The sequence below is a fragment of the Pinus tabuliformis genome, chromosome 9 (assembly GCF_031772625.1).
Source record: "Pinus tabuliformis cultivar Carrire ecotype Pingquan chromosome 9, CPIR1, whole genome shotgun sequence".
NCBI classification, from domain to species: Eukaryota; Viridiplantae; Streptophyta; class Pinopsida; order Pinales; family Pinaceae; genus Pinus; species Pinus tabuliformis.
Genome location: NC_142307.1, coordinates 379,857,620 through 380,001,798, shown reverse-complemented (window position 1 = coordinate 380,001,798; position 144,179 = coordinate 379,857,620). Strand labels below are relative to the sequence as shown.

Genomic DNA, 144,179 nt, shown 5'->3' with positions numbered 1-144,179 from the left:
GGGAAGATATTTTTCAATTTTGTGGTGGAAAACAATACCAATTTGATGTTGTTTCCCTAAAGACTTTTTCTCGCTATGATGGAACGAGTGTCCGAGACATCTAAATATTGGTGAAAAATGGTTAAAATTTGTAGCTCGAGGGACAGATATTTGCAACAAATATTATAATTCTGAAATATATCTTTAAAACCAAGATAGATGATTAGAAGCACAAAGGAAAAAAAGGCCTAATCACTAAGGCACTTAAGAATATCAGTCTTGTTCCTGTAGAAGAGATGATGTAAAAGAGCATATCAAAGGATCCAAATTAAAAAGGGAGTAACACTTGGTATAAGGTAAATTTGCAAATTGAACTTGAAACAACCAATAACTTCATTATACTCACACCCATAAAAGAAAAACATAGATAAATTACTAGGCATAGTGAGAAATATGATTCCACAATTACCCAAAAACCAAAATAAAATTCGATTGTATTTTTCAATTCCACAAAAATTTACTCATTATATTACATTCATGACTCTAGGGCTCCCAAACTCTGAACCCCTAAACAATGTATTTTTCATACTTTTATCCCTACCCTAAACTTAACTATTTCAAAAATCAATTACAAAACTGATTAAATTGTTAGACATTATTTCTTACTATTTTAATAATCTCTTTGTTATATGTTTTCTGAAAATATAATAATATAAATAAAATCATTTATTTAAAAGCAACTCATTTTTATTCCTCTAGAAATAATGCGAGACCCTTTAAAATATTTTACAACACTTTTTGGTACATGTTGAGCTTTTAATTAAAGCACGCCACATTTATAAAATTTGAAGGTGACGTGGGGCCACTAGCTGTCATCAACCAAAAATGGTTTTATAAAACCCCAAACTACCCCGGGGCCACCTCTAGTGGTTTCTGGAAATGAGGAGGGTCTTGTTAGGATTTATTTATGGATGTAGATATGAAAACAAGTGGTTTGGGAAAACCACTTCTTGACAACACTTTATCGCTTATCTTACAAGCACAATGAGTTGTAGGGATCCCATTAGATTTCGAGAATGAATTATTTAGGTTGTGGATTTGCTTCACAAGTTTAGTTTTCTTTTAGTACTATGAAATTGGAATATCTTCATCTAAATCATTTTCAAACTTTGCGGACTATGTTTGCATAGATTTTTTGAGCTGAATACATTTCCTAGTAAGCAACGAATTGCAACTCCTTTTTCTTTTTAATGTCTGGACAATGTGTTATGTGGTTTCTATAGCTTCTTTTTGGAAATATAGAAATCTCATGACTTTAAGGCTTGTCATATTTAGAATCATCAGACACACCATCATCTATTCCAACAATTAAATTTTTTAGAGGCCTATAGTCATCACTATCTGGAGGCCTCTTTCTAGATATCTACTCCAAATTGGGAGCTCTACTCGCAGAGATAGAAACATGCATGGCCTGAGGCATATCATCACTTGACATATTGATGCAGGAGCATCCAGCTCAACATTATCAATGTATTCTTGTAGACATAGGGGGTCTTCTGTTTCAAAAAAGTCTGTTTCCTAAGCATTGAGTTAATGCAATTATTTAATATTTTGAGTGATTTTAATGAGAATAGGAATTAATTGAATATTGTGAGGCTTTATTGTAAATGTTCTTGAATGTAGGAGAACATGAGGGATTAAGGATATTTGAGTGATAAGAGGATTGAGAATTGATTGTAAGCCTCAGATAGGAATTAGTTCATGATTTTGTGGACTTGAGAGAATCCTTAGGGATGTGAAAGAGATTTTAGGATTTTGTTGAGGGATTTAGAGATCTAAATCAGAAATTGGTTTTAGAATTCCTTTGTATAAATCTAAGCCTAAAAGGCATGAACAAAGGTTAGATGGGTTGAATAGGAAATTAGATAGCAGATTGGAGTGTTGTAAGCCTATGGGAAGATTATGAAATAGAGACTATTGATATTGAAAATCAGGCCAAAGAGACAACGATCTCAGTTTGTAGTTCATTGTTGTAATTGTAAAGATATAGAGATTAATTAAAATCATGTTAAGTGAGCGATTAAGTATTGAATGACAAATTGAATAGAATAGAGTAGTCCATATATAAACTTATGCAGGCGAAGTGCAGTGAATGCAAGAGGCAAAGTCGAAGCAAGACACAAAGAGACATAGAGAGGTGGCGTTCAGCGAATACATAGAGGATAGGAACGAATTAGAAATTCGTAATGGATTCTTGAATCCATTGAAGGAAGGAGAAATGATTTGTGACGACATAAATCAAAGGAGTATGAGAGATTAAGTAGAAAGGAGTCGCAACAGAACTATGAAGGTGGAAGACCAGAACCTTTGAAATAAACCGAAAACCACAGAAACCTTAAGAAATGGCATAAAACTCAAGTGAAGCTGTAAAGAGAAAAAAATATGTATTAAAGCTCAGCAGCCATTGGATCTAGAAGATCAACAGTTGAGATTAAGTCACATCGGTAGAAGATTGGTGGAGTTATCGGAACCGAGCCTTGGAGGATTGCGATGAGCGAACGCCGATTGATCATGGACCATTGGATCATGACGAGATCAACGGTCATGATTTAAATCGCAATCTGAAATCAGAGAGATCAAAGGGCTGGCGGTAATGGAATGCGATATTGCCGATAGCGATAAATCGACGATCGGAGTTCAGAATGATCGAGACCGGAGAGGAATGCGACATGCGATAAGCGGACCCGATAACGTTATAGGGGCAGTTTATTATTATTTGAGTTCCAGAATGTTATGTTATCACATATCCGGGATGCGAAGGGTTCATGTGTAAGCTGACCGCAGAGGCAGCGATAATGCAATTGTGATAAAGGCGTGCATCGGGAAACATGACAAGGTTGTATGGAAGGCAGAAAAGGGTATGTTTACATAGTTTTCCTTTGTAAATAGGTTTAAAAGGAAATTGTGCCGAGTGAAGGTTTTTACGTGTTATCTATATATATATATATATATATATATATATATATATATATATATATATATATATATATATATATATATATATATATTAACCAATGGTTTAAGAGGGGGTTATGTATATATGCAGCGATGGGCCTAAAAAGGATTGGCTAAGGTTTATGGGAGTTTAACAGTCTCGATAAGGGAGTATATGTGGAAGGTTTCATTATAAGGGATAATGAATGTTGTGAAGTGTTGATATAGTCTCAATAGGAGGTTTGGCAGGGTGATTGAGTTCCGATACAAAGGAACTGCAAAAAGGGGCCTTAACCATCTTTATGTTGAAGTTTTGACCTGGTGTGTCATCATTAAATCCTCGGGAAAATGTATTTATGCATGTGTATGCATATTGTGGGTATGCGCAGGGGTAACCCTGTGTCACATATAAATTGGAACAATGCACCAATAATAATCCTTCACCTTTGTTGGAACAATAGAGGTGTATCCAGGTAGTAAGAAAATAATGCTTTTATTGGTTGTAGTTTGAGGAAGGGCGGGAAGAATGGTGATAAAATGTGAGAATTATAGAGAAACCCTTGTGACCAACATACACAAGGGAAAGGTGTGGTCCAAAGATCCATATCAAATAATCCATGCAGATGGTAGACAAAGAGAGAGGAGATGAGCCTCCTTGTGGCAACGTTATATATTCAAATTACGCTAATCCCTAAGAGCTGAACCACCATAATGAGGGAAAATAAAGGCTACCCGAGGAGTCCCAAAACACTATAGAGGATGAAAAGAAAGGTCAATTGATATAAGGTAAGCGAGGAAGACCACGTCATGATCCTGGAGATGTGGAGAGAGGAGTTGGAGTTGAAATATTGATGAGAAAACTAAGATTACAGATATAATAACACCATAAGCGATGACCAAAAACTACCAAGTAAAACCATAACCAATAAAGTTTTGTGTAGTTTTCCTTGTTGGTCCATTGCGGTAAAGGAGAATGGGCTTGTATTTTGAGTAGACTGCCATTGATTATAATATGTTGAAATACCGCTAATGGTTGCATGAAGAGGTGGAAGCACATGCAATAGTACATAGACATTTGGCCCTATAACAAACATGGGTGAAGGTAATCCACCAAGTGAACAGACATTGGCATCTAGAGGTAAAAATTCCTTTGGTACCAGAACTGAAGAATAATTCCTTATATAATGTAATTATCACCATCCTTGAAACTTGCATAATGCACATGGAGAGATGTGTGTGATGAATATGAAGAAGTGGGGCGGAGTCTCCAAAACTGGTGCACATGTTGTCGGAGTCTCCAAAACTAGTGTGCATATAAGTTACAACATGTTCATGGCCCAATCTTCCAGTGGATCCCTTTCTCCAAGTATAAGCCTTAGTTTTAGATGTGAGAGTGGTTCCAAGTATAAGCCTTATTTTTAGATGTCACAGTGGTTACATGATATGGTGGAAAGCATGGAGCTCTATTACATTTTTTGTGAGAGAGGGTATGTTTGGGTGGAAACAATGATGGCTCAATCGATCCTTTTTAAGCGCTAGAACTAGTTGTTTGAGGGCTTAAACAATGTAACTCCAAGTTAGCCATGAACTCCATGGAACCATGTTTTCAAAATTTCCCACCAATACAAACTAGGCATGGAATTAAAAAAGTGGCTCGATGGAGCCTTAGCCTTAAAGCTAGATCTAGTTATAAGCTAGATCTAGCTTTAAATCTAGATCTAGCCTTAAATCTAGATCTAGCTTTAAAGCTAGATAGAGCTATAATCTATATCTAGCCTTAAAGCTAGATTGGGCCTTTATTTAACCAAGGTACGGGCTCTATATTTGAATTTCAAAATCAAGCTCTCTATTGAGTGCTAGATCTAGCTTTAAAGCTAGATCCTTCTATAGGCTAGATCTAGCTTTAAAGCTAGATCCTTCTATAGGCTAGATCTAGCTCTAAAGCTAGATAGAGCCTTTATTTAACCACATTAAGGTCTCTATCCTGGGTTTCCTAAACCCTAGATCAAGCTATTTGAATTTCAAAATCAAGCACTAGATGGAGTGCTTTAAGCACTCTTAAGTCCTAAAATCTATAATTTCAGCACAAGTTCTACAAAATTTCCTACAACACCACTTTGTACCCTAGCATACTTAGGGCTAAATTTATGATTAGGTACCACATCATGTTGAATACATGAAAGAATCTTCCATATAATGGAATATGACTTTGACATTTTGGAATTCATATGATATTTTTCATCTAATTTCTTTTAAACATAAATTTTGAAAGTTTTTTGAATTGTTTTAAAGAGGTTGAATAAAAAATCAATATTATAATATATACATAACTAAAAAATTTTAAAAAATACCATTATATTAGTTTACTAGCCTATTTGATTTTTCAATTTATTTAAATAGTTGAAAAAAAAAAACTTAGGTTAAAACATTTGTGTGCAAAATGCAATTGAAATATATTTTTAGATAAAAAAATAAATTTTTAAAACAAAAGACATATCTAGATCATGCTCATATATATATTTTTTTAAATCACACATTTTAGACTAAGTTATGCTACATGAACACATGCATACCTCTTAAGATTTATGAAAATTTATAAGGACAAACATTTCATTTAATGGAAAATTGACATATTATATGAAACTAAATATTTTTGTAAAAAATATGATTAGGACAACCACATAATTCTCTATAATTTGTCTTTTTGCTCCAAATCAAAATTCATAGTGCTTATATGCATTTTAAAGTCTTCAATTAGATAAAAGAGGAAAATCTAGAAATTCCATGACCACATTTAGCCCAAAAATGTAACCCATCTTCATACTTTTATCCTTGTGCTCCACAAACTATCTGTTGGAAAATTTCATTTGTGAGCTTTCCTTCTACCCAAAAAAGTTTATTTCCATCATATATGGGGTTTCCAAATTGACCATAAACAATACTACCTATGATAAACCTAACATGTTGTCGTCAAGCCTATAGTAATACTATGCCCACATGCAATTCGCTAAAAGTTATAATTTAAGTGTTGGCATACAAGTTGGTACAAGCATTGTCTCTCTATCTCCATGCTCAAGTTGACCTTTATCTCCATCATCCCACGTGAACAATTTTCCCAACAAACAACTAGAATGTGCTACCGTGACTTGATGGTAGTTGTTGACCACAACTACCACAAACCACAAGAAACGCAAACATCTCTTAAACCCTTTAAAGGCTCTACTTCTTTGGTGTATGACAAACTTTTACAATCTCTCTTCCAAAGGTTGACCAGTACCTTGACTTGAAAACTGGGCATTGATCCCAATTTTCAATGCCCCCAATAACTTATAAAAATAATTTTTTATCTTTTGGTATATAAACCTGAGAGTATGAGAACAGTTGTAAAAGACTCTATTTATGCAATTTTGAAACAAAATGGCTAATAATGTCAATGCTATAATGTTGTTGGAGCCACAGCATCTGAAAGCAAATGGGCATGAACAATATTTTTAATAATAAAGTATCATGCTTTCAAAGAACCAAGAATTTTTTATTTTGTAGGAGTTCGTTAGGTGAAAGAGTTAGCTACTAGCCACAATAAAATACTATTTTTTTCTGGTTTCCCTTGAACAATCAAAAAAAACTTTTATGTGCAAATTCGGTTTCTTGTTATAATTTGTCTGAAAAAGCTTTGAATTTTTTAGCTGGGCAGGATTTGGCTACAACATATACTAAGCTAAAAAAATACAATAAAACGATAAATTCATTCAAAACTATTCAAAATCATCAAATATTAATAAACATTTGAATATAGAATCTTTAGTGGTTGTTTATGACACCCTAAGACTTAAAAATATGAGATCTAACATTATAAAACTCAGCATATGGACAGAGCACCAATAAATTCATTCAAAACTATTCAAAATCATCAAATATTAATAAACATTTGAATATAGAATCTTTAGTGGTTGTTTATGACAACCTAAGACTTAAAAATATGAGATCTAACATTATAAAACTCAGCATATGGACAGAGCATTATTGCTTGAAATCAAGGTTGGAATTTGACATACATTGTGCTCATTAAATACAGTTCAATTTTTTATATGCTCATCTTTCATGATGTGTTTGGAAGTATGCAACATGTTTTCAACAGTTTATTGTTTTCTGAAAAATGTCATTAATAACTTATTTCAAGTTGTTGAAGTGTATTGCCACCTGGTCACATTCTTATCCTACGTGGAAAAATGAAAGTGTCATTTCAGGTTTTCAACTCCAATCTATACTAGAGGGTATAACATTGGGGATATTCATGGAACTTCCATGGAGAAAAACTAAAATTATTTATGCCTGGCGAAGCATTCCTTTGGCCCAATCTTACAAATATGTCTCTATAGGTAACAGTACACTGAGCTGGAAATGATGTATGTGGCGTGCTGGCATTCCAGATGTCCTTCACCAAAACCTCTCATGGTGGGATTTGTATGAAAAGAAAACCACAAACCATAAAATTCTATAACATTTTCTAACAATACATCACCATGGATAGGTGATTAAAGCATAAATTATTCAAGTGCATTAATTCCAACTATTCCAAACTTAACCGCATGAGAAAAAGGATAACATTCCTGCCATAAATCATAATAATTTGGGAAAAAATGGTAAATATTTGATTGTTTTTTTTTTTTTTTTTTTCCTTTCATGTGTTCTATGTTTTGGTATGCTTCCTTAAAATTGGTAATTTAATTTTCTATTAGATTATAATTTTTTTTTAATTAAGTTTGGTTTTTAATAGGTAAATAAATTTAATATTTTTTTGAAATAAACTAAAATTAAAATTATATAAATCACATAAATGAAATTTAGAATTTTAACATTTTTTATAATCTTATGAAAAAACATATTTTACAAAAATTATGTTAATTTCAAAGAAAATTTACTAAAAATATAATAAAAACTAATCAGAACATAAACCAATTAAACTTTCAATAAAAATGTAAAAATGATATAAATAAATTTTATGAAAAAATGTACATTTTTTTCACAAATTATGATAATTAGAAAAATAAGTTGCACACATATTCATAGTTATGGCATGAACAATGTATATATTGTTTTGAAAGCATAAATTATTCTAAGTACATTTATTCTAACATTCCAAACATAGTCCTATAAAGAGTATTGTAATCAATTCTTTTAAAATCTTAAAAAGAAAAAGAATCAAATTGTCAAAAGCCTCTTTCCTGAACAATTTTTTTAATATTTTCGACAAATAGTGTTGACACCTAATCTTCCGAATTTAGTAAATCTATGTAAATAGAAAAATAAAGGGAACTGGAAGACGAAGAGACATTGGGAGATGAAACTCAATACTCTCTCTCTGCATGTATATATCCATGTTCTATCATAATGAAAATCAACAATACGTTAGTGGAGTTACTCCTAGCCTCACATGGTATCAGAGCAAGCCCAATTTTTAGCATTCTCTGCAATGTAACTCTTGTTAATTTCGTGCCATTATTCTATGTCCCTCTTCTATATTTTGTGAAAATTTTGAATGTCTCATTTAATTGAATGTTGCATTCAGAGAAAGGTCGAAACTCCTTGTCCCGGCATTGAAACTCTCTCTCCGTAATTTATTCATTGTATTATTCTCTGCGATAGATATTTTTTTGTTGGTGACAACTCCTTATTTGAATTATGATGGGAATATGTACGTTGAATTCCTTTATGAAGATTGAATGTATGTATGTATATGATGGCATTGTCATGACATACATTATATGATATATATTATAGTATGAGTGGTGGTTTATATGCTCACATTAAACTATTGATTTTGTATAGTGAAGAGTGAAGTTGGGAATGAGGTTACAGGATTTGAAGCGAAGGGGCGGGAGCAGGAGGGCTCTAAATCTAAGGAGACTAACAACACTAAAGAAAGTGAGGAAGCTGACAAGGAACAGGGCACAAAAGACAAAGCTCAAAAAGGACCATGCAAACCCAAGACTACTATCACTCCTAGAGTTGTTTTGAATGATCCTACTCTGCAGGCGCATAGGGACCACATGCCGACTTATGCAATCATTTGTAAGTTCATGGGTTTATGGCCCACTGAAAAATCATTACAAACATGGATTAAATACCACTGGAAACCAAAAGGAAGCATAGAACTACATCTTGGGTCAAAGGGATTCTTTACTGTAGTCTTTGTAAACATTGAAGATAAGGACAAAGTGTTTGAAGGAGGGCCCTACTTGTATGCAGTTGCAGGCCTATATATGCAACCTTGGACTATGAATTTTGTCCCAGAACGTGAAACATTTACCTCGGTCCCGGTTTGGGTAAGACTCTACTCTCTACCTTCGGATTACTGGCAACTGGAATCCCTATCCACCATAGGAAATAAGTTAGGATGTTTTGTCAAAGCTTCTGAGGCCACTAGAAGGGGAAAATACACATCCTTTGCAAGAATATGTGTGGAGATGGATCTTTCTGGAGCTCTGCTAGATGAGGTAATATTGGAAATGTTTGATGAAGAATGGGTACAAACAGTGGATTACGAGCGCATCCCATTCAGATGTCGTAAATGTCGTGAGCATGGGCACCTAATCAGAGATTTCCCTCTCAGTAAAACTAAAAATAATAGTAAAACCAATACCATGAAAGACACTAAAAGCTTTCACAAAGTGGTCCAGTAAGGAAAAGGAAGTAAGAGGGGATCGAAGGCACATCAAAATGAAAGGCAATAGGCCAGTCAAAACAAGTTTCAAGCACCAGAAAAGGAAGAAGTGATAACGAAAGCACATCAGGCCAAGGAAGACAATCCAATGAACAAGGAGAACAGAGAAGAGGATGAGCAAACACAAAACATTAATAAATAGAAAGAAGAAATGATGAGTGACATAGAACTGGAGATGGATCTGGAAATGACCCAGAGTGAGATGAAATGGAATACCATGAACTACAAGAGATTCTTGAGAAAGAGAATCTAGATCTAGAAGGATTCTTGAAACAAGGAACTAGGGAGGGAGTGGATTTGTTACCTCCAAAGGAGTTCAACATCTGTTCATATGGAAAACTCAGACCATAGGGCTAGAAAAGCAAGGGAATCATGAAAGGTAGGGCAACGAAGGTGTGAAAGCTATGAAAACCACATCGGGCTTAGCACCTAGATACCCGGGAAAGAAAAGAGGTAGGAAAAAGTAGAATGAGCTTTGGATGGAATGTGGAAAGCTAATGATAGACTCAGGTAAGATGAAAGACCTATCCAATTACTCCTTTACAAATCTTTAATAATGAAGTTCACTTCTTGGAATATTAGAGGCCTAGGCAGTAAAAGAAAACAAAGATTACTTAGTAATAGAATGAAACAAGCAGAACCGGATGTAATCTTCATCTAGGAAACTAAATGTTCCATTTAGAAAATAAAAGAGATTCACAGTAAATGGCTTAATAAAATTGAGTTTCTGGAAGTCAAAGCAGAGAATACAGTACGTGGCATTCTCACGCTTTGGAACCCCCAAAAAATTGACATTATAGATGCAGAGGCAGCCAGGGATTATCTATCAGTGGTCATACAACCAGTGGGAGATAAGGAAGTCTACTTGGTTATGAATGTGTATGGTCCCCAAAGAATGGATGGCAAACTCAAGCTTTTAGATTCCCTACAGGATCTCAGGGAAAGACATGCAAGTATCCCTTGGATCTTGGGGGCTGATTTCAATATGATCAAATCTTTGTCAGAGAAAAAAGGGGGTACCAGAACTCTAAATAAAGATTCTTGTGCTTTCCAATCCTTCATAGACAATATGAAGTTAGTGGATATTGTTATGAGTAATGGTACCTTTACCTGGAATAATAAAAGAGGAAGAGAGTCTTAGGTGGCTTCCAAATTAGATAGATTGATTATCTCAGAGGATCTTATGCTCAAGGACAAGGACATAGTTGCAAGAGTTCTTCCCTTTGGAGGCTCTGATCACTGGCCAGTGTAACTAGAAATTCAGCGCATTGGCACCCCCAAGAACAAACCTTTCAGATTTGAAAATATCTGGCTTTCCCACCTAGATTTCGTCAACAAAATAGCCATCTGGTGGGTTGAAGAATTGAACATTCAGGGCACAAGCATGTTGCTACTTCAAAAAAGACTATAACATATCAAACTCAGGCTTAAGGAGTGGAACAAGAAGGAGTTTGGTAATATTTTTGAAGGAAAAAAATCTGCTGAGGGAAAAATGCAGGAACTCAACCAAAACCTTATCATGGAGGGTTTTGATAAGGATAGAAGTGAGCAGGCAACCATATATCAACAAGAATGGGAGAACTTATGTAAACAAGAGGATTTTTTTGGAGGCAAAAATCCAGAGTGCAACGGCTAAAAGAAGGAGAGCGTAATACCAGATTTTTCCACAGATCCACTGTGGCGAACAGAGCTCACAACAAGATTTCTTCTATCAAAGATGAAGGAGGTAATCTTCTTTATTTTCATGAAGAAATAGAAGCAGTGCTAGTTCAACACTTTCGTGGTGTTGCTCGAGAATCCTGTTCAGATAGAGAACAATCCATTAGGGGTATATCAAGACATATACCTAAGCTGGTTTTCAAAGAGGACAATTTCAACCTTAATATACTAGTGTCGGAAGAGGAGATTAGTGAGGTCCTAAAAGAAATGCAAAATGGTAAGGCACCAGGTCTGGATGGTTTCAATGTTGATTTCTTCAAAGCTTGCTAGAATATAGTAAAACAAGATGTTCTGAATGTAGTGGAAGACTCTAGGAGGGGAAAAAACATTCTGAAGGCACTTAATACCACCTTTATCGCCTTGATCCCTAAACAGGAATTAGCTCTAACTCCTGATAGGTTCAGACCCATTTCCTTGTGCAATGTTGTCTACAAGATAATATCCAAGGTTGTGGCCAATAGACTCAAACCTCTTCTTCCCACCTTGGTGTCGAGGGAAGTGGAAGGTAGGCAAATCCTCGATAACATAATTCAAGCTCATGAGGTGGTGCACTCACTAACAATCAAGAGGAAAGCTCGAATGATCATGCAATTGGATATAGCCAAAGCTTATGATAAGATGAATTGGACCTATATCGGAAAAGTTCTCATGGCTTTTGGGTTTGATCACAATTGGATCAGATGGGTAATGGCCCTAGTTACTTCTCCTAATTTTTTAATTCTTATTAATGCTTCTCCTTTGGAGACTTTTATTCCTTCAAGAGGCCTTAGGCAGGGAGATCCACTCTCTCCCTTTCTTTTCATTCTCGTGATGGAAGGGTTGGGTAGATCTATCAAGCATGCTAAAGAAGTTGGTAAAGTCAAAGGTCTCCAAATTTCTGAAGATGGTCAAGCCTTAACACATCAACAATTTGTGGATGATACCATGCTGCAGGGCATCCCCACAGTCAAAGAGGCTCTAGCTTATAAGAAAATCTTGAGAGACTTCACCATGGATTCAGGTATGGAAGTTAATCTCTCCAAATCTAATAATTTTTTTTTTTAATACTCACATTGCTATTCAGAGAAATATTTCCAGAATTTTGGGCTTTCAAAAGGAGATCCTCCCTTCAAAATATTTTGGAGTTCCTCTAACGGCCAAACGTTTTCAAAAGAGCATATGAGAGCCAGTGATTAGCAAACTGCAAGATAAGATCAGGAAATGGACTATCAGATCTTTAAATTTGGCTGGTAGGTTGGTGCTAACCAAGGTTGTGCTTCAATCAATCCCAATCTTCATGTTATCAACTCTCCCAGCTCCCAAAGGGGTTCTGCAGCAATTCAGAAACTTGCAAAGAGACTTTCTTTGGGGCAAGGGGGAAGAAAGAAAGAAATGGGCCTTGGTAGCATGGGAAAAAATCTACAAACCCAAATACTATGTAGGACTCAGACTGGATGATCCTAAGATTCTAAGTAAGGCTTTAGGAGCTAAATTATGGTGGCGATGGGTTAAAGACCCTGAGGCTCAATGGGCAAAGATATGGAAAGAAAAATATGCACACATGTGGCAAAACAATGATCTAATAAGAATGTCAAGATATAATAAGGGCTCTCACATCTGGAATAATCCCTCGGATAACCGGGGCTTAGTCTAAGGAAATAGATTTTGGGAAATCAAAGAAGGAAACCTTGTCCTATTATGGGAGGATAGATGGCAACAAGAAACTATTTTGTTAAAGGAAGACTTGAGGGATCTCAAGGAAGATACAGATACTAAAGGGTTATCTAAAGTTAAAGACTTTTGGGTCGAAACCAATAGTATTGGAAAATGGAGAGCCTGGAGGAACTTTGATTTTAGGGATGAAAGCCCCTTGAAGGCTAAAGCAGAGACTCTAAAAAACATGTTAGAACAAAGGAAGATTTTGAAATTAGGGGGGCAAGATCAGCTAAGATGGGGCAACAAAAATGAGGGTACCTTTAATCTCAAAGAAGAAAAACTCATTCTCCTTGACCTTAACTCACAAGCTCCAAATAAGACTTGGCAAGACCTATGGAGACATCAAGGATGAATGAAGATTAAACTCTTCATGTGGCTGGTTCAGTGTAAGAAAATCCTGACCTAGGATAATATCAGGAAGAGGGGTGTCCTAGGGCCTTCCAGATGTCAGCGTTATGAAGCCTAAGAGGAAACTATGGAGCACCTTCTTAACAATTGCATCTTCATCTCGAGTTTGTGGGATTCTTTTGCCACCATTTTCCAACAGACTGACAAGGACAAAGGGAGCATCATCAATACCCTAAACAGATGGAGAAGAAACCTTTCAGACAATGAGATTCTTAGATCAGCATGGGCCATCATGCCAAGTTTAATTATTTGGAATGTCTGGAAATAAAGGAACAATAGAATCTTCAAGAATGAAAAGAGGCCATCCCAATGCCTTTTTGAGCGGATCTTAAAATAAATCAAGGAAACGATCAGTACTATTGTGCGAAATCTCAAAGAAACGGGGTGTGAATGATACGGAAGACAGGTACAAAGCTCGGCTGGTTGCAAAAGGGTTTTCTCAGAAAGCTGGCATAGACTTTCATGAGATTTTTTCACCAGTGGTTAAAATTGTTTCAATTAGAGTTGTGTTAGCATTAGTGGCTTTGCTTGATTTAGAGTTGCAGCAGTTAGATGTTAAGACTGCATTTCTACATGGTGATTTAGATGAGGAAATATATATGGAACAACCGGAAGGGTTTGTTCAGCATCGCAATGAGAAATTTGTCTGCAGGCTCAAGAAGTCATTATATGGCCTGAAGCAGTCGCCTCGGCAGTGGTATAAGAAGTTTGATTCTTTCATGTTGAGTCAGAAATATGTAAGAAGTGAATATGATCATTGTGTTTATTTTAAGCAGTTAAATAATGGCATGTTCATTATCTTAGTGTTGTATGTTGATGATATGCTTTTAGCAAGCAAAAGCATTGAAGAAATCAACAGGTTGAAGACTCAGATGGCAAGGACATTTGATATGAAAGATCTAGGAGCCGCAAGACAGATTTTGGGCATGGAGATTTTCAGAGACAGGGGCAATGGTAAGCTGTGGCTATCACAACAGAAGTATGTTGAGAAAATACTTTTGAGGTTTGGTATGAACAATGTGAAGCCTGTGTCGATCCCTTTAGCTTCCCATTTTAAGCTTTCTTCGAGTTTATGTCCTAATACAGATGAAGAAAAGGATTATATGTCTCGAATTCCTTATGCCAATGTAGTAGGATGTTTGATGTATGCGATGGTGTGTACACGACCAGATATTTCTCATGCAGTTGGGGTTGTCAGCAGGTACATGGCAAATCCGGGTAAAGAGCACTGGTCAGCAGTGAAATGGGTGCTTCGGTACTTGAGAGGCACAAGTAGTTATTGTATTTCTTACAATAAGAGTAGTGAATTTGTTTGCGGATATGTTGATTCCGATTTTGCAGGTGACTTGGATAAGAGAAGGTCAGCTTCAGGGTACGTCTTTACTCTTGCAGGTGGAGCTATCAGCTGGATGTCAAAGCTACAGAACATTGTTGCTTTGTCCACTACTGAAGCAGAATACATTGTTGCTTCTCATGCTTGCAAAGAGGCAGTTTGGTTGAAAGGTTTGCTTGGTGAGTTTGGTAGGTTACAGGATAACATCAGGTTACTTTGTGATAGTCAAAGTGCAATACATTTGGCTAAGAATCCAGCCTATCATAGTAAATCAAAGCATATTCCAATCAAATATCATTTTGTAAGATAGGTTATCACTGAAAGAGGAGTCTCTCTTGAAAAGGTGCATACAAAGGAGAACTGCGCAGACATGTTCACGAAACCAGTTTTGTTGGAGAAGCTACGCTGGTGTTTGGCTTCTCTTGGCTTGCAGAAAAGATAAAATAATAATAACAGGGCATCAGGCGAATTGTTGTCAAGGTGGAGATTGTTGAGATTTTCTGTTTTAGTCAAATAGGCAAAAATCTCTGAAGGATGACAACAATAGCGATTCAGTTCCTAGATTAGCTCCAGGTTGTTGGGAGGGAGTTAATGCCTCCTATAATTGATGTGAGGGAGTTATGAGGCTGTTAGATTCTCTATGCTATATAACAGGCAGTCATTCGGATGATTTGCTAAGTGTGTGTGAGGATTTCATGATGTAATCTCCTAATTTGATTAATATATTCCTGATGCCTATGTTTGGTGGACGTAGCCCAGATTGGTTGGGTGAACCACGTTAAAAGCTGTGTCTTATGTGCTTGTTTATTTCTCTGCTGTGTGTTTAATTAATTTAGCTGTGCACCTGATCCAACACGCAAAACCAGGCTTCTTCCGTATGGGATCTGATTACCAGGCTGGGAGCGTTTTTAGGCGATCGCAACCCTCACAAGCGGGAAATGGTATTGCCGAATTTGAAGCAATTCCATACAGAGTGCTACATGTGGCGGTGGGGTCGACTAAAATAATGCCCTCATCGCACACTAATGTTGAGTGATATTAGTCGATGCGAAATGATCCTCAGCCGTTAGATCATGCAAAGCGATTCAACAACCAAGATTGATCATGCAGGTTATAGGTCTAGTTGGCGAGAAGCGCTAATGTTCAATGATATTAGTTGGTGCGAAATGATCCTCAGCTATCGGATCATGCGAAGCGATTCGATGGCCGGGATTGATTGTGCAGGTTATTGGTCTAGTTGGTGGGAAGTGCTAATGCGTTCTTTTCTTGGCAGGATGATATTTGTCCTAGGCGGGACGCTCAATGTTCTTGTGGGTCTCATGAATATGATTTCCATTAAAACCGTTGCCTTGGTTCCATTGCCGAATCCAAATTTATTTTGTGTTTTCGACTTTTGAGGTGGGGTCGAAGTTTTTGCCTCGGGCCCTTTCCCTTTTAGATTTTTTTGGTTTCTTCCATGATCCACTACTCCTTGTGGAGTGATGTAAATTTTGTATTTTATTAATGAAAAAGAACGTCCGACTCTTGCATTAGCAAAAAAAAAGAAGTTGGGAGTGAGGTTTTTAAATCAATTTTGTAAGAAGAAGAAGTACAGTTGCAATTCTTTTGGAAATCAAAATCACATAGCCTTTTCTTTGATGATGCATTCACTCATATCCATAATGGGATAGTTCTCACTCGCAAAGAGAACAGCCATGAGTGGCCCCTAAAGATAAAATACACACTCATTTTTAATGAGCTTTGGAAAATAATTTATGAAGGAGAAGGAGACAATGCACTTGAAAAGCCTACTTCAGATAAGGGGCTTTCCATTTCGGAGAACAAGAACAGCAAGGTCTATGTCTTGATTTCAACGTGAGTAAAAGAAGAGGTGAGTCTCCATATTTCTCTATTTTCAAATGCTTTTGAATCCTTAAAGAAGTTGAATGAATTGTATAACTCACACTCTAAACTTCAAGTCGTTCAACTGATGATCAAGTTGTTCAATATTGAATTAAAAATTGTGGACTTTCTTACCCTAGCATGAGAAGACCCATTATACATGACATAAATGCCACTAGTGTTGGAATATATATTCCTCCCATAGATTATGTCAAGGCACTATATCCCACCCATTCACATTATCTTGATTCATTTCAAGCAAGTGGAAACCTTAAGGGGATCACCTTTGACTCCTTTGAGAATAAGTTTTTTGGGAGAGAGAAGGATTTTAGAAAGAATATAGCTCGTGAGTCAATTGAAAAAGTTTTGTTCCTTGCACAAATAGAGAAGAATAATGCACAAGATTTGTCTAGAGGAAGAGGTGGCCAAATAGGAAGAGGAAGGAATAATTTTAGAGGCGGGGCGAAGATATTTCCAAGGAGAAAGGTATGATCTTCATTGCATATGATGCAATAAAGATGGACATGATGCTTCCACATGTAAATTGCCTTGGATATAATCGAGTAGGATATAAATGAAGAAAAATGTCAAACACCTGGTAAAGGGAAGGGAAAAGCACCTGAGTCTGCTCATTATGTTGTGGCACATTGTAACATTGGATTAACTAAAGAATTATTCAATGTTTCACTTGTTTCATGGAAATATGCTTGGTTGTTTGATTCAGGAGCAACTTGCCACGTGAATTTCAAAAGATACTTCTTTGAAGATGTTAGGTCCCTATAATACTAGTGTAGGCCCTCATTGTTATTATCAGTGCAGCCCCTTTGTTGTTATTGTTGTGCCCATGTAGTACCCATATTATTATTATTGTGCCCCATAGAAGCCCACTACTGTTATTGTCGTTCCCTTAGATTATTATTGTTATATCAGCTCTGATTATATTATGATCCCTTAGACTTATATATATATATATATATATATATAAAGCATGTTTTTTCATTTGAATCATCCAAGAATTGTTCATTTGTGTAATCTAAAGGAGGTTCCCCCCTCAAAGAAGCTAATTTTTAAGTCGTTGATCTATCTCTTCTTCTATTTTGTGAGTTGGATGCATAACATTTGGTATGAGAGCTTTGGATTCTAGGATTTTGCTTCTTCAAACAGGTCATATTGGAATTTTTTCTATCACATTTTTTCTACGAGGCTTCAAAAGCTAAAAATTTTACCACGTCAAGTCAAAACTATAGATAACTTTGTGTAAAAATTTCAGAACTTGGTTCGCTATATTTTCAGAGATATGTTGTGAGGAAGTTTGGGTTTTTGCAGGCCCCATAATTATTGCTCTAACATATGACCTAGGGAAAATCATCATAACTTTCGTTTTAGGCATCATATTTGAATTCTGTAAAAATTCGCTGAAAGTGAACAAATTGTATCTTTTCATGTAGCAATTTCAGGGCCAAAGGCTAAAACAATGATGCATGAAATCATGTACAACTTCGATCTACTAAAATAGCCCATAATCAAGTCATCATGTGAGATTTGGCATAAATCTTTCTTAAAGAATTCAATCTCGAGTAAACTTGTGGGTTTGAAAAGAGGATTCAAAGAGATACCATGGGAAGGAAATTTAGAACTTGGAGAACTGAAATTACATAGTTACAAATGTTTCAATATCAAGCTCCTAAAAGAAAGAAAAATGTCACTTCGTTTGAAAAATTAGCTTGAAGTTATTCAAAGGGCATAGTGAAGGATAGATATCATTGTTTGATTTCAAAACGTTTCGAAGAAAGAAAATTGAAACACATAGTAAGCACTTAGAAAGCTCTACTATGGCAGATGAAGAAGAGGAAGAAATGCAACATGGTTTATCAGAATTATGAGACCAAGTGCAACAAATTTCACTCTCACAAAGGGTAACCAAAAATGAAATGAAAGCTAAGATAGATGGTTTTAAGAATAGTCTAAAATTAAACATGAAATTTTTGAAAGATGGCATAGAAGAAAAAATGAAAGGAAACATCGAAGATTTGAAGAATGCTTTAAAAGTAGACATGGAAGGTTTGAAGGAAGGTTTGACAAAGTTGCTAGAAAAAATGCTTCCTAATGGTGAAAAGGTATTAGATAAAAATCATGATGAGTATAAAATAAATGTTGATCATGATTTCATAGACTCTAAAATTAGATTGAAGGCCCACCATATTCCAAAGATCGATATGAGGAAGTTTGATGGCAAGGATCTTGTAACATGGATACTATAAATGGAGAAATATTTTGATCTTCATAATGTGCAACACACAGAAAATATATACATTGCAACTTTATATTTAGAACCCAATTAGTTTGCATGGTATTGATGGCTTTGTTCTCATAAACCACTTGTCACTTGGTCAATTCTTACACAGGAAATGATAGCACATTATGAGGATACAAAGAGTAACGCTTTCTTTAGCCAATTGATAAATCTCAAACAAAAGGGTTCAATGGTGGATCACATTGAGGACTTCAACAAATTGAATATAAAGGTAAATTATATTCTAGAGGAGCATAGGAATGATGTCTTCATAAGGACTTTAAAGGATAACATCCAACATGAGGTTGGAATTTGGGAACCTCATTCATTGTAGAAGGAATTCAAGTCTGAAAGAAAAATTGAAAGAAAAATTATGGCAACAAGGAAGCCTAACATTCAAAACTATAAACATGGAGGTGTTATTGCTCCTAGCCTTCCACAACCTACAAGGTTGACACCACAAAAATTGGAAGAAAAAAGAGAAAAAGGGCTTTATTGTAGTTGTGATAACAAATACACTAAAGGTCATAAGTGTGTTGAGATGAAATTAATCTACATAGATTGTGAAGAGGAGGAAGAAAATGAACAAGAAACATCAAAAGAGGAGGATATACTCCAGGAACCATCCCTAGAGAAATAAGAAATGAATATGACCATATATTGTAATTCATTGGCAGGAATTACCACTCCTCAAACTCTCAATATAGGAGTACATATCAAGAATAAAAATGTAATAGTGTTGATTGATTCGGGTAGTACCCATAATTTTATTCATTGTAAGATAGCCAAGGAATTGAATTTCTTCCTATATCTAGCACTAGAGTGTCAAGTGATGGTTGAAAATGGAGGAACGTGACGATGCTGGAAATCCGTCAACCAAGAGGATCTCCCTCATATGAAGTCCCAATTAGACCTCACACCATTTAATCTAGGAGTCCCATCTGGTATAAAGGTCTAGTTTCTAAATCCTCAAATATCTGTGTAGAAATTCCCACTGTAGATCAACGAATTATGCAATATACTAAAACACAATACAAGATCTAATTCTACCATAAACTTCATAGAAGCTTAATCACATATGAGAAGAATCAACCAAGAACAGATATAACTGAGAATGAGAAGAAATCACACATAACTCAGAAGAAATAACCCGAGGAAAACCTCAGCCTAAAACCCCAACTCTGTATTTTCATACAAGTGGAAATATAGTCTGGATTACATAAAGAATCAGCTCACAAGCTATCCTCCTCTCTCTGCACTCCCTCTGCTTCTCAAAGATAGTCAAAGGCCTCTCTCAAACCTTCTCCTCTGCCCTCCAAGCCTCCTATTTCTTTGCGCAATTTTTCTTGGAGTCCAATGAAGCCACATGTGTGAATTGGCCTCTTCACACACTCACTAACCTCTGATATAACTGCACAGTCCTGAAGGAGATAACTCTTTCTCCATGGATTAGTTTCATTTATAGGAAAAATCCATCCAACTGACAGTACATTGTCCCTTCTCTGATCTCAACTAGGTCTCTGTCTGAACTGACATGCATGAGTTATTCATGAGATAATATTCAGTTATCTGAAGTGTAGTAGTTATATTCAAGCATGCATTAACTAACTGAACTCGCATTAATTTAAACAAATTGTTTAAATCAATCTAACTGGACTTGACTCAGTTAACTGAGCCAACTAATTACAACTCAAATTAGAACTCATCCTTATCTCTTTAACTCATGGATAAATTCCTCAATTAATAGAGAAACTATTGCATGTCCTCACATAGACTTCTTGTTTGATTTTTCACAACTAATTAACTCATGGTGAACTATTAATTTAGTTTCAAACAACTGTTAAGTTCAAATTCGAATTTTACTTCATATGTTTAGTCCAGGGATTGACTAAAATAGGAATCCATCCCGAACTGTTAAAAATAGAAATCTATTTTTAGCACTTCCATTTTTCATTTCCTTTTGCCTAATCCAGCACTAGTACCCAAACTGTTATTTATAGAAGTGGTATCTTTAGCATTTCTTGTTGCCATTTTCAACACTCCCTCTCAACAAGAAAGGCTTCAACTCGAACCTGATCCTGTACCTTTGGAATGTTCTACATGCAACACTTCTACAAAGTGTGGTTGCTCCAGCAACTCTAGAAACAAAAAAAAACTCCCAACTGACCTCTTTTTTGGGCTAGAAACATACTCTGATGTTGAAGCTATACCTGCTGCTGACAAGTGCTCCCTCTCTAACCTCTGAGTTGCTGCAACACTCCATGCATATCGCACCATTGCACACCTCTCTATGTCATCCTGCACTAGTGAAACACTCTTGTGCCTCTCGCATTGCTATAGCCTACTAGCTCTACAGAGTCCTCGAACTCCTGCATTGTAGCTCTCTCTATCGCTCCATCCACATCTGTCTCTACCCAATCATTTAGTCTTGCTACTCCTCGTTAGGGCTCCTGTAGAAAATTCGAATCAAAGAGGTTGGGTACCTCAAGGATCTTGCCCCCATTTCAGCCTTTGTGGGACAATCACTCCACATCGCCCCACCTCCTACCTGGAGGTATGGGTGCATGTGATCCCTCTACCCACTTAGCTCAAAATTTCCCCCTACTGGAGGTCTCTGCATGAGTGGATGCCTCCACTCTCTCTCCTCGGTGCATTATATCCCTCTACCCACTTGGCTTGAAATTTCCCCCTACTGGAGGTCTCTGCATGAGTGGATGCCTCCACTCTCTCTCCTCTCAGCTTCCTCAATTGTGGCTGCTCCACAACCTCCTAAAGCTGCTTCACCAATCGTGGCTCATCCACAATTTTCTGAGACTTCTTCTGGCACTGCATGTTGAGAGGTAATGCACTCTCCCTCTCAACCACCAAGTCTCCATCAGTTGCCTTGCTCCTCAATGCTTTGCATGCATCTTGAACCTCAAGAGCATACAAGTTCTTGACTCGTGAACCGATCTGCTTCACCTGTCTAGTGGTGATGTGTTGAAGGAAAACCTTTCCCTTACTAAAGACTACATCATAGCCTTTGTCTTCCAGCATTGCGATCGACACCAAATTTCTCTTCAATCCTGGTACATACTTGACATTGGTCAAGGTAATGTGAGCTCCATGCTCATCGCTATGAGTATCTAGAGGTCTTTCTCCTCCAACGTACTGAATAAACTCTTGTTTCCAGTCATGTGGAAAGAATCTCCACTATCAAGAAACCAACCACTTTCCACCATGGACGAAACCATGCATGCGAATAGTGTGAAATCCAACTTGAATTGTGAGGCCAGTGCCTCACCTTTTGATCCTTCCAGGGATCCATTCTTGGATTTCCTCAGTGGAAAATTTGTAGCAAAATGGCCCACCTCGTGATAACGAAAGCATCGCACTTTCGATTTGTCAAACTTCTTCCCACCTTGGGAACAACTGGATTGGGAAAGAGAATCCTTCTCCTTCCCCTTCTTTGTCTTACTCACTAAGTCACAGTTTTCTCCATCCTCCATGGATGAAGAACCATCTCTGGTGCTTCTTCTTATCTCCTCTTGCATCAAATCTGACCAAAGTCGTTCCCAATCTGGCAGTTTCTCTCTTCCATTAACTGAGTCCTCATAGCTATGCCAGCTCTTAGGAAGGCTGAGGAGTGTAAGACTCACCATGTCATCATCAGTTGTCGCGATCCCTACACTTCCAAGCTCATCCCTACATGTGGTGAGCTTGTTCAGATACGTAGAGATCGTGTCGCCCTTTTCACACTTGATCTTCCAAAGCTTGTCTTTTAGCGCCAACTTCCTCTGATCACTACTATTCTGATATAGATCTTTCAATGTTTTCCACATTGAAAACAATGTCTCCTTCCCATGGAGACTTGAGACTATGTGATCTTGAACTCCCTCTAGAAGGATTCTCCTTGCTCTAGCCATACATTTCTTCCATTCCACCAATCTTGGGCACTAGATGTTGCATGATTGGGGACCTCTTGATCAATGAAATCCTTTAACCCGTTATCCTCTAATACTGCTTCCATGCGATCCTTCCAAGCTATATAGTTTGAGTTGCCATCAAGTGCATACTCAAGCCTAAAACTGTTGAATGCCATTGGTGGAAACGAGATGTGATAACAACTCAATTTCTATATTGAGGAACCGCAAACTTATAACTTCTCCCTTCTTGTATACAGTTCTCTCCTTTGATCACCTTTGCTATGATACCATGTAGAAATTCCCACTGTAGATCAGCAAATTATGCAATATACTAAAACACAAGACAAGATCTACTTCTACCGTAAACTTTGTGGAATCTTAATCACATTTGAGAATTATCAACCAAGAACAGATATAACTAAGAATGAGAAGCAGTCACACATAACACAGAAGAAATAACTTGGGGAAAGCCTCAGCCTAAAACCCCAACTCTGTATTATCATACAAGTGGAAATATAGTCTGGATTAGAAAAAGAAGCAGATCACAAGCTATCCTTCTCTCTCTGCAATTCGTGTGCTGCTCATAGATAGTCAAAGGCCTCTCTCAAACCTTCTCCTCTACCCTCCAAGCCTCATATTTCTTTGCGTAATTTTTCTTAGGGTCCAGTGAAGCCACATGTGTGAATTGGCATCTTCACACACTCACTAACCTCTGATCTAACTGTGCAGTCGTGAAGCAGATAAATCCTTCTCCATGGATGAGTTTCCTTTATAGGAAAAATCCATCCAACTGATAGTACATTGTCCCTCCTATGATCTCAATTGGGTCTCTGTCTGAACTGACATGCATGAGTTATTCATGAGAGAATATTTAGTTATCTGAAGTGCAACATTTATATGCAAGCATGCATTAACTAACTAAACTCACATTAATTTAAACAAACTGTTTAAATCAATCTAACTGGACTTCTAATTACAACTCATCCTTATCTCTTTAACTGATGGATAAATTACTCAATTAATAGAGAAATTGTTGCATGTCCTCACATAGACTTCATGTTTGGTTTTTCAAAACTAATTAACTCATGTTGAATTAATTTATTTATTTTCAAATAGCTATTAGGTTAAAATTCGAATTTTACTTCCTATGTTTAGTCCAGGGACTAACTAAAATAGGAATCCATCTTAAACTGCTAAAAATAGAAAGCTATTTTTAGCACTTCCATTTTTCATTCCCTGTTGCTCAATCTAGCATTGGTACCCAAACTTCTATTTATAACATTGCTATATTTAGCACTTCTATTTTTAGCATTTCTTATCTCCATTTTGAACAATCTGTCTTGGCTTTATCTATCAATACAAGAGAGTCATGCAATGCTATCTTCGGAAAGAAAGGTGAGTGTGCCTGGTGAGTTTGCAGCGCAACTGTGTCTAGGTTCTCTCGTTGCAAAAAAGGGGGAGAAAAGTGAGCCTCTAAGTGACAGGTAATAGTATTACCGAGGAAGAGACACACATGAACCAGAAGGACCTGTCTAGCATCCAACAAAATAGTCCACATTGGATGCAACAATCATTACAACCAACAAACAAGGGAAGGTCCATCTAACATCCATCGGAATAGTCCACGGTGGATGTGAGAGTCGTTATAACCAATAAGTAAGGAAAGATATGTCTAGCATCCTGTGGAATAGTCCAAAAGGTTGGGACAACAATAGCAACCATTACAACACATTATCGACAATATAAGCCCTAAAATAAACGAAATATTTCAACTATCTTAGTACATGTGAAAGAAAACATGAAATACAAACTTTCATAGAATAGTATTACAAACATTCATAAGTCATGCATGAAGAACACACTGGCCTTATAAGGCTTATGTTATTAAGAAACATTTCCAAGACACATATTTACATTGTACATCACTAGCCACAATAGTGGGACATTGGAGCCACTCCTTGCTCCTCAAAGAAATAGCTGGTTTCTCTAATGCTTGGCTAGAGGAGCCAAGGTGAAAAGTCATTTTCTCATATAATGAGGGGGTATATATAAACAAGGGTGATGCCTTTCCCTTATGATACTTTGACTACACTCATGAATGTTCAACTTCGTATGACTTTTCAACTTACATAAATCTTCAGATTCTTGTGTGTCGATTGAAATTTTAGTTTACAACACATTTGATTTACAATATACATCACATACAAAAGTGATGTGACACATGAAAAATCATGACATGACTTGACACGACACTGCTGACATAGATTGTCTTGATGATATGGGAATGTCAAGTCATTATTGATGCTGAGTGCTAGATTTGTTCTTGGATATGCTTTCTCTTCTCCTCCACATAACTTGATGATGTAGGGTCTTCAATGATCTTCAGTCCTGGAAGGTGATTGAAAAATTGTATCCCTTTTCTTGCTCTTGGTAGGTCCACTACAAATGAGTCTTTAGGAATGCTTCCCTCCTTATTCTCCTTCTTCATCATATCGCCATGACTGGATAGTGTACCTTCTCCTCTAATTCCCTCATCATGGGATGACATCAATCTGAAAAATACCTACTCTAAGACGGTGAATTATTATCCATGAAATGAGCTTGGGACAAGTCATAGGCTGGGAGGCAGGTCTCAATGACTATGCACTGTGCAATTTTAGTTGGCAAGGAGAGAGCTTGGTCAATGATACTACGTAGAGCGTAGCTCAAACTTGACTAAGGAACTTATTAGCATAGTCCCCACTGGGGAGAACAATTGCACAGTGGCCACTGGGAGCCATAATTACTTAGTTCAAGCAGAAAATGGATAATGTTTGATGAGTCCTTGTGAGAGATATACATAATTTTCGAAGGCAAGGGGGACTAAGTAGCAGAGAGTCTTGGAGGAAAAATCTGTGGAGTTCTTGAGGGAAGTGAGCTTCGACTAAGGGAAAGGCACTGGAGGACACATCTAGGTAGTTCAAGAGGCCAAGAGAGACATGTATCTCTATATATTACGAGGTTCCATTAGGAAGGGGAAAAAATTTAGGACAAAAAGTGCAAAGTGTGTAGTTCAAGGCAGACTATGAGGCACAACTATACATTTCTGGCGGTCAACAAAGTCTGTTGGGCTCTAGAATTGTGCAGTACAACTACCCTGGAAGACAGTGACTGCACACTGTACAATTTTAGGAAGAAAGGTCACATCAATGAGGATTGATACTGTGCAGTGCGCAACTCAATCAGGGCCTAGTGAAGCTGAGTTTCCCAGTTAGGAAGGTTTTTTTGAAAGTGGCTAAGTGTGGGAGGAGGATAGTTTTGTACCTTTGAGATAAGAGTGGTCAGCTATCAATGCCAAAACATCTAAAATAATTGTTTTGGGGTTTTTGTTTTAGTTTGGAAGACCAATGAGTAAAAAAGATATAACACTATAATGCCTAACCTTTTGAATAATATTAATCCCAAAGTAGAAGGCTGCTATAAAACTTCACGCAGTGATAAATTTTGAAAAGTGGTGAGCAAAAAACAAAAAATAATATGATTATCACGATTCTCAGATAGATAATTAAATAATCATAAGTATGAAAACCTTTGACCGATGTTCAGAAGGTTTAAGAAACTTATAGGAATAAATTGAGAAACAATTATTCCTACCTAGGTATCTTTGTAAGACCTAAGAATATGAAGAAAAACATAATGTGTTACTGGAAAAACTTACAAGAAACAAAAACTATGTAAAACTGAATTCAGAATCCTATTCTTTGTATTAAGGGTCCAGAAAAGCTAGTACATCAAAGGTTTACAAATGCTTCTTCAAGAGTGAACTCTCTTTCAATGGTCAACCTGGTTTAATGGTGAACAATGAACTTGGTTTAATGCTGAACTTGTTTCAATGTTTGAACCCATAATAACTCAAGAAGAGAGTTATTTATACAATAGTAGAACTAAGAAAATATCTTAAACTGTTTAATGATTTATTCCAGGAAAAGGAAATATCTTCATGTAACAAGATAGAGGTAGCTATTGAACAATTGCTTGTTGTCCCTGTTATTTAGGCTTTGCTAGCTTTGCTAGCTTTGGCATCTGATATTTTCCCCTTTAAGCTACTTGGCTATTTGATCTTCACGTTGGAAGTCATATTCACTTATGACGTTTCATTTTATACACTTAAACCATTTTGTCTTTCATCTGTATGTTTTGTTTGCCTCCTCTTGTTATAACATATTTGGGCACATCAACCCCAAACTTATATGTAAATAAACTAGGGCTCATCAACCCCTAAAAGAGTTGTTTAATACCCTAAAAGAGCTTAGTCATCTGATTACATCATTCCCCAAAAGTTCCACCTAAGAAACCATCCAGAAATGGCCTAAACTGAACCATACTTACTGCTCCACTGGAAAAGTGCGATGCATATTGAGTGGTACACTACCAGGGTGTGATGCCTACTGTTTAGGCCTTCTATAGGGTGCGATGGGCAAGGATGGACAAATGTTTGAGATAGTTTTCTAGGTGGTTGCTCATGGAATCTTCTATAAACTTCTCCTATGCCACTTGCCTCTATGAATTCGCCCAGGGATGAGTAAGAGATCCAAGAAATCTCCAAGTGGAACCAATTGTAACGAGCAGAATGACACTAATCAAAACCCCAGAGATGACTCACACGCTTGCACACATCTATAAATGGATCCCTCATCTAAGAGATCTGGAGGCTGGAATATTGTGAATTGTAAGGAAGTGCTGATAGTTTGTATTGAGGAAAGAGCATTGTGTTGTTGATGTGATCTTGCTATTTCATGAGGTGAAGAGGGATTGAAGCTGGGAGAATGATGTTGGATGAGACAATTGGGTTGTAATTCTTCCTTCTATTAATAAAGTTCTTCAAGTTTTCTTCCATATGATTGTGCAATTACGAATGTTATCATTTGTGAATGATATCATTTGTTCATTATATATCTAATTCTGTAATGTTTATGTTGCAATAGATCATGATGCTTTGATGGTTCTTTGTTGCTGTACTTGTACAGGTACTCTCTAAGTGGGTTAATTATGGGGAGGAGTTGCAATATTTGTCAAGGGGGAGAGAGATCAAGCAAGGGATTAAGCGGAAGTTCTAGGTTGGTCCCATTATATTTCTCTTATCTATTACACCTAGAGGAAATCATTGAATTGCTTTAAATTGTTGTTTCTAGGGTAGCTGCCAGACCTAGAGGGCTAGTTGTTTGACAAGACACTAGTTTTCCTAAAAACAAATTAGCGACTCCACTGGGGAGTGAATAGATGTTTTTTTGTTGTTATTGTTTGTTTTATAAACTATAAACAAAGCATGAAGTCAGCTAGATAGCCTTCAAACTACTCTTGCTTTGCAATTGTATAGCAGATGAATGTTGCTTCAGTCAATCTTTGGTTTATTTTATGAATTGAACATCTCACTTACAAGCACATCTAGATGCCCTTTTGGTAGCTCGGTAACCTCTCAAGACAATCCTTAACACTTTGCTCTTTACTTTTCATCAAAACCCACCTTAACTCATTGAAAACAGCTCCACATTTGAGCCAAAACCCATCTCAGTTGCACTCCTTGGACCATCGAACTGTCTCCCACTGTGACTTAGTATGCATAGCACCTCTCGAGTGCAGTAAGTGCGATGCATCCCTATTTCTGTGAAGCCCAGGTGCGATGATTGACTGAGCCCTTTCTCCATTATAGAAATTGAGGGTTTTGATCTTGTTTTCAGTTTTGTTTGGTTGTTTTGCTGCAAATGAACAGTGCCTCTTTACTAAAACTTCCTTGTATCACTTAGATCAGCCTCCATTAGATTAGGATTAGTGAATTTTTTTGTGTGTTTGTTCATCATTTACAATCCTTTGTCGAAAATTTGTTTAAATCGATTTGTCGCTTTGGTACACAAAGTGTCGTAATTGTCGTTTTGTGTCGAAAAGAGAAGTGCCATGGATTCTTCCTTCCATTGATAATCGATTGAAATTTTCTTCATGTATTTGATTTGATTTGTTTTTATTCGAAGTGTCGAAAGCATTTCTATTGAAAATTGAAAAGTTTCATTGATTCTTCCTTTCTCTTTTGAAGAAAAATTTTCAAAAATGTCATTTTGAAAGAAATATTTCAGATCTTTGCTGCATTTAGTTTTCCTTTTTGGAATTTCTCACATTAAGGAGAATGAAAACAAATACATGCATTTGAATTTAGCATTTTTGGTTTGTGTGCAAAAAAATGATTTAGGAAAATGCACTAGTGTGTTATCTTTGCTCTTTGTTGAAAGAATTTTGATCTTCTTTCCCCAGTAGCTAGGATTTTCATTGCTAAAATAAACAAAGATTGTTTATCATTGTAGATTGCATTTTAGAAATTTCAAATCAACATCATGTGGTGAACCATTGAAAGGCAAACTCTAAACAAGATCAATTTTAAAATAAATTTCAATGAACATAACAATGCTTTGGAACTTAACACAACATATCTATAGGTCTAGGCTAGAGACATGTTCTGGCGTCGTTAAAACTAGTAACTATCATCTTCATTAAAAGTTGGGTCATTCCTCCTCCTTGATACGACAAGTGCTAGAATGGACTTGTGCTCTCTGTACCATTGTGTATATATTGGGATACCACAATAGGCTTATATCCTTTATCCAGAGGAAGCTGAGTCTGCCACCTTATTGATTGCAATGCACTGAACACAAGATTCGGGAAGATTGACTACTGTACATAATTCCTTGGTAATTTCTCTTTAATTTATCACCAAGGTGTATATTGTAGTTTTACGATTGGTTTGGTAATCCATCTGTTTAGATTTTCCAGAATAGTCACTTTCATTCCCTTTCGAATCTTTAAAAGAAAAGGTCCATTTGAGCACTTGTCCTTTTAGGCTTATTAAAAATTGAAGGAAACTAGAGTCATCTTTAGCGTTTTCTCGACTCTTAAAAACTGAAAAATCAAAGTTGTGTCAAAGCGTCTTTAAAATTAATTGAATTCACAATAACATTCCTATTCCTTAGTTTATCTTAGGTTGAACATATGGCGATGAATCCGAAGTCCACTAATCAAGGAATCCCTTTTGAGTGAAATCCTAGTCCTTTTTCCTCTTGGGGAAATATTGGTGCTCCTTATATGGCCACATTGTCCCTTTCGGGAATTACCATTAGCTTGTCGGTATGTCTATTCTCAACCTCTGTGGTTCAAAATGTCATGATTCCTCCGCAATCAAGTACACCTCCAGTTGATCCTGAAGTTTACCCTTCACCTTCTTCCTCATTTGTTTCTCCCTCCCCTTCTTCCTCTTCGCTTGGTGAAAATAGTGATACTAGTCACCGGGTGGTTGAGAAGAAGAAGAAAGGGAAGGAGAAGAAGAAGAAGTCAATTCAGCAAGGGGGCAACCAAGCAACCATTGCTTTGGATACATCAACTGGTGAAAATCCGCACATTAAACTTCCCAAACCCAAATTTCCATGCATAATTTGTGCAGGTGACCATTTTTCTCGAGACTGTCCTTGATTTCATTAGATCTTGAAAGAATGGTCTCCCCATTCACAACATCCTATGTCATCAACTTCTGGAAATCATGTTGATAACACACCTTCAACTAGTGATAGTAAATTTCATGGATAGAGGAGAAATGTTACCTTTCCATTTAGGTTATGTGAAGGGAACCATGCCATTAACCTTTGTCCCTTTTTGGATGAAGCCAAAAGAGTGTTGGATAACCATCCTGCTTCACTGCGGTGACTTCCATATTGCTACAGGAAACTCTCCCCAAGTCCTTTACTAGTTGAGAAACTGACTGACTTAAATCAACCTTTGGTCGAAACCACTCTCTCTGAAAGTGAATCTTATGAGTCTATACCCAACCAAAGTCAATAGGTCGAGGTGATAGTTGACCCAAGTTCACCTTTAGATAATCATACCCTTCCTGAAGAGAGTGAGAATGATACCATTCAAATTCTTTTTGTTACTTCAGATTCCGATGAACTTGGGAGCAATCCACCTGTTCCATCTAGACAAGAGGAAAACCCTCTAGCTCTCATAACTCAAGGGGTTAATTCTCCTGTTTTTTTGGTACCCCCTCCAAGTAGTCTAGTCACTTCCTTTGATTGGAATCAACTAGCAAGATACTGCCTTCCTTCTTATGTACCTTTCCGGATCATAGTACAAATTTGTAAAATGATCGTGTCTGGCACTATTATAGATGAAGGGGCATCAGTGAGTATCATTTCCTCAACTGCTTGGAAAGCACTTGGTTCACCATCGCTTATGCCTATTACACAGAATTTGTTAGGCTTTAACAAAGGAACCAGTTGATTGTTAGGGATCCTTCCTAAGTTACCAATCAATTTGAGAAGGAAAATCATTCATCTGAACGTGATGATAGTCCTAGGACCGTTAGATTACAATTTACTTCTTGGGTGTGACTATGTTTACAACATGGAAGCTATTGTTTCAACACTCTTCCGAGTGATGCATTTCTCGCATGAAGGTAAGATTGTCACCATTGACCGGCTTTCATTTCCCTATCCAAGCATAGCTCCAAGTCAATCATCATCCCTAAATGTTCCTTTTACATCAACGATATCACTTGAATCTTCATTCCATCCACCCGATCACCATGAGTAGTTTGGTGAATGTAACAAAGCTTAAGGGGCATGCACCCTTGTCTATTCTAGATGCACCTAGTTGCAAAGTTAAGCTTCCCTATAGGTTATGTGATTGGTCTGACACACCATTCACCTTTGTCTATCTTGGACGAAGCCAAGGAGGTGTTTTGTCTATTCTGGATGAAACCATCCTACCTAACCACAGTGATTTCCATCTGGTTACAGGAGACTCTCCTTTTCATCATGTTGGGGGCATGCAAACCATTTTCATTCCCATTTTTCAATTTCATTCTAATTTTTAGTTTTGTCGTTTCTAGCTTTTTAGTTTTGTCATTTCTAGCTTGTATAAAAATGAAACAAAATCCAAGCATAGTTCCCCCATGGTTCAAGCTTGTCAAAAAATGAACCCACCAAGCATAGTTCCCCCATGGTTCAAGCTTTTCAAAAAAAAAAAATGAACCCACCTTCAACTAAAGAACCTTTGTGATTGCCATTCTATCAGCCTTTTGAGCCTTGGTTGTGTACCTCTCATCATCACCATCCCTTTGGCCAATCATACACTCTCACTTGGTTGTTTTACCCTTTTGAGGAACAGTCGCGATGAGTGGTCTTATTAGCCAGCCTCTCCACAAAATTCACCATGTTTTGAGAAGTTCCAAATTCACCGGAACTAGTTGCTACCCTAGACACCACTCGTTCCTCAAAATTGAGTCTCCTTTCAACCCTTTTTAGACTCATTAAATATGAAAATATTGTCGAGCGCCAGCCTTTCCAACTCATTAAAGTGATTGGAAATGTCATCCCTCCTGTATGATTTTATACCTTTTTGGACCCGAAGGATTACATTACGAAAAATTCGAGTGCTTGTCTTTTTCAGCTCATTAAAATGATTGGAAAAGTCATCCCTTTGGTATTATTTTATCCTTTTTCAGACCTGAGGGATTATTTTACGAAAAATAACTTATGGAGTTTCCTTTTCATCCCTTTTTCAAACTCTCTAAACATGAAAAGGACCGAGTTATCCTTTTCATTAAACTCGTTAAAACAATAGCAACAAACTTGTCCATTCTAGACGAGACCGAGTTTCACTATCGCTAGACTCGTTAAAACATAGCAACAAGTTTGCCCGAAGGGAAAATTATAGAACAAGCATATGTTATCCTCCTCAAGCTTGACAAAAATAAAGAGGTACTGGTTGGCAATGACTGGAGAAAAAGGGAAGAAAACTTGAAGAATTTATGGTAGCAGGTTGCTCTTGAACATGACACTTTCACTTCATCTCCATTATTGAGTTGGGTTGGATTATTCCTTTCACTGGTCATCTCACCATTGGTCTCTCACACCATCCATCTTTTGGGGTTAATGATACCAATTCATCTCAGTGTCGCCGACATGTTGAGGAGAATTCATTCAGTTCAGAAACCACCATCTAGTTAATGTCTCATCCACTACAATACTTGCAACCTTTATTTTTTCATGACCGTCGTTCCTGAACCTTATGTCATCAGCTCATTTTCACCTCTAGAAATCATCTACTTCCTTTCGTGTTGTGGATGTGGGATACATTAAGTCCCTCCTACGACAAGTCACTTCTTGTTGACATCAGCTCATTATCCAAGAAGTTGACTTAGAAACAACCCTTTCAGTGCTTTGAAGCTTGCATGCATCAATGGCAAGTTTCTCACTTCTGGCGATAAGTTGACATCAATGGCCTTCGATCGAAAGATTTTGCATGGCATTCGACGTCAGATCATATATTCACACCATGTGAATTGTACTGTAGTACCTTGAGGGTCATTATCATTATCGATGATTCCTCTCACGTCTATTAACAACTTACATTATTGGTTGGTAATCAGGTGATGCCTTTCCATGTTCAACTTCAGAACATTTCTTCACATGGATTGACTTGTACATTGAGTGAAGATTGAATGAGTTTGAAGACCCCAGATCTAGTTTCATCCATCTGGACTGTGATATATTCAAGGATATAAAAACATCAAATGTACAAAGACGCCACACAGATGGTCATCCTAACCATGGATGATGACTCTACATCTGAAGAATCACCAGTCTGCATATACAAACGACTATCTGATCTATGTACATGAAATTAATTTATAAAGCTGAGCATGGGAATGCCTACCTCAACTAGATTATGAAAATTATATTATGATGATGTATTGTATTGTAACTTATGAAGGTCACCTTCAAGTTTGAAACCTCGGATCCTCATGATAAAGCATTTCACTCGATATCAAGATTTACGACTTCATGCTTTAGGGGGCAACTGTTATAGACATATTTGGGCACATCAGCCCCAAACTTATATGTCAATAAAATAGAGCTCATCAACCCCTAAAAGAGTTGTTTCATACCCTAAAAGAGCTTAGTCATCTGATTACATCATTCCCAAAAGGTTCCACCTAAGAAACCATCCAGAAATGGCCTAAACTGAACCATACCTACTGCTCCACTGGCAAAGTGTGATGCATACTGAGTGGTACACTACCAGGGTGCAATGCATACAATTTGGGCCTTCTATAGGGTGCGATGGGAGAGTATAGACAAATTTCTAAGACAGTTTTCTAGGTGGTTGCTCATGGAATCTTCTAGAAACTTCTCCTATGCCACTTGCCTCTATGAATTCACCCAGGGATGAGTAAGAGATCAAAGAAATCTCCAAGTGGAACCAATTGTAACAAGTGGAATGACACTAATCAAAACCCTAGAGATGACTCACACTCTTGCACACATGTATAAATGGATCCCTCATCTAAGAGATCTGGAGGCTGGAATATTGTGAATTGCAAGGAAGTGTTGATAATTTGTAATTGAGGAAAGAGCATTGTATTGTTTGTGGGATCTTGCTATTTCATGAGGTGAAGAGGGATTGAAGCTGGGAGGATGATGTTGGATCAGACAGCTGGGTTGTAATTCTCCCTTCTATTAATAAAGTTCTTCAAGTTTCCTTCCATATGATTGTGCAATTGTGAATGTTATCATTTGTGAATGCTATCATTTGTTCATATTATATCTGATTCTGTAATGTTTATGTTGCAATAGATCACGATGCTTTGATGGTTCTTTGTTACTGTACTTGTGTTGGTACTCTCCAAGTGGGTTAAGTACGGGGAGGAGTTGCAAGCTTTGTCAAGGGGGAGAGAGATCAAGCAAGGGATTAAGTGGAAGTTCCAGGTTGGTCCCATTATCTTTCTCTTATCTATTACACATAGAGAAAATCATTGAATTGCTTTAAACTATTGTTTCTAGGGTAGCTTCCAAACCTAGAGGGCTAGTCATTCGATAAGACACTAGTTTTCCCAAAAACACCTATGTTTTATCTTTAACTGTGTAAATTGTCTATTTTAACATTTACTCTGTAAATGACTTATTTATGCTCTGTCTCTAGTTTAAACTTGATTTTCTGTTTGTACACAAACTTATGATAAATGAAGTCTTTTGAATGGATTTCCTGAGAATCTTGGAGTAAACAGGTTTTTAACTAGTGTCAAAACTGTTTATCCAATCTCCTGGTCTTCTGCTAATCACCTGCAAAATACAACAATTTATTAAGAAAAACATAGGTTGACAAGGAGGGCCACAATGGTTTCATTTGAGTTGAAAGGTCTGTGGATGAAGTCCAAAATGTTTTCGGGAGGTAAACAATGGTTAAATCAGTTGCAGAGGCTTAAGGTGGTGCAGGAGGGTTATATAGGTTTTACAGTGTAAACGGACAAAAAGAGTGAAAGTGAGGGTTTTCACATTTAAATGGGAAAATGGTTAACATTTTTGAAATTCGATGCAAAGTGAACAGTGGATGGTTTTGTCATATGCGGGGAGCGGTTTCGGAGGCTCATCACACCACTTTTGGCTGCGGGGTGGTATTTTCTTGAGGGCACGCGAGTTAACGTGGGAATGACACGTAACCACAAGGGGCTCGAGAAAAACCACTAATTTCATGTGCTCTTGGGTGGGTAAAGGTCGGAGATTGGGAGCACGCGATATGGCTGTGGATCATTAGATCTAGGAGTAGGTAATCGAACAACTATCGTGTGGTCGAGATGCACGGAGATTTAGCGGGCCCGAGGAATAATTACAAGTGATTTGTAATTATTGAATGAATAAGCGAGGTTTTAAAAGTATAATGTGATGGGTTAATGGAGCGTGACCAAGGTTTAACTGTGGTGGGGTTTATTTAACCACACCAAGGGTGGTGCATTAAAAAGATTTATATCAGAAAAGTGAATACAGCGGAGGTTTGTTAAGAAAAATGGGGGTAAACCAAACTTAGGCTTGAAAGGGGTTTTATGGGTTTTTAGGGAAATTACAAAGGGAAATGGGTTTCACACTAGGGAAACGAGTTTTTTAACATGAAATGAGGGAAAATGAGGAAATTAGTGAGTATGTAGTCAGGAATGAAATGAATGAGGGTAAGTTAACCACATCAACATGTGAACACCTTTTCATTTTCATAACTGCTCCTGCACACTGAAACACATGATCAAGCATGGTAAATGTAATTTTGCAACTTTTCTTCTACATACCCATTTACTTACCCTAACAATTTTTCTTCACTTAATTGGGTGCATTTAGGTGTTGAAAATGCAACGAGATGATGGAGCTTAGTGAGAAGAAGTCGCCTTCACTAAGTGGGCCCACAAGCTATTTTTGGCGCAAAGTCTATTTTTAGACTATGTCTATTTTTAGACATATGGATCATGGTCTATGAGTTGTAGGATGCTATTTGTGGATGATTGGTCATGTTGGTAAAAATAGATGGACTTCTATTTTTAGACATATGGGCAAAGTCTATTTTTAGACTACCAGGCTAAAAATAGAACAGTCGAATATTATTAGCTCTTAATAATATTTGGACTATAAACATTATCTTATCCTGTTGGAGCACTTCAGTTCGAGCTACGGATGTGGCACATGCAGCTGTCAGAAGGAAATATGCTTTTCTTATGGGTCAGTTGAGCTATTGCATGATGGACTTCAGTTAGAACTCAAGTGATTGAGTTTGGTGAAGTTGATTGAGGAGTTGATGGAGTTGTGTTCAGTTTGACTTGGTTGAACTAGTTGTATTTAGTCTAACTGCAGAATACACTAGTGATGAGTGATGTGAATTAATTTTTAGTTAATTCACTAATTAATAAAATCCTAAAGCAACTAAATAATACATTAGTTAACTCAGTGCATGGACAGTTTAGTGGAGACAGGTGTTCAAGGTGAGTGAAAGGGCAAGATAGCTGTCAGTTGTGACTATAGTTGTGCATGAGATTTGCACAATCAATGGATTGAGTATTGCCAATGAGGATTGCATGGTTCAGCCAAGGGAAATACGAGTTTGGATCAGCCATTCTCATCTATTCTCATGCAGGATTGCGCAGTAGAGGCAGGCATACAGCGGAGGAGATTTGAACCTGTGATTGATTCAGATCTGAGCTAGTTTTGTGTGTAGCAGGTGGAGATAGTACTAAGTACTTATGAGGAGTATTGCACTATGTATTGTTACATGTTCTCAATCATTATAATATACAGATAGTTGGGGGTTTTCAACTATATGCTTTCCCTAGTTACATACTGTGTTAATGTGCGCATGCGATTGATGTTTCATTGTTTTTAATTCCAAAAAATTGATGATCAACGTAGAGGAGGTTATGTATTATGCATGCATTTCGCAATAGTGTATAATCATGATAATCTCTGTGAATAAGTGTCATATTATTCAAAATTTCTACATGGTATCATAGCAGAGTTGATCATCAGATCTATTATTCAGAAAGTGTTTACATTTTATTTCTTCAGGCAGAGTCTGTAATCGAGCCAGGTAGCCTCTGGATTCATCCTTCCTTTGGAAGGTGAGATATCCGGTAAAAGCCCATATAGTCAATCTTTGTATGAGAAATACTTTGTTCTCACAAATTTTAGATCAGAAGCGGTTGAGTTTTGAGCTGGTGGAATTCAAATTTGCAGCAGTGTTTTCTTGGTGTCAAAGTTGAAATGTCTTTCAACGGATTTCAATTGGAGTATGCTCTTGAGGGCAGCTTCAATTATATTGCATGGAAAGATAGGATGGAGGTGGTGATAGATGATAATGGGTTGAAGGAGTTCATAGAGGCTGAGGTACCAAAGCCTACTGATGCTACTCCCATTGAGGTTTGGCAAAAGAAGACAACAAAGTGTCGAAGGATTCTATTGGAGGGCGTGAAGGATCACATTGTATCCAGCCTGCATGGAAAGGCTTCTCCACACTTGATGTGGAAAGCATTGACAGATCGATTCCAAAGCAAGAGCGACCAGAGGAAGTTGGCACTCAAGGATAAACTCAGAAACATTAAGTGTGAGAATGGAGACAGTATGCCCAAGTATCTCATGAAGTTCACTCAATGCCGGGATGAGCTGGGAAACGTGGGGGTGAATGTCAATGATGAGGAATTGGTGAGCTTGGCTCTCCTTGGTCTTCCGAAAAGTTGGCATTCCTATCAGGACTCTGTCAATGGTCGAGAGAAATTTCCAGGATGGGAGAGACTTTGGTCAGATCTTGTGCAAGAGTAGATCAGGCAGAATACTTGGGACGGATCTTCATCAAAGGCATCTGATGAAGAAAATTGCACTTTGGCTGCCAAAGCAAAGAAGGGGAAGGAGAAGGGTTCTCTTTCCAAATCCACTTCTTCAAGTGATGGGAAGAAGGTTGACAAATCGAAAGTGTGATGCTTTCGTTGTCATGAGGTGGGCCATTTTGCTACAAATTGTCCACGAAGGAAATCCAAGAAGGGATCTGGGGAAGGATTTGAAGGTGAGGCACTTGCTTCACAGTTTGAGTTGGATTTCACACTCTTCGCATGTATTTTTCCATCCATGGTGGGAAGTGGTTGGTTTCTTGACAGTGGAGCTTCTTTCCATGTGACCGATGACAAGAGTTTGTTCAGTACTTTGGAGGAGAAAGATCTTCGGATACTCATAGCAATGGGTAATGATGAGAAGTATAGTGTCTCAGGTGTAGGCACAGTTATTTTTCAGAGGGAGCATGGAGCTCACCTTACCTTGACCAATGTCAAGTATGTACCAAGACTGAAGAGACACTTGATTTCGATCACGATGCTGGAAGACAGAGGCTATGATGTAGTCTTCGGTAAGGGAAAGGTTTTCCTTGGACACATCATCACTAGATAGGTGAAGCAAATTGGTTCAAGGGTCAAGAACCTATATGCTCTTGAGTTTCAAGATGCATGCAAAGCCTTGAGAAGCGAGGCAACTGACGAAGACTTGGTGGTTGAGAGGGAGCATATATTACCTCTCAACATGCAAAGCCAGAAGAAGTCTCAGAAGATTGTGGAGGAGCCACGATTGGTGCAACAGCTTTAGGAGGTTGTGGAATAGCCACAACAAGGGAAGCTGAGAGGAGATCAAGTAGAGACATCTACTCATGCAGAGACCTCTAGTAGGGGGAAACTTCAAGCCAGGTGGGCTGAGGGATCACATGCAGCCATAGCTCCAGGAATGAGGTGGGGCGATATAGAGTGATCATTCCAAGGAGGAGGGGAAGGATCATTGAGGTACCAAACCTCTTGGATGAGACCTTGCTACAGGAGCCTCAATGTGGAATAGCATGAACTAACTGATTGGGTAGAGACAGATATGGATGGAGCGGCAGAGAGAGCGACAGTGTAGGGAATCCCAGGACAGTGCATAACTAGCAGGTTGCAGCAATGCGAGAGGCACAAGTGTTTTGCACAGTGCTAGGTGGCACAGAGAAGTGTGCAATGGTGCGAGATGCATGGATATGTTGCAGTAGCGCAGATGTCAGAGAGGGATCACTTGTCAGCAGTAGGTAGAGCTTTAGCATCAGAGTATGTTCCTAGCCCAACAGAGTGGTCAGTTGGGAGTGTTTTTGTTCCAAGTGTTGTTGGAGCAAGTGGATCGGGCAAATGTGTTGCATGCAGAACATTCCAGAGTTGCAGGATAGGGGTTGCAGATAATCCATATCTTGTTGAGAGGGAGTGTTGAAAATGCAACAAGATGATGGAACTTAGTGAAAAGAAGTTGCCTTCACTAAGTGGGTTCGCAGGCTATTTTTGGCGCAAAGTCTATTTTTAGACTATGTCTATTTTTAGACATATGGATCATGGTCTATGAGTTGCAGGATGCTATTTGTTGATGATTGGTCATGTTGGTAAAAATAGATGGACTTCTATTTTTAGACATATGGGCGGAGTCTATTTTTAGACTGCCAGGCTAAAAATAGAACAATCGAATATTATTAGCTCTTAATAATATTTGGACTATAAACATTATCTTATCCTCTTGGAGCACTTCAGTTCGAGCTACGGATGTGGCACATGCAGCTGTCAGAAGGAAATATGCTTTTCTTATGGGTCAGTTGAGCTATTGCATGATGGACTTCAGTTAGAACTCAAGTGATTGAGTTTGGTGGAGTTGATTGAGGAGTTGATGGAGTTGTGTTCAGTTTGACTTGGTTGAACTACTTGTATTTAGTCTAATTGCAGAATACACTAGTGATGAGTGATGTGAATTAATTGTTAATTAATTCACTAATTAATAAACTCATAAATAAACTAAAGAATACATCAGTTAACTCAATGCATGGACAGTTCAGTGGAGACATGTGTTAGAGGTGAGTGAAACGGCAAGACAACTGTTAGTTGTGACTATAGTTGTGCATGAGATTTGCACAATCAATGGATTGAGTATTGCCAATGAGGATTGCGTGGTTCAGCGAAGGGAAATATGAGTTTGGATCAGCCATTCTCATATATTCTCATACAGGATTGCACAGTAGAGGTAGGCAGATAGCGGAGTGTTATAGACATTTTTGTGCCTTACAGCATGAAGCATGAAATGTCGATAATCTGAGGGATCCAAAGTCCCTAAACATGTTGTTCCTACCCCTAGAGGAACAAGGTTAGCAAACCACAGCACTGAAAATCAGTTCTCCACCTAAAAACACTCAAAAACAAGCTAATTCTGGATCATGTCAACTGCTCCACTGAGCATCTGCGCTGAATGTCAACTGCTCCACTCTGTACCTACGCTGAATGTCAAAAGCAATGAAGGCTACCTGTGCTGGGCGAGATTGGCCAAGTGGCACAGTCATTCTGCAAGGTGTCAAATGCCCAGGAAGCTTCCAAAATGACACTTGGATCAGGGAATTCGCCTTGTGATGAGTGAGAGGATCTAGATCTCCAAGTGGAAGCAAGAAACTCCAAGTGGACTCAAGAACTGAAGTATAACTGAAGTGGGAGAGGACACTAGTCAGCTTCATGCCAAGCTCAAGCTGACTCATCCTTTCTCCAAAACTCCTATATATAGAGCTCTCTCATGAGGTCTAAGGAGGCTGGAATCTTGTGAATGTAAGGAAGTGTTGTTGGTTTGAGTATAGAACTATTGGGTGATTGCTTTGAAGGGGGTGAATAGGAGATTTCTTTCTGCTGGGAGGTGTTGCTGGATTGGGCCTCTTATGGTTGTAACACTCTCAGAACTTTACTTCTTCCATTAATAAAGCATTTGAGGTTCTTCTATATGCATGTGTCTCTATGGCGTATTGATGCTTGTATATTTGATTTATTCTAATCCTTGAATCAATTATGGATGTATGCTTCTTGTAGTTTCCCTTTCTTGTGCTTTTGCAGGATCTTTGTGTAGCTAGGCCAGTGAAAGAGCAAGGAGCTGGGAGCAAGCGGCAAAGAGGGAAGATTGGATCAACCATTAGCGGAAGATAACGGTTAGTGGATCTCTTTCTCCTCTCTCTTACATCTCATAAAGAAGTAATCTTGAATAGCTTTGCTTTGATTGTTGCTGAGGTACTATCACCCTTAGAGTGGGATAGGGTCATTCCGTATTGGATACTTTTCCCAACAACAAATTGGCGACTCCGCTGGGGATCGTATCTTGTTGGTTGTTTGTGTTTTTGCTATTCATTTCATAAACAAAGGGAGTACCGAATCGAACTGTATTTGAATCTTTCAAATGCAAAGTAGAGGGCAGCTACTCTAGCTCAGTTTCTGGGCAAGTTTATGATTTGAAGAGCTGATCCACAAGGACTATAATAAGCTCTTAGTGATAGCTTTTCATCCTCCTTGTCATCCCTTAGTGTGTCCTTGACTGATAGCTTCTGATTTGAGAAAAAACTGTGAATTTTTGAGCAATCTGTGACCCGGAAACCAAGAGAAACGAAAGTTTCGTTCTTCAGTGCAGGCTGTACAAAGGCTGTCTGCATTTCAGCGCAGTTCCCGAAGGGGCTACCTGCGTTGAAGGTCAAACAGACAGTGTCCCACCTGCGCTGGACCAGTCTTGCCTTGTGCTACTGGGGTTTCCTGCTGTTTCTTGCCCTGTTTTCACTCTTGTTTTTGCTGCCTGTTACCAGTCAATGTGCCTATCTGAAACCAACTTTCCTTGTCACTATTCCGCCTCGGTTGTATAAAGAAACTGTGTTTGTTCTTTGTGTATTTCTTATATCATTTACAGTTTCCCATAACGAAAGTGAACTAGTCTTGCTGTGACCTCTTAGATCTAGACCTGTGATAAAGTGTCGTTTTGATCTTAAGAGTTAGTTTGTTCGTTGTTCATAGCTGATTGAGCTTTTGCTTTCGTCATTTGGTTTGAGTTCATATATTTCTAGTGTCAAAACAAGTAAATCTTAAGGTGTCTTTTGATTTTGGACAAGCTTGTTTGCTTTCACTTGAAATTGAATTCAAAATTATACAACAGCTTTCTTTTTGCATTACGCCAACATTAAGAAAGAGAAAAGAAATACTTGCATTGTGCATGTGCATTATGACAGCTTTCATGTTGATTTAGGAAAAAGTGCATTAGTGTGTGCTCTATGATCTATGTGAAAAGATGTTATCTTTCTTTTCCCTCAGTAGTTAAGATTTTCAAAGTTGAAAGATTGAAAAGCTTGCTTATCATCTTAGACTGCATTTAGGAGTGTTATCATACATCTCGTGGTGATCCATAAAGGCAAACTGCTAAACAAGATCAACGTTAAAATAAATTGAACTTACATAACAACGCATTGAAACATAACGCAAACACATAGAGGTCTAAGCTAGAGACGTGTTCCGGCGTCGTTAAACGTGATATCTTAGCGTTGAGTGGTTGGGTGATTCCTCCACGGTGAAGCGATAAGTATCAATATGGACTTGTGCTCCCACGTACCGTCGCGTATATATTGGGAGACCCCTATAGGAATAAAGCCTTTATCCAATAGGAAACCGTGTCGGCCGCCCTACTGATCGCAATGCAGTGAACACAGCATTCACGAAGATCGACCACTCGTACCGTAAAACGTATTCTGTGGTTTTGCGAAAAGTTTGGCACACCCTCTGCCTAGAACTCCAGAGCAGTTTCTTTTGGCCTTTTTCAAACTCTATAACTGAAAAAGTCCATCCGAGCATTTGTCACTTCGGGCTCGTTAAAACATCGAAGGAGACTAGAGTCATCTTTAGCTTTTTCTCGACTCTTAAAAAGTGAAAAAGCAAGTTGTGTCTAAGCATCGTTATAAAATTTATTTTAAACGGAACATAATCACCTCCTATTCCCGCGTTGATCTTAAGTTGAGAACATGGAACGCCCCAACCAAGGAATTCCACATGATGGAAATCCTAGTCCATTCTCCTCTTGGGGAGAAGTTGGTGCACCCCACATGGCCACATTGTCGCTTCCAGGACTGACAATTGGCCTGCCTATTTGGCTATTCTCAACCAATGTAGTTCAGACCACCATGGTTCCTGAACAGTCGAGTCAACAGTTAGATCAGTCTAGAGCTGCCCACCAGCCTTCTACTTCTTATAACTCTTCCTCCAATCCTTCATCTTCGCAGGGTAGAGTCGGCAAAAGCCAAGCTCCCATGGAGAAGAAGGAGAAGAAGAAGAAAGAGAAGAAGAAGAAAGAACCTAAGGCGACTGGGGGCAAGCAAAAGACATCTGACAAAAATCCACACACAGCACAGACCGGGCCTAAATCACCATGTGTCATATGTAGAGGAGACCACTTCCATAGAGATTGTCCCTGTATTCCCCGGATACTAAGGGACTGGTCCCCTCGTCTGCACAATTCGGGAGCATCAACCTCTGATAGCCATGTTGATTGCTTACCATCAACCAGAGAAAGTGAAGGTTCAAGACAAAGAGGGGGAGCAAGATCCCCCTGCAGACTGTGTGAAGGCGATCACGCCATCCACTGTTGTCCCTTCTTAGACGAAGCGAAGAGAGTTTTGGAAGATCGCCCGGTTTCACCGTTGGGACTTCCTCCTGGATACAAAAAACTCGTGCCAAGTCCTTCGTTGGTTGAAAATATAGCTGGCCCGCTCAAGTGGTCAGCTGAAGCGTCAGTCATTGAAAATGAACCCACTGAACCCAGACCAGACGAAAGTCTAAAGGTCGATACGGCAGTTGACCCGGTTCTTCCTTCAGAGGTTTCATCCTCAAATGACACCGTCACTGAAGATTCATCTTCAAATGACACCCTCACTGAAGAGAATAAGGATGACACCATCCAGATTCTTTTCATCAACACAGATTCTGATGAGCATCAGGGCAATGCGCCCATTCCTTTATCGCAGGAAGGAACATCGTCAGGGTCACATCCGGCCGTATATTCGGTCCCACCACCAAGCAACCTGGTTGTGTCCTTTGATTGGAACCAACTAGGTAGACCCCGGTTACCAGCCAGTATACCATTCAGAATCATAGTCCAAATCTACAGAATGGTAATGGCTGGAACTATCATTGATGAAGGGGCATCTGTGAGTATCCTTTCCTCTATTGCTTGGAAAGCACTGGGTTCCCCGGCGCTTTTGCCTGAGATGAGAAATCTCTCGGGTTTTGATAAAGGAACCAGTCGACCGTTAGGGATCCTCCCCAATGTGCCTGTTACATTGAAAGGGAAGACCGTTCAAATGAACGTGATGGTTGTTCAAGGACCCTTGGATTATAACCTACTCCTTGGATGAGACTATATATATTGTATGGGAGCTATAGTCTCCTCACTCTTTAGAGTAATGTGTTTTCCACACGAAGGAAGAATGGTCAAGCTCGTAGACCAACTTTCATTTCCGGGATCACGCATCACAAATAGTCATATACCAACCCTCAATGGTCTATTCACCCAAGAAATGTCTCCACCCCCAGTCCTCCTTCCCGATGAGGGCGAGTGATTCGGAAAGATGGGACTGGAACCCAGGGGGCATGCATCCTGGTCTGCTTTGGGTAGAGAAAACCTTGGGTATAAAGTAGATTTCGCGGAAGAATATGACTAGTTCGTACCCCGTCCGTCTAGGAAGAGGGGTTGTTCTGGAAATCGATTCTTTTGTCAAAGTTATGTGAGTGAAATAATCTGTTTTTCACCCACCTTTGTCTACTTCGGTAGACATCGCCGAAGAAGTGTTCAGTTTGAAAGATTAACAGAACAATCTTTGGGTAACCTGAAAGAGGTAAGCCTCACCCTTTAAAACAAATGTTTTATCGGATAAGTAGGGGCAGCCTTGAAATTGTATTTTATACCTAGGGGCATGCAAACCTTTCGGAGTGCAAGCAAAGAGTGGTTATTTATCTGTTTTTTGGATTAGTCGTTTCCTAACTTGCGTAAAGAAAGGATGTGGGGCAAAGGTCGAAATTCGCCAAATTAGGAGCATAGCTTCGTGAGATAAAGCTCCATAAAAATAGCTATCTCACAGGAGACATTCTTATCTTACGACTGGTATAATCGAGCAGTTTTACCGCGGAATTTATGCTCGTTAAAAAATAGAAAAGCGAGATCCGAGCAGTTTTAACGCGGAATTCATGCTCGTTAAAAAATAAACATAAGCATTGAGCAGTGTTTTGGCGCATTCAAGCTCATTAAAAAATGAACCCATCTCGGTAAATAACCACTGTGATCGTAAATTTATTAGCCATAAAAATCCTTGGTCGTGTTTACATCCGCCACCTCCATTTCATTTGGCCAATCGTTCACCTCCATATGATTGTTTACCCATTTTGAGGAACAGCTGCGAAGAGTGATTTCACTTAGCCATCCTTGTGACACTGCCGTGATTGGAAAATTCCAACCTGTACCTGGAATCTGCTGCTATCCCTGTTTATCACTCGTTCCTCAAAAGACGAGTCTTCTTTGAGCTCTTTTCATCTGACTCGTAAAATATGAAAAGTTTGCCGAGTTTTGGCCTTCCAGCTCGTTAAAAGGACCGGAAGAGCTATCCCTCATCTAGATTTTAATCTTTTTGGACCTGAGGGATTATTACACAAAAAGGTCGAGCGCTTTTTTTATTCGGCTCGTTAAAATTATCGAAAACTCATCCCTTCTGTATTGTTTTATACTTTTTCGGACTTGAGGGATTAGATGACGAAAAAGGAATTTTGGAGTTAACTTTCTGTACCTTTTCACACTCTCTAAAAATGAAAAGGACCGAGTTTTCCTTGTCTTTAGACTCGTTAAAATGATTAAATAGCGACAAACTTGTCTTTAGACGAGAACGAGTTTCCCTATCGCTAAGCTCGTTAAAACATAGCGATGGGCTTGCCCGAAGGGCAGGTTATAGAACAAGCATATGTTATCCTCCTCAAGCTTGACAAAAATAAAGAGGTACTGGTCCGAAATGAGTGGGGAAAAATTGGGAGAACCTCAAAGCTTTAATGGTAGCAAGTCGCTCTTGAACATGACACTTTGTCCTCTGTATCACATCGGGTTGGGTTGTTTCATTCAGCGGTCTCATCACCATGGTCCTCGCCAAACCATCCACATTTGGGGTAATGCTACCGATCCATCACATCAATGTCGTTATATGTTCAAGAGATGTTGTTCAGAAAGAGTCAACCATGTCCCATCCACTGCCATACATTATCCTTCATCCACCCATGATCGCCACCCTGAATCATATTTCACAGATTGTTTTCACCTCCACTAAAATCATTAGCTCCGTTCCGTGTCACTGATGTGGGATTCATTAAGGCCCTCCTTTGACGGATCGCTTCTTGTCGACTTCAGCTCATTATCCAAGGAGTTGATCTAGGAACAAACCCATCAGTACTTTGAAGCTTGCATGCCTCAATGGCAAGTTTCTCACTTCCGGCGACAGGTATACATCAATGACCTTCGACCAGAAGATTTTGCGTGGTGTTCAACGCCAAGTCCTTTATTCACACCACGTAAATTGTACTGCAGTACCTTGAGGGTCATTGTCATTATTGGTGATTCCTCTCGTGCTTGTTAACGGTTTACATTATTGACCGGTAATCAAGCGATGTCTTTCCATGTTCGACTTCAGCGCAATTCTCACATGGACCGACTTGTACTTAGAGTGAAGATCGAACGAGTTTGAAGACCCCGGATCTAGTTTCATCCATCCAGGCTGCGATATATATTCAGGAAATATAAAGACATTTGATATGTACATCATTGCAGCAGATGATCATCCTACTCAAAGGATGATAATTTCAGCAGAGAATTATCAGTCTACCATCAGACGATCGTCTGTTCTATGTACCAAAATGAATTTATAAAGCTGAGCATGGGAATGCCCGCCTCAGCTAGATCATGAAAGCAGAATGAAAAATAATGTATTGTATTGTATTTTATTACAGTGCACCTCTCAGCGATTGAATGAACTTCGGATCCTCCTAATAAAGCATTTCACCCGATAAACGACCTCATACTTTAGGGGGCAACTGTTATAGACATTTTTGTGCCTTACAGCATGAAGCATGAAATGTTGATAATCTGAGGGATCCAAAGTCCCTAAACATGTTGTTCCTACCCCTAGAGGAACAAGGTCAGCAAACCACAGCACTGAAAATCAGTTCTCCACTTGAAAACACTCAAAAACAAGCTAATTCTGGATCATGTCAACTGCTCCACTGAGCATCTGCGCTGAATGTCAACTGATCCACTCTGTACCTGCGCTGAATGTCAAAAGCAATGAAGGCTACCTGCGCTGGGCGAGATTGGCCAAGTGGCACAGTCATTCTGCAAGGTGTCAAATGCCCAGGAAGCTTCCAAAATGACACTTGGATCAGGGAATTCACCTTGTGATGAGTGAGAGGATCTAGATCTCCAAGTGGAAGCAAGAAACTCCAAGTGGACTCAAGAACTGAAGTATAACTGAAGTGGGAGAGGACACTAGTCAGCTTCATGCCAAGCTCAAGCTGACTCATCCTTTCTCCAAAACTCCTATATATAGAGCTCTCTCATGAGGTCTAAGGAGGCTGGAATCTTGTGAATGTAAGGAAGTGTTGTTGGTTTGAGTATAGAACTATTGGGTGATTGCTTTGAAGGGGGTGAAGAGGAGATTTCTTTCTGCTGGGAGGTGTTGCTGGATTGGGCCTCTTATGGTTGTAACACTCTAAGAACTTTACTTCTTCCATTAATAAATCATTTGAGGTTCTTCTATATGCATGTGTCTCTGTGGCGTATTGATGCTTGTATATTTGATTTATTCTAATCCTTGAATCAATTATGGATGTATGCTTCTTGTAGTTTCCCTTTCTTGTGCTTTTGCAGGATCTTTGTGTAGTTGGGCCAGTGAAAGAGCACGGAGCTGGGAGCATGTGGCAAAGAGGGAAGATTGGATCAACCATTAGCGGAAGATAACGGTTAGTGGATCTCTTTCTCCTCTCTCTTACATCTCATAAAGAAGTAATCTTGAATAGCTTTGCTTTGATTGTTGTTGAGGTACTATCACCCTTAGAGTGGGATAGGGTCATTCTGTATTAGATACTTTTCCCAACAACACGGAGGAAATTTGAACCTGTGATTGATTCAGATCTGAGCTAGTTTTGTGTGTAACAGGTGGAGATAGTACTAAGTACTTGTGAGGAGTATTGTACTATGTATTGTTACATGTTCTAAATCATTATAATATACAGATAGTTGGGGGTTTTCAGATGTATGCTTTCCCCGGTTACATACTGTGTTAATGTGCACATGCGATTGATGTTTCATTATTTTTAATTCCACAAAATTGATGATCAACGTAGAGGAGGTTATGTATTATGCATGCATTCCGCAATAGTGTATAATCAGGATAATCTCTATGAATAAGTGTCATATTATTCAAAATTTCTGCATTAGGCTCGGGGACCCTTTTCTCTCTTTTTTCTTTTAGAAATCAAACTATCTAATTCTAACCTTATAACATCCAAGGGTTCAAATTAAACTGATGAGCTCATTATTCTCTACCTAACTACTGATCTGCCAAGATTAAACAGTTTGGCTTGATATTTATTCCTTAACTGTAAACATGAATTTTAAAGCATGTACTAGTCAATATTAAACTATTTGACTATCATGGGCTGTGGCATGTATGACAAGTTACACATAACCATTATTTTGCATAATAAAGTAAAAAGTAGTGGCACTTGGACTTGCACACTTTCAGAGTTTATTACTTTTTTCTTTTCTCTCTAACCTAACATTTTATTTTTTCCTTCATTCTTTACGGCATCTATTCTAACATTTTCTTTGATATAGACATATTTATCAAGATATTTCCTAACATTTTTTGTTCAATATTCTTTTTGTCCATATCCTAACTTAATATTTTTTGAAAACTATTTTCATTTTTTGACTAATTTATTCTAACTTAACAAAACCAAAATGTGCTACAACATTGGCTCCAACTAGGGACTACTTTCTCTTGTAGAATACAGAGAACTTGCAGATCCATGTACCTTCTCCTCAGGCTATGGAGTCTTTTGTTGTAAAAAATGACACTGACAACTTGAAAGGTAAAAGAAACCAGAATTTTTACAATGGTAGTAATGAAATCTACTTCAACTTCTTAGTACTGAATGTAATGTTTGAGAAACCTTCCATTTACAGGATAAGTGGAATATAGCCCCTCAAGATTTTGTAGTACAAAATTTTTGTTTCCCTTCACTTCAGCAATTGCTAAAGGTCCAAACCACATTTTGTCAAACTAGCCATGTTTTCCCTTTTCTTCTCTTTTGGAATCCCATCTTAGAACTAGGTCACCTTCCTTGAAGTCCTTTCCCTGGCTCTTCTGTCAAACAGGCTCTTCATCTTACTCTGATACTTTTTCAATTTGTATTGAACTTCATCTCTTTTTTCATTTAGTTCAGTAATCTGATTTATTCTTCTTGAAAAATCATCAGGTTCATCTATTGAATCCTACAGGAATTTCAAAACAGGGAAGGCCAAATTGGTAGGGAAGATTACATATTTCCCATAAACTAACTGGAATGGAGATTTTCCAGTAGATCTCTTTGGAGTAATTCTGTTCGCTGATAATACATAAAGTAAATTAGAGTCCTAACTCCTTTTATGATATGCTAGAGTGTTTTTTATTACCTTTACTAGACTTTTATTTGAAGATTCAGCAAGGGCATTACCTTGTGGGCAATATGGAGTTGAATGATGTAACAGAATCTGATATTTGTGGAAAAAATCAATCATTTTAACACTAGAAAAATTTGTTGCATTATCAGTGACAATTTGAGTTGGGCAACCAAATCTAGATAAGATGTTCTCTTCAATAAATTTGATTACTACTAGATCAGTAGCATTTCTCATTGGCATTGCTTCCACCCATCTAGTCAAGTAGTATGTTGCAGTGATGATCCATCTATGCTAATTACTTGAAGTAGTATGAATCTCTCCAATAAAATCTAATCCCCATTGGCTAAAAGGTTATGATACTATTGACGGAACTAGTGGAAGAGCTGCTAATTTTTTCTTACTAGTAAACATTTGACAAGGAGCACAACCTCTGCCCTTTGCTCCTACTTGTAAGAACAATGTTGGCCAATAAAATCCTCCCCTTCATATCTTATATGTTGTTTCTCTCCAAGCATAATGTCTTCCACAAAATCCTATATGAAACTGGTCAATGATTCCTTCAATTTCTGATTTTCTTAAACATAATAACAAAATATTTAGTGGGTCTTTCCAGTACAAATTTGCATTTATGATATAATACTTGACTCCATTCAATTTGATAGTTTTACACTGGATTTTCGAGAATGATGTTGGACATTCAAAATGGATCAAGAAATTTACAATATCTTGGTACCAATCTGAAAATAGAAATTTTTCATCAATGTGTAAAGGCCTGATATGAAGGTAAAGGTTCTTGTAGATTCTTTTCTTCAGGATAAAGGAAAGGTTCTTGTGGATTCTCCTCTTCTGCAAGGACAAAAGATTCTTGTGTATTCTTCTTCTCTGAATTTTGAGAAGGTTCTTGCGGATTCTTCCCTTGTATCTCTAAAACATAATTTATTTTGAGCACTTTACACTTGGATTTAGCTATAATCTTAGCTAATCCTTGGACTTTTACTAGATTTGTAGTTTTGATAGTTAGATCAAACTTCAAAATTTGAGTGATCCATCTACCTCTCTTTCCATCAGTGTCTGGTTGGGTTAAAACAATTTTCACAACACTATTAGGAACATAAGCAGTAATAGGAGAATGTAGGACATACATCCTAAATGATTTCAAGGCTTGAATAAGGGCATAGGCCTACTTCTCATTTATTTCATACTTAAGCTCGACATCTATCATAACCTTACTTAAAAAGGCTATAGGTTGGTTATGGGAATATTCATTCTTTTGTATTAGAATAGCAGCAAGGGTTGTTTTTGAGGCAAAGGAAAAAATACTGAATGGTTTAGTGTAATCAAGGCTGGCCAAGGTGGGAGCTTCAGAGATAGATTTCTTGATCTGATCAAAAGCATGCCTAGAAGAGATACTCCATTTAACTTCATGAGCCTTTTGGAGCATTTCATTTATATCTTTTACAATCTCAACATAATTTGTGATGAATCTGCTTAAAAAATTAATCTTGCCTAGAAAAGCTTGAATCTCCCTGTTGTTTCTAGGTAAGGTCAATGTTTCAATGGCAGACACACGCTTGGGATCAATCGCTACTCCTTTTTCTGAAATTATATGGCCCAATAATTTTCCTTCTTTGATACAAAGAGAGACTTTTTAGGAATCAACGATATTCTAAATTTTCTGCATCTTTCAAAAACCTTCATCAAGTGCTTTAGATGTTTCTGATCAGATTTAGAAAAAATAGTTATGTCATCAAGATAAATGACCACAAATTTATTTACCTGACCCGCAAAAGCTACATCCATAGCTCTATGAAATGTTTCTCCAGCATTGGTTAAGCCAAATGGCATCCTAGCATACATGAATGTACCCCAGGGTGTAGTAAAGGTTGTCTTCTCCCTACTTGCTGAATCAACATTTACCCGATTATATCCTTAAAAACCATCAAGCATAGACAATCTTTGTCCTCTTGAAACCATTTGAAGTGATTGATCCATTTTGGCCAAAGGATAGTTATCTTTTAATGATTCTTTGTTCAAATTTCTAAAGTTCACACAAAGTCTAATTTCTCCATTCTTCTTTCTAACAAGAACTAAATTTGCAACCCAATTAGATTATCTAAGAGGGAGAATGATTTAGGTGTCTAGCATTTTCTTAATTTCCTTTTCTACAGTTGGTAGAAGAGCTGGATTGATCCTCCTAAGTCTCTGTTGATAAGGAACTGCTTCTGGATTTAAAGGAATCTTATGTTGTGTTAATGAAGTGTCATAGGTTTTTAGATCAGAATAGGTCCATGCAAAAACATCCTTATAAGTTTGAAGTAACTTAAGATATTGAGCTTTGATCTCAGGATCTAGAGATGCACAGATTTTGATGTTTTTAATATCATCATTTGTTCCAATACCAATTTCTTCTATATCATCTTGTGAAGAAATGGACTGAGGGTTTTTGAAGGCATCATTTTGATCAAACAATTTTTCTAAAGGAATGAGGCCTTTGGGAATAAAATTTTTAGACAATTGAATAATGTCATGATCAACAATTTTTGAATTGAAATTTGAAGTATCATTTCCATCGGTATTTCCATCTGTTTCTATTCTATCTTCATCAATTTGTAGAACTGAAAAATCATCTATAATCTGCAGAAAACATTTCAAATTTTCATCATCTTCAAATATCTGCCAGTGTTTTAGATTATCTGGGATGGATGGTCTATACTTGACTTGTATTTGATAGAGTACATTGGTCTCATCAGGGATTTTAAATGAACTAGTAGAAATAGCTAAGGCATCTGCAGGAATAGTCTGATCTCTCGGAATATAAGTCAAATTAAAATCATCAAAGAAGTTTTCAACTGAATCCCAAACTTCATTTCTAAAAGACCTAAGTCTAGGATGCTTAGTCTGGCAAATATTGCTCACTTGTTTGACAATAATTTCTGAATGAGTAAAATCACTTAAGTTTTGAACCTTTAAGCTTTTGGCTAATTGCAGTCCTAAGAGGAAAGCTTCATATTCAGCCAAATTATTGGTAACTTCAAAGTTGAGTTTGCATGATTGGGTGATATTTTCTTTTTCTAGTGAAATTAAAACTACCCCAGCTCATCCTCCCTCCTTTGTACAAGAACCATCAAAGAATAGTTTCCATACATCAGTTTGATTTGGTACAGGAATTTCAATTACATCTTCTATTTTAACTTGAGTTTCTTGTTTTTGGTTTGAAGAGAGTTGAAAGCAACCAAAATCCCGATCAATTGCATAAATGGGATGGTTCCTAGGATGGTAAGTTTTGCAAACCGTGTGCACAAATCTTACCTCTCTATATAACCTTATTTGTTCTCCCCCATAAACTGGAATAGTGGCATAAGACATATCCATCTGAAGAGTTCCCCCTAATTTGGCAGAGCAAGACCTAGAAAGGAGCATTCCAAATTTGGGAGGGATGTCTGTGACAACTATATCAAGCACTACACTTTTCATTGGAATTTGGGCAAGGGTGACTACTAAATCCTTAATCAATCCTAAACAGGGCACCCTTTTAGAATCAAAGGTGTACAATTCATGATAGGATCTAGTTATGTCAATTTTCAAATGGTCCATGATAGTTTTTGGCATGAGGTTATGTGATGCTCCAGAATCAAGCATACAATTATATAACATGGAATCATTTGACTTAAGAGTTACATAGAAAGGAGGCACTATTTCAACTATCATATCTGAGTTAGGACCAAAGATAACTATTGGTTTTTCATCTTGCAGACTAATAATATCACTTTCAGCATCAACCGAGGTGTTTTGTATCCATTTGGAGACTTGATTTTTATACCCATGGTTTTTAGAAAGTTCTGAAAGTGGAATTGGGATTTTAACTCTTTCTAACTCCTTTTCAACATTAAATATAGTCAAAGAATTTTTATCAATTTGAACAGTATCAATTGACTGATTTAATGGTCGAATAACAGTTGTTTGAGTTTTAGCAGCTTTGGTACAAGTTCCAATTATTGGAGTCTCCTTAGGAGGTCTTCCAGGGCCAGGTCTAGGCCTAGGATCATATCTCTTGTTCAACTATGCGGTTAAAATTTCAGAAAAGGCATGGTATTTAGAAACCTGTGAGGATTCTTGATCTTCTTGAACCTGATTTTGTTGTCAAAGACAAATCATAATTGTTTGTTTAGAAGAATTATCCATGTTATTGATATCTTCAGTAATAGTCATAGTATTTGCATCAGGTTGTTGGTCATCTATTAGTAAAGGAGTAGGAACCTGTTGATCATTCCTAAGTCTCTGAAGAATTTGTAATTATGGATTCCTTCTATACTGACCTTCATTTTGATTCTGATTTTGGGGTTTAGTAATTGTTTGTTGAACTATCCTAGGTTGAGTCTCAATCTTGGGAATTCTATTAGATAGATTTCTAGGAAGAGAGGTTATTTCATCTATTTTAGAATCTTCAGTTTTAGTCTTAGAAGAACCAGAGGAACTAGAGGATTCTTGAATAGATTTGATTTTTATTTAGGCCTTTTCATCTTTAGCTTTCAGGGAAGTTGAAGCAGCCCTATTTTCTTCCACCTCTATAGAATTTGTTTGCATATCTTCAAGAGTTATTAAAGTTCTATCTCTTAGCATTACAACAAAATCATCATCAAAGGCTTTAGAAAACTAGACTTTGTTACTGCTACAGGGGGTTTACAATCAGGAGGCATCTTATGATCAATTTTAATGAACCTTTCGATAAAATTTGATACAGTTTCATCAAAGTTGATTTTAAGTTCTTCAAATTCAGTCAAAAAGTAAAGAGGATCTTTCTTTACATCCCATTGGTTTTTAAATATGTTTGTAGGCTCTTCCCAATTTCTAATGGAATTTACAGGTAACTACCTGAACTAGATTCTTACATTTCCTTCAAGTGATTGTATAAACAATCTCATGCAAACATTTTCTTGTTCAATATTCATGTTTTCTGCAAAGTCTAGAAAAGCTTGAAGATGGTCCTCAGTAGTAGGACCAGTTTCTCCGTTGTACATGTGAAGGTATTTCAAATATCCAGTTGGGAATGCATCAACGTTGGAAGGTAAGACTAAAGCTGCATATCTAGCCTATACAATAGGTTGGAATTCCATAATAGAAGGTGGTGTATGAGGTGTTTGGGTGGATGATGAAGAAGAAGATGATGAAAAAGAAGAAGATGAAAAAGAGGAAGAATAAGGTGATTGAGGGGATGTGTGACTATGTGGAGGTGAAGAAGGAGGGGACATATTGAATGAATTTAAAGGAGTCTTAAGAAAAAAATTTGGGACCTATGAAGGAATACCCTCATTTGTTTCAAAGAGTGGATTTGAATGTTCAGTGATGGTCTCTTCAGGTTGTTCAGAAGTAGAAGCTTTAGGTCATTCAGAAGTGGACATGAATGAATAAGTGGTAGGGGATATAAAATCTGTGGGTTTGTATTCAGGTAAATGAACACCCAAGTCAGACTCAATTTTAGGTGATTTTGGTGGTAGAGGGGGTTTTGGATGCTTTTCAAAAGAATGAATAAGGAAAGATGAATCTAAATCAACTCCCTTATCTAATAGTTCAAAAACCCTAGGAGGTATTTGTGTCAAATTAGGATTAGATGGAATATTACTAAAAGGATCAACTGATACTAACTCTTTAGACTACAAGACAGAAGTGGAAGAAGAGGATGGTTGTTGTCTCCTTCCAAAACTAGCTTTTCTAAGAAGTTTTTTAGGATCTAACAGAGGATTAACTAAGTCAGATTCTGAATGAGATCGGGTGTGCTTAAAAGGTTCTAGTTTGGGTTAGTGGAGTCGCCAGGTGAAACATTTTAACCTCTCTAGACCTTTAATCACCTTAAAGGAATAGAATAAATATCGTTGTCCCATGAAAACTTAATGGAATTCAAATTCCTGGCAACGGCGCCAGGCTCGTGTTGTACCTTTGAGATAATAGTGGTCAGCTATTAATGCCAAAGCATCTAAAATAATTGTTTTGGGGTTTTTGTTTTAGTTTGGAAGACCAATGAATAAAATAGATATAACACTGTAATGCCTAACCTTTTGAATAATATTAATCCCAAAGAAGGAGGCTGCTATAAAATTTCACACAGTGATAAAGTTTGAAATTATAGTGGTGAGTAGAAAACAAAAAATAATATGGTTATCACAATTCTCAGATAGATAATTAAATAATCATAAGCATGAAAACCTTTGACCAATGTTCAGAAGGTTCAAGAGAATATGCTTATGCTTACAACAAGATGTTGATGATTTATTGATTTAGAGGGAATTAATTAAACAGACAGTTCATTAATCCATTCTCTTTAATGATTATCACTTCAGAAGCTTATAGGAATAAATTGAGACACAATTATTCCTACCTAGGTATCTCTATAAGACATAAGAATATGAAGAAAAACATAATGTGTTACTGGAAAAACTTACAGGAAACACAAACTGTGTAAAACTGAATTCAGAATCCTCTGCTTTGTATTAAGGGTCCAGAAAAGCTAGTACATCAAAGGTTTACAAATGCTTCTTCAAGAGTGAACTCTCTTTCAATGGTCAACCTGGTTCAATGGTGAACAATGAACTTGGTTCAATGCTGAACTTGTTTCAATGTTTGAACCCATAATAACTCGAGAAGAGAGTTATTTATACAATAGTAGAACTAAGAAAATATCCTAAATTGTTTAAGGATTTATTCTAGGAAAAGGAAATATCTTCATGCAAGAAGATAGAGACAGCTATTGAACTATTGCTTGTTGTCCCTGTTATTTAGGTTTTGCTGGCTTTGGTCTTTGATATTTTTCCCTTTAAGCTGCTTGGTTGTTTGATCTTCACGCTGGAAGTCATATTCACTTATGACCTTTCATTTGATACACTTTAAGCATTTTCTCTTTCATCTGTATGTTCTATCTACCTCCTTTGTTTTATCTTTAATTGTGTAAATTGTATGTTTTAACATTTACTGTGTAAATTACTTCTTTATGCTTTGTCTCTGGTTTAAACTTGATCTTCTATTTGTACACAAACTTCTGATAAATGAAGCCTTTCGAATAGATTTGTTGAGAATCTTGGAGTAAATAGGTTTTTAACTAGTGTCAAAATTGTTTATCCAATATCCTGGTCTTCTGCTAATCACCTACAAAATACAACAAATTATTAAGAAAAACATAGGTTGACAGGGAGGGCTACAATGGTTTCATTTGCGTTGAAAGGTCTGTGGATGAAGTCTGGAACATTTTTAGGAGGTAAATAGTGGTTAAATCGATTGCAGAGGCTTTAGGCGGTGCAAGAGGGTTATACAGGTTTTACTATGTAAACAGACGAAACGAGTGAAAGTGAGGGTTTTCACATTTAAATGAGAAAATGGATTAAAATTTTTGATATTTTGGCACAAAGTGAACAGTGGATGTTTTTTTCATATGCGGGGAGTGGTGTCGGAGGCTCATTGCACCACTTTTGGCTGTCGGGTGGTATTTTCTTGAGGGCACGCGAGTTAACCTAGGAATGAAACATAACCACAAGGGGCCTAAGCAAAACCACTAATTCTGCATGCTCTTGGATGGGTAAAGCTTGGAGATTGGGAGCACGCGATATGGTTGTGGATCGCTAGATCTAGGAGCAGGTGATTGGATGGCTATCGCGTGGTCAAGATGCACAGAGGGAGCATGCGCGAGTAGGCCCGGGAATAATTACAAGTGATTTTGTAATTATTTAATGAATAAGCAGGGTTTTAAATGTTTAATGTGATGGGTAAATGGAGTGGGACCAAGGTTTAATTGTGGCAGGGTTTATTTAACCGCACCAAGGGTGGTGGGTTAAACAGAGATATCTAAAAAGTGAATATAGCGAAGGTTTGTTAAGAAAAAAAAGGGGTAAACCAAACTTAGGCTTAAAAGGAGTTTTATGGGTTTTTAGGTAAATTACAATGGGAAAGTGATTTTTCAAGGGGAAATGGGTTTTAGACTAGGGAAAAGGGTTTTTCAACATGAAATGAGGGAAAATGAGGAAATTAGTGAGTATGTAGTGGGGAATGAAATTAATGAGGGGGAGTTAACCAAATCAACTTGTGAACACCTTTTCACTTTCATAACTATTCCTGCACACTGAAACACATGATCAAGCATGATAAATGTACTTCTGCAACTTTTCTTCTACCTACCAATTTACTTACCCTAACATTTTTTCTTCACTTAATTAGGTGAATTTAGGCTAACAAACCCTTTTCTTTCCTTTTTCCTTTGAAAATAAAAATATATAATTCTAACCTTATAACATCCAAGGGCTCAGATTAAACTGATGAGCTCCTTATTATTCTCTACCTAACTACTGATCTGCCAAGGTTAAACAATTTGGCTAGATCTTTATTCTCTAGCTATAAACATGAATTTAAAGCATGTACTAGTCAAGATTAAACTATTTGACTGTCATGGGTTGTGGAATTTATGAAAAGCTTCACACAACTATAACTTTTCATAATAAAGTAAAAAGTGGTGGCACTTGGACTTGCACACTTCAGAGTTTATTACTTTTTTCTTCTCTCTCTAACCTAACATTTTATTTTTGCCTTCATTCTTTAGAGCATATATTCTAACATTTTCTTTGATATGAACATATTTATCAAGATATTTCCTAACATTTTTTGTTCAATATTCTTTTAGTCCATATCTTAGCTTAACAATTTTTGAAAAAAAAATTCATTTCTTGACTAATTTATTCTAACTTAACAAAACCAAAAACTGCTACAATAAATAGAATCATGATGACCATGAATTGTGATCACAAAATTAGCATACTTTGATGACATGATAACATATACCACCAGGAAAACAAACAAAGAATTACCCTATGTGTGACTATCTCAGGTCAAGAAGAGACAAGTGCGACACTTGAGATAGACTCTAAGGCGACCGTGATGACACTTGTGCGACAATGCTCAAGACTTTGTGTATGAGTGTGACAGGTGTTTACATGGTTAGAACAACTCATAGACATAGATTTCGATGTGTGAAACCACCATAGAAGGCTTAGAAGCATGCCATAACAGTCAAACATGCCGAGAGATGACAATTGATCCAACAAGCGGAAGGGAGCAAAACACCTAGAGAAAACACATGGAATGACTTTCAGTGTTTGTGACCATGCATGTCATTGAAGACATAATGATACAAAAATGATAAGTTTTCATTCGTACTACACTAAGAGGTGTATTTTAACTTTATGATATGTGCTTTGATTTCTGTACCTATCCTCTAAAGGGTTGTGAATCAGATGGAGTCTTCATGCGGTCCTGATATTCTATCATACCATGGGTTCCTTGGTCTTCTTTTTTGATGATTATCATTTCTCCTAAACTCCATCAATATCATATGGCATGTCCTCCTTCTTCATCTCCTTATTAATCATCTTACCATAGCCTGGTATAATTATCGTATCTGTAACCCACTCATGACAAGACGACTTAGTCTGATAAACCCCTAGTCTAATATGTTGCATGATAATCCATTGACTGAGGCAGAACTAGTATTAGGTCAGGGCGTGGGGTAGGCTCAGTGACTGGGTTGGACTGAGGGATAAGACCACACAGTGCCCACTCAAGGAAAAATTTGTGCACTCTCTACTGAGGAAACAAATTGTGTAGTGCCCACTAAGGGATGGAATTATGTAGTTGAAGTAGGTAGTGGTTGCTATAGGTTGGGGTCTTGGGAGGTCAAACTATGTAGTTTTAGGAGGCAAGGGTGTTACTGGGAAAAGTGTCTATTTAGAACGACTCTATCCCACTAAGGTGTGACAGTTACCTTAGAAACAAACAGAGAAAACTACTTTTGTATTTCCTTTATGAATTAGAGATAGAGGGGGATAGAAAGAACCGACCTGTGTCTTGCGCTAATCCTTTGATCCAATCCCTCTCTTCTTTGACAGCTTCCAGCTACCTGCTTCCTTACTTGCCCAGCTTCACCAAGTTCCTGTAAGATCAAAGAAGAAGAAAACTACACAAAGACATGGATCTATATTCATAAAAAGCTTAGGATCAGATTTAAGCTAAACATACAAACGTAACAAGCATTAATGATACACAAGCATGTAAGAGAAACTCAAATAGTTTTATTGATATAACAAGAAGATCCATGAGGAGTTACAACCGATGATTCCTGATCCAACATCAACCTCCCAGCAAAGAAGCCCCTCTTCACCTCCAACAAAGCATAAATCACCCAATACTTTGATATCTATCTCAAAACCAACAACAATTCTTTGCAATGTACAAAATTCCAGCCTCTGGATCTCTGGGATGAGGGATCCATATATAGATGTATGCAAGGAGTATGAGTCAGCTTATGATTTGACTAATGTCTTCTCTCTGTCAGTTCTTGTTTCCACTTGGAGACTGAGAGCCTCTTACTCATCCTTGGTCGAGTTCAGTGAGGCAAGTGTCATTGGAGAAGATTCTGGAAGCTTCCATTGTCTTTCCACCTCGCGGAATGGCACTGGAATTTGTCATTTCCCGCTCAACGCACCCTGGTAGTGCATTTAGGTGCGTTGCAACGCACCCAGCTAGTGTATTTAGGGGCTATGCAACGCAACTGGCCAGTGGAGCAGCTGAAATGATCTTGATTTGACTGATTCTGAGCAGTTTCTGGTGGAGAACTTCTGGGAGAAGCTGTAATTTGTTGACCTTGTTCCTTTAGGGCTTGGAACAACACTTTTAGGGACTTAGGAGCCCTTGATTTATGGACATTTCATGCTTGGTGCTGCAAGGCACAAAAATGTCTATAACAGTTGCCCCCTAAAGTATGAGGCCGTTAATCAGGTGAAATGCTTTATTATGAGGATCCGAAGTTCTTTCAATGCTGGGAGGAGACCTGTAATAAGATACAATACAATACATTATCTTCATACTATTTTTCATGATGTAGCTGAGGCGGGCATTCCCATGCTCAGCTTTATAAATTCATTTTCATGTACATAGGACAGACAATCGTCTGAGTGTTGACTGATGATTCTGATAGAGCCATCATCCTTTTGGTAGGATGATTATCTGTGCTGCAATGCTGTACATTTTAATGTCTTTATTTTCCTGAATATATATCGCAGCCCGGATGGATGAAACTAGATTCTGGGTCTTCAATCTCATCCGATCTTCACTCGAAGTACAAGTCGATCCATGTGAGAAATGTTCTGAAGTCGAACATGGAAAGACATCGCTTGATTACCAGTCAATGATGTAAACTGTTAACAAGCACGAGAGGAATCACCGATAATGATAATGACCCTCAAGGTACTACAATACAATTCACGTGGTGTGAATAAAGGACTTGGCGTCGAACACCACGCAAAATATTTCGGTCGAAGGCCATTGATGTAAACCTGTCGCAGGAAGTGAGAAACTTGCCATTAAGTCATGCAAGCTTCAATGTATTGAATGGAGTGTTCCTAGATCAACTTCTTAGATAATGAGCTGATGTCGACAAGAAGTGATCCATCAAAGGAGGGCCTTAATGAATCCCACATCAATGACACGGAACAGAGCAAATGATTTTGATGGAGGTGAAAACAATCTGATGATATACAGTTCAGGATGGCGGTCATGAAAGAATGAACTATAATGTATGGTAGTGGATGGGACACAGGTGACTTCTCTGGATGACTTCTCTTGAACATGTCGGCGACACTTTTGTGATGGATTGGTAGCATTTACCCCAAATGTGGATGGTATGGTGTGACCATGGTGATGTGACCAGTGAATGAAACAACCCAACCCGACTCGGACATGGAGTGGAAGTGTCATGTTCAAGAGCGACTTGCTACCAATAAAGATTCTTTGAGTTTTCTTCCCAATTTTTCCCCAGTCATTGCTGACCAGTACCTCTTTATTTTCGTCAAGCTTGAGGAGGATAACATATGCTTGTTCTATAATTTGCCCTTCGGGCAAACCCATCGCTATGTTTTAACGAGCCTATCGATAGTGAAACTCGTTCTTGTCTAAAGACAAGTTTGTCACTATTAATCTTTTTAACGAGTTTAACGACAAAGATAACTCGGTCCTTTTCATTTTTAGAGAGTCTGAAAAGGTACGTAAAGGTAACTCCAAAATTCCTTTTTCGTCATCTAATCCCTTAAGTCCGAAAAAGTATAAAACAATACAGAAGGGATGAATTTTCGATAGTTTTAACGAGCCGAACAAAACAAGCGCTCGATCTTTTTGTGCAATAATCCCTCAGGTCCAAAAAGATTAAAATCTAGAAGAGGGATAGCACTTCCTGTCCCTTTAACGAGCTGGAAGGCCAAGGACTCGGCAATCTTTTCATATTTTACGAGTCAGTTGAAAAGAGCTTAAAGAAGACTCGTCTTTTGAGGAACGAGTGATAAAGTGGGTAGCAGCTGACTCCAGGTAAGGTTTGGAATTTTCCAATCACGGCAGTGTCACAAGGATGGCTAGTGAAATCACTCTTCGCAGCTGTTCCTCAAAATGGGTAAACAATCAAATGGAGGTGAATGATCGGCCAATGGAAAAGTGGAGGTGACGGTGCAAACACGACCAAGGCTTTAATGCTGAAGTACTACATTCACAGTGGTTATTTACTAGGGAATAGTTCATTTTTTAATGAGCTTAAACGCGGGTGGAAACATTTGCTCGGTCCGGGTTTATTTTTTAACAATCTTGAACCTCGCGGTAAACACTGTTCGATTAATCCAGTCATATGATAAGAATGTCTCATATCAAAATGGAAATTTTTAGAGTTTTTCCCCACATCCTTTCTTTATGCAAGTTAGGAAACGCCTAATCCAAAAAACAGATAAATAATCGCTCTTTGCTTGCACTCCAAAAGGTTTGCATGCCCCCAGGTATAAAATAGAGTTTCAATGTTACCCCTTCTTTAGTCCATTAAAAAATTTGTTTTATCGAGAGAGGCCTACCTCTTACAGGTTACCCAAAGATTGTTCTATTCGCGGTGCAAACAAAACACTTCTTCGGCGATGTCTACCGAGATAAACAAAGGTGAGTGGCGGCGCTCGCCAACTCTCATAACTTTGACAAGAGAATCCTGTACTAGAATAACCCCCTCTTCCACTCATGGACGGGGGTACAGACTAGGCATATTCTCCCGCGGAAACCTACTCTATACTCAAAGTTTTCCTGCCGAAGCAGACCAGGATGCATGCCCCCTGGGTTTCAATCATATCCCTCCGAATTACTCGCGCTCATCGGGAGGATGGACTGGAGATTGAAACATTTCTTGCGTGAAAAGACCATTCAGGGATGGTATATGACTATTTGCTTTGTATGATCCGGGAAATGAAAGCTGGTCCACGAGCTTGACCACTCTTCCTTCGTGCGGAAAACACATTACTCTAATGAGTGAGGAGACAATCGCTCCCATGCAATAAATATAGTCTCGTCCAAGGAGTAGATTGTAATCTAGGGGTCCTTGAACTACCATTACGTTCAGGTGAACGGTTTTCCCTCTCAATGTTATGGGCACATCGGGAAGGATCCCTAAAGGTCGACTGGTTCCTTTATCAAAGCCTGTCAGATTTCTCATCTCAGGCAAAAGCGGTGGCGAACCAAGCGCTTTCCAAGCAGTCGAGGAAAGGATACTCATAGAAGCCCCTTCATCTATGATGGTACCGGCCATGACCATTCTATATATTTGAAAGATAATTCGGAATGGTATGCTAGCTGGTAAACAGGGTCTGCCTAGTTGATTCCAGCCGAAGGAGACAACTAGGTTGCTTGGAGGTGGGACCGAATAGACGGCCGGGCACGACTCTGACAAACTTCCTTCCTGCGGTAAAGGAATGGGTATATTGCCCCCATGTTCGTTGGAGTCTGTGTTTATGAAGAGAATTTGTACGGTGTCATCCTTGTTCTCCTCAGTGAGTGTATCATCTGAAGATGAAAGCTCTGAAGGCAAGACCGGGTCAACTGCCGCCTCGACCTTTTGAGTTTCATCTGGTATGGATCCAGATGGTTTATCTTCAATGATAGGTGCTTCAGCCGACCACCTGAGCGGGCCAGCTGGATTCTCAACTAGTGACGGACTCGGCAAGAGTTTTTTATATCCAGGAGGAAGTCGTAACGGTGAAACCGGACGATCATCCAAAACTCTTTTAGCTTCGTCTAAGAAGGGAAAACGGTGGACGACATGATTGCCTTCGCACAGTTTACAGGGAAATCTAGCTTTCCCTTTTTGTCCTGGGGCTTCACTTTCGCTAGTTGACGGTGTGCTTTCAACATGATCATCAGAGGTTGAAAACACAGGGTTGTGCAAACGAGGAGACCAGTCCCTTAGTATCCGGGGGATGCAGGGACAATCTCTGTGAAAGTGGTCTCCTTTGCAAATGACACATGGCGATTTAGGCTTAGTCGGTGCAGTGTGTGGATTTTCGTTAGACGACACTCGTTTTCCCCCATTCGCCTTTGGCTCCTTTTTCTTCTTCTCTTTCTTCTTCTTTTCCTTCTTCTCCTTAGGAACTTGACTTTTGGCTTTACCAACCCCATCAAGCGAAGAGGAAGGAGGAGAGGAAGAATTAGAGGAAGTAGAAGGTTGGTGGGCAACTCTGGACTCGTCTAATTGCTGATTCGATTGTTCAGGAATAGTGGTGTTCTGAACGACAGAGGTTGAGAAGAGCCATACAGGCAAACCAATTGTCAGTCCTGGAAGCGACAATGTGGCCATATGGGGTGCACCAACATCTCCCCAAGAGGAGAAGGGACTAGGATTTCCTCCAAGGGGAATTCCTTGGTTGGTAGACTCCATGTTCTCAACCCAAGATCAACGTAGGAAAGGGGTAATGAATATTCCGTTTAAAATAAATTTTTAGACGCTTTGACACAACTTGTTTTTTCAGTTTTAAAGAGTCGAGAAAAAACAAAAGATGACTCTAGTCTCCTTCGATTTTTAATGAGCCTGAAGTGACAAGTGTTCAGATGGACCTTTTCCGTTAAAGAGTCTGAAAGGGAACGAAAGGGACTGCTCTGGAGATCTAGGTAGAGGGAGTACCAAACCAATCGCAAAACTGCAGAATACTTTTTATGGTATGGCAACCAATCTTCCCGAATGCTGTGTTCAGTGCATTGCGATCGGTAGGGCGGCAGACACGGCTTCCTATGGATAAAGGATTTAAGCCTATAGGGGTCTCCCAATATATACTCGATGGTACGTGGGAGCACAAGTCCGTACTGGCACTTATCGTCTCAAAGTGGAGGAATCACCCAACCATCAGTGAGGACAACAGTTACCAGGCTTTACGACGCCGGAATACGTCTCTAGCCTAAACCTCTAACTGTTGTGCGTTAAGTTCCAAAGCGTTGTTAGATTCATTGAATTTATTTTAAGTTGATATTTCTTATGAAGTTTGCCTTTTGGGTTCACCACAAGATGTAGATGTAATTCCTAAAATGAAATCTAAAGATGATAAGCAAACTTTTATCTCTTTTCAGCAATGAAAATCCTAGCTACTAGGGGAAAAGAAAGACACAATCTTTTCACAAAGAGCAAAGAGCACACTGTAAATGCACTTTCCTAAATCAAGCCAAACAGACTGTCAATATGCAAATGCACATGTGCATGTATTTGTTTTCGACTTTCTTAATATTGATGCTAAAAAGAAAGTTGATGTACAAATCTGAATTTGCTTTCAAGCGAAAAACACAAACAAGCTTCTCTTCGAAATCAAAAGATAAAGCACTTTACGATTTTGAAATAAACACTCGTTTTTGACACTAGAAAATCACAAATTTAGACCAAAGGCAAAAGTAGAAGTATAGTCAACTATCAACAGCAATCAAACTTTCTCCTATGATCGAAATCGACACTTGCGAAAGATCTAAATCAAAGGACGACAGTACGACTATTCTACTTTTGCAATGGAAAACTGTAAACGACTCCACAAACACACAAAAACATATACAGTTCTTTTGTACAAAGGAGGCAGAATTACAACAAGGAAAAGGGGTTTTCAAACAGACACATATACTGATCACAGGCCGCAAAAATCAGAGACAAAACTGGAAAGAATGAATCACAAGAACCTCAGCTGCACAGGGCTAGTCTGATCAGCGCACCTGTAACACAGAGAAACTGGATTGCAGTGCAGGTTGCCCTCTCGAGAACTGTGCTGAAATGCAGGAACTCTTCACAGTACCTGCGCTGGGGCAGAAACGAGAATTCTATCTGGGTTCTGGGTCATGATTTCCAGTTTAGTCTTTGGTTTTTGGCCGAGTAAAAGAAATCAGTAATGCACAATCAGAGGGTAGATCTAAGGAGGGTCTAAGAGCTATCACAAAGGGCAATCAGATCGTTTGTGAATCAGTTGTTCAAATCATAAACAGATCTAGTGAATGGATGGAAGTAGCAGATGTCTACTTTGCATTTGTTGTGGCAAATGCAGTTCGAATGCTACTTATAAGTTTATGAAACAAACAACAAAAAGATACACAGAAAAACTAATTAGACAATCGTCCCCAGCGGAGTCGCCATTTTGTTACCGGGAAAAGTGTCTATTTAGAACGGCTCTGTTATCACAAAATCACTACTAAGGGCTGCAACCGAGTAAGATTTTATGTAACTCTTTCAACCAAACTTTAGACTAGGAATTAGCCTTCCTAGTCAGAGAGGGCTCTCTCACAGACTTTTGATAGAAATCAATCACAACAACAGAGGGCTAACTCTTCACACACTTATGAAAATAAAGCTGGTTGGACACACATCAAATTTGGTCTTCATTGGGCTATGGAGTCTCACACATTTAATAAACAAAAGTACAGTCATTTCATGGAAGTCAAGGCTCTTTGCATCAGATGTTCAAACATATTTCACATAAGCCACAGCTTGCTAAACATACAGGAAGTCAGAGCATTAAAAATGAATTCTGAGTGATTATGTTATAACAAGGCTGTAAAAGAACATTGAGAGAATACACCACCATCACATTTGAACAAAATAATCCATTGAGAATCTTGAGAAGAAACAACCACTGTTTTACTATTACTGTAATAAGTCTTTACATTGGCCCAAATAAACTCTGTTTTTGTATAAAATATCCAACCCCTATTACATTCATCTTTCAGCTCTATATAGAATGCTTCCTCTACCTGATTCGAGCTCCCTCCTCCCCCGTGAGGAGAGCTCAATAATTTCCCTATGATGACACCTACTAACTTTTTAAAACCAACTAATAAATACAGCAGGCTACTAATCTACAGCACTGGAATTCTAAAGAAAATAAAATCCTAATTCTACATCATGCTGGACATAGCATTTATTACAATTAAGATTCCTCCTTGCAGCTTTGACACCTAGCTTTGACACCTGGCTTTCTCTTCGTTCAGCTGAGATAGCATGAGATGGCATAAGATGGGCAATTAATGTCCCATGCTGGCTTTGAATACCAAAGGCTTTGATCTGTTCTGTATTGACTGAAAATATCCCTAAACTTTCGGTTCTGGTCCCCCATCACTGAGTATGCAGCAGTGGATACTTTAATTCTTTAATAACCCAAGAGAATAGGGTAACACCATGCTCCTGACATGCTGGAGGCTTCTTTGGTAAACAAGTGTAACACAAGAATGGATACAGAGTTTACCATTAAAACCTTCAATTCTCTAAGAAGTGGACACTCCCCCGCGCAAACATTATGGCAATCATTTTTGAGACACTGAATGTGGTCTTCCCATCTGCAAACACTCGAGCCAATGTTCCAGCTCCTGTGGACAGCAAACCACCTTGTAGGCCCTTCGTGCTAACCTTGAGGACATGACTTTTGATAATAAGAAAAGGTTCACACCTTCAATAACTTCTGGTAGTATGCTGTGACAACACTCGACTCAGAAAACAATATGACCATTGCATACTTGAGCATAAAATATATCAAAACTTGCACCTTTACATGCTTCGTGACTAATTTATATGCCTCAACAATTGAGCTTGCAGGTTTTCGACTGTCTTTTGAAATACATAATAGACTCACAACCTGTGGATGGTGTAAAGACCTTGGAGGATCCCTGAGAAAAACTGTTGGCATGAAGCAACCAGCAATTTTGCATTCTCCTCGAAACTATACTCAATCCAAAGCAACAGAAAACCTTTGTTTATCCTCTGTAGTCAAAGATACTCTAACCATATTCCTTTGGCTTAAATGGGCATTTTCATCCGAGCATTAGCTGAGAAAACTTCAAGATTTAGCCGATAAGTAAGACTATCAAGAGTACCACCTGCAGTTTGCATCACTTTGTTCGGTGATTGCTCATGTGTGTTTGTAAAGATGTTCCTTGTTGCGCTGACTGCCTTTGTTCCAGGGGTCACAAGCAATCTTGGGTCAAGACCATCTGCAACAGGCTGGGAGAAATAGCCCACTAAAGGAGCCATATGTATCCTGCCTATAGTGGGAAACATTTTTCCAGTAGGACCAAGGAACTTGTCCCTCACAATCACATATGTTTCTAGCATTCTTTCATTGAGTAATAATATTCCCTTGGGCTCTGATATTAGAATATCTGCTTTCTCTGGCAAAATCAACCTCTTCAATTTTTCCCCTTGATCACTGGTATATGCTGACCCAAAGATAATATACACGCACCAATATGCAGATCAATCTGACACTATGCACTTAATAACCAGGAATTCCACTGTAAATGTTTGCATATCCTTTTTCTGACAATCACACTCGACCAGCACGAACCAAAGCTTGCAATCTGACAATTGCTTGCGCACAACGCAGAGTTCTTGCAGCCTGCTTTCGTTCACGAACATGGGCTTGTAAACTTACAATACATTTAAGGCGATCAAATTCTCGGCAGGCCAAATAGGCCCCGACAACTGCTTGTATATCGATCACTGCAGAAACTTCTGAGATTCTATCTGCAATTCCAGTTCTCTTCTTCCATCTTATCTGGAAAGAAATTTCCCTCACAGTATGGCCAACGAGCAGCTGTGGTGTTGCTCTTTCCCCAAAACTGGCTATAAATGTTTGTCAACTTCAGAACGATTCACCATGTTCCTGTACCTCTTTCGGAATTGGCTTTGAATCTAAATCGATGGCCATTTATGAGGTGTAGAAAGAACCCTATTGATTATGATGGGCTGGATGCTGAATCCGTCGATATCACCGTCATCCTCCATTTACAGTGCCATGTGTTCATTACCATGCTCTGATGCATGCCATGTGTGCACATTGCTGTCGTTCAATCATCAGTGCAGAAACTCGACTTTCCACCCTCTTGTTTTTATGTAGGTGGTATTAAATGTGCATAGAAAGCTACAGGCAAAGATCGGAATCTTGACCTCAGCATCCCCAATGTTCGTATCTCACCAAGTCGGCGAAAGGCACCATAGATACCTCCAAAGATAGTGGAGTAAATGGTATACCAAATCTGTATGTCCATGAAATAAACAAGTACTATTGGAGCCCAGAGGGCAATCACCACGCCAATGTTGTTTTTTGCGTTTGGAGAAATTCATGCCATTCGAATGCACTAATATGCATTGTCACGATAGCCTTTGTAGGCCCAATCAATGGATGAATCTCATCGTAGTAGCTGAATGCCAGTTTGGTTACAAGAAGTAGGATCCAGAACATTGTGTACTTGAAGAGAGAAAACTGACTTTCGTGCATTGCCCAACCAACATAAAGTCAAGGCTGTGCCCACCACATCAGGATACTCACAATGCGCCATTTCGAGCTTTCAATAAATCGCTTTATCATGGGCAATAAAAACAATATTGCCCCAAGTACATTAGGAACCAGATTAGAACACGATTGCAGAAATGTATAATGAAGGGCTTTCCCACTTGTCACCAAACCGGTTCTTGAAAATTTTACCAAGACCAATTGGGTTATCCATGCGTGAGCATAACAGACTGGGAGGATGATTACCCATGCAGCAGCAACGACAACTTTCAAAACATATCTTAGAATTTCTGATGACTTCATGGCTTTCCTTGCTTTCCAGCTAAGAATTATATCTAGAATAGCTTGAACAAGCTTTAATATTGCGGTGGTGATAACAATACTCAAGATCTTTTCTAAAAACAACTTCATTAAAGATTCCAGTTGGCTGGCTCGATCCATTCCAGAAAAGAATTATCATTCCCTGTAAAGACAAAATATGGAAGGTCCACATTCGATCAAAGCTTCTAAGAATGTGCCAGAAGGAACGGATTTCAACAAAGTTCATCTTGCCCAGCCATCTGTTTCTATCAGTTAAAGGCTTTTCTTTAGAGTTACAGCCATCTCCTGGTAGCATATAAAAACAAAATCTGCATCTGCACGCATTGGCCATCCTAGCCGAAAACAATCCACTGACCAGAAATATTCATTCAGATCATCATAATTCCTCCATTGAGAATGTTTTGCAGTGCCATCCTTGCTTCTCTTGGCTTCCATTGCAATGAGTTCATAGATGAGGGTCACAACTTTTCTGAGAAAGGACTCCTCATCACCTCCATATGCTGGCTTTACATTTTCCCCTGTTGTAGGACTCACCTTGCCAGCTAACATCCCATACAGCTCAAATGCCATATGATGGTAGATATAACAGAGGCACTCTGGCATAAACCGTAGGTTTGCAGCCTCCCCCCAAATAAGAAGGTATAATCCCATATAAAGAATTTTCCGCTGCTGCAGATCCTGTTGGATGTTGGGTAACCAAAGGCTGGATTTACGTCCTAAATACTTGTGCCATTTCCTGTGAGATTCCCACTTGATGCAGATTTCTGAAAGAAAGCAGAACTCTGTACAATAGGCATGCTAGGATATTGACCTCCACTAGATACCAGAACTTTGACCAATATAGTGGGATTATAGAGAAAACCTTGAAGATGAAAAACACAGCAGTATTATTTGTATATTGATGATAATAACCTGCACTGTGACATGTCGAGCCAGACATTCCCACAGAACCCATAGGAGACAAAAGTGATATGGGTGAGTTATGGTTTCGGACAAATCTCCAGTTTTGTAGCGCGCTACGAAACCACCTAAACCTGTAGCGCTGCGAAACTGCTAAACAGGATTGATGCGCTGCGGAAACACTTTGCCCTGAAACTAATCTAAGCAAATTTGGCAACAGAATTTTCAGTGATAACAGGCTCTATCCCACTAAGGTGTGATAGTTACCTTAGAAACAAACAAAGAAAACTACTTTTGTATTTCCTTTATGAATTAGAGATAGAGGGGGATAGAAAGAACCGACCTGTGTCTTGCACTAATCCTTTGATCCAATCCCTCTCTTCTTTGACAGCTTCCTGCTTCCTTACTTGCCCAACTTCACGAAGTTCCTGTAAGATCACAAAAGAAGAAAACTACACAAAGACATGGATCTGTATTCATAAAAAGCTTAGGATCAGATTTAAGCTAAACATACAAATGTAACAAGCATTAATGATACACAAGCATGTAGGAGAAACTCAAATAGTTTTATTGATATAACAAGAAGATACGGGAGGAGTTACAACCGATGATTCCTGATCCAGCATCAACCTCCCAGCAAAGAAGCCCCTCTTCACCTCCAACAAAGCATAAATCACCCAATACTCTGATATCTATCTCAAAACCAACAGCAATTCTTTGCAATGTACAAAATTCCAGCCTCTGGATCTCTGGGATGAGGGATCCATATATAGATGTATGCAAGGAGTATGAGTTAGCTTATGATTTGACTAGTGTCTTCTCTCTGTCAGTTCTTGCTTCCACTTGGAGACTGAGAACCTCTTACTCATCCTTGGTCGAATTCAATGAGGCAAGTGTCATTGGAGAAGATTCTGGAAGCTTCCATTGTCTTTCCACCTCGCGAATGGCACTGCCATTTGTCATTTCCCGCTCAACGCACCCTGGTAGTGCATTTAGGTGCGTTGCAATGCACCCAGTTAGTGTATTTAGGTGCTATACAACGCAGCTGGCCAGTGGAGCAGCTGAAATGATCCTGATTTGACTGATTCTGAGCAGTTTCGGGTGGAGAACTTCTGGGAGAAGCTGTAATTTGTTGACCTTGTTCCTTTAGGGCTTGGAAAAACACTTTTAGGGACTTAGGAGCCCTTGATTTATGGACATTTCATGCTTGGTGCTGCAAGGCACAAAAATGTCTATAACAAAGGGGGACTAGGTAGTTGAGATGCTTGGGGGAGAGAACTGCATAGTTTCTAGAGGTAGTGAGCTCCAGTTGAGGGAAGGACAATGGGAGAAGGATCTACCTAGTTTTGGAGGCCAAGGTGGGTTAGTCTTTATTCACATTTCATAGTTCCAGCAAACAAGGAAAATGATTGAGTGTTTTAGATGTGAAGTGCGCCATTTAGGAAGGCTGCATGAGGCTAGGTTGTTAGGAGTCCTTCGGAATTTGGCTAAGTGTGTGTTATGTGGAATTTTGCATCTACGGATAAACAAAACTTCCCTAAGTGGGTAGCTACACTTAGAACAATAGAATTAAAGAGTTTAACCTTTTCCTATAGAAGATAAATAAGACAAGGGACCTACTTGTTATCTTTCACTTCCCTTTGTCTCCTTTCAGTAGCTCCCACTGCTCCTTCTCAAACTGAATCCACTTGATCAGTGATTGAAATCATAAACAGAGGACAAAAACCAATCAAAGAGAGATCTATATACTATAAGCAAATGAAATTGAAAGAATTTACACATATAATCATCATACATAAAGACAAGAATATGGGAAAAGGTGTAAACAACTTTATTAAGTAGAAGGAAGAGTTACAACCAAAGAAGTCTGATCCCATGTCACTCATCCTGTTATCACTCAGGTTGTCCTTTTGGTCAGCTCAAAAGGATATGGCCGAGGTAACCACAGACCAATCTTTGGACTGCAGGTTCTAGCCCACCTGCAATCAGAAAGGGCTCTCTCTTTCTGATTTAGCTTTGTTGATATGGTTTTAGGCTAGTTATTGAGTTCAAGGGGTTTTGTTTTGATTTTTGGTGGGAAGGATGATGCTTTCAAGTAAAGAGGTAGGCATAGCATGAAAGTTTTAGAACCATTGGGCGTGGAGTCAAGGAGTAGGACTGCTGGTGCGTTTTCTTGGTCATAAGAAGGAATTATGGAGCAAGACAGTTGCATATGAAACAATCGTTCAAGGTAAAAGAGATGGATTAAAGGCTAAGGAATGAGGCGCAATTAAGAATTTCTCATTCAAGTTAGAAAAAAGAGGATAAATGAGCCCTATCTAGGAGAAGTTAAGAATTCCTAGATAACAGTCATTTATATGTGAAATAGATCAAAAACGAGCCATAAAAGAATTCATATTTATGCCTAAATCAAGAGGAAAACATTAAGAAGCCACAGAAACTGAGCATAGAGTGCAGTTAAGCAAATTCTAAACCAATCCTTTGTTTAGTGACTTGAGCGTATGTGAAATTGAAATAACAGAGGTAAGGAACACTTATTGATTCATACTGCAGCACAAGAATTCCACATTCACTTCTTCAAACCATTAGACACAGAGCAGACAGTCTGTCCCCCAAAGCTTTTCAGCGATCTTTGATTAAGTAAAACATCTCAGATACAGTGCGAGTCTCTAATGAAGATTATCAACCAACCAACCCCCTTAACAATGGAGAGGGTCGTATAAATAGGGAAAATTATCCAGAATTAATCTATTACAGCCGACCTAAACGGGTCAAAAAGAGAATGATTACTTAACCTAATCTTATCCAGAAATAAATGCATGAAAATATCTTTGAGCTGTGCTGAGGGCAGCTACATCAAACTGAGTTAATGTCTGTCCTGGGTGGCTTGGTGCAGTCTTTCTGTAATAACTGTGATTTGTCTTTTACCTCCACCTCTAACTTGGTTCTGCTGCTGTTTGGTGGCATTAATGTGCACTAATCCCGACCAGATAAGTGTTTAAATGGCCTTAATTGCTTTGTTGACTTTGATGAAGGTTTTTAATTTTCACCTGCTTTGATGATGCTCAACTGATACTCTTTGCTGCTTCCTGATACTCTTTGGCACTGAACCTGGCCTCTTTAATGTCTTCTGAGTGCTTTAGACTGTCCCATCGACCTTTATGGCAGCTGTTCAGCCCTCTGATGCTTTAAAAACTGTGTTTGCCCCTTTCCGAATGCTTCCCGAAGAAAATCTGGTCATTTTGCGTCTTTCGGGCACGCTGGAGGCCGAGTCACGAAAAGTCTTTCCACTTTGGCCTATTTCCTGTAGCCATGCGCGATTAGCGCTAGGCGCTAATCACGCATGAAAAACTGCCTCAGATTCTGATTCCAGGCTTCCTAGGCTGCGATTTGTGCCTATCACACTTTTTGACGGTGACGTCAGCATGACATCAGTGGTGGGTCCCAGTACAGTGGTGACGTGGTAGGGTGACATCAGCTGATGACGTCAGCAGTACGGTCGGGTGACGTGTCGGTACGGCGGAGGAGTGTTGTTGGGAAAAGTATCTATTTAGAACGCCCCTATCCCACTCTAAGGTGTGACAGTGCCTTAGCAACAAACAAGGAAAAACTACTTGAGTATTCTTCTTTATGAAATGTAAACAGAGAGGAAGGATGAACTAACTTGTGTCTTGTGCTAGTTTGTTAATCCAATCGCTCTCCTCTTCGTCAGCTTCCAGCTACCTTCTCCCTTACTGGCCCAGCTTCACCAAGTTCCTGCAAGATCACAGAAGACAGAAACTACACAAAGATATAGATTTACATTCATAAAAAGCTTAGGATCAGATTAAGCTAAACATGCAAATATAACAAAACATCACTGATACACAAGCATGTAGGAGAAACTCAAATAGTTTTATTGATCTAATAAGAAGATCCAGGAAGAGATACAACCAAGTGAGTCCCGATCCAGCATCTACCTCCCAGAAAAGGAATCCCTTCCTCACCTCCAACAAAGCATAAATCACCCAATGCACTAATCTCAATCTCAAAACCAACAACAATTTTCTGCAAAGTACAAAATTCCAGCCTCTGGATCTCTGGGATGAGGGATCCATATATAGATGTAAGCAGAGAGGATGAGTCAGCTTATGTTTTGACTTGTGGCTTCTCTCTGTCAGTTCTTGCTTCCACTTGGAGACTGAGAGCCTCTTACTCATCACTGGTCGAATTTAGTGAGGCAAGTGTCATTGGAGAAGATTCTGGAAGCTTCCATTGTCTCTCCACCTCGTTGAATGACTCTGCCACTTGTCATTTCCCGCTCAACGCACCTGGGTAGTGCATTCAAGTGCGTTGCAATGCACCTAGCCAGTGTATTTGGGTGCTTTGCAATGCAGCCAACTAGTGGAGCATCTGAATTGATCCTGATTTGACTAGTTCTGAGTAGTTTTTGGTGGAGAACTTCTAGGAGAAGCTGTCATTGGTTGACCTTGTTCTTCTAGGGGTAGGAACAACACTTTTAGGGACTTTGGATCCCTTGGATTATGGAAATTTCATGCTTAGAGCTGTAAGGCACAAAAATGTCTATAACAATTGCCCCCTAAAGTATGAGACCGTTTATCGGGTGAAATGCTTTATTAGGAGGATCTGAAGTTCTTTCAATGCTGGGAGGAGACCTGTAATAAGATACAATACAATACATTATTTTCATACTATTTTCATGATCTAGCTGAGGCGGGCATTCCCATGCTCAACTTGATAAATTCATTTTTATGTACATAGGACAGACAATCGTCTGATGGTAGACTGATGATTCTGGTGAAGTCATCATCCTTTTGGTAGGATGATCATCTGTGCTGCAATGCTGTACATGTCAATGTCTTTATATTTCCTGAAAATATATCGCAGCCCAGATGGATGGAACTAGATCCAGGGTCTTCAATCTCGTTCGATCTTCACTCGAAGTACAAGTCAATCCATGTGAGAAATGTTTTGAAGTCGAACATGGAAAGACATCGCTTGATTACCAGTCAATGATGTAAACTGTTAACAAGCGCGAGAGGAATCACCGATAAGGATGATGACCCTCAAGGTACTGCAGTACAATTCACGTGGTGTGAATAAAGGACTTGGCGTCGAACACCACGCAAAATCTTTTGGTCGAAGGTCATTGATGTATACCTGTCGCCGGAAGTGAGAAACTTGCCATTGAGGCATGCAAGCTTCAAAGTACTGAATGGGGTGTCCCTAGATCAACTTCTTGGATAATGAGCTGATGTCAACAAGAAGCGATCCATTAAAGGAGGGCCTTGATGAATCCCACATCAATGACATGGAATAGAGCAAATGATTTTGATGGAGGTGAAAACAATCTGATGATATATGGTTCAGGGTGGCGGTCATGAAAGAATGAAGTATAATGTATGGCAGTGGATGGGACACGGTTGACTTCTCTAGATGACTTCTCTTGAACATGTCGGCGACACTTATGTGATGGATCAGTAGCATTTACCCCAAATGTGGATGGTATGGCGAGACCATGGTGATGTGACCGGTGAATGAAACAACCCAACCCGACTCAGGCACGGAGTGGAAGTGTCATGTTCAAGAGCGACTTGCTACCAATAAAGATTCTTTGAGTTTCTTCCCAAATTTTCCCCAGTCATTGCTGACCAGTACCTCGTTATTTTTGTCAAGCTTGAGGAGGATAACATATGCTTGTTCTATAATTTTCCCTTCGGGCAAACCCATCGTTATGTTTTAATGAGCCTAGCGATAGTGAAACTTGTTCTCATCTAAAGACAAGTTTGTCACTATTAATCTTTTTAACGAGTTTAACGACAAAGATAACTCAGTCCTTTTCATTTTTAGAGAGTCTGAAAAGGTACGTAAAGGTAACTCCAAAATTCCTTTTTCGTCATCTAATCCCTTAAGTCCGAAAAAGTATAAAACAATACAGAAGGGATGAATTTTCGATAGTTTTAACGAGCCGAACAAAACAAGAGCTCGATCTTTTTGTGCAATAATCCCTCAGGTCCAAAAAGATTAAAATCTAGAGGAGGGATAGCTCTTCCGGTCACTTTAACGAGCTGGAAGGCCAAAACTCGGCAATCTTTTCATATTTTACGAGTCAGATGAAAAGAGCTTAAATAAGACTCGTCTTTTGAGGAACGAGTGATAAAATGGGTAGCAACTGATTCCAGGTAAGTGTTGGAATTTTCCAAGCACGGCAGTGTCACAAGGATGGCTAGTGAAATCACTCTTCGCAGCTATTCCTCAAAATGGGTAAACAATCAAATGGAGGTGAATGATCGGCCAATGGAAAAGTGGAGGTGACGGTGCAAACACGACCAAGGATTTAATGGCTGAAATCTTCATTCATAGTGGTTATTTACCGGAGGATAGTTCATTTTTTAACGAGCTTAAACGTGGGTTGAAACACTAGCTCAGTCTTATGTTTATTTTTTAACGAGCATGAACTATGTGCTAAAAATGCTCGATTATCCAGTCATATGATAAGAATGTCTCATATAAAATGGCAACATTTAGATTTTTTCCCCACTTCCTTTCTTTATGCAAGTTAGGAAACGACTAATCCAAAAAACAGATAAATAATCGCTATTTGCTTGCACTCCAAAAGGTTTGCATGCCCCGAGGTATAAAACAGAGTTTCGAGGTCTCCCTCTATTTGAGCTGACAAAACATTTGTTTTATCAGGAAGGGTTACCCTTTATTCGAGCTGACAAAACATTTGTTTTATTAGGAAGGGTTCTACCTCTTACAGGCTACCCAAAGATTATTCTATTAATCTTTCAAACAAAACACTTCTCTAGCGATGTCTACCGAGATAAAAAAAGGTGAGTGACAACGAGCGCCAAACACATAACTTTGACAAGAGAATCTTATTCTAGAATAACCCCTATACAATCGCGGACGGGGTACAGACTATTCATATTCTCCCGCGGAAACCTACCCTATACCCGAAGTTTTCCTGCCGAAGCAGACCAGGACGCATGCCCCCTGGGTTCCAGTCATATCCCTCCGAATTACTCGCGCTCATCGGGAGGACGGACAGTAGGTTGAGACATTTCTTGCGTGAAGAGACCATTTAGGGATGGTATATGACTATTTGCGATGCGTGATCCGGGAAATGAAAGCTGGTCCACGAGCTTGACCACTCTTCCTTCGTGCGGAAAACACATTACTCTAAAGAGTGAGGAGACGATGGCTCCCATGCAATAAATATAGTCTCATCCAAGGAGTAGGTTATAATCCAAGGGTCCTTGAACGACCATCACGTTCATTTGAACGGCCTTCCCTTTCAATGTTATGGGCACATTGGGGAGGATCCCTAAAGGTCGACTGGTTCCTTTATCAAAGCCTATCAGATTTCTCATCTCAGGCAAAAGCGATGGAGAACCAAGCGCTTTCCAAGCAGTATAGGAAAGGTTACTCACAGAAGCCCCCTCATCAATGATGGTACCAGCCATGACCATTCTATATATTTGGACAATAATTCTGAATGGTATGCTTGCTGGTAAACGGGGTCTGCCTAGTTGATTCCAGTCGAAGGAGACAACTAGGTTGCTTGGTGGTGGGACCGAGTAGACGGCCGGGTACGGCTCTGACGAACTTCCTTCCTGCGATAAAGGAATGGGTAGGTTTCCCCCGTGTTCGTCGGAGTCTGTGTTGATGAAGAGAATTTGGATGGTGTCATCCTTGTTCTCTTTAGTGATTGTGTCATTCGAAGACAAAACCTCTGAAGGCAAGACCGGATCAACTGCTGCCTTGACCTTTTGACTTTCATCAGGTATGGATTCAGCTGGTTCATCTTCAATGACCAGCGCTTCAGCTGACCACTTGAGCGGGCCAGCTGGATTTTCAACTAACGAAGGACTCGGCAAGAGTTTTTTATATCCAGGAGGGAGTCGTAACAGTGAAATCGGACGATCATCCAAAACTCTTTTAGCTTCGTCTAAGAAGGGACAACGGTGGATGGCGTGATCGCCTTCGCACAGTTTACAGGGAGATCTAGCTCTCCCTTTTTGTCTTGGGACATCACTTTCGCTAGTTGACAGTGTGCTTTCAACATGGCTATCAGAGGTTGACGCCACCGGATTGTGCAAACGGGGAGACCAGTCCCTTAGTATCCGAGGGATGCAAGGACAATCTCTGTGAAAGTGGTCTCCCTTGCAAATGACACATGGCAATTTAGGCCTGGTCAGTGCAGTGTGTGGATTTTCGTTAGACGACACTCGTTTGCCCCCATTCTCTTTTGGCTCCTTCTTCTTTTTCTCTTTCTTCTTCTTTTCCTTCTTCTCCTTAGGAACTTGACTTTTGGCTTTGCCAGCCCCATCAAGCGAAGAGGAAGGAGGAGAGGAAGAATTAGAGGAAGTAGAAGGTTGGTGGGTAACTCTGGACCAGTCTAACTATTGATTTGATTGTTCAGGAATAGTGGTGTTCTGAACGACATTGGTTGAGAAGAGCCAGACTGGTAAGACAATTGTCAGTCCTGGAAGCGACAATGTGGCCATATGGGGTGCACCAACATCTCCCCAAGAGGAGAAGGGACTAGGATTTCCACCAAGGGGAATTCCTTGGTTGGTAGACTCCATTTTATCAACCTAAGATCAACGTAGGAAAAGGGTATGAATATTCCGTTTAAAATAAATTTTATGACGCTTGGACACAACTTGTTTTTTCAATTTTAAAGAGTCGAGAAAAAACAAAAGATGACTCTAGTCTCCTTCGATTTTTAATGAGATTGAAGTGACAAGTGCTCAGATGGACCTTTTATGTTAAGGAGTCTGAAAAGGAATGAAAGGGACTGCTCTGGAGATCTGGGTAGAGGGTGTGCCAAACCAATCACAAAACTGCATAATACGTTTTACGGTACGACAGTTAATCTTCCCGAATGTTGTGTTCGGTGCATTGCGATCAGTAGGGCGGCCGACACGGATTCCTATGGATAAAAGGTTTTAAGCCTATAGGGGTCTCCCAATATATACTCGACGATATGTGGGAGCACAATCCGTACTGGCACTTATCGTCTCACAGTGGAGGAATCACCCAACCATTAGTGAGGACAACAGTTACCAGGCTTTACGACGCCGGAACACGTCTCTAGCCTAGACCTCTATGTTGTGCGTTAAGTTCCAATGCGTCGTTAGATTCATTCAATTTATTTTAAGTTGATCTTTCTTAGAAGTTTTCCTTTTTGGATCACCACGAGATGTAGATGTAATTCCTAAATGCAATCTAAAGATGATAAGCAAGCATTTATCTCTTTTCAACAATGAAAATCCTAGCTACAAGGGAAAAACAAAGACACAATCTTTTCTCAAAGAGCAAAGAGCACACTATAAATGCACTTTTCCTAAATCAAACCATATAAACTATCAATATGCAAATGCACAAATGCATGTATTTGTTTTCACTTTCTTAATATTGATGCCTAAAAAGAAAGTTGATGTACAAATTTGAATTTGCTTTCGAGTGAAAAACACAAACAAGCTTCTTTTTCGAAATCAAAAAGGTAGAGGAGATTACGACACTTTATGATTCTGAAATAAACACTCGTTTCGACACTAGAAAGAGAAAAATTCAAACCAAAGCAAAAGTAAAAAGTATAATCAACTGTCAACAACAAACAAACTTTTCTCCTAAGATCAAAATCGACACTTACGACAGATCTAAATCTAAGGACGACAATATGACTATTTTACTTTTCAATGGAAAATTGTAAATGATGTAACAAATACACAAAGAACACCTACAGTCTTTTTGTACAAAGGAGGCAGAATTAAGGCAGAGAAAAGGGGTTTTCAGACAGGTACACACACTGATAACAGGCTGCAAAAAACAAAGATAAAACTGAACAAAATGAAGCAAAGAACCTCAACTGCACAGGGCAAGGGCTGATCGGCGCACCTGTTGTATAGAGAAACTGAATTGCAGCGTAGGTAGCCCTCTCGGGACCTGCATTGAAATGCAGAACCTCTTCACAGAGCCTACGCTGGGGCAGAAATGAGACTTCTATCCGGGTTCTGGGTCACGGTTTGCAGTTTAATCTATGGATTTTGGCCGAGTAAAAGCTATCAGTAAGGTACAATCAGAGGGATGATTTAAAGGAGGACTAAGAGCTATCACAAAGGGCAATTAGAGCATTTGTGGATCAATTGTTCAAATCATAAACAAATCCAAAGGGTGGATTGAAGTAGCAGCTACTTTGCATTTGATAATGGCAAATGCAGTTCGATTGCTACTTCTGTGTTTATGAAGCAAACAACAAAAGAAACACAAACAAACTAACTAGACACGATCCCCAGCGGAGTCGCCATTTTGTTTTTGGGAAAAGTATCTATTCAGAACGCCCCTATCCCACTCTAAGGTGTGACAGTGCCTTAGCAACAAACAAGGAAAAACTACTTGAGTATTCTTCTTTATGAAATGTAAACAGATAGGAAGGATGAACTAACCTGTGTCTTGTGCTAGTTTGTTAATCCAATCGCTCTCCTCTTCGTCAGCTTCCAGCTACCTGCTCCCTTACTGGCCCAGCTTCACCAAGTTCCTGCAAGATCACAGAAGAGAGAAACTACACAAAGATATAGATTTACATTCATAAAAAGCTTAGGATCAGATTAAGCTAAACATGCAAATATAACAAAACATCACTGATACACAAGCATGTAGGAGAAACTCAAATAGTTTTATTGATGTAATAAGAATATCCAGGAAGAGATACAACCAAGTTAGTCCCGATCCAGCATCTACCTCCCAGCAAAGGAATCCCTTCCTCACCTCCAACAAAGCATAAATCACCCAATGCACTAATCTCAATCTCAAAACCAACAGCAATTTTCTGCAAAGTACAAAATTCCAGCCTCTGGATCTCTGGGATGAGGGATCCATATATAGATGTAAGCAGAGAGGATGAGTCAGCTTATGTTTTGACTTGTGGCTTCTCTCTGTCACTTCTTGCTTCCATTTGGAGACTGAGAGCCTCTTACTCATCACTGGTCGATTTCAGTGAGGCAAGTGTCATTGGAGAAGATTCTGGAAGCTTCCATTGTCTCTCCACCTCGTTGAATGACTCTGCCACTTGTCATTTCCCGCTAAACACACCTGGGTAGTGCATTCAAGTGCGTTGCAATGCACCTAGCCAGTGTATTTGGGTGCTTTGCAACGCAGCCAGCTAGTGGAGCATCTGAATTGATCCTGATTTGACTAGTTCTGACTAGTTTTTGGTGGAGAACTTCTGGGAGAAGCTGTCATTGGTTGACCTTGTTCTTCTAGGGGTAGGAACAACACTTTTAGGGACTTTGGATCCCTTGGATTATGGACATTTCATGCTTAGATCTGTAAGGCACAAAAATGTCTATAACAAGGAGGTGACGTGGCAGTATGGTGGCAGCTACGTCGTAGGGACCGACGTGGGATGGTGACGTCAATGGTGACGTGGTGCTGACGCAGGAGGGGGGAAAGTGGTTTACGGTTTCGGGCGCACAACCTTAGAGGGTTTCGGAGGAGGGGGCTCTACCACAGCCAGGAGGGCGACACGTGGCGGGAGTACGACGGCAAAACCGCCGATCTCCCGGGCGCTAACCATTGGCAGATCGGCGCATGGAAAGACCCACCCACCGTTGATCTGTGGCGTGAGCGGATCAGATGGTTTGCGGGATAGACAGGGCGGCGGAAGGTTAAAGCCGGGGGCCCATGCAAATATTCGAATCTTAATATAGCGTAACGGGGGGTTTGAACTTTGGTTCTGTGGGTGAACTGGTTATGCGCCAGCGGGGGTTAAAGGTTTGATGAACATAACTTTAGGATAAGGGCAGAAAGTGGGTTATATAGGGTTAGGATTAAAAAGGAATGGTTGTTAGCATGACCAGGTGCCAGGCTAACTCCAGTTAGGACACGGATGGGTTAGTGGGAGCCCTAGATGGACTACTGCCTCCCGGACTTAGAAGAATATGGCTATAGTGCCATGGGGAGGATTTATTTAATTTTTTTGGGATTTATATATTTTTACATAGTAGGGGAAGGGAAATGATTGAGGGAGCTAAATAATAGAGTTAGTAGTTAATATGGAAATGATAAGAAAGCGCTAAGTATGTGGATCTTAGGCTATCAAAGGGGGAAAAGTGACTTATAGAGGAAGAATGGAAATCCTTGAGTGAAGCAGATCTTCACCAGGTAAAGATGGAAAATGATGAAACAAAGAGGAATCAAGCAGATCTTGACCTCTTTAGGGAAATTAGTGAGTGATTTGGGAAATAAGAAGAAGGGGAGTTAGAGGTATCCAGCTTGAGCATCTCCAAATAAAAACTGCCTTACATTGTGATCTGAAGTAAAATATCACTTTGAAACACAAAATTGATCACATATCAACATTCTGCAACCTCAAAAACTACCTACCCAGCCTAGTTACCTAACATTTTTTCTTCTTGGGTGCACTTAGACTTGCAGACCCTGATTTACAATTTTTCTTTTCACTGCCCTCCTATCTAAATCTACACTTATTTCGGCCAAGGGCCCAGATTAAGCAGTTGGGCTCCTTTTGATTCTCTACCTATCTACAAATCTGCCAAGATTAAGCTGTTTCGACAGATATTCATTCTCTATTTCTAAAGCAAGAAATTGAATCCTAGGGAAGCCAAGGTTACGCTATTTGGCCTTCCCTTTTACAGAAAATTCTTCAAAAATGGTTAAGTCATCAAAATTGGAATACAACAATGGCATTTAGATTGGCACACTCTCATGGCCTCTTCTTTGGCCTCTTTAGGAAATATGGAGCATTGAAGTATGCAAAGTATGAAATATTTGGCATGAAAAAATGTCAATCATGAAAGATGAACACCTGTTGCAACAGGAGGCTAACAGTGGCTCCACTTGGGGATGGCTTTTTCCTTGTGAAAAGCCAATAACAGCAGGTCAGACTGCCTTGATCTTCTATTATTGTTGTAGACTGAAACTTTTCTTTGTACTGGCTGCTAGAAGTGTGAAACTTTGAAATATGAACAGCTCTCTCCTCAACTGAATTACTGTGAATTGTATAGCATCACCTGCTTTCTTCTACGAGCTTAATGTTATGTACAATATTGCTTGAGCATTATCTTTGAAAATAGATCCAAAACTGATGTGTTTCTTTTGGCTCTGGTCTAGAAAGAGTTGCTAAAAGATTGCTCCTCTCCTATTGATACTGTTTGACTAAAGACTGTAAGCTGCACATTGTTTTGCTTTTACCATGAATTTCTGTGATATGACAATGCTACTCTTGCTGTCTTGCTGAGATTAATGCAGAGACAGAGCATTGGCTGTGTCTTTACAAACTTTGCTGCTGCTTCTCTAACAACCGAGCTGCTTATACAAAAAATAAAAACAAAGTGCTGATATATACAAATATCAATGTACAAAGAAATATGTACAGAGCTGCATTGTGTCCCTTTAAAAGGGATCATGGTAATTTTTTAACATTCGGCCATTAACAGGGCCTTCTTCAGCAGTGTTGCCCTCTACAGATTTGAGAAAATATGTGTTATTTCCCTGAACAACAGAAATAACGAATGGCCCTTTCCATAAAAAATCAAACTTTGCATGTTTTCCCTTGTCCTCTCTTCGTGAATCCCACCTTAGAACTTTGTCGCCAATGTAGAAATCCTCAGCCTTAGCTCTCTTATCAAACATCTTTTTGAGCTTTTCTTGCAATATTTGAGCTCTGTCATAGACTTGCTCTCTGGTTTGCTGAAGATGGATGGTCTGATTGATTCTTCGTTGAATGTCATTTGGTTCAGCCTGAATCTCCTGTAACAGTTTGATAGTAGGGATGCCCAAAGATGAAGGAAATCTGGCCTCCATGCCATATACTAGCTCATAAGGGCTCATCCCAATGGATTTCTTGGTTGAAAGTCTGTCTGCCCATAGGGCATTTGTGAGCTTTTTATGCCAGTTCTTCTTGTTTTCTTCTAAGATCTTCTTGATAATATTAATGAGACTTTTATTTGAGGATTCGGCCAAGCCATTACCTTGAGGGTAATAGGCCGTAGAGTGGCCCAAGGTAATATGAAATTTATGGCAAAAGTTGATCATCTTTTTGGATTTGAAAGCAGCGGCGTTGTCAGTAATGATCTTCTCAGGGCAGCCAAATCTAGAAAGGATATTGCACTCAAGGAATTGGATAATGATGGTGTCATTGGCTTGCCTGCATGGGATGGCTTCAACCCACTTAGTGAAATAGTCGGTGGCTGTTAGAATCCACTTGTGCTGCCCTAAGGAGGAGGGATGGATTTCTCCAATCAAGTAAAGACCCCATTGTTGAAAAGGCTTTTAAGTTGAGATGGGTTTAAGGGGCAGGGGCAACAGCTTTCTTTTGCCCTCAAAGATTTGGAATTTGTGACATGAAATGGAAAATTTCATTACATCTGCAAAAAGAGAGGGCCAATAGAAACCAGCCCTTAAAATTTTATCAGCAGTGGACTTCCAATATAGATGTCCTCCACAGTCACCTGCATGGAATTCTTTCATAACATTGTTAGTTTCATTCATGGTTAAACAATTAAGCAATATGCCTTCGTGATTTCTCCAAAACAATGCACTATCTACGACACAAAACTTTAAAGCCTTCATTTTCAAAAATCTTTTCTTGGTTCTAGACAATCCTGGGGGAGCAAACAAGTTTAATAGTACAAAGCATATATCAGCATACCATGGGGATTGCAAAAAGGTTTCACTGATCTGTGGAGTCGCCAGCTCCTGTTCATTGTCCAATTGGTTAATGTCTAAGGCTTGAAAGTTTGTTTCGGACATTAGTTTGGCTAAACCTTGTCCCTTTATGAGCTTGGTCGGTTTTATTTCTATGTCATACTCAAGGATATTGGCAATCCACTTGCCTCTTTTGCCCTCTAATCCCTCTTGGGTTAATATGTCTTTTACAACAGCATTTGGGACATAGGCAATCACATGTGAATATAAAATGTCAATTCGAAAATCCTTGATGGCCTTAACAAGTGCATAGGCCTGCTTCTCCATGATTGGGTACTTCAAAGGGGCACCTCTTAAGGCTTAGATGAAAAATGCAATTGGCTTTTGATTTCCCTGATCATCCTTTTGCAAAAGGATGGCAGCTATGGTGTGATCAGATGCAAAAGAAAATATGATAAAGCCCCTATCAAATTGTGGACTTGTGAGGACAGGGGCTTGGGTTAAGGCAAACTTTATGCCCACAAAGGCTTGCTTGGTCTCGAGAGACCATTTTACCTTAGCATCCTTTTTCAACATGTTGCTTAGCAATCGTATGTTATATACCTAGGGGGATAACATGGGGTACAAAGGGAGGTACCCAAGGGAATAATATAATAATGGGATGGGCCATAGTAATAAATAAGGTGGTTGACCCATATCATGTAAGGGACCACAAGTAGTTAGTAATAATGTAATGGGTCCATGGTATTAGAGAGATGGTATTGAGGGAACCATGGTAATGACCCATGGTATTATATGTATGAGGCCTATAAAGAGGCTAGAGACTCCACATTGAGGGATGTCAAGGATTATTGTATGAATAAGCATATGGCTTGTGGAGTGTTCTCCTTCCTTAAGGAGTGAATATATGGTGTTGCCCTACCTTAAGGGTTTGATCAATAAAGTGAACCATTTCTATCTATATTCATATCTTGTTATTTCTTGGGTATATTTGCATTGTCTTATATTTTCATATCAGATCTATAACAAGTGGTATCAGAGCACTTTCCTGGGCAAAAAAGTGGAGAATTTTTCTTATGTTTTGCAGGAAATTTTTGGGGCGGCGAGTTTGCAGATTAGATCTGTATGTTTTGGTGCAATATCTACAAAATATAATTGCAGATCTGGATTCTTTGTGAAAAAATACCCGATTTCAAAAAAAACATCGGCAAAATTGGAGTCCGGATGAGGGAGATATCGCTGATCTAAAATTCAGTGGTGTTGCAGACAATTTCTTGGGGCAGCGAGTTTGCGGCACAGATCTGGATGTTCTAATGCAAAATTTGCAAAATTTAATTGTATATCTAGATTCTTTGTGAAAAAATACCCGATTTCAAAAAAAAAATCGGCCGAATCGGGGTCCGGATGAGAGAGATATCGCTAATCTAAAAATCAGTGGTGTTGCAGACAATTTTTCGGGCAGTGAGTTTGCGGTGCAGATCTGGATGTTCTGATGCAAAATTTGCAAAATCTAATTGCAGATCTAGATTCTTTGTGAAAAATACTTGATTTCAAAAAAAAAAACGGCCGAATCGGAGTCCGGATGAAGGAGATATCGCTGATTTAAAAATCAGTGGTGTTGTAGATAATTTTTTGGGGTAGCGAGTTTGCGGCATAGATTGGATGTCTTGGTGCAAGATCTGCAAAAGCTAATTGTAGATCTGGATTATTTGTAAAAAGATACCCGATTTCAAAAAACAAATCAGTTGAATCGGAGTCCGGATAAGGGAGATATCGTTGATTTAAAATCGGCTATTTTTCAACAATTTTTTGTGACGGTGGGACAGTTGCAGTGTGGATCGGCAATTCTAGTGCCTAGATCGGGATTTCTACCACATGGGAAGATGCAGAATGGTTGTTCCATTTCCAAAAATAGCTCATAATAGGGATTCTAGGCAATATTGATGGAATTGTGGCCATTTCAAATTTTCGCCAAGTGAATTTTTTTTCAAAACCCTCTTCATGGCGGTTCTATGTTTTACAGGAAAAGATAATGGTCCTACTATTGAAGAATACATAGAGAAAACTAAGTCAGTATGGGAAAAAAATTGGAAGGATTCAGTGTGGCTTAATTTCAGAGATGAGGCTCATAAATGGTATTTCTCACTTGACAACAAGCAGTTGTCCAAACTTTCAGATGTAGAATTTGATAGAGTTCTTTTAGACAAATGGTCTCGGACTAGAAAAAAGGAGAATGAGACACGTAAGGGGTTATTTTCTTTGGGTGTCTCCTTATTGCAAGTTCATGGATTGATTCAGAAGGAGAAAATCATTGTATCTATAAATCCTAGTTGCAAGCATAATTTTATGAATGTTAATTTGGCAAAAAAATTGCAAGTTCCAACAAAATACATTGAAAACGCACAGGTGGATGATGAGGATGTTCAAGTGTATAAGGATTTGAAGATTTCTATGGATAAGTATGTGTTGCATGGTGATTTTTATACTTCAGAGATGGATAATATGGATGTTGTTTTGGGATATCCTTGGATGGAATCCGTGGGTACTATCAATATTAATGTGCAGAAGAAATATCTGAAGCTCTGGTATAAAAAGAAGAAAATTACATTACAGGATATTTCCATCAATAAACAGGTAGAGTCCATTAAGGTTGACGCAGAAGATGTTCCAAGGACTAACATATCAGATGATGAGACATTGATGATCAACAATCAAACACAAACAGAGGCTGAAGCAGAAAAGGATACAGGTTCTGATACATCAGATGAGGGCTCAGTGGTTGAAGTAATTTTGGAAGATAAGACACCACAGCAGGGTGAATTAAATAAAAAGACGTCATGGGTTAAAACTTCAACATATCATCACCCACATCACCCCGCAAGAAAACAACCAACAAAATGGCAACCAATTAGCGACAAGGACAACAACCCCCACATGAAAGATAGAGAGAAGCAAAGATCCACCTACTACACATCAACACAGAAGAGCTGCCACGGTCAACTTCCATCTCAAGCGAGCGAGGCACCAGCGAGATCGAGGGTTCACCTTTCTCTTGGATGGCTAGATGCACGTGCATGGTACCAGTGGACTACTCTTTTGAGTAGATCTTATTATTTGTGTTCTTTTCATGTTTCGAGGACGAAACATGTTAAGGGGGGTGGAATGTTATATACCTAGGGGGGATAACATGGGGTACAAAGGGAGGTACCCAAGGGAATAATATAATAATGGGATGGGCCATAGTAATAAATAAGGTGGTTAACCCATATCATGTAAGGGACCACAAGTAGTTAGTAATAATGTAATGGGTCCATGGTATTAGATAGATGGTGTTGAGGGAACCATGGTAATGACCCATGGTATTATATGTATGAGGCCTATAAAGAGGCTAGAGACTCCACATTGAGGGATGTCAAGGATTATTGTATGAATAAGCATATGGCTTGTGGAGTGTTCTCCTTCCTTAAGGAGTGAATATATGGTGTTGCCCTACCTTAAGGGTTTGATCAATAAAGTGAACCATTTCTATCTATATTCATATCTTGTTATTTCTTGGGTTTATTTGCATTGTCTTATATTTTCATATCAGATCTATAACATCGTATCAGTTTAGCTAGATTTGGAATAAATCTCGTTAGGAAGTTGATCTTCCCAAGGAATTCTTGCAACTCTTTTATGTTCCTTGGATATGGGATTTGGAGGATAGCTTGGATTCTTTCAGGATCAATTCTAATCCCATCTTTTGATATGATATGGCCAAGAAGTTTGCCTTCTTCAAGGCCGAAGAGGGATTTCTTGGGGTTCAAGGAAATGCCATATTTCCTGCATGTCATGAATATTTGCCTCAAATGTTTTAGGTGCTCTTGATCAGATTTGGAGAAGGGGGTTAATTCATCGAGGTAGACAACTAGGAAATCATGTATTTATTTGGCAAATGCGATATCCATTGCCCTTTGAAAGGTGGCACCAGTGTTTTTAAGTCTGAAAGGCATCTTCACATACTTAAATGTTCCCCACGGTGTGGTAAAGGCTATCTTGTCTTGGTCATCCGGGTGAACCAGTATTTGATTGAAACCTGAAAAGCCATCTAGCAATGAGATTCTAGATGACCCCACTACTCTCTGCAGAATATGGTCCATTTTGGGCAAGGGGTAGTGGTCTTTTAAGGAGACTTGGTTTAAATTTCTTAGGTCTACACATAGCCTAATCTCACTTGTCTTTTTTCTTGTGGGAATGAGATTGGATACCCATTCAGAAAATCTGATGGGTGCTATGATACCTGCTTCAAACATTCTTTTCACTTCCTTTTCAACCAAAGGAAGAAGCATAGGATTGATTCTCCTCAGTTTTTGTTTGAAGGGCTTTTGGTTTGGTTTTAAGGGAATGGTGTGTTGGATCACTGAGGTGTCATAGGACTTCAAGTCCTCATAACTCCAAGCAAATACATCTTGTAATTCTTTAAACAAATCAACATATTTGGGCTTCTGATCAGGTGGCAAATTTTTGGATAATTTGATCATTTTGGGCTGCTCTATTGTTCCAATGTTGTGTTCTTCTATATCAGTGTTCAAGGGCTGCATTTTTGGTTTTCTGGGAACATCATTTGCATCAAACATATATTCTAATGGAGTGAGGCCGACAGGGACAAAGTTATCTTTTAGATCAACGATCTCGGCCTCTGTTTCTGTTATTTCCTCCAAATGCATCTGTTTCGACGCTTCTATGTTTGTATTGTCAAAAACAGTTGGGTTCAGCATTTGTTTAGCTGTTACAGGTGTTACAGCCTGCTGATTTTCATTTGTTTGCTGTTGTTTATCCGTCATAGCATCCATGTCAATGTTAATATTTGAAAACTCATGCTCAAGAGTGATGAAATTGTTAATCTGGGCATCATTTTCGAACACTTGCCAATCTTTAGCATTATTTGGGACAGCAGGCCTATGTTTTATCTCAGCAGTAAAATGGTGATTTGGCTCAAAGGGAAGCTTGCATGTACTAGAAAATGTGGCTAGCCTGTGTGCATGAATGTTATGCTCTCTTGAAATCTTGGCAAGCTTGGATTCAGTGAATGTATTGAGTATACTAGTGGCAGCAGTCCTATAGGCCCTCATTCTATTGTCATTGGTAACAAAATTACCTTTCATCTGTTGTATGATTAGATCGGAGTCACCTAAAATGGACACTTTTGCAACTCCCAGAGCTTTGAGCAGTTTAAGGCCTAGGAGGAGAGCCTCATATTCTGCCATGTTATTGGTGCATGTAAAGTTTAGTCTGTAGGCATGGCCTTCTGCATGATTGTTATGTGTATTGTGAATCCAAACACCTGCCCCTGCTCCTAACTTGTTGAAAAAGCCATCAAACTCTAAATACCATGTGATTTCTTGCTTGTGGTCAATATCAGGAGTTTCAGTTATTCTTGCAGTGGACAGATTTGAACTTACTGTTTGGGGAAGTTCTTCTTGTATGTTGGTTGTGTCTGTGGTTTTGACAGTTTCATCAGTATGAGCAACCGATTCTTCATCGGTGTGTGCATTCAGTTCTAAAGCTAACGACTTATCATCCATAAGAGGATTTGCTTCATCATTAAATAAAATAAAAGAATCCATATCAGAATGGATTGAGTAAATAGGAAAATTTTCAGGTTTGCTCTCACTAGTTACCAAATACTTCATCAGTGTTTATCTATATAGTCTCTTTGGTTTCCCAAAGACAGATATAGTGGCATAAGAGAGGTCTAATTGGAGAGACCCTTGGAGTTTTGCTCACCAAGATCTTGACAACAACCTGTTGTACTTTAGTGGAATGTCAGCAACCACCACATCCATGAGGATTGTCTTGTTAGGAAATTGGACTAAGGAGACACACAGGTCTTTGATGAGGCCTAAACACTTGACTTGACTTGAGTCAAAGGAGAAAAGATCTTTGTAGGGTCTTGTAACATCAAGGTTCAACTTTTCCATTACAGCTTTGGGCATAAGGTTGTGTGAGGCACCTGAGTCAAACATGGCATTGTGCAGGACTTTGTCATGTATATGTAAACTGACATAAAAGGGTAAGACAGATCCATATGTTGATTTTCCATTAACTTCTGGACCGAACAACAGCTCAGGCTAATCATCAAGGACATTGACATCATCCTTGACTTCTGGCATTTGAAGTGATCTTTGAATTTGTTTCCTATACACATTATGTTTAGCAAGTTCGGACAAGGGGATGGATATCTTCAATTTACCTATTTCTGCCTCTAAGTCAAATGATTTTTCAGATTGGGTTTTAGTATTGTGAGAGGCAGGTTTCCCTTTTTCCATTGGAGTATCAGCAATTTGGTCTTGTTTATCAGTGTTATGGGAAGTGACTGCTTGCAGTTTTTCAGCTTTAGGAGGGCTTTTTGGAACACTGCTCGAGTTCTTTTCCGAGGAAAGAGGTGGCAAAGGCTGGTCAATAGAAGGCTGCATTTCTGTTATGTCCTCTACACTCACTTGATGCGGGTTTGGGACAGGTATATCAGCTGGTTCTATTATGACGGCCTTGCCTTTAGTCTTGTTGGGCTGTTTGCCATCCTTTGGTTTGCTAGGTTCAGAAATATCAATGGTCCTAGTTCTCAGCTTATACTGTTTGTGGACCTCATACACAGCAGTATCATAGCCTTGCTTAAAATCAAAAGACTCACTAGACTTGGTCTGAAACTGATTAAAGTCATGCTCATCTTGGTCTTGTTGGGTTAGGAAAATTTGTTGCTCAGCCCTTGAATCCACCAAGTTTGTGTGAGTATCCTCTGGGGGTTCACTAGATGTAGAGGCTTCCGCATAATTTTCATGAAAAGGGGGCCTTATGTCATGGTCTGGGCTAGACCTGCCAGCATTTGCGTTCTGTGCTTTCCTAAAATTTGGGTTCCTTATGGTATTGGGCTATTGTGCTTCCCATGAAGACTTCCTCTCAACACATTCTACTCTGTCTCCTAGCCTTTGCATGCCATTGATAATAGCATCAAGTTTCTGATCTAAGGCTGAGGGTTCTTCCTTAAAGGTGGTTCTTCTCTCCATTCTAGCTCTGTTTCTTTTGGCAATTAGGTTGGCCTCTATGCTAACAGCAACATTTTGCATGTCTGCAAGGGTTTGAGGGGCTCTTTATTTTAACTGGTATGCCATATCCGGGTCAAATCCATCAGGAAATTTATACAAAGCAAGGTCAGGTGGAGGTCTTAGGTTCTGTGGTATTGCATTATAGACATTGTTGAATCTTCCATAGTAATCTAGGACAGACTCTTGAGGGCCTCTTTTTATTGTATCGTATTCAGCTAGTATGTGCAAGGGGTCTTTCTTTTTCTCCCATCTGTTGGTAAAGGATTGGTAAAGCTCATCCAGAATGGTTATAGAATTTGCAGCAAGTGATCTGAACCAAGTTCTTACATCACCTGTTAAACTTTGAACAAAAATTTTCATTCTCACACTATCATCATCTATTTCGTAGTTCTCAAAGTAGTCTTGCATCTTCTTGGTATGCTAAAGGGATGTGCAAGTACCAGTCCCATCAAAATATGTGATTTTAGTTTGATAATCCTGAGGCATAGCCCCAGGGTTTGCAGGTAATTGTAGGGGTGCATATCTATTAGCCATATTCACAGGAATAAGTGGAACAACAGGAACAACAGGGACAACTGGAACAACAGTAGTGGTAATGGGAGTATGTGCAGTGAATGGAGGTGTGGAAGGAGTGCTTTGAGAGGTGGACGATGAACAAGGGGAAACATGGGTTGAACAAAATAAAACTTTTACAGGGGTTGGAACTCTGCTTGGGTGAACTGCTTCAGGACTATTATCGGCAAAATCTTCTCTTTTTTCTTGCTTACTAAGGATCTTTGGGATTAAGTTCAGATTTTCAAAAGCAGCTGGGGGATCTGGGTCTGGATTTGACCTAGTATAACAAGAATTCTTTTTGGGAGCCAGATTCTGAATTTGTTTTGGTATTTTCTGTGAATGTTTTTTTTTTAGTATTAGCAAGGAACTGATCAAATTTTTGGAACAGCTATCTGTAGCTTAAAACTAGCATGAAGATTGATTGAAGCAGCATTTATTTACTCCTATAAATGCAACGCAAGAACAGTTTCAAAGGCTTCCTGGCCGACATTCAGACTTCATCTGTAGTTTTAAGGAATAGACAACACTTGAACAACTAATTTTTGTTCCCATGGAGTTTTTCAACTTGATTTGTGAAATTAACTGAGGATGTTCCCCAGTGGAGTCACCATTATGTTATCACTCAGGTTGTCCTTTTGGTCAGCTCAAAAGGATACGGCCGAGGTAACCACAGACCAATCTTTGGACTGTAGGTTCTAGCCCACCTACAATCAGAGAGGGCTCTCTCTTTCTGATTTAGCTTTGTTGATATGGTTTTAGGCTAGTTATTGAGTTCAAGGGGTTTTGTTTTGATTTTTGGTGGGAAGGATGATGCTTTCAAGTAAAGAGGCAGGGATAGCATGAAAGTTTTAGAACCATTGGGCGTGGAGTCAAGGAGTAGGACTGCTGGTGCGTTTTCTTGGTCATAAGAAGGAATTATGGAGCAAGACAGCTGCATATGAAACAATCATTCAAGGTAAAAGAGATGGATTAAAGGCTAAGGAATGAGGGGCAATTAAGAATCTCTCATTCAGGTTAGCAGAAAGAGGATAAATGAGCCCTATCTAGGAGCAGTTAAGAATTCCTAGATAACAGTCATTTATATGTGAAATAGATCAAACATGAGCCATAACAGAATTCATATTTATGCCTAAATCAAGAGGAAAACATTAAGAAGCCACAGAAACTGAGCATAGAGTGCAGCTAAGAAAATTCTAAACCAATCCTTTGTTCAGTGACTTGAGCGTATGTGAAATTGAAATAACAGAGATAAGGAACACTTATTGATTCATACTACAGCACAAGAATTCCACATTCACTTCTTCAAACCATTAGACACAGAGCAGACAATCTGTCCCCCAAAGCTTTTCAGCAATCTTTGATTAAGTAAAACATCTCAGATACAGTGCGAGTCTCTAATGAAGATTATCAACCAGCCAACCCCCTTAACAATGCAAAGGGTCTTATAAATAGGAAAAAGTATCCAGAATTAATCTATTACAGCCGACCTAAACGGGTAAAAAAGAGAATGATTACTTTAACCTAATCTTATCCAGAAATAAATGCATGAAAATATCTTTGAGCTGTGCTGAGGGTAGCTGTATCAAACTAAGTTAATGTCTGTCCTGGGTGGCTTGGTGCATTCTTTCTGTAATAACTGTGATTTGTATTTTACCTCCACCTCTAACTTGGTTCTGTTGCTGTTTGGTGGCATTAATGTGCACTAATCCCGACCAGATAAGTTTTTAAATTGCCTTAATTGCTTTGTTGACTTTGATGAAGGTTTTTAATTTTCACCTGCTTTGATGTTGTTGAACTGATACTCTTTTCCGCTTCCTGATACTCTTTGGCACTGAACCTGGCTCTTTAATGTCTTCTGAGTGCTTTAGACTATCCCATCGACCTTTATGGTAGTTGTTCGGCCCTCTGATGCTTTAAAAATTGTGTTCGCCCCTTTCTAAATGCTTCGTGAAGAAAATCTGGTCATTTTGTGTCTTTCGGGCATGCTGGAGGCCGAGTCACGAAAGGTCTTTCCACTTTGGCCTATTTCCCGTAGCCATGCGCGATTAGCGCTAGGTGCTAATCGCGCATGAAAAACTGCCTCAGATTCTGATTCTGGGCTTCCTAGGCTGCGATTTGCGCTTTTTGCACTTTTTGACGGTGATGTCAGCATGACGTCAGTGGTGGGTCCCAGTACGGCGGTGATGTGGCAGGGTGACGTCGGCTGATGACGGCAGCAGTACGGCCGGGTGACGTGGCGATATGGTGGAGGAGGTGACGTGGCAGTACGATGGCAGCTACGTGGCAAGGACACGGTGGCAGGGGGCCGACGCAGGATGGTTATGTCAGCAGTGACGTGGTGCTAACACAGGAGGGGGGAAGATAGTTTACGGTTTCCGGTGCGTCGCCTTGGAGCAAAAGTGGTTTCGGAGGAGGGGGATCTGCCACGACCGGGAGGGCGACGCGTGTCGGGAGTATGACGGTAAAACCACCGATCTCCCGGGCACTAACCATTGGCAGATCGATGGATGGAAAGACCCACCCACCGTTGATCTGTGGCGCGGGCGGATCGGACAGTTGGCAGGACTGACAGGGTGGCGGAAGGTTAAAGCCGGGGGCCTGCGCGAATATTCGAATCTTAATATAGCGCGGCGGGGGGTTTGAACTTTGGTTTTGTGGGTGAACAGGTTATGCGCCAGCGGGGGTTAAAGGTTTGATGAACATAGCTTTAGGATAAGGGCAGAAAGTGGGTTATATAGGGTTAGGATTAAAAAGGAATGGTTGTTAACATGACCAGGTGCCAGGCTAACTCCAGTTACGACACGGATGGGTTAGTAGGAGCCCCAAATGGACTACTACCTCCTAGACTTAGAAGAATATGGCTATAGTGCCATGGGGAGGATTTATTTAATTTTTTGGGGATTTATATATTCTTACATAGTAGGGGAAGGGAAATGATTGAGGGAGCTAAATAATAGAGTTAGTAGTTAATATGGAAATGACAAGAAAGCGCTAAGTATGTGGATCTTAGGCTATCAAAGGGGGAAAAGTGACTTATAGAGGAAGAATGGAAATCCTTGAGTGAAGCAGATCTTCACCAGGTAAATGATATGGAAAATGATGAAACAAAGAGGAATCAAGCAAATCTTGACTTCTTTAGGGAAATTAGTGAGTGATTTAAGAAATAAGAAGAAGGGGAGTTAGAGGTATCCAGCTTGAGCATCTCCAAATAAAAACTGCCTTAAATTGTGATCTGAAGTAAAATATCACTTTGAAACACAAAATTGATCACATATCAACATTCTGCAACCTCAAAAACTACCTACCCAGCCTACTTACCTAGCATTTTTTCTTCTTGGGTGCACTTAGACTTGCAGACCCTGATTTATAATTTTTCTTTTGACTGCCCTCCTATCTAAATCTACACTTATTTCTGCCAAGGGCCCAGATTAAGCAGTTGGGCTCCTTTTGATTCTCTACCTATCTACAAATCTGCCAAGATTAAGCTGTTTCGACAGATATTCATTCTCTATTTCTAAAGCAAGAAATTGAAACCTAGGGAAGCCAAGGTTAAGCTGTTTGGCCTTCCCTTTTATACAACATTCTTCAAAAATGGTTAAGTCATCAAAATTGGAATACAGAAGTGGCATTTAGATTGGCACACTCTCATGGCCTGTTCTTTGGCCTCTTTAGGAAATATGGAGCATTGCAGTATGCAAAGTATGACATATTTGGCATGAAAAAATGTCAATCATGAAAGATGAACACCTGTTGCAACAGGAGGCTAACACATCCAACTTGAGTTCCATCCTTCATAACACAAAAATCACAACACTCCAACAGCATAACAATACTTTCTTATGATCTCAAACCTCAAACCAATATTATCTCCTTACAATTATTCCAATTCCAGCCCTTGATCACTATGATGACTACTCAATTTATAGGGAAATGGAGGTGGTTTGGTCATAAATTGGGCATTGAATGGCTTTCCAATTTTGGAGTTAGTTTCCATAGAGGAAGGGATGAGAGGAGAGGGAATTTTATTTGATTCATTCCCTATCCAATTTTGAGCTCATAGGAGAGGATAAGAAGTGGGAAGCTTCTAGAATGGTCTAGAATGTAGGAATATTCCCAGAACCCTATGAATATTTCTCTCAATCTCACCCAGGACAGTTCAAAGTGGGCCTAGGTGCTCTCTTGAGCAGGCTTGAATGGGCCTAATTTATCTACAATGCAGTTATCCCTGACCAAGGCTACGCTGGTCGCTCAAGGAGTCATTTCAGGATGTCTTCAGGCCAGGAAACTCTCAGGAATGATGGCATTCAATGTGATGACTTATCTAGGGAATGTAGTCAAAAATGATAATGTCGAGTGATATTCTTTATGATGTGATGAGGAGGAACTGAAACGAATGGTGGTCTGCATCAATTACAATACGTGATATCATGATATTTTAGATTTTTCATGAATCACTGAGGGAAGGTATACCCATGCTTAACATATAAACTTTTCATTACATGTACATGAATCAAATAGTCATGTATAGATATATAACCATGATAAGATGACCATCTGTGTAAATCCATCATATAGATGATTTAGTACTCTCCTGAAATCACAACCTGGATGGATGAAACTAGATCTGGGGTCTTCTATGTCATTCAATCATTTGCTCAAGTAAAAGTCTAACCATGTGAATATGTGATTTGAAGTCGAACATGGGAAGACACCGTCTGATTACCAGTAAATGATCTAAGTTGCTAATTGATGCGAGAGAAATCATCGATAATGATAATGATCCTCAAGGTACTATGGTACATTCTGCATGTTGTGAATGGATGTTTTGATCTCGAACACCATACAAAGACTTTCGATTGAAGGCCAGTGATGTTAGCCTATAGTCGGAAGCAAGAAACCTGCCATTGATGTATGCAAGCCTCAAGGTACTAGAACGGTGTTTCTAAGTCAACTTCTTGGATAATGTGCTGATGTCGACAAGAAGCGACTTGTCGCAAGAGGGCCTTGATGCATCCCATAAAATTGTTTACCCCTTTTCCCATTGTCCCCAGTCATTGTTGACCAGTACCTCTTTATTATTATCAAGATTTAGGAGGATAATATATGCTTGTTGTATAATTCCACCCTTCGGGTGAATACATCGCTATCTGATGTTTTAACGAGTCTAGCGAAGGTGAAACTTAGTCTTTTCATGATGGACAAGTTTTTCACTATTTAATGTTTTAACGAGTTTAACGATAATGATAACTCGATCCTTTTCATATTTAGAGAATTTGAAAAGGGAAAAAAAGAAAACTCCACAAGTTCTTTTTTGTAGATTTGTCTCTCAAGTCCGAAAAAGGATAAAATAATATGAGAGAGAACCTATTGATCATGTTCAATCAACGTATTCCTTTTTCATAATTAATCTATCTCAGTCCAGAAAAGGGGTAAACTTATACTGATTAGATGTCGTTTCCAATCCGTTTACGAGATGAAAAGGACAAGCGCTCGACAATCTTTTCAGATTTCAAGAGTCTAAAAAGAGCATAAAGAGGACTCCACTTTGAGGAACGAGTGGTGTATAGGATAGCAATTGGTTCCCATGATGTTGGAACTTCTCAAAACATGTTGATTTATGTGAAGAGGTTGGCTAATAAGACCACTGATTGCAACTGTTCCTCAAAAAGGGTAAAACAACCAAGTGAAAGTGTATGATTGGCCAAGCATATAGTGATGATGGAATGAGAAAACCAAGGCTCATTTGACGGAAGAGGATGATAAAATGGAAATCACAAGGGTTAAAGTGGAAATGGGTTCATTTTTACCCAAGCTTGAACCATAGGGAAGTATGCTTGGATTCAATTTCGTGTTTACACAATATTGAAACAAAAAACTAAGCTTGGATTCAGTTTCATTTTTACACAAGCTTGAAATGAAAATTATGCTTGAGATTGGTTTACATGCCCCCAGCATGATGACTTGATTCTAGGTGCATGACTCCCAAGCTTCATTGCATTCACCTGAGTAGACTACTTATGTCTATCAGGTGGATGGAACGAAGGTTCATTTACGAGAGCAAGTGAAAGACTCGACTGGGGTTTTATGAGATCTAACCAAAGACTCGACTTGGAAATTTGCTCCAGGGGACCTTGTTTCATTTTTTAATGAGCTTGACACAAGACAAGAAACTCTACTCAGATTCCTTGTTTCATTTTTTAATGAGCTTGACACAAGACAAGGAACTATGCTCTGGGACCAGTTTCATTTTTTAATGAGGTTGACAAAGTAAAAGAACTATCCTCATATTCCTTGTTTCATTTTTTAACGAGCTTGACACAAGACAAGGAACTATGCTCTAGGACCTCTTTTATTTTTTTAATGAGGTTGACACAGTAAAATAACTATACTCATATTCCTTGTTTCATTTTTTAACGAGCTTGACACAAGAAAAGGAACAATGCTCATATTCCTTGTTCCATTTTGTAATGAGCTTGACACAAGACAAGGAACTATGCTCATATTCCTTATTTCATTTTTTAACGAGCTTGACACAAGACAAAGAACTATGCTCATGGACCTGTTTCATTTTTTAATGACGTTGACATAGTAGAATAACTATCCTCATATTCCTTGTTCATTTTTTAATGAGCTTGACACAAGAGAAGGAACTATGCTCATATTCCTTATTTCATTTTTTAACAAGGTTTACACAAGACAAGGAAATCTCCTCATATTCCTTGTTTCACGACCCATAAGAGGCCATGACTTCCAAGAGGTTCTCATCATATGGGAGAACAATGCTCTAGAAGGGATCCACAGCAAGGAATCCATTAGAGAGATCTGGTTCTAATGCCCCCAGTACATAATGTACAACATCATGGAATTGATCGTCAGTTGATGTAGGCATGGAACGGGTTTCCACATAATTGACCCATTGTGGGGAAGATACCATTTGGACAAAAGGACCATTTAGGGAAGATGGTTAACTGGAAGCCATATTTGGACCGGGAAATGAAAGATGGTAGACAGTGACAATTTTACCTTCATGCGGGAAACACATCACTAGAAAGAGTGTTGAAACAATAGCTCCCATGTCATAAACATAGTCGTGCCCAAGAAGTAAATTATAATCTAAAGGGCCTGGGACTACTATCACATTGAGATAAACATTTTTTCCTCCGAAAGTAATAGGAAACTGAGGAAGGATCCCTAATGGTTGACTAGTTCCTTTGTTAAAAGCCAACAGATTCTAGGTAACAGGCACAAGTGGCGGCAAACCGAGGGCCTGCCAAGCAGTGGAGGAAAGGATACTCACAGATGCACCTTCATCTATAATAGTGTCAGGTACAATCGTATTACAAACCTGTACTATTATCTGGAAAGGCACATAAGAAGGAAGACGACATCTTGCCAGTTGATTCCAATCAAAGGAAGTGACCAAACTACTTGGAGGGGGTACCATAAGAATGGGAGAATTTCCCCCTTGAGTTACAAGAATGGGAGGATTATTCTCCTATCTTGATGGAACAAGAGGGTTGCCTCCAAGCTCATTAGAATATGAAGAAATGAAAAGAACCTAAGTGGTATCATACTCACTCTCTACGAGAAAGGTACGAATAATTGAACGTGAAATTGGGTCAACTGTTTCTTCGACCTGTGATTGGTCAGGTATAGACTCATGGGATTCACATTCAGAGAGAGTGAGTTTTACTAACGTTGATTTGGTTCAGTCAATTCATCAACTAGTGAAGTATTAAGGGAGAGTCTCCTGTAACCATATGGAAGTTGTTGTGGTGAAGAAGGACGGTTATCCAACACTTTTTTGGCTTCATCGAGATACGGATAAAGGTGAATGGGGTGATTCCCTTCACATAACCTACATGGAAACTTAACTTTACCCTTATTTCCATGAACTTTGCTAAAACTAGTTGATGGTGTGTCACTAGCATGATCTCTAGAAGTTGATAACATAGGACGATGTGAACGAGAAGACCATTCTTCTAAGATCTAAGGAATATCAGGACAGTTTCGAAGAAGATGGTCTCCCGTACAAAGTTTGCATGGATATCGAAATTTGAGAGGCTTATCGAATGGTTTCTCATTATAAGTTGCATTCGAAGAAATGGTTGCTTGGTTGCCCCTTGCTAAATTTTCTTCTTCTTCTTCTTCTTCTTCTTCCCTTTCTTTTTCTTCTTATCCACCTGGTTACTAGTGTCAATACTTTCACTAGATAAATAGGAAGAAGGGGAGGAAGAAACAACCAACGAAGAAGGTAAAGGGTCAATTTTAGGATCAACTGGACGTTGATTTTGTCCAGGTGGAGGAATACTTGATTGTGGAGAATGCATGACATTTTGAACCAAGGAGGTTGAAAACAACCATACTGGCAAGCCAATGCTAAATCTTGGAAGGGATAATGTAGCCATATATGGAGCACCAATATTTCCGAAAGGAGGGAAAGGACTAGGATTCCCATCAAAAGGAATTCTTCGATCAATGGAATATGGAGTTATTGCCATATGTCTCAACCTAATATTACCAAAGGAGTGACATGGATGATGTTATCCACGGTCAATTAATTTTATTTTAATCAAAATAACATAACAAAACATAAGAGGTATAATCTAGGCAAAAGGATTACCAAGCATCTGTGAATTTCAATATACTTCCTCAGAAAACCAAGGACTTAACATACATGCAGGAAATCTCCCCGAATGTTGTGTTCAGTGTTAGGTTCCTATACCAATAGGAGTAATAATTTTGATTGACTAAGGTTAAGACTTGTAATATTGTACATACCTTTTCTTTCTGCAAAAGTTTTCCATATTAAAAAATTAAAAAATGTAAAGAGGGTATGTCCTAAAAGAAATATCAAGGGACAAAAAGAGAAAGAGAAGGTTAAAAAAATGAAAATATATGAACCTGAAAAAACAAAAGAGACCATGAATGTGAGCAAGTCTAAATGCCAGTACTATTTACTTTTATCCATAATAATGATTGTGTGCAGCTTGTTATTCATGCCACAATCCATGGTAATCAAACTGTTTAATCTTGATTATTTCATGCTTTGAATTTTATGTTTATAGTTAGAGAATAAAATCTGACCAAACAGTTTAATCTTGGCAGATCATTAGATAGGTAGAGAAAATAAAAGGAGCTCATCAGTTTAATCTGAGCCCTTAGATGACATAAGGTTAGAAATAGATAGTTTGTTTTATTAAAGAAAACATAGAATAAGGGTTTGCTAGCCTAAATGCAGCCAAAGAAATGAAGAAAACATGTTAGGATAAGAAATGGGTAAGTAGAAGAAAGGTTGCTGAGCTACAAAGTTGATTGGATAAAACACATGCATCAGGCTTAGACACATAGTTCAATATGTATGATCAACTATGAAAGAAAAAAAAAAGGTTCGCAAGTTAATGTGATTAACTCCCTACCATTCAGTTTTCCCCTTACTAATTTCCTATCCACAAGTATGCTCTAACACTTTAAATCCTTCAAGTCAAAGAGGCTCAGAGCATTTCTCTGACTTTTGGTGGGACCAAACCCTTGGCTTAAAGACTTAAGGACATCGAGTGATAGAATCCCCTTCATGAAATTCATCTCCCCCTCATTACCCTAATAAAACCCCTTTTCCTAAGGCTAAAACTCTTTTCCCTGGGAAAAGTAAAAACAACTCCATGTTAAAGCACTTTTGATTCAAAAAACCCACAAAAACATCTTATCCTAAGCATTGAGTATATGTAAATAAAGCGTGAAAATATTACATTTACATTTATACTTGAAGATATACCCACTCTGCTCATCACATTTCATATTAATTTTTAATTTAATTATATAAATTCTCGATATACCTATCCCCGTATATTAAATAAATCCCTTAAATAAATATCCCAACCCTTAGTTTTGCTCAAAACTATACAGTTTACCCCTTATCCTGAAAAAAGAAATAAAACCTGTCATTAAAACCCTGCCCGATTGACTAAACCCATGATTAAGTCTTAATTAATCACAAACCAGCGGGGATTAAAGCTCTGGCCCACCCAAAACCCACGCTCTTATCACCTGCACATCTCCCTTGCCCGAGTCTCGTCCGATCATCTTCCCTTTCATCCAACCGTCTACAGCCATATCAACCACGCCCGATGGCCAACCGTTACCTGTCTGATAAATGGGTTTTCTCTGACCTCCTGGCTGCTACATGTTGCACTTTGGAGTAGATCAGGTGGCCCCTCCTCAATACCGATTTCCTCATGAAAGCAGTGCGATGGCCTGGGAAACTGCCTCCCCACTCAACCCGCCAAACCACCTACTGTTCATTCATCCATTGCTCCATAAAAGGGTTGAGAAGCCCTTTTTCACCTTTTTTCACTCATTTTCTCTGTGAATCTCTGTGAACTAGTGTGATTCCTACAAATTCCAAATTCACCATTTGAACTCCAAATTCACTCCTGAAGAAAGTTGCAGAAACCCTAGTCGACCTCTCAATCCATAACAGATCCATTCGAACCTCTGCAGCTGTCGTGAACTCCAAATTTGCAAATAATTCACCCAATTCCAGGTATTTCACCACGAATTACCACTTACCCTTTCAAATTTGGAAAATGTTCAGCCTGTGAAGTATTTTAAATTAAGTAAAATTATTTGAAAAATACTTTAAATCTAAAAACCTGTGGCCAAACCCTCTGAAAAATCCTAGTTGCCGTGAAAACCCTCTAAATTAAACCTTTAAAGCCAAATTTAAATCCACAAGAGCTAAATTATGGCTGCCCCTATTGCCATGGATGTTAGACCTATCACAACTCCCCATTTGAAGCTTGACCACCTTCCTTGACTGACAGGGATTTCCAAATTAAGGATATATCTATCCGGACCCTTCATCTTAAAATCCATTGTTTAAGTAGGGACAAATACCTCAACCATACTGATGATATTTGCCTTTGGCAGTCAAATTTTCCCAAATACCAATTCCTAGAGGTACATGTTTTCCCTAAAATTGTCCAGCAGTGCCATGCCTTTTACATTCCCAGCCTGAGAGCTATTATATCCCCTGACCAAAAGATTTTGTTCACCATTATAGCTGATTTCATTAATGAAATATTACAAATCCAACTAGGTCAAAACCTAACCCCACTCTCCATTGGGGATTTTCTAGACCAGTACTTCAAGTTGAGCCTGTCTAGGTTAGCCCAGATATTCCAGACATTCATTGTAGAAGAGTGGTATATTTTCAAAGACCCCCCTCCATATGTTTCTGCCATCTTCTACAAAAGGGGCAAAAAAATCATCATTATGATATCATGTTGTTACAGGGAAAAGTGTCTACACAGAACTGCTTATCCCACTAAGGTGTGGTAGCTACCTTAGAAACAAACAAAGTAAAGCTACTTTCGTTTTTCCTTTATGAAATATAGATGAGAGAAGAACAAAGAAGACTAACCTCTGTCTTGCGCTAATCTCCTAGTTCGATTCCTCTCTCTCTTGATAGTCTTTCGCTACTTCCTCCCTTGTACGCCCAGCTTCACAGAGTACCTGTAGGATCACAGTAGCATAACACTATAGAAGAACATGGATCTATAATCATAAACAATCTAGGATCAGATGTAAATTGACCACACAAATGCATAAAACATAAATGACACAAGAGTATGGAGGAAAACTTGAATAGCTTTTATTGATAAACAAGAAAGAGCCAAGGGAGTTACAACCAGCTGTTCTGACCCAGCATCATCCTCTCAGCAGGTAAGCCATTCTTCACCTCTTACAAAGCTTAGATCACCCAACACTATGATGTTGTCTCAAGAAACCAACAGCAATTCATTACAAGATGCAAAATTCCAGCCTCTGGATCTCTGGGATGAGGGATCCATATATAGATATCTTTAAGGGAGATGAGTCAGCTTTTGATTTGATTAGTGTCTTCCCTCTGATAGTTCTTGCTTCCACTTGGAGATTGATGATCTCTTACTCATCCTTGGTCGAATTCAGAGAGGCAAGTGTCACAGGAGAAGTTTCTGGAAGATTCCATGCCTCTCCACCTCGCGGAATGACACTGCCATTTGTCACTTCTCACCCATCGCACCCCATAGAAGGGCTTTTTGAAATGCAACGCACCCATAGAGTGTACTTAGGTGAGATGCAATGCACTTTGCCTATGGAGCAGTTGAAATGATCCTGTTTTGACTAGTTTTGAGTAGTTTTTCATGGAGAAATTCTGGGAGAAGCTGTAATCAGCTGACCTTGTTCCTTTAGGGGTTAGAAAAACACTTTTAGGGACTTAGGAGCCCTTGGTATATAGACATTTCATGCTTGGGGTTGTAGTGCCCAAAAATGTCTATAACAGTTGCCCCCTAAAGCATGAGGTCGTTAATCTTTTGATGTCGGGTGAAATGGTTTATTATGAGGATCCAAAGTTCTTTCAAGCTGAGAGGAGACCTGTAATAAGATACAATACAATACATTATCTTCAAAATATTTTCATGATCTAGCTGAGGCGGGCATTCCCATGCTTAGCTTTATAAATTCATTTTCATGTACATAGGACAGACAATCGTTTGAGTGTAGACTGATGATTCTAGTAGAGCCATCATCCCTTTGATTGGATGATTATCTGTGCAGCAATGATGTACATTTGATGTCTTTGTTTCCTTGAATATATATCGTAGCCTGGATGGATGAAACTAGATCCGGGGTCTTCAATCTCGTTCGATCTTCACTCAAAGTACAAGTCAATCCATGTGAGAGATCTTCTGGAGTCAAACATGGAAAGACATCGCCTGATTACCAGCCAATGATGTAAGTTGTTAACAGGCGCGAGAGGAATCACCGATAATGATAATGACCCTCAAGGTACTGCAGTACAATTCACGTGGTGTGAATAAAGGACATGGCGTTGAACACCACGCAAAATCTTTCGGTCGAAGGTCATTGATGTAAACCTGTCGCCGGAAGTGAGAAACTTGCCATTGAGGCATGCAAGCTTCAAAGTACTGAACGGGGTGTTCGTAGACCGACTTCTTGGATAATGAGCTGATGTCGACAAGAAGCGATCTGTCACAGGAGGGCCTTAATGAATCCCACATCAATGACATGGAACGAAGCAAATGATTTTAATGGAGGTGAAAACGATCTGATGACATAAGGTTCAGGGTGGCGGTCATGAAAGAATGGAGTGTAAATGTATTGTAGCGGGTTAGACACAGGTGAATTCTCTGAATGACTTATCTTGAACATATCGGCGACACTGACGTGATGGATTGGTAGCATTAACCCCAAATGTGGATGGTGTGATGGGACCATGGTGATGTGACCAGTGAATGAAACAACCCAACTCGACTTGGATGCAGAGTGAGAGTGTCATGTTCAAGAGCGACTTGCTAACAACAAAGTTTCTTCAAGTTTTCTTCCCAATTTTCCCCAATCATTGCTGACCAGTACCTCTTTATTTTTGTCAAGCTTGAGGAGGATAACATATGCTTGTTCTATAATTTTCCCTTCGGGCAAACCCATCGCTATGTTTTAACGAGCCTAGTGATAGTAAAACTCGTTCTTGTCTGCTATGGACAACTTTGTCGCTATTAATTTTTAACGAGTTTAACGACAAAGATAACTCGGTCCTTTTCAATTTTAGAGAGTCTGAAAAGGAATGTAAAGGAACCTCCAAAATTCCTTTTTCGTCATCTAATCCCTTAAGTCCGAAAAAGTATAAAACAATACAGAACGGATGAACTTTCGATACTTTTAGCGAGCCGAACAAAACAAGCGCTCGATCTTTTTGTGTAATAATCCCTCAGGTACAAAAAGATTAAAATCTAAAGGAGGGATAGCACTTCCGGTCACTTTAACGAGCTAGAGAGGCCAATGGCTCGGCGATCTTTTCATATTTTACGAGTCTGTTGAAAAGAGTTTAAAGGAGACTCGTCTTTTGAGGAACGAGTGATAAAATTGGGTAGCAGCTGATTCCAGGTAAGGTTTGGAATTTTCCAATCACGGCAGTGTTACAAGGATGGCTAGTGAGATCACTCTTCGCAGCTATTCCTCAAAAGGGGTAAACAATCAAATGGAGGTGAATGATCGGCCAATACAGAGTGGAGGTGATGATGAGAACACGACCAAGGCTTTAAAGGCTGAAGTACTACATTCACGATGGTTATTTACCGGGAAATAGTTCATTTTTTAATGAGCTTAAATGCGGGGAGAAACATTTGCTCATGACTTATGTTTATTTTTTAACGAGCTTGAACTATGTGCTAAAACTGCTTCATACAACGGTCATTTCTTGAATTTACCATAAATAGCTTCGTTCTTTCAAATATTGTACTACATTTTCAATTGCTTCATCAAACTAGTTAGAAATGAACAATATATGTTTGAAAAATGAGTTAGAACACTAATATTTTACTTCGAACTACGTTAAAAGTAATGTAAAAGTGCTTTTACCTCTCATTTTACCATTTCATTTGAACTTTGGTTTGTTGGAGCTTTGGAGGTGCTTTTTCCCCCTTGATTTTCATCAGCTAATTCTGGGAGATTTTGTGGACGATTCTTGGCACCGTCTGGACTAGGTAGGAGCTAAATTTGAGCTCTTTCATTTCATGCTTTCCATTTTGCATTCTGAGCTTGATTCCTGGTTTTTCTGAGCCTCTGGGGTTTGAAAAACTCGCCCTGGCTTCAGCGCACCCCTTTTGTATCGAAAGGTGCATTGGATGTTGGCCTGTCTACTGGCCATCTGACATGCAACACACCCAGAGCACTATTGTAGGTGTGATGGGCGCAAGGAAGGAAATTTATGCACAGTTTTTGATGGAAATTTTGCCTATTTCTCACCAAAATCAGGATCTAACTCTTCCCTTGTTTGTTTTTAGATATTTTTGGAGCAAGATGGTTATTACATGGCGAGAATGTGAGCATGAACAAGAGGACATTCTTGCTTTACATGATCCGGTTACAGTAAATGCACTGCGGAGTTGTGGCTGCTGAAGTTTTTCCGCATTTCTAGCATGAGACAACAAATCAACTTGCTGCAGTGTTTGCTCGATGCTTGGGATCCTACCAGCCAGGTGTTCTAGATTAGGGGAAAATCCATCCCCTTGACTGTAGTGGACATCTATTTCTTGACTGGGTTGTCGAGGTGGGGTGCCCCCATCTCTTTATCAGGTTTGGGCCGAGGAGGCGAATCTGTGAGAGATTATGTTCGCCGGTATTACAGAGAGGGATCTCAGCCGAGTAAAGACGGCAAGATTATCATCCGTGATGTCCCTGAGAGGTCCCTCGGGACTATTCTGTTCACTTTTGGTAGGATGGCTGGTGGTGCGGCTCTTCATGTAGCCAACCGATCTTATATGCAGTATGCCTTGGAATGTCTCCAACCGAAGGTGTTCAACTGGTGCGATGCAGTACTTCTTGTAATGAAAGAACAGTTGACCAAGGTGAAGAGTGGGAGGTTGAAGAACTTTGGTTATGGTTCTATCTTGATCGCCTTTGCCTTGGAAAAGATACCACTGATGCAGCTGCAGTATATTGCACTCGATTTACCTTCACCGATCGAACCACGTATGCAGAGATGGGTGGACCATATGTCTAGGCATGCTGGTCAGTCTCAGATTTCCTTTTTTGATGCCTTCTTCGGGTGGTTTGATCATCAGGAGATGGTTTATTCCGAGTATCCATATGCTGGTATGGACTTCCGGGGTGACCCAGATTTAGTACTACCGGCTGGCGAACAGTGGGGTGCCATTGGTAAATTCTTTGACCATATTCCTGTTTATCGTTTTTATTTTATAATGTCCTTGTGCTTTATTCTATCAATACTAATCAAACTCATGTGTTCATGCAGATGTCGGTCCCGTTCGGCCAGTAATACGCCTGAGAGTGCCAGCTGCCGCCCCAGCAGGAGAGGCTGTTGGAAGGGCTATCCTTCGCGACCTCGATGTGGCCGAGACTCTCACATCATTACATGAACAGGTTGAGGGCCTCACTCTTGGTATCCCAGATGTGAGGAATGACGAGCTGCCCTTGAGGTTGCAGCGGCATACTACTGGTGTGCCAAGACGATGGACTCGCCTCTTACGCATAATCACAAAGGCTGTGACTTGCTATCACAAGCATCATTAGACTAGGGTGCCCCCTAGCATTTTGAGTTTTGGGTCATTTGACCAATTTTGTCTTGGTTACAGGACATTATGTGTAAACCATAAACAGTTATATATATATTTTTTATTTTCGAAGTTTTATTTTGGTTAAGTTACATGATCCAAATGCAAATATTGATGGTATGCTTCTTTTTATAAATGTTGAAAATGTCTATCTAACACATAATTTGCCAATGAGTCAGTTAATGTGTTTAAGGTTCTGGAAATATGCTGATATTGAATAAAATCAAATTGCCTTTCCAAAATCTTAACCCTTAGGAACATGCGATAAATAGCTAGATTTCGGACAGAGTAGATACCAGTGAGTTGTAGCATGACGAGTTGTGAGTCTAGCCTGACAATCAGTCGATGTATTCCATGTGTGATGGCATCAGAGAGAATTTCTATCAACGCGCTATATTCAGCGATGTTATTCGTTGATCGACCAATACACACCCCTATGAAACTTACTAACTCGCCGCTTGGATCAAAAATGGCCCAGGCCACGGAAGATAGGTTCCGCGAACTACGACTCGCTCCGTCGGCATATCCAACACATGACTCCAATAGGTTTGACATCTGCAATAAATGTAAAAAGTGGATTACTTGACCAAAACAAATACTTTAGCGAAAACAAAAACATAAAAAAAGCATATAGGTTACTATACTGAATCACGCATAGTAATGCTTGAGGTACAACCCGTTACGAGGTTGTGCCAGTGGAATCCCGTCATAATCCATTAACTAGTAGGCTCCTTTTGCTAACACTCACTTAACAATATAGGGGCCCATCCATAAAGACTTGAATTTACCTGCCCCCAATTTATCAGATTCTTGGTCATAAAGCAAGACCAAGTCACCTTCTGAGAAGACACGGGGTTTGACATTCTTGTCGAACTGCGCCTTGACTCGTTTCTTATGGGCTTCATTAGCCAAAGTGGCATCACGACGGGTTTCATCCAATTGGATTAGTTCCAAGAAACGAGCCTCCTCTTCTGAAGTCCCGGGGAGAAGGTCAATTGTGAGTTTGAGAGATGAGATTTCACACTGGATTGGTAAGACTGCTTCCAGGCCATATACCAGTTGGAAAGGTGTCAACCCGGTTGCATTCCTTACCGATGTTCGGTAAGCCCACAAGGCTGAGTATAGGATTAGGTGCCAACTTCTTTTTTGAACTCCAATCATCCTTTGCATCATGCGCTTCAGGACTTTGTTGATTGCTTCAACTTGTCCGTTGGCTTGCGGGTAATATGGAGTAGAGCTGTCGTGAGACAACCCTAATTTGGCAACTAATTCGACCATCATGTGATTGCGAAAATGCGATCCATGATCTGTGACTATAGCCTGTGGGACGCCGAATCTGGCAACTACATGATTGAAAAAGAAGAGGGTAGTTGTTTCACCAGTGTTATCTAATGTAGGCATCGCCTTGGCCCATTTGGTAAAATAGTCTACTGCAACTATGATATACCCATGCCCCCTGGTTGAGGTGGGGTTACATGTCATGAAATTGATGCCCCATTTGGTGAATGGCCTGACAGCAACTATTGGCTGCAGAGGTGCGGGTGGTCTTCTGGTTTTGCTATCGAAAATTTGACAAGCATGGAAACTTCTGACTGCGGTTATGCAATCTTTGAACATTGTTGGCCAGAAGTATCCTGCTCGTAAAAAAAAATTCGCTATAGCATAATCGGATTGATGCCCTCCACATGCGCCTGAATGGCAATCATTCAGGACTTTTTCGGCCTCCTCATGAGTGAGACACCTTCTCATAACTGTATCAATACCACGACGGTAAAGTGTATCACCGACGATCATGTAGTCTTTTGCTTGGTATCGAATACATTTTTGTTCGGAGCGAGTGGTATTAGGCCCATATTTTTGGGTTTGGACATAAATGATTATATCCCCATACCACTGATTGCTTGAAGATATCAGAAACAAATTTTCGTCCACGATCTTTTCTTCGAATGTTTGATCGTTGGACAACGATGGGAGATCGCATAATAATTCTGCGAAAACCAGAGCTTTCTTTGACTTGGATTTTACAAAGTCCAGATCAAAATATTGTAGAATTGCTATCCATTTTGAATATTTGCCCCCCAGCAACTGTTGCGACAATATATAAGTCATGGGGTTAGAATCTGACAGAATGGTAGTTTTTCGAAAGAGGACATAGTGTCGAAATCTCTGTATCGCTTGAAGAGCTGCGAGCGCTAGCTTTTCAACATAAGAATATTTTCTTTCTGTGTCATTTAAGTTATTACTTAAATAATATATAGGATGTTCTATTCTGTTGTCTTCTTGAATTAAAACCATTGCGATGGTTGTATCCGCTGCAGCTAGATACAGGTTAAAGTCTTTTTGATAATCAGGAGCGTACATTAATGATGCTTTCATTAGGGATTCTTTTAAAGAATCAAAGGAAGCTTGCACAAACTGATCCCAGACAAAGGGTACTTCCTTTTTCAAAAGATGCGTATAACCTTTAGCAAGTTCGGCGTAATTCGGAATGAACCTCCTCAGAAAGTTTGCTTTCCCTTGGAGTTTCTGAATCTGAAGCAAATTCGAAGGTGGAGGTAAATTTATGATTTCCTAAACCTTACATGGGTCGAGACGAATCTCATCTTACGAGACTACAAAGCCAAGTAAACAACCAGAACTGACACAAAATACACATTTGTGTGGATTGAGTCGTATCTTGTAGTGTCGGCAACGTAGAAATATCGCTCTTAAATGCTGCGGATGATCAGTCCGCTTTCGCGAATGAGCCGGAAGGTCATCGAGATATGGTTGAATGATGTTTTTGATGTTGTGGAAGGCATAATTCATTGCCCTCTGAAATGTTGCCCCTGTGTTCTTTAAACCAAAGGGTAATTTTCGATATGAGAATGTGCCCCACGGACAAATAAATGCAGTCTTTGACTGGTCCTGTGGGTGGATATTTATTTGATTATACCCAGAGAATCCATCCATTAATGAAAAGATTTCACATCCGGCACATTCATCAATTATCTGGTCGATGAAGGGTGTAGGGTAGTTGTCTTTTGGACAAGCTTGATTTACATTCCTATAATCGACGCACACTCTAATTGTTCCTTGTTTTTTCATAACAAGGACAATATTCGATACCCAATTGGTTAGAGGAACCGGGTAAATGAAACTAGCATGGAGAAGTTTTTCAACTTCTGCCTTGATGGCAGCGACTTTCTTGGGGTGCACCTGCCGTAGCAGATGTCGTACTGGTTTGACATCTGGATACATCTTGATTTCGTGTTCAATGATACTCGAGACAATGCCTGGCATTTCATTATATGACCAAGCAAATACATCTCTGAATTTGCGAAAAAGAGAGTTATATATTTCCAATTCTGAAGGAGAACAACATTTGCCAACATAAATATTCTCTACAACATCTATTTTGGTTGAGATATTTATGGCGATAGTCTCTTCAATGTTGGACAAGTTTCGCTCGGAATCCACCGTATTTACAGTATTTGATAGAAAATCAAAAACTGAAGGATGGTAAAGGTCATCAGGAGTATTTTCTTCACAATCTGGAAGAAGGGAACGATGGTGGTAATCATCCCATGGTGCCCCTTCAATTACCATTGATTGAACAATTCCTTCGTCGGTGACGTGCACTCGCGACCAAGGATCTGAAGGGGTGCCATATTCCTTAGACCTATCTATCCAAATGCTTGATGAGCGTTGATTTGGGTTTGCCTCCCATGCTAGGAATATTGATTGCTACAATATTTCTGTTGGGCTTGGAGGCAAAACCTGCGCATGATCCATGTCGATATCGTTTTCTGAGATCTTTTTGAAGATATCATATTGCAGGTTCCTACCGACGCTACTTCCGCCAAATTGATTGGAGGTGGAAGGGCGAAAGTTCCCATTAATATAGGGTCTTTTAGTGGGTCTACTCCGATATTTTGAAGCGAATGGGGGCTTCCATGGATCATTGGAATACTTCCCGTAACTTGAGAACCATTGGGGAGGAAGGTTTGTTGATCGACGATTGTAATCCCTCCTTGAAAGGGAAATGCAATCTTCCTAAAATAGGTCGACACAACAGCAGCCATAGCATATATCCATGGTCTTCCCAGCAGGATGTTGTAATCAAGATTTCCGTCGATTACTTCAAAATCTATTTTACTATTTTTCCTCCTAGTTCAACCTTCAAGTTACTTAGAATACCTAATGGGGTATATGTTCATCCGTCAAATGCTTTTAATGTTGTTGAAGATCACGACAGGGTTGGAGATCCTAAAGTTTTCTAGCAACTCATCGACATAATACATGTAGATGCCCCCTAATCAATAATCGTTCGATGAACAGTTTTGTTGAGGGCTTTCACTTGAACGAGGAAAGCTAGTTGAGCTGGTAACTAAGGATCGTATCCTTTATGATCAAAGGATACAAGATTGGAATCCTTTGGTTCTATCCCACCGATGGCTGATAATAAAGCCTACTTTTGGGATGGGCAATTTTGTAGTACCTCAAGAGTCGACATAGAGGATGGCGATTGGGCCGAATATTCCACTATATTATAATGTTGTGTTGCCCTAGCACGAGGATTAAATGTCGACTTGTGTACTACTCCCTTTAGCGATTTTATTGTCAGTTCAGGAATGACAGGTGGCGCAACTTCTGTCGAAGTTGTTGTCGAACTACTAGGTTGATCTTTATCCTTGTTGTTCGACGGCTGTGGATTCCCATAATCTTTGTTCCTTGTCGATATCAAAGCTTCATTTTGCTGTTTGGAAACCGACAACAGCAGCACTTGAGATGGGGAAGCATTTCCACTGTCAACTAGATTTGTTCCTAGATTTGAAAACGGATCAGTTAACACTGCCGAGGTGTTTGAATTCTTGAAGATTTTTTTAAGCTCAGCTCTGTGTGGACAATCTGCGGTCCAATGATCCTCATCGCATATAAATCATGGATTTCTTGGTTTCCTATTTCTAGGAGGGTTTGCAGAAGATTTTTCAAGTGATGACTCCTCCTGTTTCTTCTTCTTCCCTTTTCCTTTCTTCTTGTCCCCTGGTTGGTTGGTTTCTTTGCCTTTATCTGTCGATACAGCATTTACTTCCGAGGCAAGAAGTTCCTCTTTTGCATTTTGACCGGAAATCTTACGGGCCTTTCTAGATGTAGCCTTTGTCGATTTCATGTCTGTTGCGCAATTCACGCCATCGTCGGCATGAGAGTCATTGTTTGATTTAGGAGGAGGAGGGACTGAGAACTCCGGTCTAGGAGCATTAGGTATTTTATCGTAGAGCGTGCTAGAATGAGTATAAATCAAGTCCAAATATTGCGCACGAGTGATAACCTGCTCTTCGGTGACGACTCCCCCTTTTGCCACATCTTCCGTGATGGAAGGCAATAATGACTTAATAAACCATTCAGCTAAAAGCTGATCAAGAACATACGTTTTCACCATTCTACGATGACGTTGCCACTCATGTATATGATCAGATATGTGAGTGGCCGTTGTTTGTTTGAAATTGGTAAGAAGTTCCGTTCCCGTTTCGTACCTTATCGGTAACTGAAAATGGGTTAAAAAGGTTGTGGCTAGGGTACTGAAGTTGTCAAATGAAGCTCTGGGAAATTCGATATACCATTTTGCTGCCGGACCAGTTAATGTCCTCTGAGAAAGGTGAAGCCTAATCGAATCATCATTTAGGGTGTTTGATGAACACCACAGATGAAAGGTCATCACATGATTCAACAGACCTTCACCCAGATTTCCATTAAATTTAGGAATATCTGATGGAATTTTATGCGGAATCGCTGGCCACCAAGGGGCGTAAGCGATTGGATCATTTGTTAACCGATTTAAATTAGGTAACTCTAAAGTCACCACGAAGGGTAACTGTTGATTCAGGTTAGGTGATGCATACCCAAGATAAGATGGGATTGCCTGAGCAGTTGGTCTTTGCATATCAGCATAATGCATTTGATGCTGGTAAATTTCATAAGGTTGGTGGGCATGAACATTGTAAAATGGTTGATTTTGACCATTTTGAATATACGGCTGCCCACTATTTGCAAAGATTTGTTGCTCAGAACCTTGGTATACTTGTTGGAACTACGGTTGTTGGTATTGCACTAGCCATGGTTGTGAGGCCATGTGCTGTTGCCCGATACTAACTGTTTGACCAAGGTGAGGGGTAATTGTACCCATTTGAACCTGTGTCATTCCACCAGTCGGCGATTGTGGTTGAGTTGCAGGGTCAAGGGGCTGTTGCATTACAACCTGAGAAACCTGAGGTTGGCATACAATAGGCAGCGCTTGAACTTGCGACACTGTCACAATAGCTGGTGTAGTTGGTATACTTGACATAGGTAAACATTGTTGCATCGAATATACAACTCTTGGTTGTTGAGGTAGTATTGGTACCCAACCACTTGACGTAATTCCAGCATAACCCGAATTTTTTTGTGAACTCCCGTATGGCTGTCCTGCCGGAGGGGACAATGAAAGGGTATACTACCCCCCATATGGCGGTAATCTGGTACTTAAGGGAATGGTTTTCCCTTGAGGACCGGACTGCCCAAATTGACCTCTAAATGGATCAATTTATTGAGACTCAACATAAGAGTTCCCGGATATTATTCCGGATGAACAAACAGGAACGGACCATACCATCGAAATAGCCCCTGAGTGGGCTCCTTCTAGCGATTGAGGGCTAGTTGGGATAGATGGTATACCGGTGAACATTGTAAGAGTGATGACAAGAAGTTCTGTCGTTGCTGTGTCAGACAACACAGTCCTAGATGTTGACGGTTGTTTAGACATTTCTAGTCTATCCAAAAGGTTACCTAGCGATTCTACAGGAGCTTCCGCTGGCGGTAGACTAATTTCTGATGAAGAAGGATACAGAGTGATCCCGACTCCAAATTGCGATCGAGTACTAGATGGAGGATCCTCCACAATCTCTTCTATAGCAATCAGACTAGGTGGAAGGGGTAGACCGTCAGGCCCGTAGAATATTTTTGGTGCCGAAGAAGGTATGGAATCTGCAGCGACAGATGTTTGGGGAACAACACTCTCCGAAATGGTCGCAGATGGAACTGGTTCAGTGATACAAGTGTTTACCCTTAGACTAGGATCAGTACTACTGTCCTTCGGTGGCTGCTAAACTTCTTCTGTAAAGGCAGGGAGACCAAAAAAGTTTGGAGTAACCAGAGTCTCTGATGTTGTTGGAACACTTGTTCTCTTTACTAGGAGATTTGGAACCGGTTAAACGAGTTCGCTTTGTCCATAATAGTTTCGATTCCGGAGACAAAGACGGTTGACTCGTAAGCCTTTGCAAATGACGGGGTTTCAATTGACTTTCTGCCACGATTGGGGATTACTCGATCAACTAAGAATCAAGGGTAAGTATGTTTCTGAATTAGATGAATTTTAGACGCTTTGACACAACTTATTTTTTCAATTTTTAAGAGTCGAGAAAAAACAAAAGATGACTCTAATCGCCTTCGATTTTTAATGAGCCTGAAGTGACAAGTGCTCAGATGGACCTTTTCCGTTAAGGAGTCTAAAAAGGAATGAAAGGGACTGCTCTGGAAATCTAGGTAGAGGGATTACCAAACCAATCGCAAAACTGCAGAATACTTTTTGCAATACAGCAGTCAATCTTCCCGAATGCTGTGTTTAGTGCATTTCGATCGATAGGGCGACAGACACGGCTTCCTATGGATAAAGGATTAAGCCTATTGTGGTCTCCCAAAATATACTCGACGGTATGTGGGAGCACAAGTCCGTACTAGCACTTATCATCTCAAAGTGGAGGAATCACCCAACCATCAGTGAGAATAACAATTACCAGGTTTTACGATGCCGGAATACGTCTCTAGCCTAGACTTCTAGATGTTGTGTGTTAGGTTCCAAATCATTGTTAGATTCATTAAATTTATTTTATAGTTGATCTTGCTTAAGAAATTTTCCTTTCAGGTTCACCGCGAGATGTAGATATACAATTCCTAAAATGCAATCTAAGATGATAAACAGTCTTTTATCTTCTTTGTGTAATGAAAATCTTAGCTACTAAGGAAAGAGAGACAGTATTCTTTCACAAAGAGCACACTATAAATGCACTGTCATAAATCAAACCAATCAAACAGTCTAAATGCAAATGCACATGCATGTATTCGTTTTCGGCTTTCTTAGTATGTGAATGGTAAAAAGAAAGCTAATGCACAAATCTGAATTACTTTTCAAGTGACAATTACTAACAAGTTTCTTTTCAAAATAAAAAATGGAGACAATCACAACACTTTACGATTTGGAAATGAATACTTGCTTTCGACACTAGAAAAACTACAAATTCAGACCAAATACAATAGTAATAGGGTAATCGACTATCAATAGCAACCAAACTCTTTCCTATGACTGAAAACGACACTTGCGACACTTTCAAATCAAAGGACGACAGTACAATTACGTTACTTTTTGCAAAGGAGAACTGAAAATGACCCAAAAAATACACAAAAACATTTACAGTTCTTTTGCACAATGGAGGCGGAATAACAACAAGGAAAAGGGGTTTCAAATAGAGATATACTGATTACAGGCAGCAAAATTCATGAATAGAACTGAAAAGAATGAATCACAGAAACCAAAACTGAACAATGCCTAGTCTGATCAGTGCACCTGTAACACAGGGAATTTGAAATGCAATGCACCTGCTACACTCGAGAAGTGCGCTGAATTTCAGATTCACAGAATAGTACCTGCGCTGGGCCAGAGACGAGACTTTGCTTGGGTTCCGGGTCACAGTTTGCAGTTCAGTTCATGGGTTTTGGCCGAGAAAATGGTAATCAGTAAAGCAACAATCAGGGGTAGATCTAAGGAGGTTACTAGAGCTACCACAAGGGGCAATCGGAGAGTTTGTAAATCAGTTGTTTAATTTATAAACAAATCCCGGAGATTGACTGAAGCGGCATTTATCTACTTTGCATTTGCATAGAAAATGCAGTTCGAAAGCTACTTGGCTCGACTTTAGGCTCCATCTGTAAGTTTATAAAATAGACAATCAAGGAAGATAAACAAACAAACTAATTCATCCCCAGTGGAGTCGCCATTTTGTTACAGGGAAAAGTGTCTACACAGAACTGCTTATCCCACTAAGGTGTGGTAGCTACCTTAGAAACAAACAAAGTAAAGCTACTTTCGTTTTTCCTTTATGAAATATAGATGAGAGAAGAACAAAGAAGACTAACCTCTGTCTTGTGCTAATCTCCTAGTTCGATTCCTCTCTCTCTTGATAGTCTTTCGCTACTTGCTCCCTTGTACGCTCAGCTTCACAGAGTACCTGTAGGATCACAGTAGCATAACACTATACAAGAACATGGATCTATAATCATAAACAATCTAGGATCAGATGTAAATTGACCATACAAATGCATAAAACATAAATGACACAAGAGTATGGAGGAAAACTTGAATAGCTTTTATTGATAAACAAGAAAGAGCCAAGGGAGTTACAATTAGGTTCTGACCCAGCATCATCCTCTACGCATCTAAGCCCTTCTCCACCTCATACAAAGCTTAGATCACCCAACACTATGATGTTGTCTCAAGAAACCAACAACAATTCCTTACAAGATGCAAAATTCCAGCCTCTGGATCTCTGGGATGAGGGATCCATATATAGATATCTGTAAGGGAGATGAGTCAGATTGTGATTTGTAGTGTCTTCCCTCTGATAGTTCTTGCTTCCACTTGGAGATTGATGATCTCTTACTCATCCTTGGTCGAATTCAGAGAGGCAAGTGTCACAGGAGAAGTTTCTGGAAGATTCCATACCTCTCCACCTCGCGGAATGGCACTGCCATTTGTCACTTCTCGCCCATCGCACCCCATAGAAGGGCTTTTTGAAATGCAGTGCACCCACAGAGTGTACTTAGGTGAGATGCAAGGCACTTTGCCTATGGAGCAACTGAAATGATCCTGTTTTGACCAGTTTTGAGTAGTTTTTCATGGAGAACTTCTGGGAGAAGCTGTAATCAGTTGACCTTGTTCCTTTAGGGGTTAGAACAACACGTTTAGGGACTTAGGAGCCCTTGATATATAGACATTTCATGCTTGGGGTTGTAGTGCCCAAAAATTTCTATAACACATGTGTTCTTAGTTGCACCACTAATGAAGTTATTGATGAACTTGTCCTAGCCTTCATGTCAATTTATACCCCAGGACAACCTCCTGTTGTTTTGTAAAATTATGTCGAGTTCATAGCTGAGAGAATACATGAATAGTTCACCATGATGCACAATGAGAGAGTGTTTAAATACTCATATGTCCTCTACCATATTTTCCTATACTATCAACCAGACAGATTTCCTTTTTCCCTTCAGAAGTTGGATACCAAAGGCCAGCCCAGGTCTGTCATTTTTTGGACCCCACTGTTCCATAAGTTTTAGTCACCATATACCTATTTAGATTTCATAGATTATTTTGCTCATCCATTCATGACTATGCTTACAGGAAACCCTCCACCCAGGATAAGTCCAGATATCAAAAGGGTCCTTTAGTTGTCTAAACAAAGCAAAGCGGGAGATTGGTACCTTTACCAAAACCACACAGAGATAAGAATTTATGGTTTCAATCTTGCACCATATAAACTACCCAAATACCTTCCCATGAGGTTATTTGATCTAGAGAACTATCGGAAAATAATGAACTCTAATGAGATAATTTTTGTCTCGACCAATGAAAGATCACAATTCAACGTAAAAAACTAGTTAGGCCCCTTCATCTATAATTCTAGAGAGGCAGAGGAGAAGGCAGAATAAATTTTGCAGCAAATGAAATTCCAAAAGAGTTTCATGTGGAGGTATAACCCTCAAGAATTTATGACCAGATTGAGAAAGAAGGTCAAGTTGGGACCTTATATTCACCACACCATACCAGAGATAGAAAGGCATGCCAATCAATTTCAGTGGGTGGAAAATAATCTTGTAGACAGAGATAGTAAAAAATTAGATGTAGATAATACCTTATGTGACTTAGAAAGACAGCTTGATGAGAGCTCATTTCTGCATGTACCTAAACAGCAAGAAGCAGCCATGAGCACCCCTCCGATCATGAATACTCCTCAGAATGAGAGAAAGAACCCCAAAAGGACCAGGGAGGAACCTTCAAGTTTAGGAATAGTGTTGTGGGGAAAAATGCCTATGCAGGACGATCCTATCCACCTAAGGTGTGACAGTGCCTTAGCAACAAACAGAGACAGCTATTCTAGTATTCTTCCTTTATGAATCAAGAATGAAGAGAGATAGATGGACTAACCGGTGTCTTCCGTTTGTCCCTCGATCAGGTCTCTCTTCTCTGTGAAGGTTCCCAGCTACTTGCCTTCTCGCTCGCCCAGCTTCAAGAGGTTTCTGCAAGATCACAAGAAGAGAACACTACACAAGACATGGATTCATATTCACAACTAGTTCAGGATTAGAAATAAACTAAACATACTAATGCAATCATACATCAAAGATACATCAGTATATAGGAGAAACCAAGATAGTTTTATTGATGAATAACAAGGTTCAGGAAGAGATACAACCTAGAGGGCTCCAATCCAGCATCTCCTTCCCAGCAAATGGAAATCCTATCTTCACCCCCTTCAAAGCATCAAGCACCCAATGATTCCAATCTCAAACCAACAACAATTCTTTGCAATAACAAAATTCCAGCCTCTAGATCTCATGGAGGAGAGATCCATATATAGATGTTTGGAGAGAGGATGAGTCAGCTTGAGATCTGACTAGTGTCCTCTCCCTCTGTCAGTTCTTGATTCCACTTGGAGGTTCTTGCTTCCACTTGGAGATTGGGAACCTCTTACTCATCACCAGTCGAATTCACTGAGGCAAGTGTCATTGAGGAAGATTCTGGAAGCTTCCTAGGTCTTGACACCTCTTGAAATGAACTTGCCATTTGTCAAATCTCGCTCAACGCACCCTGGTAGTGCTTCTACCTACGTTGCAGTGCAGGTAGCCAGTGTTGGCTTTGACATTCAGTGCAGATAGCTAGTGGAGCCACTGAATTGATCCTGAATTGACTTGTTTTTGAGCAGTTTCTGGTGGAGAACTTCTGTGAATTGCTGTGGTTTGTTAGCCTTGTTCCTCTAGGGGTAGGAACAACATGTTTAGGGACTTTGGATCCCTTAGATTATGGACATTTCATGCTTAATGTTGTAAGGCACAAAAATGTCTATAACAAATAGGCACATCAAATATACAATATGAGACCATTCAGAGAAAAATACGTAGCCTGAATCCTGTTTTAGATCAAGAAGACATAGAAGGCTTAGTAGAAATAATTGATACTGAGCTGGACATAAGTTAAGGCACAACTCCATTTGAGGAAACACTGGGACCATCCACATCGTAGACCCAAATTTTGGAAAGGTAGCTAAGTGTAGAAGTATCCTCATTCAGTAGGCAGTAGGCCTGCTGGTAAGGATAAGGATATAAAAGATAGATTTAAAGAGATTAAGATGAGAAATGAGAAACCAAAGTCAAAGACTTATGCTCGGTATCTCAAACTCACTCCTACTAATCATACTAGGTTGATGTCTTCTTTCAACATCAAAGAGGGAAAACTGCATATGTCCTTCATAAAACCAACTGCACAATAGCCAAGGACATCAACAGATTACAAGATAATTGATTTTGAAGTGATGGCAAGGGATATTCATTCCATTGACCAAATCGAATTGTACAAGCAAGATAGAGAGATGATATACTCTACCCTCATAGGTAAAGCCATAGTTTCTCATTAGTTACAGAATTCATTGAGCAATATCTCAGCTCAATATTAATTAGAGAAGGCCTCCTCACAGGCAAGGGATACTAGAATCAAGTCTTTGGAAGACTTAGTGCTTGAATTGGGACATGATCCCAAAGATATCAAAGCCACTGAAAAACTGATAAAGAAGAAAAATTATGACATTGCTGCATTCAAAAAACAATTGAAGATACCTCAGTTGTAGCATCCCCAAACACTGAAAGTTTTGGAGAACCAGACTAGACATGAAGAATTAATGAACCTAGTCCTGAAATTGAATGATTAATTAAGAGAGACAAAGAAGGAATTAGACACTTTAATTCAATTGAAGCAAAGTGATATTGCCACTACGTCTACAAATGTCATCCCAAGAATCTCAACACCAGCCCCTTCCATGTTGGTAGCCTCATTGGCTCCCACAGCTCCTATGCCTACAACACAACCAGTTTCAATGGAGTCTACATCAGCAGCAGGGGCATCTGTATAAGAAGTAGCAAATTTGGTCAGAGCCATGGAGGAAATGTCCATACAGGCTACAAAGATGAATAAGCTGAAGGAAAAGATGACAATCTTGGAAACAGATTGCAAGCTTGCCAAGATCATGCACAAGGAAGAAGCGCAGAAATCTGCCAGAATGAATGAAAAATTAAAGGCCATGGAGAAAGATCTAACACTAAAGGAACCCCTTGTGCAAGCCAAGGAACTATTATGTTCCAATATCATTGACTCTGCCAATTCTATTTGGCCACCCATTCAAGTGATTTTTGAACAGATATATCTGATAAAGATAGCTATAGAATCTATCCAACAAGTCATGGAAGAACTAGGAGACATGCATGAAGATGATACCAGACTTATCCACTTCCGCAACAGTGAAAACAAGTATGAACTTCAGGAATTGGATATAGAGGATAGGATAGAAACAATTTTGGAGGTAAGAAAGGACATTTCCAAGAGAAACTTAATGTTAAAATTGGAGGACAAGTGTCAAAATATGCAGGTAGTAGTTGATAGATTTATGGCCAAGTTTCAAATTTTGAGAGAGAAAGGGTTACCCAGTCCCATGGTCATAAATGACAAGCTCATGACACAACAGGATTATGACAACAAAATCAAAGAGCTAGCTAAAGAACAGGCCAGTACATCATCAATAACGGCATTGCCAATAGGCAAAGTTCTTTACAATACATTTGAAAACCTATTTTTCCTCCTGCATGAGGTGAAACACCTATTCATCACTAGGCCTACTTTTGCAAAGTACACCGAAGCAGATGAGATATATAGAAGGATGTTGAAAATCAAGTTACCTGATGTTGAATTATGGGAAAAATTTGCTGATTTACTATAGTGAAATGTAGTAAAAAGGTTAATGTACAGTTAGCAAGGTAAAAGGTAAAGGTAGGTCAGCATGATTAAAGAGTATTAGTGTCAAAGTGTATTAGATGAAATCCAAAAGTGAATGCAGCTTCTAGCATAAAAAACCAAACAACAAGGCAGCATAAAAGGATAGAAACCAAACTATAAAGGCCAGCAACACCAAAATACTAGGGACAGCATGAAGCAGTTCAATAACTATCTCTACCTTCTAGCAAGAAGATATTTTTATTTCCTAGATTATATCTAAAGTTAGTTTGGGATATTTTGTAATAAAATTTTGTATAAATACTTCACAATTAGAAGTATGTAGTGTGGATTCTTAGACATTTCTATAGACATCTTGATCAAAAGACTGTAAAGCTATTATATCACTAGCTGAGCCAGCAAGTTGGATTGCTGAATAAAGACAAGATATTTCATAGGATTCATGTGTTAAGCGAAGTGTAGACAAGTATTTTCTCATGCTATTGTTATATTTCTTAATTTTTTTCCACAATCTTTAATGTATTTCTGAATCTGAATGCTATAACTCGAACAATATATCAGAATTTGTTTAATTACACTCCATTTTAACAGTTAGGCATTTGAATGTTTTCTACTAATATCTAAGTTAAGGAATTCTTAATTGCTCCTTAGTTTAGGTTGTTTACTTATAATCTATATCAAAGGATTCTTAATTTCCCTTTGATTCTTGTTGGATTCCAAGTATGAAAAATCTATTCACCCTTTTTCCTATATTAATTTATCAATTCGGGTGCATATCCTTTTCAAGGCAACATGCAAAGTACATGCAGGGGCAAGGTTACCATCTCTTACCAACCAACGGTTTGTGATTAATACTCAAAGCATTGTTGTAAAATTGAAACTAACTGCAGTACTAAAGAAAATAAATTACAAGAAATAACAATCTGCAATAGAAACCATGAAATGATAAATGACACACAATAGGAAATGTGCAGCACCTGATCAAAAGAGTAGGCCCAGCTCTCTAATCAGGGTTGTGTTAATCACAACGAAGAGTGGAGTAGAAAAAGAAGTGATATATTATTAATTTGGAAAGAGCTATTACAATATCAATGGGCAGTCCCCATTTTACAGGAATAACTTGTCTTTTATACACAACAAAGGAGAACAAGATCTTTCCCCAAAACCTGGTAACCGTATACCCAGAAATATAGATTAGTTCAGAACAACACCGACATTGGATGAACAAGATCAGAGAATGGTCCAAGAATGGTTCAGGGATCTTCTACTCCAACTACACAGCTTCCTTATGGCTGGTTATTGCTGTGAATTGCGAATCTACTGCGGGATGCTGAAAGATCGGTACCTGTTCTCTGTAAGCTGCAGTCAAACATGCATTTTAGTGTTGTAAATACGCAAAACCTTGTGACTTTACTTCATTAATAAAATATTCCAATAGAAAGGAAAGGGGTAATTACCTTGCGGATTTAGCATAGTAAACACAAGTGAATAAGTGCAAAAATGGAAAAAACAGGGATGGAAATGCAACAGAAAGATAGCCCAATTTAGTGCCCAACATCTCCCACCAACTAGCCTTCTGCATGTCCTCATGCAGTTCACTGCCTCTGCAGGTCTAGGTTGTGCAGACTGTTGGCTTCTTGGAGCTGAGCGAGATTATACTCTTCGGCCATCTCTATCCTTGGAACCTTAAAACCTTCTGAGAGGAGGATTTCCTCCCACCAATCACCTGGAACATTATATGCTGGGGTGTAATTTTCCACTGGTAACTAGATGGTGGGGAACTAGAACCAGATCCCCAACCACTGGACCCTGTATGTTCGGATGCATGCCACATACTTGGGCACTCTAGTGAGCACTCGTGCAAAATTTGGTGCTCCAAACGATTCCCTATTCCGAACAGCTGTAGGTGACATCATCCACCTTTTTTGACAGCAATCAAGGGCTTCATCTTGAAATGTGACTAATCGTTTGACACAAAGATCAAGGCACCATTTTTGTGTCCTTAGCACTCTTTCCTTGTTTCCCTCAATTCCCAAAAAGGTGTTGTGTTTAGTGAACATGGTTATTGACCTTTCGTGTTCTCCTCTTACTATAAATGGCTTTGTAACCTGATTGGACTCAAATTTATTAAAATCCTTCTGCCAACTGATCTAATTAAAAGTGTATGAGGTGAGAGCCCTTAAATGAAGGTCTCTTACATATGGGACCAGGTTGAATCCTCTGTACACGCATAGTAGATACCCATGCATGTAAAACTCATGCATCAAATGCTGAGTTGGCAAGTCATGGTTCCTCAATATGTGGAGGAATTGTACACCATCCTCTATTTCATAACTGATATCGTTCTTGATTCTCTCCATCCAGAATAAAAGAAAACATTCATGCAAGAATAAGGAATAACAAGAAGCAGGGGAATGACATGTCATCACCTCTTGTGCTAATTTAAACATCTGCTCCTTATTAGCTTTCAACTCTGCCACTTTCCTTTCTAGCTGCTCCATCTTGAGCTACTGCTTCGCATGCCTCAACCTCATGACATCTCTACACTCCACATATTCAAAAATGGTTGCAGAGGCTCGTTCCTGAGTTCTTTTGACCTCCCTTTGATACCGAGCTGCAGTGAATTTCCATGTCTACACTTCGGCTATTAGGGCATATTCATAGTCTTCAAACAGTTGCTCGAACGGGTCTATTTGAGTGGTAGTAGAAGTTGTGGCACTTTGGTCCACCTGAGTCCCTGCTTCCACTACTGTGGCTTGGGACTTTTTGGCCTACCACTTTTATTTCTTCACCCGCTTCTACAATTTGTGTACGTGCTTCCTCAACTTCCTAACCTCTGTCTTAAGCTGTATTGTTTCTCTAAATTCCAGTTGGTATTTTTGTTTGATAGGTAGTCTTCGTTGTTCACTTAGCTCCACCCATTCTTGCTTAACCAAAACCTCTTCAGCTTCGACAACTGGTTCAAGTGGAGGTAAATCCCCCGGGACAGCTTCTACTACGCCGACTGTCAGGTTTCCTTCCACTACCCATTCTTCCTCGATTATTTCTTATTTTACGGCCTTCTCACCCAGCCTTACCACTGGCTCATTCGTCGGGACCGCTTCGCTTGGTCCCTCCTCTTCACCAATAACTTCTTCCTTTTGTTGTGTGATCACCATGACTAGTGGTGCCCTTGTGAGATGATCACCTATTAATATGTCTACTGGAATCCCTCCAGGTTCCCCTGCCTCATGGATATCTGCCTCTTCTTCCCTTTCAGGCTCTGAAGTTCTTGTCACCTATGCAGCATCTATCCCACCCAGTTGTGGTATTTGTGATAAATTCAAAGCAGGAGCAACGATGATATCTTCTTCTATGCATCGAGGGGAATGAGATACCATCATTCCTCTTGGGATAGAAGATATAAAGAAAAATTGGCATGGATCTTCAGTGTTTGGTCCTAAGGTTGACGCTGGTTCTTGTGGAGTACTGCCAGCCTCATGCCCTAGTTCTCCCAGAACTTCCTCCATATATTCCATGGTTCTCCTAGCTATGAGCTCTTCTCATCTTGGTTCGTCCTCCTCCATTGGTCCTATGGTCGGGATGGCCGCAACCTCTTCTTCATTTAAGTTGTCTTCCTCCATTGGTTCCATGGTGGCAGGAGGTCCTTGTGGGGTACCTTCGGCTGCAATATCAACCAATTCTCCCATCCTTTCTTATTGTGGTACCTCCTCTGTTGTTGTCATGCTATTAATTTGCTCTGCTAGCTCCACAATCAAGGTTGGTTCTTATGGAATAGCCTTAGCCTTGGTACTAGTGGGCCTTTCTATGTCGACTCCTACATCTTCCATCAGTTCCATAGTTGCAGCTTGCTCTTGAGGAGTAGCCTCTTCTTCAAGTTCTTTGGCTTCCATTTCTATCTCCTCTGGCTCCTCTTGGTCAACATAGTCATCTCCTTCTCCATATTCTTCCTCCATTGCTTCTGGTTCATCTTCCCTGGTGGCCACAGTGGCTGCTATCTCTTCCTCTGTGGAATCCCGAAATAGCTCCCATGGAATCAAAATTTCTCTAATTGCATTCATCACCAATAGCTGCACTAGCCCATGGTTGGTAATGACCACCATCACTTGTCACGACCGTTGAGCAAAATGTGCCATCAGCTAAAGACTCCTTAGGAATAAATAAGGCACATTTAATGGGAAGGCCTCTCTTGGGGGAATCAGAGGTGAGCTAATATCTGGAGATGATATTTAAACACATTGGAGTATCTCCCCTCACAAGTTATAGATTTTATTATAAACTATGCTACCTCTCCCCATGGATGCGGTAACGAGTTTCGGTCATATCCTTGACCCTTCTGAGCAATGCTTTCTCCTACCTGCAAAAAGGCTTTGGGAAACTCCGAGAGGGAAGTCCTCCTTGAAGCCATCTCTGTCCATTTCAAGGGAGCCTACTAACTAATGGCTTCCTCCATAACAGGGACTTCTATCCCATGGACCCGAGAACTTTCTTCTTCTATATTGAGTGCGAATTCCACCGCAATTGCCTCGTTGAACCCCCTCAACCTGTCAAAGTAGACATCCGAACCTTCATTTTCAAAGACCTTCCATACCTACGGAATGTTTCGAACTCTTGTTGTGTCTTCCAGCTGATGCCACACAGACCATCCACCCATAGCTGTAGAGGTGAGATCAGTATGACGAATACAGTTAGCTGGTAGGGGAAAATGACAGGGACCCAAAACCATTGGAAATAGTAGTAACATCATGGTCACCTCGGGAAAAAGGATGGGAACAGTATGTTGAAGCCCCGAAAATCGGGTCTACAACAAGGGGGATACCCGCCCGGTCCGGACGTTGGTTGGTAGCTCCTTTTCCGTTTGGTATAGCGGGTTCGACTAGGGATATGGGACCAGTTTCCCAATTTCAGTGTGTGTGTGAGAAAGATTGATATTTATGTTTCTAACAGTTTCTAAATGGAATACTTCTACTCTAATTCCAATCTAATAATAAGGAAATTATATTCTAATAACAGGAATATGTAAATCTACACTAACTCGGGGTGTAATCTTTCTTCTATGTGATCTAAAATGATTTCAAACAACAACTAGTAATAAAGATCATTCAGCTGTTATGAGAAAAGAATTCAGTACAGATGAACCACTTCGTATAAAAAGTTAGACGAAACAGTTGTGCAAAACATATCGCATAATAAGCCATTCATACACTAAGCATAAATAAATAGTTATCACCGTACAAAAGTGCCAAATGATAACTCAGGCATTCATACATTAATATATAAATAACTGAACTAAAAATCACTCTAACACAAGGCAGAAATAGTTAAGAGATAGAAATACCATTTATAAATAGTCCTACTCATGAGCTTCAAGTGATCACGATTTATCTCTTCTTGATCAAATATCCACTAAGAGTACAAAAGTGCAACATCAGTAGTAGATATTAGATGCAAACATCAATAAATCCTATTCCATTCATTCATCAAAACCTCCTCAGAGGGTACAGAAGTGCATGTTCTGGGGATAAGTTTTTGATAAATTTCAGGACCCTTCTCTAAATGCATGATAAGGATTTAAATACTACGAACTAAATCTAAAAATAAATTATTACAAAAATGTAAGATGCGGTTTAAATGACCGTCCTCTTTTCAGGAAAATAAAAAAAAATTAAAGCTAAAATTAAATCTAACATTAAACTAATTCTGTATTTGGTCCTTGAAATCGCACGCATGTAGCATCTGTTTGAGAAGAGTTGGCTGGCTAACTTCCGCTTTTAGCTGAGCTGAGAAAACAGAATCGACAAGAGCTAGCACCATTTTTTTGGCTGAATTGATGATACACTTAACAGTCATCCACTGGCTATGTGGCTTTACCAAGTATGCCCAGTAATAATCCCAGTTCAACTTGGTTAACCCTTGAATTGCTTTTGCCTTTTCTTGGGCCTTCTGTTTCCAATCTGCCTATGGTTTTGTTTTCTTGCAATTTTTTAGAGTTTGCAAGTGACTGGGCAATTAGCAGCTTGCCTTTTCAGAAAATTTTTCTCAGCGATGCGTGACTCATCAGAAACTGCCTCCGTTTCTTGATCTGGGTTTCGTTGATGCATTTTTCGCCTTTTGCGCTTTTTCCTTCCAACAGATATAAAGTTCAAAATTTGTAAAAATAATACTTCTGTGAACTCTTGACTTTGAGTCTTAAACTATTTGTTTCTGATATCAACTCTGTCCAATGTCCACGTAACCATGTTTGTGGATGAGAGAATTTTGGGCCTTGCTGCTATCTGGTGTAAGAATGAGCAAGCTAGCTTTGTAAGCGATGCTTCTGAAAAACCATTTGAGCCCGCGGTAGCAGTAACTTCCATTACTCTGGGATTCTCCTCTTCGAGTAGATTATACATGCCTTCTCACGTAGCTATTCCCGCATCTATGTTACAGGTCGTGTCTGTATATAAGGGCGCCTTTTCCTTTTCTTCTGAGCTCGGGGCTTTGCTTTTCTTTCTCATTTTAACCTGTGTATTGCTTTGTATCGGCCTCTGTTCTCCATTCCTGCTATTCACAAGTGAAGTGAAAATGAATGATAGGGAAGGGCGATGGGAATGTTTTAAATGCCGCAGACATATCAAGCATACCACCTTACGTGAAATGATTCTTTCGATAAGAATGAACCCATATTCCATTATAACTGGCAACTACCTCATTTATTAGCATTAAAACACATAACCAGGTGTGAGCTTAGGGAAAATACTTTTCTTGAATAACATGCCCAAAAGATCTGTGATGAAGTGATTTTGCGATTTGCTTCGCAACATCGCAAAATCGCAAAATCGCAAAATCATAACATCACAAAATTGATCGCTCGTGACATCGCATTATTGCTGTATCGCTGTATTGCGAAATCGCAATATCGCAGATCGCAGGAATGTTATGTATGCCAATATTTGTTAACCTATTTTCTGTGAAATGTGATCTTGCAATCAGCGTCATCGCATATCGGAAAATTTTAAAGTGTTTCATGTAAGTTGTATTTGCTGGGTGCGATGCAATACTATCGCATATCGCGATCTCGCAATATTGGAACTTCAGCTTGTAATTAGGCATCCCGCTATCTTTTTGCGATGCGATCTTCCTAAGGAAAGGTTGTATCTTACCTTATCATAAAACTTGGATTTTTTAGGTTTTCAAATGGAGGTTTCCTAAGCTTATGATGGTAAGTTTATTCAAAAAAGGAAATTTAAAAACTACTTCGATTTTTTAGATTTTTAACTAAGGGTCCCCACTTATTTATTATTAGGAATAACACTCAATAAGAAGGGGGATTGTTGCTGGCCACAGCACAGTACTGGTACATCTGAAGAAATCTCAGAGAATGATGGCAAGTTATGGGAGTACGATTGGATATTTTCAATGGTTTAATGCAGTGTGTTGGGAAATTGACCGGTTATGACTTTTTGCGTATGAATACACATTCCAATGCATCAGGGTCGTGATTACAAAATCGTCGTAATCATTAGATTTAGTTTGGCATGAATCGTGTGATATGAATAAATTTTCATTGGTATGTTTTCGTTTATTATGATGGGACCCCCCAACTTAATCACGGCCATCCGCGACACGTATTGGTGTCTTTTGGAATATTTTAATTAAATCCATAAAAGTCAGCGAAGACGTACCTGGGGACCTACCTTGTGGTGGAGTAATAGAAAAATAATTGGTGGAGTAACAGCACACAGAGTAACAACAGCGACGGAGTAACGACACTGACGGAGAAAAGGTGGAGTAACGGTAACGACGAAGTAACAACACCAGTGGAGTAATAGCAACAGTGGAATAACAACATTGGTGGAGTAAAAACAACGGTGGAGTAATAGCACCGGTGGAGTAACAACAACGGTGGAGTAACAGCACCAGCAGAGTAACAACACTGACAGAGTAACAACAATGGTGGAGTAACGACAACGTGGAGTAACAACACTGGTGGAGTAACAACAACAATAGAGTAATAGCAGTAGTAGAGTAACAACACCAGTAGAGTAACAGCACTGGCGGAGTAACAACATCAACGGAGTAACAGCAACAGCGGAGTAATAGCACCAGTGGAGTAACAACACTAGTGGAGTAACAACACCAGTAGAGTAACACCACTGGCATAGTAATAGCACCAGCGGAGTAACAGCACCAACAGAGTAACAAAACAAGCAGAGTAACAACACCAGCGGAGTACCAACAACAGTGAAGTAATAGCAATAGCTGAGTAGCAGCACCGGTGGAGTAATAGTAGCGACTGAGTAGCAGCACCAGCGAAGTAACAGCAACAACGTCGAGTGTTACATTTCTCTTGGCCATATTCCTTTGTTATTCCTGCAAAATACGAACAAGTAAGTAATAACAGTTATATATATATATATATATATATATATATATATATATATATATATATATATATATATATATATATATATATATATATATATATATATATATATATATATATATATATATATATATATATATATATACATATATATATAGATACATATATATATATATATATCTATATATATATATATATATATATATATATATATATATATATATATATATATATATATATATATATATATATATTTAGAGCAGAGTGAAAGTGTCCTTTATACCAACAACCATTAAACTAGATGAATCAGAAAGATGTTTGACAAAGGCATCTCTAGAGGCTAGACGGTGGTATAGCTTTAGATGGCGTCCATTTACTAAGAACAAAGTATGATTCCCATCTATTGTAATTATTATAACTGTTCAATTTTCAAACACTGCGTCCATTTCATACGGTCCCATCCAACGAGTGTGAAGCTTGCCTTTGAAATGTTTAAACCAGGAGTCGTAAAGTAATGCCCAGTCCCCTTCATGAAACACCTTGATCTTGATAAATTTATCATGCTATTTCATTCTATATTGTTGAATAGTAGTAGTTTTCTGGACAGCTACCGATCGAATCTTGTCCAACTCATTGAGTTGTTCTAGTCGACGTTTATGTTCTTCTAATAGGTCTAGGCCTACTTCTAAAGTTGTTCTGAGCATGTTGATCTCAAATTCTATCAGAAACAAGGGGAATTTCCCATAGAATAACTCAAATGGAGAAAACCCGGTTGTGTTCCACCATGTTGTTCTATACGCCCATAAAGCTTTTGGAAGTTTCTATGCCCAGTCCTAGTGATAGATTGCTACTATTTTTGTTAAGATATTTTCCAATATATTGTTTGTACTTTCTACCTGTCCATTCGCCCAGGGATGATAATGGGTTGTCACTCTATGTTTAACCTCGTATTTCTGCATTAGCTTCCCTATCATGTGAGATGTAAACTACGCCCCTCCATCTAACACAATTTCCCTTGGAGTACCATATCGAGCAAATATTTCTTCAGAAAGAAAGTCTACCACTGCTTAATATGTTGCTCTTGTGATCGCTCTGGCTTCCACCCATTTAGTCACATAATCAGTGCAGACCAAGATGTGAGCTTTCTGATGAGAAGGTGGATTGAAAGGTCCAAAAAAATCAATGGCCCATTCCTCGAAAGGTTCAAGGACTATCTGGGGCTATAGAGGCATTTCATTTGCTTTCCCAGGTTGTCCCATCCGTTGGAAACTATCACATATACGGACATGATCCCGAGCATCACGAAAGATGGAAGACTAGTAGTATCCCATCTGCAGAACTTTGTGGCCTGTTCTCTTATTTGCAAAATTTCCTCCACAAGGGATATCATGGGCGGCATTTAATATCTCATAGATGTCATCCTCTACCACACAATGCCAAATCTGTTGATCAACCCCTATATGAAAGAGATACCCTACCATCCATGAATATCGGGTACTATGATGAATAATCTTCCTATGATCCTTATATGAAAAATGACGTGGCACCTTCCCTGTAGCAAGATAGTTAGCAATATGTACATACCACGGACTGTTTGCAGCAACTGAAAAAATATGCTCATCTGTAAAACTACCTTCAATTGGTGTATTCTTACCATTATTTTCTATCCTAGATAGGAAATTTGCAACCACATTGTTGTTCCCTAGTTTATCTACTAAAGTAATGTCAAATTATTGTAGTAGTAAAAGCCATCTTGTAATGCGACCAGGGGTAACAGTTTTATTCATTAAATACCTGATAGCTACATAGTATGTACAAAGGTAGGATACCCAGTAATGTAATGCCGGAATTTGTCGATGCCGTAGATGAAAACAAGGAACTCTTTTTTATTCACTGTGAATTTAATTCAACAGGGGCCAAATTCTTACTAACATAGTAAATTGCATATGGTACCTTGTCCTCTTGTTGTCCTAATACTACACCAACCGCTGTCTAGGAAGCATCCGTGTGAATATGGAAAGGTAATGCCTAGTCTGGCCCTCTAAGGATCGGAGTGCTACAGAAAAATTCCTTGATTTTCATGAAGGCTACATCACAGTCATTTGTCCACACAAAATTTGCATCTTTTGTCAGCAATTGAAAAAGTGAATATGCTACTTTAGCAAAATTCTCTATAAAGTGCCTATAATAACCAGCACAACCAATGAAGCTGCATACCTACATGGGTGTTTTGGGTATAAGAAAGTGTAGAATTAACGTTATTTTAGCTGGGTCCATCCGGATTCCTTTAGCCGAGAGCAAATGTCCCAGAACAATTTCTTCCTCCATCATCATATGGCATTTTACTATACTTAAGGAGACATGCACCTGTATGCACCTTTCAAGAACTTTCTCTAAATTTCTCAACCCTTCTACAAATGAATCCCCGTATGGAGTAAAGTCATCCATGTAAATTTCAACACTATCGTCCACCAAATTAGAGAAGATCCCCAAAATTTCCCTCTGGAATGTTGCAGGTGCATTACACAGGCCAAAAGGAAGGGCCCGGTATGCGAATGTTCCCAGGGGAATGTGAAAGTAGTTTTGGCCTGATCTTCAGGAGCTATTTGAATCTAGTTATACCCACTAAATCTGTCTAGGAAGGAGAAGAACTTTTTTCCAGCCAATGTGTCCAGAACTTGGTCAATAAATGGTAAAGAAAAATGATCTTTCTGCATTGCCTTATTTAATTCTCTATAATCCACGCATATCCGCCATTTACCATTTTTCTTAGGGACCATTACTAATGGAGAAACCCATTGGCTATCTAAAATGGGGTAAATAAAACCTACCTCTAGTAATTTCTGAAGTTCTTTTTTCACAACATTTTTCAATGCAGGGTTCATCCTTCTTTGAGGTTGTCTCACAGGACGGCAATCTTCCTTAATATATATATGGTGGGTACATAAATTAGAAGGAATCCCCTTCATGTCTGAGTAATCCCAGGCGAAGGATTCTTTATGTTTCCGAAGGACATATACAAGTTGCTTCTTCTAGGATTCTCATAGGTTAGGGTTAATGTTCATGGTCTTTCCTAATTCTAATTCCACGAGGATACTTCCATGGGGTGGAACTACGGGTAGCTCCTCAGATCCCTCTGTTGTTTCAATAGTTTCCTAAGTTTCACAACTTAAGATGGATTCTAGGATTTGTTGATTTGGTTCTAAAATGGAGCAAGGATCATCCATAAAGAGGTGATTACATCATCCTCTAATTCCATTTTTAATTGGAGAGCCTATCCAATAGTAAGGACTAGTCTTAATTCCTCATTTTCCATTTCAGGTTCCTTCCTCGATAATATTTTCTTGCTACCTGCTAGTTTTGTGGATGGATTTGGTTCTACAAGTGGATATAACACTAAATTCTTAGTGTTGTGCCCATTTGAAATGACCATGTGCCCTGAAAGACACCCAATGTAAGCATCTGCAGTAGCCAACCAAGGCCTACCTAAAATTAGGGGATGGCCACCAAACAAAGATTGCGTATGTAATACAAGGAAATCTATGGGATAGTGCCATGAATCCACCGAAATTGTTACATCTTCGAACTTCCCTACTTGCTTTACTGTAGATCAATCTGCTAGTTCTAACACTGTAGGTGTGTGTTTCAAGTTATGAAGACCTAATGTATGCATAGTTTCAGTGGTGATAACGTTGATGGCAACACCCAGATCTACCAACACATTCAGAATTTCTACCCCATTAATTTGCACTGTCAGAATTGGGTTCCCTGGATCTCCATACTTTATAGGCATTGACTTCCCCATCATAAAATCTGATAATTTTCCCATAACATGAATAGTAAGCACGTCTTTGTATTTCTTTGTAGGCTTATCTAAGTAGTGTTCCCTAAGAGTCTTTGCATATATCGGTACATCATTCATAGCTTGTAACAGGGAAATTTTGACAAAGTTCTGTAATTCACATAATAAGTTGAATTCAGCCTGAGGGCTTGATTTACTCAGAGTCAGTCTCTCTGGATAGGGTGGTTCAGGTTGATGTTGTTTTGTAGGAGGCGTCTAGTTTCTACCAATTTGTTTTGGTTCCCTATTAATTAATTCTAATTCTTTACCCTCACTATCAAGTTGTTCAATGATAAATGGTGGAGGTTGAGCATCGAATGTCCGTCCTGATCGCAAAGTCATTTCATACAATTCTGCGGTGGAAATGCTATATGAAGGTAGGTTGAGAGTGTCGGTTTGATGAACCCCCTTATTATTAGGATTCAGGTTAGGTTGGATGGGACGCTTGGGACAGATAGGTTGACTACTAGGAGTCACATTAGAGGGTAGTTGGAGTTGCTGCTGTGGCGTCAGCTAAGGGAACTACCCAGGAGAAGATCCTCGCCAAGTTGGAGCCCATGGGGAGCTCGAACCGGCTTGAGGGCTCCACTGTTGCCAAGGTGGAAACTGGTATTGTGGCCACCTGGGTGGATAGGGCATGGACTAAGGATTCATATTGAAATTACTGAAATATTGAGATGGGTCTGAGTACATACCTTGATTTCCCATTGGTGGTCGAGGTTGCCATGGCTTTTTAGACCCCCATGAGGTACAGTAGCTCCATGTCTTCTCCTGTCCTTTGAAACACTGCTTTTAGGCCTGGCAAGGAGGGGCATGAGATTGTTGCATGATTTAATTCATAGATTGCACATTCCTCTATGGATTTCAATGGACATTCCCTCTTTGGATGCTTATTTATACACTTTGGACAGAACATAGCCATGGTCATGTCCAATTCCAGCTACTTCTGCTTCACTTGTAGCGTATCCATCTGTGCCGACAAAGTACTCAGGATATCCATTCTCAAGTTGTCTAGCAGGTTTTCGATTTCTGCATTCGTAACACCCCCGTCAGATACAATTACTGAGAGAATCCCTTATATGTTTCTTGCCAGCCCCCTCAAGCACTGAATGCATAGTTCGCAGATAACCTCAAAGCTTTCCTTCGAAATATCTCCCTTTCCTACGATGTTCAACAATTCCAAAGAGTCCTCACGAAAAGCTTGGAGGAGGATAAATTTTAAAATATCCATATCCAGGTCAGGGTGACCTGACCTCTATAATATTTACTTAAGTCATTCAACGTAGTATTCCAAGCTCTCATCTTCTTTTTGTGTGAACTTAAAAATTTTCTCTTTGATGTTCCGGGATTTGCAGTAATCCTGGTATTTTTCCAAAAAAGTTGTTCGCATATCATCCCATGTGGAAATAGAACTTCCTCCAAGGCCCATAAACCATCATAGAGTTGTCCCTTCTAGCATAGCAGGGAAAATTTTTAACTTCTGGGCGTCCGTCATGTAGTCGTACGCCAAGCACACTATGTCAAATTCGAATAAAAACGTGTCGGGGTCTTCTGAAATAGGCCCATGAAAGCTTCGTAAGGCTGCTAATGGAATAGGCTTCGTGGGTGTGCCAGCTCCTAGATCCCCGATCGGAAAATTGATCACGAAGGTTGTAGGAGTCATAAATATCCTCCAATAACCGCTGGGTATTTCAACAGGCTCTGTGGAAGATGGCCAAGGGTTCCTTACCACTCAGGTTCGAGTTGCTTTGACGGCACTTCCCCAGTCCCTTGGTGATGCGAGTACCCCTATGTTTCCTTCTCCTACATCTTGATGACTTGATCCCTTGGCTACAACCTCCTTTCCTTTGTTGGAGTGGCCTGACCCTATCGATGTTCTGCTTGCAACCTCTTCCCCTTCTATTACCAGCGTAGGGTTCCCCTGGTCAGGTATATTGTTGGATGTCTCCTCAACTGCTAGAGGGGGCTGCTGTGTCCAATTGCTGAAGAATGTTGTAGACAACACTGGTTGATCTACTGATTGTGCATCGGATTTTACTCTCCGTGCACCTGGTCTCACGGACGCGCAAGAGGATGCTTCTGATATTAATTTTTCTATAATTTGTTGGACGTAAGTCTTTCTTCCCATGTCTAGTCCTCCCCTCTTTGGGGCTTTTCCTTTTCCCCTCTTATTTGGTTCTGTGTTCATACAAATAATGATATGACTGAAGGTCTTGGTGTCAACTTACAATGCTCTAGTCTGGAAGCAATGTGTCAAATGACCATTCCTTCCCTAAGACAAAAGAGTTTATGAAAAGAGTGACAGCTAACAAAAAGAGGAATCTAGGGTTTAGGGCCTAGAGCAGGGCATCAAAGGACTCCTCACTCCCCAGGACAAGAAATAGAAACAAAAACACACCTCTGAGAAGACCTAATACTTCCAGATTTGAAGTAGGGCATCAAAAGACTCCTCCCTCCGTATGGTAAAAGCTAGGGTTTCCCAAAATTAAAACACAAAAGGGTTCGAAAAAATAGATCTAACTCAGGGCCTGGAGCAGGGCGTCAAAAGTCTCCTCCCTTCCCAGGACAAGAGGTCGGCCCTATAAAAATAGGAAAGAAAATAAAAACAAGCAGAAGAAAACACCTATGCTCTAGACCTGGGGCAGAGTGAGAAAACTCGTTCTCTCCCGAAGACGAGAGATTGACCCTATGGTTGGTTTGGATTGTGTCTTACACCTTGTTAACCTCCTCGACAACGGTGCCAAAATGTTGGGGTCCAGGTATGAACAATCTATTCACCCTTTTTCCAACATTAATTTATCAATCCAGGTGCATATCCTTTTTAAGGCAACACACAAAGTATATGCAGGGGCAAGGTTACCATCCGTTACCGACCAAGGGTTCATGATTAATACTCAAAGCATTGCTATAAAATTGAAACTAACTGCAGTCCTCAAGAAAATTAATTACAATAAATAACAATCTGCAATAGCAACCATGAAATGATAAATGACACACAATAGGAAATACGCAACATGATCAGAAGAGCGGGCCCAACTCTCTAATCAGGGCTACATTAATCACAACAAAGAGTGGTGTAGCAGAATAAGTGATATATTATTAATCTGGAAAGAGCTATTAAAATATCAATGGGAAGTCCCCCTTCTACAAGAATAACCTGTCTTTTATACACAATAAAGGAGAACAACATCTTTCCCCAAAACCTGGTAACCGTATACCCAAAAATATACATTAGTTCAGAATGGCACCAACACCAGATGAACAAGATCAGAGAATGGTCCAAGAATGCTTTAGGGATCTACGACTCTAGCTACATGGCTTCCTTATGGCTGGTCATTGTTGTGAACTGCAGATCTTTTGTGGGATGCTGAAAGATCGATACCTGTTCTTCGGAAGTTGTGGTCAAACATTTGTTTTAGTGCTGTGAATAGGAAAAACCCCGCGACTTTACTTCATTAATAAAATATTCCAAATAACAGGAAAGGGGTAATTACCTTGTGGATTTAGCATAGTAAACACAAGTGAATAAGTGCAAAAATGACACAAAGAGGGATGGAAATGCAACAGAAAGATAGCCCGATTTGGTGCCCAACATTTCTGATTACCCTCTGTTCCTCATTTAAATCTCAGCCTTATAATTATTAATTGCTCTCTCATCCTGATTTAAACCATTTCACCCTCCTATTCATAAGACCTACACTTTACTCTGCTAGATTTCCCTTTGAACATTCCCTTTAGTGAGTTGATCCAGTTCTGTTACCCTTCTGTTGACTCCATATCCCAATGGTTTGAAGACATCATTCTATCCATCTGTTTCAAGGTTTCCACCATCCAATCTTCAATACAAACCAAAAACCCCCCCCTGAACATTCATAACTAGCCTAAAATTCCAGCAAACAAAGCTAAATCATATAGAGAGAGCCCTCTCTGAGCCATAGGTTGTCTAGAGCATATGGTTAAAAGTTGGGTTGTGGTTACCTCGGTCATTTTCTTTCTTGTAATAACTTCTAGAGAAAATACTAAGTGATAAGATTCGGTGTGTCATAGTGTACAAGGCGGCCGACTTAGTTACCTAAGGATGGATAGAAACCTAATGTAGTCCTTCCATATATACCTAAAAGTACGTGGAGTCCCAGTCTGTGTTAGCGTTGTCTAATGTGAAACTGCACAATGAGAGAATTCCTTTATACTTTATGTACTGTAACATTGCCCTCTATACCCAAAGGTAAGTGGATGAGCTACGGTATACTTATGTTAGTGGAATGAGGTATCACACTTTGAATGTATCACAGACAAGTTAGCAACAAATGCTATGTTTAATGACACCGGAACATGTCTCTAGCCTAGACCTCTAAATGTTATGCATTAAGTTACAATGCTCCAATAGGTTAATTGAGATAAATTTTAAGTTGATATTATTAATAATTTTTCTTTCAAGGTTCACCACGTGATGTATGTTTGCAATTCCTAAAATGAAACTAACATGAGAAACATTCTTTCATGCAATTAACAATGAAAACCGTAGCTAGTAAGGGATAGAGCAATCAGATCTTTGACAAAGAGCAAAGAGCACACCTAATGCAATTTCCTTAGCTATTCCTATCAATCATTCACAAATTACAATATGCAAAATGAAAGTTTTTATTTTCAGTCCCTTTAGTGTTTAGATGAACAAAAAGGAACTAGATGCACAAACAATCAATCAATACTTTTCACAAGAAACGAAGACTTTACAACAGTTTCTTTTTCAAAGAAATGAAGACTTTATGACACTTCCTTTTCAAAAAATACTAATCAATATAAACTAATGTTGACTATGATGAGTGCTCAATTTATAGGCAAATGGAGGAGGCTTTGTCATAAATTGGGCATTGAATGGCTTTCCAATTTTGGAGTTAGTTTCCATGGAGGAAGGGATGAGAGGATAGGAAGTTATTTGATTCATTCCCTATCCAATTTCAGGCTCATAGAAGAGGATAAGAGGTGGGAATCGTCTAGAATGGTCTAGAATGTAGGAATATTCCCAGAACCCTATGAATATTTCACTCAATCTCACCCAGTGTGGGTCAAAGGGCCTAGGTGCTCTACAATGAAGTTACCCCTGACCAAGGCTATGCTGGTCCCTCAAGGACTCATTTCATGATGTCTTCAGGCCAGGAAGCTCTCAGGAATGATGGAATTCAATGTGATTACTTTTCTAGGGCATGTAGCAATTGAATTAGGGTTTGATGAGCCCTAAGAGTACTTATCTAAATGTTGGGAGTGATGTGCCTAAATACACCTGTAACAATGTGGGATTAGTGGAATCGATGTGAACAATGATAGAAATTGATTGTGACCACACACTTGGACACTTAGCGATACAGCATAGATCATCCAGAACATATTAAAACATACTTCACTTAATGCAACAACCTTTGTGGCAGCTTATGACAAGTGTGGCTCTGACGATAGAATTTGAGAGGATAATGACGACACTTGTGTAATAGTGCATGAAACTTTGGAAATGAGGTGAAACATGTCTATATGATGGGAACAACTCATTTTCACAAAGATTTCCCCTTGAAGCAAACAAAAAATTCCCTTTGCATGGCAAGTGATAGCTCCCATGGTCGAAGATGACACTTGCTATATAAATATAAAATCATGAATGAATCTTGAGATCAAAGAATGGATCTTGAAACCATCATTTTATCAATAAGTGACTAAGGAATGATTGATCACATGATCTACAATAGGCTCCAAAATTTGAGTGTAGGCTAAAATTTTTAAGGGTGTTGCAATTGCTACAACAGAACCATAAAATTCTCTAGAAAGTGTGATAATATCAAGCTATCCATGGGATAATATGTATTTAATACTCTAATGATTTGAATTGAAATGGGTGGTGCTGATGTTGACCTAGGAGTCCAAACGTTGCAATATTTGGGTACAATATATTTTAATTTTCAAGAACTTTTATTGAGATTTTTTTTGGGAAGGAAAGGAAGCTAAATTAAGGGGTATCGCAGGGAAACCAAGATAGATAACAACTCTAATGGCATGAAAAATATTCTAAAGAAAGAACAATTGGTCATAATTGCACAATTATGTTCACTAGATGTTCAAACATCGAAATCTTTTGTTTCTCTAGATCTCCATGAAGTCTTGGAAAATCATTCCAAGGTTTCTGAGACTCCCAAAGGCATCCCACCTATTGGTGATTATGATCGTGCAATTCATTTGATTCTAGGAAGCATTCCTCCAAACACTAGGCCTTAAAGATATCCCTATACCCAAAAGAGTGAAATTGAACGTATGGTTGCCGAAATGTTAGAAGCTGGTATAATTCAATCAAGTCAAAGTTCTTTCTCTGCTGCAGTAGTATTGGTGCATAATAAGGATGGATCATGGCACATGTGTCTATATTATACGGAGCTCAACAATCTCACTATTAAAGATAAATTTCCCATTCCTATCATTGATGAATTATTAGATGAATTACATGGAGAAATTTACTTCACCAATTTGGATCTTCGTTCAGGATATCATCCACCATCCATCACATTGTCTTTAAGAGAAAATTATGAGAAATTAGTCAAAAATGAGTGCTAAGTGAACTATTCAAAAATCATGAGAAATTAGTCAGTTACGACTACCTCTCATGGAAATGGTCATACGTGAATGACTTACTTAACGCAGTTGAATCCCAAAAATGATATCTAATATAATGCACTGCGTAAACCCCCATACTTAAATTCAAAAAGAGTCAAGGGATCTCTACTTGAATGGTTCATGAGGCACAATACATGCTAAGGTTTTGCAAATGGGGTAGCAAGCTAAGTGGGCTTGATTGTGGGGAAAACTCCACAGTTAAGCGCGCTTGAGCCAGAGGAGTTCTGGGATGGGTGACCTCCTGGGAAGTCCTGGTTACCGGGTGCAAGCCCCGGAAGTGATGATTGATGCTATGTGATTCATTTCACTAGTTTCAATCCCACTTCTTCACCCCTATGAGCATCACCCGATGCAATGAGTGCTAAGTGAACTATTCAAAAATCATGAGAAATTAGTCAGTTACGACTACCTCTCATGGAAATGGTCATACGTGAATGACTTACTTAATGCAGTTGAATCCCAAAAATGATATCTAATATAATGCACTGCGTAAACCCCCATACTTAAATATACATCATATGAATTTGAAAATTATCTTCTCCGACATGGGATCAAACATCAAACAACCATGCCTTATAATCCCCAACAAAACGAAGTAGCTGAAAAAATGAATAGGACAATCTTAAATATGGTATGTTCCATGATGTTTTTCAAGAATGTTAAACTGATATTTTGGGTTGATGTAGTTCTATGTGCTATGTATATAAATAATAGGTGTCCATCTAATGCTATAAAAAATAGACTCCCTATGAAATGTGGTATGGCCAGATTCCTTCGGTGAGGCATCTCAAGATTTTTGGTTCCACCTATTATACCTTGATACCCAAGGAACAAAGAAACAAACTCAGTTCAAGGAGTCACAAATGTATGTTATTAGGGTACTCAAATACCTCCAAAGCATATCGTGTCTATGATGAAGTGAATAAGAATTTTATAATATCTAGAGATGTGATCTTTCTTGAATATTCTAAGATTGACAATGTTGACATCTTGATTGCCTGGATAAATTCATACATGAAAATTATTTTCAATAATTTGATAATGAGATTCCACATCTTGAAGGGGGGATTCCTATACTAGATTAATCTATGGAATCTTCTTTTGAAGCACTCTCTCCCCAGCATGAAGCTCCAAGCACTAATGAAACTTTGAGTGATGCGATTGATAGAATTGGGAGACTAAATATTGATTCAGAGACATCTCAGTCAACTGATAATCCTTGCACATCTCAGAAAGGTCCTCTAAAAAGGCTGAAAAAGACACTTGTAAGTGTTAATCCTAATGAGGTTGGAAATATAGGAACACAATTGTCAACCAAGCCGAAATGAGGTGATGTAGATGATTCTCATAAACCTGTTGATATGGATGTTTCTTATGATTGTGAACTAAATTTGTCTACATATTTCGAGCCAACTTCCTTGAAAGAAGTTGCTTCTCATGATGAATGGAAATAAGAGATTTAGAAAAAATATGATGCTTTGATAAAGAATGCCACCTATAAGCTGGTTTATCCTCCATTGGGAACCAAGCCAATTGTCTTTAAGTGGGTCTTCAATAACAAGTATAAATTAGATGGCTCACTTGACAAGCACAAATCCAGTCTTGTGGGAAACAGTTTTTCATAGAAGGAAGGGGTCGATTATGAGGAGACATTTCCCCCCACATTAAAATGGGCTACCATCCAAACACTCTTTTCCTTGGTAACTCATAACGATTGGAAATTACATTAAATGGAGGTAAAACTTCTTTCTTGAATGGAGATATGAAAGAGAATTTTTTTGTGTCCCATCCAGAAGTATTTTTTGTGGAGGGTCAGGAACATAAAGTATGCAAGCTTATAACGTCCTTCTATGGCCTCAAGTAAGCACCATAATCCTCAAACGAGAAGTTAAATGAGCATCTTTTGAAACTCTATTTTAAAGATTATGATATTGATGATGCAACTTTGTTTTCTCAAAAAAGTTGGGAAAACAATTGTTTATCTTGTGGTGCATGTAGATGATATTTTTATGACAGGGAATAATGACAGCTACATTTCCCCCATAAAGTA

At 39.2% G+C, this 144,179-nt stretch overlaps 1 pseudogene; it reads right to left on the bottom strand.

Annotated features, from left to right (window-relative positions):
- Nucleotides 1-69,471: 69,471 nt before the first annotated feature.
- LOC149148750 (callose synthase 3 pseudogene) lies at nucleotides 69,472-126,787 on the bottom strand (annotated as a pseudogene).
- Nucleotides 126,788-144,179: the final 17,392 nt, after the last annotated feature.